This window comes from Marmota flaviventris, chromosome 6 (genome assembly GCF_047511675.1).
Source record: "Marmota flaviventris isolate mMarFla1 chromosome 6, mMarFla1.hap1, whole genome shotgun sequence".
NCBI classification, from domain to species: domain Eukaryota; kingdom Metazoa; phylum Chordata; class Mammalia; order Rodentia; family Sciuridae; genus Marmota; species Marmota flaviventris.
Window position 1 is genome coordinate 118,941,457 of NC_092503.1, and position 138,741 is coordinate 119,080,197.

The following is a 138,741-nucleotide window of genomic DNA, read 5'->3' on the forward strand; positions in this document are numbered from 1 at the left end:
GGATCAGAGTGTTCCTGCTGCCCCGTCGGCTCCTGCCTGCCGTCTGTGGGCCTGGACTGTGTGGGCCACTGAGCACTGCCCAGGTGACAAGGAGGAGGGCAGAGAGAGCCCCAGCATGGCTGTCCCAGCTGGCCACCCCTGGCCACCCTACTGCTGAAGCAGCCTGCCCCTGCGCACCCAGGCTGGAGGACCCGGGGCTTGTGAGGGCTAGGAGGGGCCACCGTTCATGGGTCTCTAGGTATTTCCGAGATGCCTGGAAAGAGAGGCTGGGGCTGGTGGTGGGCCCGGCTGCCCCTCTGCCTGCTCCTCAGCCTTTACGGCCCCTGGGTGCCTTCCTCCCTGGGGAAGCCCAAAGGCCACCCCCACATGAACTCCATCCGCATAGACGGGGACATCACCCTGGGAGGCCTGTTCCCAGTGCATGGCCGGGGCTCGGAGGGCAAGGCCTGTGGAGAACTCAAGAAGGAGAAGGGCATCCACCGGCTGGAGGCCATGCTCTTTGCCCTGGATCGCATCAACAATGACCCGGACCTGCTGCCCAACATCACGCTGGGCGCCCGCATTCTGGACACCTGCTCGAGGGACACCCATGCCCTGGAGCAGTCACTGACCTTTGTGCAGGCGCTCATCGAGAAGGACGGCACGGAGGTCCGCTGTGGCAGCGGTGGCCCGCCCATCATCACCAAGCCCGAGCGCGTGGTGGGTGTCATCGGTGCTTCAGGGAGCTCGGTCTCCATCATGGTGGCCAACATCCTGCGCCTCTTTAAGGTTAGTGCCCGGGGTGGGGCCTGGAGGTGTGCTTCCGCCAACCGCCCTAGTCCCCCAAGGCCAGGAGGGGGACCTAGCCAGCCCGTGTCTCTCCTCTCCTCTTCCCTTCCTGCCTCCTCGGGAGTCTCACCTGGAGCCTGTCTGAGGGCGGGGGTCAGTCCTCTGGCCTCAGTGTGTTGTCCTGTTCCGTGATCAGAGCGTGGGCACAGCCGCGAGGGCCACGCGGAGGGACCCGGCTCGCCGGCGCTGACCATGGTGCTGACCATGGTGCTGAAGCAGCGGCCAATGGCAGCCCCGGGCGGGACTCCATGCCTCCCCGGGGAACTTGGAACCAGGAAGGTAATACAGAAGAAAGGAGGAGATGGGCAGACAGACAGATGAAAAGACAGACACGTGGGGAGAAGGACGGGCAGGCGGATGAAAAGAGAGCGGAAGTGGGAACGCTGGAGGTTTGCAGGGAGGAAAAAGCAAGACTTTTGTTTTGACATTGTTTTCAAATAATTGCAATTCCCAGGGAAGGGATGTTTTCTTCTGGGTAGTTGAGGAAGCCCCTGGTGGCCTCCCTCCCGGCCCGTGATTGTGTTGGAAACCGCGTCCTGGTTTTCTGGAAGGGTGTGGGGCTGCTGAGCCTGCAGAGCCTGCAGAGGAGGCCGCGGGCGCCGGGAGCTGCGTCTCCATTTCTGGGCCCCGGGCCCTGCACTGAGCACCCCCCTCTTCCAGGGCCTTCCTTCTGCCCTTCCTCCAAACACACCTTTCTCCCTCTCCTTCTGGAACCCCGCCCTGCCCCCTCCGTGCCGCCTCCCTTCCTCTCTTCCCGGGGCAAGAGCTGCTGATTTGCAATTCAATTGGAGCCAAGTGCTTCGCTAAGCTGCTAAAACAACTGAAAGCTACCGGGGAGAGGGAAAAACATTACAAGCATTTTACCAATAATTATGTGCCCGCTTCTCTCCCTCAGCCTGCCTCGTTTGCTCTGCGTGTTGGTGTCGGTATGAGTGTGGAGGGGGAGAGGCTGGGGGGGGGGAGGGGGAGGGGAGGGGAAGCTGCCGGGTCCCTCCCTCAGGCGGCTGTCAGATCTTGGCCTCTGCAGTTGGCCCTTCCTCTCCCCTGTCTCCAGAGTTGGCAGAGAACTGGGAGAAGCTGCCTGGCACCGTGCAGGGTGGGAAGAGCTAAGGCTGGGTCCCTGTCACCCAGACCCTTCCTGGAACCCTCTGACCTAACTCCCAGGATGCATCAGTACCTGGGGGCATCTCAGGGTGTGATGAATGGAAAGGAGGGTCTGCACTGGAGGTCAGGGTAGGGGCTGGGGGGAGGTGGTGGCAGGGCTGGGGATGGGGTGCCGGTCAGGGGAGTAGGAGCTGGCTTGAGTTGTTCTGTCACTAGCTCTGGCTGGGGAAGGAGTTAGCCGTAGGCCAGCCCCCCCTGTCACATAGCCATCAGCAGTGTCCCCGCAGAGCCATGTGGTCCTCAAGTACCGTCCTTTTTCCTGGACTGTTGGTTTTATTTGATGATCTGGATGAAAACATGATTTTAATTTTAAAACAAATGGATGCATTATGAACAATGCCAAATTTGCATGTGGTTCAAAGAGGAAGCAGGGGATTGGAAGCAATTCTGTCCCCACAGTGGGCAATTTGAACAGTCCCTGGGGACTGTGTTGCCCAGGGTGATCTTTTAGGGTTCCTCGGGGGACAGTTTGGGAATGGGTAGCTGGACCATTCCTGGGGTGGACGCAGGGGCAGGAGGGTCGGGGCCTGGTGATGCTGGGCTGGCACTTCAGCTGCCTCACCCAGGCCTGGGGAGGGGAGGTGGCCTGGGGCATCCAGCAGAGGGGTCAAGGTTTGGGCCCCCTGTCCCCCTGTCAGGCACAGACCCCAGCCTCCAGGAGGCCACGATGCTAGGGGCTGCTGGGGGGTCCTTATTTGATCTTCGTATTCAACACCTGAGTCTTGCAGAAAGATGGTAAAGCACCTGGGCCCAGCGCTTAGAGCCATGACATCAGTGAAGGTCCCTCCCCTCTTCCAGAAGGTGGCCAGGCTCTCAGGAGCTGAGAGGTCAGGTCATTTGATACCTGCAAAAGCTCAAAAAAATGGTCCTTCTCAGTGTGAGGCTTTAGAGCGTGCTCCTGGGAACACAGCTGTTTTGGGACAGGTGCTCAGGACCCCAGACAGGCAGTGACTGTGATTCTGTGCCATCCTCTCCCCATGGCAAGGTGGGGTGGGGGAAGGGCCGGAGTCCCATGGTGTTTGACGAGCCCAGTGTCCATCTGGTCAGGTATGAAGGTGGCCTGGCTCCGTTTGGCCTGCACTTCCTCAGGTCACAGGGAAGGAGTGGGTTGGGGCAGGGGACCCAGCCCCCAGCAGTACAGAGTGAGATGGGACTAGAGGTAGAGGTGGGGGGGGGGAGAAGGAGTGGGCAGCGGGGGTCTGCTGGGAGGGGGAGGCAGTGCAGAGGGAGCCCGAGGAACCAGCCGGCTGTGGTCTGCCTTCCCTGGGTCCCTTTTAACAGCCTTAATGTTCCAGGCTGGTGACAAGAGTCCTCCTCAATAATTAAACTGGTAGAACGAGAGGCTGGGTGAGAATCGTGAAAGCCACTCACAGAGGCCCAGAGGTTGAACTCTGCAGAGGGAGGGCCCTGGGGGGGCAGTGGGGTCTGCTCCAGGTGTTCCTGCCCCAACCCCTGCTGCCCTGGGCAGGAGGAGGCCCTGCTGGGAGCTTGGCCGGAGCTGTGACTGTGGCTTTGGGTTTCCAGTGCCCGGCCCCAAGGGGAGGTCTGGGTGGGGCAGAGGGGTGATTCCCTGCTGGAGAATGTTCAGGGGGTGCAGTCGGGGCCCAGATGTGAGCAGAACTGCAAGCGCCAGAGCTGGACGGGGCCACCTCCCTGTTGTACAGATGTGGGGACCGGGCCCTGATGAAGTGACAGGGCAGGGCTGCATCCAGTCCCCTGCTCCCAGGCCTGGCTCCTTGCAGACAGCCTGTGGAAATAAGCTGAGTTAGAAGTGAGGCAGGAACCCAGGCTCTCTTTGGGGACCTGAAGGCTTGACTCTGGAGACCGTATTCTGATAGTTGACATCCCCGACCTCACTGCCCCTGCCTCCTTCCTTCATCCTCATTTGGGCCCCTTCTCCCAGGACAGGGAGTAGTGACGGGTGTGAAAAATATCTTGCTGCTGGGGGGTGGTGTGGTGGCGCCTGTCTGTCATCTCACCGGCTCAGGAGGCTGAGGCAGGAGGATTGCAAATTAGAGGTCAGCCTCAGCAACTTATTGAGATTATGAGCAATTTAGTGGGACCCTGTCTCAAAATAAAAAAATAAAAAGGGCTGGGGATGTGGCTCAGTAGTTAAGCCCAGCTGGGTTCAATCTCCAGTACAAAAAAAAAAAAAAAAAAATTAAACCAGAGGATGTGGCCTTTGTGATGCCATGTTTGGGGGACAGCCCAGGTTCTGGAGCCAATCAGATCTGAACTTGAATCCCTGCTCCATCTGAGTTAACTCACCTCTGCTTATCATATCAGTCATGGACACCATAGTAAGAATGAGCCAATAGGCTCTTTCCCTGATAATAGCCATTATTCCAAGGTGAAGGAACAGAGTGCAGACCCCTCAAAGAAGCACTTTCCAAACTCTGGACCTGGAAGAGCTCAGAATCCAGAAATCATTTTAGCCTCTCTTCCGTCTTACGGTGGAGAAAACAGGCTCCGCAGCAGGCGGAGGATTTGGGCTGGGGGCTGGCCACCTGACCCACCTTCCTCTGCCTCCTTCCTCATTTGTAAGGTGGGACTCGCATCCGTGCAACCTCACAGGCGGGGTGGGGCGAAGATCAGGTCTGAGTGCATGGTGTCTGGCACACAGTCAGCCCACGGGAAATGTCACGGCGCGCAGCTTGTAGTGGGGCCTGAAGTCAGCGTCAGCGTGCGAACCTCCATTGATGCAGAAGAGGATGCGGCCAGCGGGCAGTGACAGACGGTGACCTTTGAGGCTGATCCTGGAGAGTCCCCGCCATCTGCTGGGCCTCTTGTGTCTTCCTGCCACGGGCTACGCGCTCGGGTCGAAGGGACTCAGCGCCAGCTCTGCATTTGGCTAATGAGTTTCTTTGCTGGCGCACAGTGGGGCCGGGAGGGGCGAGGAGGCAGCCCGGCCCCGGGGGCTCCCTCAGTGCGCACGGGGCTGGCCGGTGGCTCTTCCGGAGCAGGGACTGATGTCCCAGCCCTCAGTGCCAGGCCCCAGGCTCCGGGGGAAGTTTCTGCGGCTTAGATGACAGCCTTTCTATTGAGGACATGGCTCGTGGGCCTCCGTGTATTTCATGGCCCAACTGGGGGGACCCCGAGAGTCCACCCAGCCCTCCCGCAGCCCGGGCGTCTCCCTTGGAGACAGCTGGCCTCGACCCCCTCCTTCCCCCTGGCCAGCACAGGCCGCAGGCTCAGCTTTTGGAATTCTGAGCTCAGATCTCATCGTGGACGGGGCTACATCTCCCGCCTCCCTCCCAGACTCTTACCTGGAACCTCCTCCCTCCTCTCCCCGCTCCACATGGCTTCCCCTCGGCCAAAGCTCTGCTCAGGAGCTGGAAGGATCTTTCTAAAACCCAAAGGAAATCTGCCTTGTAAGGACTTCCTAGCAGATTAAAATGCAAATTCCTGCCTGGCCCCCCTGTGCCCCCCTGTGCCGCCTGCCTGATGGCCTGGCCTGGCCGGACCTTTGTCTCTCCAGGCCCCACACCTGTCATACCAGCCTCCTTATGTTCCTTGAGGCCCTGCTATTTTTCAACCCCAGGGTCTTTGCACCTGCTATCCTCTCTGTCTGGAATCTTCTCTCCCTCTACTGTTTGAAGGAGGATCTTTCTCATGCAGCCTTAAGCTTAAAGGCCTCTCTTCAGAGCCCCGCCCCCCCCCCAGCCCCTAGTTATTCCATCTCCCTATTCTCTTCCTTCAGGGCCTTCATCACAATTTGCATTCATGTACATATTTGTTCCTTTTTGTTTGTCCTTGGCTTCTCTTCCAGACCCAGGTTAGGGAAGGGCTGGCCAGGAGCCAGATCCGTGGCCTGCAGTCTGTTTCTGTACGGTCCACGGGCTGAGGAAGCTCTGTATGTTTCGCTTTGCTGTTTATTTAGTGGTGCTGGGGATGGAACCCAGGGCTTCACCTGTGGCTGGATGTGACTCCATCACTGAGCCACGTGCCCAGCTCTATTTTATTTTTGTTTTTTATTTTGAGAGAAGGTCTTGCTAAATTGCTGAGGCCAGTCTCAAACTTGCAGTCCTCCTGCCTCAGCCTCCTGAGTGCCTGGGATTAGAGGTGTGCACACCTGGTTCTTTCTATTTTAAATGGTTGGAAAAAAATCAGAATACAATGTCATGACATGAGAAAGTTACATGCAATTAAACTTTCAGGGTGTTTAAATAAAGTTTTAGGGGAACACAGCGATGCTCATCTGGGGGAGCTTCGGCGGCAGCCTTGAGTAGCGGCCTGCTGAACTCAGCTCCACCTCAAGGACACCCTGCAGATGCCAGGCCTCAGTGGGACTTAGACAGTGTTCCTCTGGAGGGACTCGTGGAGGGTCAGGGAATGCAGGGAGGCGTCTTCAGCTCCCAGGTTTCAGCAAGAGCAGGGCACCTGGGGTCTTGGGGGCTGTGTGAGTGCCGCCTGATCTGGGGTGCATGTAGTTAGGGCCACCTTACCACAAGGTCAAGCCAGTGTCCCCTCTGGAGGCCCCAGAGTCACCTGGATGTGTTTTCTTCATGAAAATCCCTTCCCAGCCACCCCCAGAGGCAGATGTACGTTATTATCTCCATTTTACAGAACTGACAACTGAGGCACAGAGAAGCTAAGCATTGTGCCCAAGGTCACACAGCTAGGAAGTGGTGGAGCCTGGACATGGATCCAGCCTGTCCGGCCCTGATCTACCCTTCTCTTCCACTGTTCTGTCTTTTGATCACCATATAGGCTTGGTCCAACGTTTACTCTGTGTGGCCTGAACCTCAGTTTACTCACCTGTGAAATGGGCATGAGGATACTCACCCAGCAGAAATGGTAGCACGTGCAAAGCCCTTAGCTTGGGATTTGTTGGTGCTGGAACGTATTTGGGTAGACACCAAGATGGGATCTGTTGGGAGAGGGACAGCCAGAGCCTGCAGCTATGGGGCCTCTAGACTCAGCCCCACTGGCCCCCTGACAAGGCCTCACCGCCCCAAGGCCCCCGAGGCTCCACCCCCTCCTGTCTGCTGTGCTCCCAGCGGGACTCCTGCCCCCTCCACCCCAAACCTCACGGGGGAGGAGGGGCTTCCGAGGTCCACGGACCCTTCTTGCTGCAGGGGCTGCTGTGGGAGGAGGGCTCTTGTGACCCTGGACAAGTCACTGGCCTTCTCAGGACCGCGATGTCCTTGTCTGTAAAACAGGGCCATCTGTGGCTCCTACCCCCTGGGGGAGGCATTGTGAGGACTGAACAAGGGCACACAGTAGGACTTCGTGGTGTTGGTCCTCCTCTCCTGCTGACAGAGCACCCAGGGGCTTCCTGGGACGCAGGTGACAAGGGCAAGAGTTGGGTGATGGGGAAGGGGCAGGCTGCTGGCCTAAGAGATGATTCTGGTGCGTGTCCCTGAGTCCCCTTGTATAGGGACCTGCCAATTTGGGCCCTCTAGCCTTTGTACTGTGGGTGACCCTGCTGTGTGTGGGGTCTCTGGCTCCCCCTGGGTGAAGGCTCCAGGTCCCCTTGCCAGTGAAGCCTCCTGTGTAGCCTGGGGACCTTCATTCAGGGCCCAGCTCTGCTGCTGACTTGCTGTGTGACCTTGCTAAGGTGGCTGCTGTCTCTGGACTAGTGGGCTCGGACCCACTCCTTACTCTCTCATGCCTGGGCTTTCCTGAGCCTACCCTGGGCCTCCGCCTGGCCGTGGCCCTCGGGAGTGGAGGGCCCTTCCTGCCGTCAGGTGGCGGAGCCCGACTCCTCCTTCGAGGCCCCGTTCAGGATCCAGCAAGACTCTGCTGACCCTCCAGGGGCGTGTGGGGCCACTCACACCCTCCGCGGCCTGTGAGCATGCCCAGGGAGGAGTGGGCTGGACCTCTCTTGGTCCTCCCCCCGGTCCCTGATGCTCAGAGACAGACAGGCAGGCAGGCAGGCAAAGCGGGGAGCCAGCGACCTTGGGGGCCCCAGGTCTGTGGGTGCAGGCCAGGCCTCCCTCTCCTGCCTCCCGCTAGTGACCTGCGTGCCCTTCCTTTCCCCCACCTCATGCACTAGCATCTTGACGACCAGACGTGGGTGAGGAGGGCAGGCGGGGCCTGCACCCCAGTTCCAGGGGGACCTGCAGCCCGGAGCCACGTTGGAGGAGGAGGAGGAGGAGGTGCCTTTAGTTGCCCCTGTTCTTCCGTGTCCCTCTGTCCCCAGCCCCCCCATCTGTCTGCCTCTGTGGCCTCCCCCGTCCTCTTCCTCCCTTGGTCCCCTCTTTGTCTGTCTCTGGCTTTCTCGGGGTGGCATGGCACGGCCTCTTTGCTAGAAGACTGTGGTTAAGGGCCTGACACCCTTGGTGCACCCTCGGGCCGCCCACCTGCGTGTCCACTTGCCTTGTCCCTTGACTGTGGCCTTGGCATGGCAGTAGCACCCCCCGGACACCCAGAACCTCCTCCTGAGCAGGGTGTCCCCTCTCCTGTGGCCTCCAGAGCCCCTGACCTAGGGGGGCCCAGCACAGCTCGGAGCTCTTCTTGACTGGCCGGGGGTCATGAGGTCGGCTCTGAATACTTCCAGGGACGTGGCGGGGGTGGTCAGGCTGTTCGCAAGGGTGTGAACTTGCTGCAAACAGGGAAATCGAGATTCTGGGTTTGGCCTGACTGTGAGACCTTGGGCAGCTCGCTCGCCCTCTCTGAACCTGGTTTCCGGTCTGTAAAGTGGGCAGGTGAGATGTTAGTGGAACCAGCACAGGGCAGCGTGCAGCGGGCACTCAGGAAACCGTGGCCGTGGAAGGTGTCTCCGTGACGAGGGGGCTGCACTCTCACCCTGTCCCCTCCTTAGGTTCCCTTGTTCCTGGACCTCAGTCCTCTCCAGGCCTCTGGTCACCTTCCAGGTCCCAGGGTGACCCAGGACCAGCCATGCTCTGCTCGGCCTGCCCCTGGTCCAGTGAGGGTAGAGCAGGCCTCGTGGAGGCCACTGCCTGCTGGGTGGCTGTCCCCAAGGGCCAGCAGGGGATTTCAAACAGCCTGGCTGAGGTCCCTGGAGGGGTCAGCACTCACCTGGGCAGAGTGGAGAGGGGCCTAATGGGTCCTCTGGTGTCTCCTGACCGAGTGTGGACAGAGCTCTCTCCTGGTCCTGTCCCTGGGGCTGTGGTGTAGGGGCAGCTGGAACTTCTGCTGGGGCCTCCAGAGCCGGTGTCCACGCCGCCCCCCAGCTCAGGTCTGGAAGCTCGCAGGAGTCAGGGGGGTCCCCCGCCAGAGCAGCGCTTTACCCCAAGGGAGGATCCCAGGAGGGGGACGAGCCAGGTCTGGGCGGGGGTGTGGGTGGGAGGGGGGCCTCACAGGGAGTGGACTGTGCCCAGCTGTCCAGGCCGCCCTTTTGTTCTGTTGAAACGGGGTGGCATCGCCAAGGTGAGCCTCACGCCAGGGACTCCTCACTGCCACAAGGCACGCGTGTGGTGTTTGTATGTTTTTAGTTCTTTTTTCTTTGGAACTGGGGGTTGAACTGGGGGGCACTCACCCACTGGGCCACATCCCCAGCCCTATTTTGTATTTTATTTAGAGACGGGGTCTCCCTGAGTTGTTCAGTGCCTCGCCATTGCTGAGGCTGGCTTTGAACTCGTGATCCTCCTGCCTCAGCCTCCTGAGTTGTTGGCCTGGAGAGGACTGAGGTCCAGGAACAAGGGAACCAAAGGAGGGGATGGGGTTACAGGTGTGTGCCACTGTAACTGGCAAAGCTTGTCTTCATTTTAAGAAAGAAAACTTTGTAAGTCTATTGGAAGGCCCCTGGGTGTGTCGCCTCATCCCTCTCCTTTCTCTTCCTTGAAGCAACTGTTGCCTTGTCTTGGATGTGTACAATTAAAAAAAAATTCATCAATAATACTTAGTTCAGGTTTTCGTGTTTTGAGCTTGATAGAAGGGTGCACATCACGTGCTTTCTGCTTGCTTCTTTTCCCTCAGGCCTGTTGCTCGCTGGTTTGCTTTGTTCCTTTTCTTGGCTGCATAGTGCTCTGCCGTGGGACTCTGCCCCTGTGCATTTACTCCTCCATTCTCCTGTGGTCACCCAGTTGTTCCCAAGGATCTTTCTGGTGTCACAGATATCTTTGCCCATATTCCCTTGAGCAGGGGAAGAGCTCCTTGCTGGTCACGCCCAGGAGTGGGATTGTAGGCTCCTGGGGGTAAAACCTCTCCCCGGGGGCTGCCAACTCACCCTCTCCACGTTCTGCAGGGGGCTGTCTGTCTTAGAGACCCGCCCCCTGTTGGAGTCCCCCTGGGCCCTGTTCAGGGGTTTCCCAGGTTCTGGGCCTGCACCGCCCTCTGGGGGGACTCTCTGGGGCCGAGTCTTGCTTCAAGCTCCCTGGGGGTTCTTATATTGGCATTTAGTGGCAGAGGGTCCCGCCCCTGCCTGGGCGCTATGGAGAGCCCCTCCCGGCTCATCTTTCCCTTGGGCTGGGACTTTGGAAGGCGCTGGTCTCTGTGAGGTGGGGCTGGGGTGCAGGGAAGGCTTCCTGTGGGACACTCGAGGGCCACATTAGCTAGGCTGAGGGGAGCTGGCAGCCGTGGAGGGCATTTCAGGGGAGGGGACAGTGAGTCCAAGGCCTGGTGGCAGAGAGCATGATTGGCTTGTGAGTAGGCTCTGGGAGGCTGCCGGGGCTCAGGGGTGCTGTGGCCAAGAGGGTGACAGGCAGTTGCTGTGGACATGACAGGCATCTACTTCCCTGCAGTGGTGGCTCCTGACAGTGAGGCCCGGGGCTGCTGCTGTTGGGGGTGGCTGTTGGGGGTGGCTGGAGCGTCTGGAGCAGGGAATGTTAAGTGCCTTCTAAGTACTTTGATTATCTTAATTGCTTAAGTGGTTTCCTAAGACGGTCCTAAGGATCCTGGGGACACAGACACAAAATCAATTAGGAAAGTTCAACAACCTGACAAGAGGAGAGAGGCCCTCTCACCTGCTCCACCCCGCCCTGCCCCGCCCACCTGGCCTGTCACCTGGGCTCTGCAGCCTGCTGTCGGTCAGCTTCTCTCTCCAGCACTGAGGCCTGGCGGGAGGGAGAGGGTGTGGGGGACTGGGAGGGTCATCTCCTTTGAAGAAGCAGCTCTCCTGAAAGAAGGGGTCTTTAGGCAGCAGCCCTGGGGGTCTGAGTGTCCCCAGGCCTGGCAGTCTTTCAAATTACAGTGTCATCAGAGCACCCATGGCCTGGTGTCCCCAACACCAGAGGACCTGGCCCAGCCGCGGGGGCCCTTCTCAGGCCTGCGCACAGGGTGGAGCCTGAGTGGCCCCTTTATTGAGGTCTTCGAGCGCCAGGGCAGGAGGAGGCCAGGGGCATGTTTACGTCCTCCCTGGCAGCTAGCAGCTGGCTTGGTGACCTTGCAGCGCTCCCAGGGACGGTGTCACAGCAGGAGGCCTTTCTTTTGAGTGGCTACATCACACTCCCTGGTCCCTTAATGGACCCAGGTGGTTTCCAGTCTTTTGTTTTTACAGGAAAGCCTCGTGGGCGACTCTGCCTTGGCCACCAAGCACAGCTCTGGGGTGGCCTTGACCTGGCGCGGGGTCACAGTGCAGTTGTGCTTGTCATTTCTGCAGATGTGGCCACCTTGCTGTCCCATCAATGAGGGCTGAGGGCTGGGCTTGGTGGTGTCCTGCAGCTGGGCCACCGCCTCGGCTGCCAGCCAGGCAGGGGGACCTGGCCCGGGTCAGCCTGTGGCAGGTCCTGACCTAGTCTCTGTGTGGTGGCCTTGTGTAGCTCGTCTGGAGTGGAATTGCCTATTTCTTTTGTGAATTCCCACAATACCTAGAGGGAAGAGGTTTTAAAAAAATTAGCAGAGAGGTGTCAATGTGTGAAAAACCATCTCTGCTCCAAACCCAGGCGGGGTGGGGACACCAGGCGGCAGGCACCTGACCCCCAGGAGCATCTCCCTGCTCACCAGGGAGCAGATGGCCTGGGTTTGCTTTTGTTTGTACTGTCGTGCTCCTTTGGTAAATGTTCACTGAGAAGCCCCTCCCAGGCCTCCTCCTTTGCTGTAGAACAAGGAGGTAGTATTTTCCCTAGTTTTAGGTTTATTTTTTTCTGGTGCTGGGGATGGAACCCAGGGTCACTTTACCACTGAGCTACACCCCCGGCCCTTTTGATTTTTATTTTGAGGCAGAGTCTCCCTGAGTTGCCCAATATGACCTTGAACTTGTCCTCCTCCTACCTCAGGCTCCCAGGTCACTAGGATGACAGGTGTGCCTCACCGTGCCCAGTCCAGGTTATAAGTGTATTTTATGTGCACCTTGGGGTCCAGTGCCTGAGTGTGGCCCATGGTGTTTTGGACTCTCAGAGGTCTGCCGCAGGTGGCTCCTGGGCATCTCTTAGAAACTGTGGTGGGGACATCGGGCCTGGCAGAGAATGTCAAGAGGAAACTCAGGTTTGATTCCAACAGTTCACAATTTGTAATCTTGCGGTCACTTTTTGGTCATTCCATAGGATCTACAAAGTAGTCAGTACAGCTGCCCTATTTTTCTTTTTTTTGTAGCTGTAGATGGACAGCCTGCCTTAATGTTATTTGTTTATTTTTATGTGGTGCTGAGGATGGAACCCAGGGCCTCACACATGCCAGGCAAGCGCTCTGCCGCTGAGCCCCAGCCCCAGCCCTGGCCGCCCTATTTTATAGATGAGGAAATAGAGAAGTCAATGTGTTGGGGACCACCCAGAACCACAGGTGGGCTCAGAATCAGGGTCCCAGCCCCCCACCCCAGAGCTCTGCCCCTACCTGTACCTGAAAGTCACAAACAGGTCCTTCTAGTGGGCCCTCCCTCGGTCCCTCGGAACACAGACAGTCAGCTTTGGGTCCCTATGTGTGAGCGTGGCCCCATGTCCCCGGACTCCTTCCTGGTGTGGTTGTAAAAGCCAATATGTCTGTGGCAGACTTGGAAGTAAACAGAAACCCATAAAGAAGCGAGTAAAAATGGCTCAATTACCCCGCTCTCCAGGGTGATAACCTTGATGTGTTCGCGTCCCTCCTTTTAGCCCTTCTGTATAATTTAGCAAGTTGAGATGGCATCCTCTCCGGTTCGTAGCCGGTGTCTGCACCGGGCTCTCGTGCTGAGCATCTCCAGTACCCTCAAGCCGTCCCTGGAACGTGGTGTTGAGTGGCTACGTTGTCACCCAGGGGCTGTGGCATCTCTGATATGCCAGGGCCCACGGAGGCTGGTTGGATGTGGGTCTGGGGGCTGCTTTCTCACAGTGGCCTCTCCACCAGGGGACATGCCAGTGCTGCCTGGGGGCCTGGTGGTGGGGCAGGAGGAGGGAGGGCCCTGCTGACTGGAGCAGCTCCTGAGGGGGCGACAGGTGCTCAGGTGAGCTCCCTGGGGGGGGGGGGCGGCCACGGCAGGTGGCGCCTAGGAGGAGAGCCTGGCGTCCTGGGCGATGCCATGGACGTGGGACGGGGGCCTGGAGAGACATGCCCAGCTGAATTGCTGACTTGGAGGCTGGGGACCGTGGTGTCACTTATGCCTGCTCAGGATGAAAGCCTCCAAAACCCTGGAAATTAAGTGCAAGGTTGTAAATGGAGCATGTTGGCTGAGGGAGGTGGCGGGCAGGGGACCAGGTGGGCAGGGGACCAGGCGGGCAGGGGACCCAGCTGGCAGGGAGGGTGGTGACCTCCCAGGCTCCTCATGGTGGACAGGTGGCATGCGTGGCGGGGGCCGGGGAGAAGGTGGGAAGGCCCTGGGGCTCCCGGCTGGCATTGCTTGGAAGCCCTTTAGGGCCTGGCCCAGCTTGGCTTGTCACCTCGTCTCCATTCTCCCCTGGGGTCCTGCTCCGGGTCCCTGGGCTCCCGGCTTCCCATCTGCTGGCCTCTGCGTTTGATGTGCCCTCAGAAGACTGCCCCCGAAGGCCACTCTGCCTCCCGGTTTTGTTCCTTCCCAGCGTAAAAAGGTTGAGGTGTAACTTGTCACCCTAGAATATTCACGTTTCAGACGTACTGCCTGATGAGCCAGGGCCTAACCGCTGAGCCACACCCCCAGCCCTTTAAAAAATATTTGATTTAGACCCAGGGTCTCGCTGTTGATTTAGGACCTTGCTAAGTGACTGAGGCTGGCTTTGAACTCACAATCCTCCTGCCTCAGCCTCCTGAGCCGCTGGGATTACAGGCGGTGCGCCACCGTGCTGGCCCTGATAAGCTCTTATAAATGCCGTGTTTATCTGACTTATCAGCACAGAGAACATTTCCAGTGCTCCGGAAAGTTCCCTGGAGCTCCTCCCGGCCAGTACCCCTCCCTCCTGAGGATAATCACAGCCTGATTTCCGACAGCACAGCTTAGCGCTGCCTGGCCTGAGCTTTACTTACAGGGAGGCAGAGAGCGCGTCTTTCCTCCCTGGTTTCTTTGTTCACGTTGCCCGTGAGATCCACCCAAGGGGCGGGGGTACGGGGGGCTCACTCTTTTGTATTGTTCCGTACTATTCCATTGTGTCATTATGTGGCTGGTTCATGATTTATGTATCCATTCTGCCGCTGCTGGACATCGGCCTGAGCCCAGTGTTTGCCTATTAGGAATGAAGCTGCGCCTCTGAACGTTTGTGTCTGATTTTAAGTTTTTGTCCAGGGATTGAATCCAGAGGTGCTTAACCACTGAGCCACATCCCCAGATCTTTTAAAAAATATTTTGTTTTGAGACAGGGTCTCACTAGGTTGCTTAGAGCCTTGCTAGGTTGCTGAGGTTGGCTTTGAACTTGGGAGCCTCCTGCCTCAGCCTCCCAAGCTGCTGGGATCGAATGTATCTTTAAGTGGATGTAAGTGCTTGCTTCTTGTGTGTGTGTGTATGTGTGTGTGTGTGTGTTTTAGGTACTGCCAGTCATTTTCCCAAAGAGGTTGGACCTTCTTGCCACTTTTCCTTTGCTTTGGAAATCCTACCTGTGCTTTGGGGCCCATCTCAAATGTCACCTCTTCTGTCATCCTCATGGACAATGCTGGCCTCTGGGGCTCTGGGGCTCCAAAGGCAGGACTGTGTCTTTCTTCTTTCCTGCTCTTATCTACAGCATCTGGAACATAGTAGGTGCTCAATAAAAGACAGCATTGGATTTACATGCTGGCATGTGCTGGTAGTTTTGCAGAGGTTATCTAATGTACATTGCCATCTAGGAAGTCGGTATCACGGGCTCCGTTGTTCAGGTGGGGAGACTGAGGCTTGTCCCTAAGGCAGCGGAAGCTGCAGGGCTGCTTGTCACTGAAGCCCGTGCTCCTTCCACAGTGCCAGGCGCCATGTGTCTGGCGTTTCCTGCTCTTTTCCAGCTCGCCCACTTTAATTCACTAGCCCCGTGTTCTAGTCTGGGGGCCGTTGAAGTGAATCTCATGGGTGACCCAGTTAGCTGTGGCTCAGCCAGCTCCCCGAGTTCCGTCAGCTCCGTAGCCATCCTCAGTCTGTGGCCCAGAATTGGGGACGTCCAGGTTGGGCTGGAGGCTGGGAGGCCACAGGAACTACCTGTGTGCCCTTAAAGCTCTCTCCTGCCGTGTCCGACACTGCACCCACTGCCCTCCTCAGAGTCCCTTTCCCTTGGTGGTGGCCGTCCCTGGAGGCCTGAGCCTGGCTGCTGAATTTTACCTTTTCTGAGTGAGGAACCTGTGGCCTCAGTTGTGATGCGTCTGGGTTCCTCCTAGGCCCTGGGAGGGACCCCGGGAGGGACCTGGGGCTCCTGCTCCCGCAGGTGCTATGGTGTCTGGGGAGGTGGTGGCAGGTGGAGGAGCAGGGTTGGCCCCCACCCTGGCAGGGCCTGTCCCAGGGCCCCCGTGGGAAACTGCAAAGGTAACTTCAGGCCATCGGTTTCTAAATGGCCTTGGGGAGGCCTGGGCTGGCAGGTGTCTCGGGGCCTGGGCCTCTGGACCGAAGTTCACGGGGCTCCCGAGGCGGCTGTCCATGGTCCTGGAACAGAATCCGCCCGGGAGGCTGCAGCGGGCCGTGGTGGCCGGGCGCTGGTGGCTGCCCTGCGGTTCTCTCCGCCAGCTCGTCGTGGGGGGAGCTGGGCATGTGGCTGCGCAGACGGCGCGGGCGCCTTGATATTTTAATTGAAGCCTGGAGACACGGTTGCTCTCTCTGCTGCGCTAACAATGTACGAAATAAATAATTCAGCGGTGGCTGTGTGGTGGCTGCTGTCCTTGCCCATGGGGGTGGCCACATGTGCGCTTGCCCACATAAGCTGGGCGGGCCAGGGACTGCTGCCCTGGGCTGGTGGCCACACCGGGGCCGGGTGTGGCTGTGGTACAGGGCCCTGGCCACCTCTCCACCTGGTGAATGGCTTCCTTCCAGGCAGCCCTGAGGGGAGGGGAGCACATCATGGGGCCCGCTGCTCCCAGGTGCAGCGATTAAGTAGCACTTAGAGGTCCCTTGGTCCTTGGAGCAGCCCTCAATGCCAGTGACCTGAAGGAAAGGACCCTCTTAACAGGGCTGCTCCCTGCGCTCAGTGTGAGCTGGATCCTTTGATTCAGCAAATATTTCTGGAGCTCCAAGGTTGTGCCAGAAACCGGAGCAGGTGGTGGAGGGGAGGGACTGCCAGAGGAAAATCTGGGTCCCTCCTGGGTGGGGAGGTGTGACAGGCACGTGATCAGTCACGGCTCCAGTGGGGGCAGGAGGCGGCGGTGGAGGTGCAGGTGAGCGCTGGGAGCTAGGAGGAGGGGCCAGCGGTTCTGACAAGGTGTGCACCGGGTGGCTTCCTGGAGGAGGTGGCTGGTGTCCTGCAGGCAGAGAGGGACCCATGACAGTGCTCTCAGCAGAGGGTGGCTAATGACAGGGTGCCCGGCCTGACGGTGGCATGGGGGGGGGTCAGGTGATGGGTAAGTGGTCAAGGGACTGGGACAGATGGGGGAGTGGGGCTGGGGCCAAGGGTGAACTTGACCTGCAAGGTGGTGCCCTGCTTGGATTTTGGGGCAAGAATATTTTGAGGGTGGAGTGGGGTGTCTGTTGTGGGATGAGACCTGGGGCTGAGAGGGTGACCAGGAGGCTGATGAAAGGGTTTGAAGTGGAGGTGATGGTCTGCAGCCCAGTGACATTCATTCATTCCAACACCAGAGAGTTGGTAAATGTCTGTTATGAGCCAGATGTTGGGCAGGTTGTGAATCCAGCAGTGAAAACGGAACATACAATTATTGCCCACATGGAGCTGACCTTCTAGAGCAGGGAAGAGACAGTAAATGTGGTAATTTAACTAGTGACAGGTGCCATAGAAGAAAATTTCACAGGGCCAGAGTTTATAGGGTATTGCAGCAGGGGAAGTATAAAAAGGGCCATCAGGGAAGCCCTGGGAGGGGACATTTGAACAGGGACTTAGGTGTGTAAGGAAGGGAGCTGGTGGCTGACTGGTACTTTGGATAAAGGCTATAACTGAGGCAGGGATGTGCTTGACCCTCATAAAATTGCTGAGGCTGGCCTCAAACTCGTGATCCTCCTCCTGCTTCAGTCTCTTGATTACAGGTGTGTGCCACTGCACCTGGGACTTAGTAGCTTAGTGACCAGAGGATGGCCCTGGCTAGAAGCACACATGGGCTCTAAAGCAACAGGGAAGAGACATTTGGGGAGGTCCAAGGAGCTGCCAGACAAAGTCAAGGGTGGGTGCAGCCCTGGCTGAGAGGGCGATGCCTTGGGGTGCCGGGTGCCCTAGGCCAGGGAGATGGGGTGGGGTGTGAGGCATGTGGGGGGCGACATTCCTTAGCCTCCCGCTGCTCCAGCACCTTCTCCCACCAAGAGCTTGGGGCCAGAACGGGGCTTCTGGCTGGACTTCCATGGGCACCACCGTGTCCTGACTGGTTGGCGTCTGGGGTAACCAGGGCCGCCAGCCCGAGCAGCTTACAGAGCCGTAGCAGGGCGGGAGAGGAGGGGGAGAGGGCCCTGTTTAATTTAATTCCATGTTTTGTGGCTTGTTGGATAAATAACCTCCATTAAGATGGAAGGTGGGGGATGGACAGGGAGAGGTCTGATTAATTTCTAGCTGGTCTCCCGTTTGTTCATTTTCTCCAGTTCAGCAGGATTATCAAACAGATCTCAGCGCCCTGTCTCCTCCCTGGGCAGGAGCTGGGCACAGGGGGTAACCAGGGGCCCTTCAGCACAGTTACTGAGCCGCAGCTTGGGACGAGGGAGGACCCTTCCGTGTCCCCAGGTTTCCGGGGAAGGCCCCACTTCTCGGTGAGGGCCCTCGTGTCCCCGAGGCCTGATGGAAGATCTAGACACACAGGAAGTGGAACAGGTGGGGGCCTCGGTACCCTCCCCAGCAATGCCCGTCCCCTGGGTGGGCCGGTGCCCAGGGAGAGGGCAGGGCTGCCAGCTTGCCCTGGGGGTCGGTGGACAAGTCAGGACATAGCCCTGGTGTCCCTGCTCGCATCCTCAGGTCACCATGCCCCCAGCAGCTGCCGGCCCCTCACACTCTGCCCTCACAGTCCGTTCTCCCCTGGTGGAGCCCAGCCCTGCAGAAAAGCCACCCCTGCTGGGGTCCCCAGGGAGGGCGGGTCAGCCTGCCCTGTGCACAGACACCCGCTGAGTTCCAGCTCCTCGCTGGGCGGAGGCTGGGCAGTGAGACCAGGGAGTTCCACGCTCTCCTGTGTCCCCAATGTGCCTGTCCTGAGGGCGCACGTGTGGGTGCTGTCAGGGCGCGTCCCACCCTGCAGCCTGGGAGTGTGTCCAGGAGACACATGTGGGACATGGGAGTGCCCCAAGGTGGCCCTACGCACTGCACAAGCTGGTGTTTCTGCCTTGTGTGTGTGGGGGTGTCGTAGGTGTCCTGTGCTCCCTGAGTGAACGCACCTGCCCTGTGTGTTCTCTGAGTGTAACTGAGTGTGACTCACTGTCTGCCCGTGTGTGTGTGTGTGTGTGTGTGTGTGTGTGTGTGTGCGCGCGCGCGATTGCACGCATGGGAAGGCCCGGGCTGTGTGCACTAGATGTGGGCGTGCACCTGAGTGTGTCAGGGTGTGACCTTCAGGGCTCCTCCTGGGGTGTGGGCCCGTGTGAAGGCCCTTTGGTGTGGGGACTGACTTGGCGCCTCCACCGGCTCCTGGCAGGGCTGGGTCCCCACACGAGTCCGCCTGTGTCTCCCTCACTGGCCCCTGTGCCGTCATTCATGCCCTGGAGTCTGAGGTGGGGACGTCTGGGGCGTCCGTCTGGCCTCGCCAGTCCCAGGGATCCCCTGGGAGAGCCGTCTGAATCATGCTTGCAGCCCGGGGGCCCAGGACTCCTCACACAGAGGCTGCTCCCCGAGGCCCCTGACCCTTCACAGCCTCCTGAGTGGGACTGTCTTGCTGTCCCCAGCCCCAGGCCTGCGCTGGAGGAAGGCTGGTGGGGAGCTCAGGCAGGACAGGTGGCCTGCAGCCCAGGCCAGGAGGGCACCGTCTTGGCCTCTAATGTCCCCGGGAGTCACAGCCCACACCCAGGCACAGCAACGGGGAGGTGTGTCACAGAAAGTAGCGGAGGGACAAGGGCTGAGGGCGGGGGCACAGGGAGCGGGGGTCTGCTTTAGATGGATGTTCAGTGTCACCTGCCTGAGAAGCCTTGTGTGACCCGAGAGCTGATTGGAGAGGACGGTGAAGAGCCTGAGTGGCGGAGCTGGCACGCGCCAAGGCTGGGGGGGGTGGTGGCCCAGCTCGGGGCCCAGGGCTGTCCCCAGGCCAGTGGGCAGGGCAGTGGGTGTGATTGGTGAGGGCGGAGGTCAGCGGGCAGCAGGGTGGACGCAGGCCCGGGCCTTGCTTCAAGCTGGGGAGGGTGGCGTCTTGTGAGTGGCGCTCCTGCCTGGGCGGGTGGGCGGGTGGCCGTGGGGAGGAGGCGGCCAGTGGCCGGCAGGGCTGGAGCAGGGAGAATCAAGGGGCCCGGGGCCTCTCGGTGGGCAGCATGGGAGAGGTCTCCATGGCTCCAGAGAAGAGCCCTCAAACCCCACGAGAGGGACAGGGGGGCAGATTTCAGTCCTGAGTCCCCCAAGCCCAGAAGCCACCGGCGCTGAGTGGGCTGCTGCGGGCAGAGGCAGGCCACCTCTCAGGTGAGACCCAAGGGACGCCGCAGGGGAGACCCTGGCCCCCAGGCCTGAGGGTCTGTGGTTAAGGGGTGCCTTCCAGGTGACATGGGTGGCCGACCTGAGCAGCTGGGTTTCAGGCCTGGCAGCTGGAGCAGGAGGCCGTGGGGACCGGGCAGAGCCTGGCTCCTTCTGAACGGACTCGTGGGTGTGCCCTGGTGCTGGCCTGGGAGGCCCCCCGGGCTCTGCTCTTGAGCCTGCCCCTGCAGGGCCCCCTGAGGCCTGGGTTAACTGGGGCAGTGACCTGGGGCGGTGGTGGGACCGGGGGAGGGGAGGAGTCACTTAGGCCACCGGCTGCTGGAAACTGGACACATGGGCCTGGGCGGAGCCCATGGGCCCCCTGCCTCCCCCCTTGGTGTCTGGACGGTGCCCAGATGTGCTGGTAGCCCTTGCCGCGGGTGGAGCGGGCTCGGCCGTGGGGACACGTCTCTCCCCTTGGCCTGGAAGGGCTTGGATTTTAATCAGCGGCCGAGTGAGGAGCCTTTGAGTCCTTGCCTGGGACCTGAGGACGGTGATGTGCACCTGGAGGGCCCTGCTGGGGTTGGTGGGGTGAGGTGACCCTGGAGGGGCTGTGGCAGGGCGGGGCCCCAGGGGCACACCTGAGATGATGATTGTGGCCCCTCACCTGGGACCTCACCCCGGGGCCAAGTGGAGGGAGGGAGCCGGAGCCCCTGGAGCAGGCGACTCCCTGGCGGCCAGGGCCAGGGCCACAGGAGACCTTCTGGGTACCAGCAGGGACTGTCGTGTCCCTCGCCACGTCCCAGTATCTGGCACACAGATGGACTGTGACCACCGAGACACAGGAACGTTTGGAGGTGTCTGTAGAAGGTGGGAGAAGGAGGGGGTCCTGGGCAGACCTCCGCCCCAGGACCAGCTGTCCCCCTCAGGGGAAGCTGGGGCCTTCTGGGCCGGGGCAGGGCGTCCGGGCTGAGGTCCCCAGGAGCAGCCCCAGGGGTCCACGCTGATTCAGGCCCGTCCTTATTTCCTCTGTGGAGGCAGCACGGTGTGGCTCTGCCAGCCCTGAGGCTGTGACCAGGGCCATTGTCCACCTGAGTGTCTTTGGGTCTCACCTGTCAGCTGGGCCAGGTGCTCCTGCCCGTGTGTGGCTGCTCTCTGTTGGAGTGGCAGCGCTGAGAGCAGAGCCCAGCACACAGTAAGTGCTCACTAAACGCTGGTGATCGTCAGAGTAGTTGTGACTCTGAGGTGAAGCGCCTGGGGTGCAGAGGGAGGAGGGTCTTGGCAGAGCTCAGGCCACGAGTGAGGGACAGAGCAGGCCTCAGGGTCTGTCCAGTGTGGCAGCCCAGGGAGCTGCGGAAGGCTACGGCAGGGGCGTGAGAGGCAGGGTGGCCTTCTGCTCTGGGCTGGTTCCCGGGTGCCCACCTAGTCCTGGGGAGCTGAGGAGCCCTCGGAGCCTGGTTACCTTGAAGAGGTGGGTGGCCCCCAGGGGAACAGGCAGCTGGCCCTGGAGGACTTCATAGTTCAGCAAGGGTTCACCAAGGGTAGTCCAGGGAGGAGACACCTGGGGGCCAGAGGGATTGTGGGGAGGGTCCTGCTTCTCTTCATCTCTGTGGATATCCCTGGTCCAGGCCACTGTCGCCTCTTACCTGGACCATTCAGTACCCTCACTGTCCTCCCAGGGCCCCGTCTTGCCCTGAGGTCTGTTTTCTGTACAGCCCCCTCTCACCCTGTATCTCCCTCCCCTCTGTTTTACGTTACAGTCCCTTGAATCTGTGGGCTGTTGGCCTCAGGGCCTTTGCACTAGCTGCCCATTCTTCCTGGGATGCTTTTTGAGCCCTCTTCACTGGGGTATTGCTCAGATGTTAGCTCAATGTCCCTTTCCTAGCCACCCTGGTCAGATTGGGGTCCTTATTCAGGCCCTTGCAGCTCCAACACTTCCTGGATGTGGTGATTATGTGTGTGTCCTTGTGTGCGTCCGGTTAGAGGCAGTCTGTCCCACTGGACTCAGTTCCATGAAGACAGGGATTTGTCACCTTCTGCCTGCTATGACACCTGGTGCCTACTGTGGAGCCAGATGCCCGGGAACACTCCATAGGTATATTTTCAGGACATGCATGATGGGTTGGGGGACAGTGCCGCCTGCTTGCTGGGGCCCAGAAGCCCTCATTCTGCAGAGATGGGCCTTCTACAGCGTCCCCCGAGGAGGGTGGGGGCCGCCATGAGTGTGGCCATGCTGGCCTTCCTGAGGGCACTGACAGAGCAGGGGACTCCTAGAACCTGAGGGCAGTGGAGGGGGTGACCTGGAAGGGAGAGAAGCCCCCGGGTTCCTCCTCCCCTGACTCCAGCCAAAGTCGCCTCCTGCAGGCTGGGTGCCGGGGGGGGGGGGGGGGGGGGCAGCCCTGCCCCCGAGGTGGGAGGGACGGAGGGAGGACCCACTCCACGGCTGGTCTTGCTGGCCTGCTGCGCTGGGCAGGTCTGTGCTCGCTCACTCGCCCTGGACAGGGCCAGTGGTTTCAAACGTTAGAAGCTCAAACTTTTCCCCAAGATAATCGTGTTGGAAACCCACTGTGGGAATCCGGTAGAAGCAGCCTGCTACGCGGGTCCGCCTGTCCACAGTTGTCATTCATCTTTACGGGCAGAGCCTTCACAGTGAGGGCTGTGGCACCAGACACTGTCCTGAGTCCTGGGGTCATAGCAGTGGACGGACATTCTACGCTGTCCTTGTTGGACTGACATTCTAATGGGGAGGCTGACCATCAACAGACTATGTGAATGAAAACCACTGGTGCAAAGGCCCTGGGGCGAGCTCCTACCTAGTCAGTTGGGAGGAACAGCATGGAGGCAGGGAAGGTAGAGGAGGTGAGGTCAGGGCCTCAGCGGGAAGGTCATGCAGGGCCTCGTGAGCCATTGGCAGACTTTGGCTTCCAGTCTGGATGAGACGGGAACCTTTGAGGAGCCGAGAGACTGATCTAACTCAGGTTTTAGCTGGGTCCTCTGGCTGCCCTGTGGGAACGACTGTGTGTGTGTGTGTGTGTGTTGGGGGGTTGTGCGGGAGGCAGGAGGCCAGTGAGGAGGCCGAGAGGCTGTGTACCAGCCCAGCCAGAGGAGCCGGGGCCGGCCCTGGGTGGCTCTGGCCGAGTCAGTGAGTGGTGGCTGGATTCTGGTCTATTTTCCAAACACAGCCAACAAGATTTGCTGATAAATCAGATTTTGGGCATGTGGGGAAGAGGACCTGAGGACACGTCCAGCGCTTTGGCTGGAGCAGCTGGAAGGACAAGGACAGCTCCCTGGCTGGGCAGGGCTTCCTGAGGACCTGGGGCTCAGCAACTCGGCCTTGGACCTGCAAAGTCCAAGACACTCTTTAGGGGGCCCAGGGGACCCGGCCGCTGGGTGGGGCCTGGAGGGCTGTCAAGTGGGCACCCTGGTGAGACTCTGGGCTGTAGGTGGCCTGTGAGGCCGGCAGGTGGCATGCCATGTCCCAGGGAGCCAGTGGAGGGATCACAGAGGGCAGTGGGCACTGAGCCCTGGGGGTACTCGGTCAGTCGGGAAGGGGCAGGGCCAGAGGAGGAGGCCGAGGGGGAGCTGCCCGGAGCAGGAGGCACCCGGACCCGGGGTAGGAAGGACTACGTGGGTCATCAGCTCTGCAGGGCTTGTGGGGACGGGAGTCTCAGAGCACAGTGTGGCACCTCTGGCATAAGGGGACCACCTGGCCTGCCCGGCTGCACCTCCTTCCCTCACCCAGGGCTCAGGTCCCCTTTCCCTGGTGGAAGCCCTCAGAGCCCCAGTGGGACACCCTCTGAGCCCATCTGGGCGGCCAGCGGGCTCTAGCGTGGCCGTGCTATAAATTGTGGCGAGCGATGGCTGTGACTTTTATCGGCTCGTGTGCTCAATAACGTTAACACGTCCCATTATGTCATATTACATTAACGCAGCGCAATATATTCCACGCGCAGCGCATTAACTGGACTTGGCGAGCCCTGGGCAGACCTGGGTGATTGTCTCTGGGCTGGCCACACCCACATGGCTGGCGCTCTTTGTGTGAATGGTCATCAGGCACAGTGACAGCTGCCCCGGCTGCCCGGTCCCCCACACCTCCCACCCCTGCCCCTGCGTCTTGCAGCCTGGGGGCTGAGTTGCTGCGGCCGGCTTTGAATTTGCGATCCTCCTGCCTCAGCCTCCTAAACTCTGGGATTACAGGCGTGTGCCACTGTGCCTGGCTGGAAGAGGCTTTGGCAGGTGCGTCCCACCTTGTGGAGGCCCCTCCTCTGTCCTTACCTGGGCGCCAGGCAGGGGTCATCAGCTCCCACTGAACAGATGTGGGGGCTGAGGCACAGAGACCCCCATCCCCGAGGAATGGGCTGGGGAAAGGCCAGTGGGAGGACTCCTGAGGGCCCACCCTGGCTGCTTCCTGGGGGTTGGGGTGGTGTGGACACAGGGCAGGAAGCTGGGGTGAATGTGGGCAGAGCCAGGCAGGGAATGGAGGGGGAGCACTCAGGTGATGGAGCAGACAGACCTGAGTTCAAATCCCACCTTGCCCCTTGCTGTGTGATCTTGCTTCTGTTTTCCTGGTCCTCGGTGTCCTTGTCTGGAAAATGAAGGTAATGAATAGCGTGGGCACCCAGGCTGTTGTATAAGGAATAAAAGAGATAATCCATGTGAAGGGCTGGGCATGCAGTAGGTGCTCATTAAACGGCAGCTACTATCCTGTTGGGATCACCACAAACATCCGAGCTGCCTCTTACCTGCTGCCTGGAGCAGCTGCACAGCCCAACCTGAGCCTGGGCCCTGGGTCCTGAAGCCTCCCTGGGCTGGTCCCCAGTGCTCCCTGCCATTTGGGCGTGGCCTGGCCCCCAGCAGCATGTGCACAGGGCAGCCACAGCTTGGCTATCAGATGGGTCTGGGTGGTCCTGAAAGTCCTCTGCTCTCTGAGAGGCAGCTTCTCCTCTGTCAGTCGGGGCGAAGGCTTTCCACCTGGGGCCCTGTGAGGATTAATAATGGGACACATCTGAACCAACCGCACCGCACTGGCCTGCGCCCCAGGTCACAATAGCAGCTCCGACCCTCTTGGTGCACTTCTTAACATCCATTGTCCTGTGTGACCCTCACAGTGAACTTGACAAAGCCCAGAGTCTGGTGCCCACTTGACAGATGAGGACACTGTGGCCCGAAAGGTCAGTGACTTGCCCAGAGTCACATGGTGACTGCTCCTCAGCTCTGGGAGCCTGGGCTTTGAGCCCTCCCTGGAGAGGGTGCAGGAGGCCCCCCTGCCCCCCCATGGGCCCTCCCCCTGCACCCCGCCCCCCATGGGGCCTCCCCCCTACCCCCCCACCCCTCCCATGAGCCCTCCCCGCTGCCACCCCGACCCCCCATGGCCCCCCTCCTGCCCCTCCCCCTCCCCATGGCCCCCCTCCTGCCCCTCCCCCTCCCCATGGCCCCCCTCCTGCCCCCCTCTCCTGTTCCACTCCTGGCAGGTGCCGGGTCAGCATGTGAGGCCTGCGGAAGCGAGTGTAGTGTATTGATCTACATTTCGCTTATGAAATAGGACAAGTGCTGATTTGAGGATCTTGTTTGCTCCTCTCCGCGGTCCCCTGCGCCTGCTGCGGCTCCTCCATCGGCCCAGTGAGCGGCTCCCCGCCCCCCTCCAGCCATGCGGGGTCGGGCAGGGCCTTTCCGGGCTCCTAAGGAGACCTAGGGTGTCGCCAGGGTGAGCTGAGGACTGAGCTGCGGGTGGCCTCGGGGACTGTGAGCGCCAAGCCCTGCAGCCGCGCCCCATTCAGAAAGGCCTGGAAGGTAATCCAAGTGTCCCTCCTTCTCCTGATAAGGGGCCAGGCAGGCATGGGCCGACGGATTGCTGGGTGTGGGGGGGCCCTGGAGGCAGGGTTGCCAGAGGGAGGGTCCTGCTGCCTTGGGGGTGGGGAGACGGGGATCTCAGAGCGTCATGCATGTGCTGGTGGAGGGGTGGCCGCTTCCCTTCGGCTTGCCCAGGCACAGCCTCAGGCCCCGCGAGGGTGTCCAGCTCTGCGCCCTGGGAAGGCCAGAGGCGCTGAGCCCGGGCTCCTCACTGAGCATCCTTCCCAGGCCCAGTGACACCACAATCCTGGCCAGGCCCAGATCCTCAGAGAGGGAAGTCAGGGGCCACCAGCCCCTTGAGGCCTGGGGTGGGATCCGTGATCCTAATTAAAAGCTTGGATTCAAAAGGCTTGGTGATGGGATTTCTAATTAAATCAATTTCATCTCGTCTGGGAGACAGAGGTTTGCATACGATAAGCATGAAATTAATAATTATGTTTATAAATTAGCTGTTGCTCAAAGCAGAGCCGTTTAGACACCCCCTTGGGGTCCTTGGCCCCCAGCCCTTTGGGTTGGAGACAGATGGGCCACTTCAGCCAAGGTGACAGGCAGGAGTGGAGGTGGGGCCTGAGCAGGGGGAGGAAGTCGGGCTGACTGTCCCTGCTGCGACCCTAAGAATCTGCCCCACAGGAGGGGGCTGCCCTGGTCACTGGAGGCTCACCCTTAGCCCGTACTTGTGTGCATGTGTGTGTGTGTGTGTGTGTGTGCATGCCTGTGTGTGTGGGGGCCATCTATGGAAGGTGGGCACTGAGGTTTCACATGAAAATTAGTATCATGGGCTCTGGAGTGAGTCCCCTTGGGTTCAAATCCTGGCTGAGCTGTTGATCTTAGGCAAGTTGCTTAACCTGTCTGTACTTCAGTTTCAGAAAAATGGGGAGAGCAAGGAGACCTACTGCATAGAGTTATTATAAGATTGGAGGTGTTAAGGTCTATAAGGTCACTTAGGATAGTTCTTGGCACATAGGAAGCATTTATGAAAAGTTATGATGTGAATGCTGGTGGTAATTGTGTGTGTGTGTGTGTGTGTGTCTGAATTTAATTCAGTTTGATTCATCCCCAACCACTCTGGCATGATGAATACGAACCTGACACATCCAGGCTCTGAGGTGGAGATAGATCAGTCATTCCTGGCCGTCCCAGAGCTACAGCATCATGTTTATAAATTAGCTGTGTATAAATTCTGGCTATATCTGTCAGCACAGGTGAGGTGATGCTGCTGTAACAACCAGTCTGCAAACCTCTGTGGCTCATCAGAACCTAAACTTGGTACTTCCTGCATTACTCGTCTTCCCAGGTTGGCTGAGTGCTTTGTCCCTGTTTCCTCAGGGACGCAGGTTGGGCTTGAACCTTGCTGGTGACAGTAGCAGGAAGAATGTGGACCCTGCAGGGTCTTGCACCTGCAATTGAATGTTCTAGCTTAGAAATGACATGCCTTTTCTGCTCCCAGCTCTCTGACGAGGACTCATGTGGCCCTGGAAGACCACAAGGGGCAGAGAGTTGTAGTGTGGCTCACGTGTGCCAAGGACTCCCCAGTGCTCATCATCTGTGGTGTGTGTTCAGTTCTTATTGATGGTCTGTCTTAGAATCAGCTCCACGAAAACAGGGGTTTGGCTCTGTGCTCACCCCTGTGCCTCAGATAGGGTGAAGCCCACAGTAGGTGCTCGATAAGCCATTACTGAGCGAGTCCATGCATGGGTTGATAGGGTACTGAGCAGCATGGGAGTTTGTTGAGAGTGTGCTCAGTGGATTGGCAGTCATGGGAGCAGCCGAGGTGAAGGGATCACAGGGGTCTTGTGGCACCGTGTATTGTCTCCTGTGATGTGTCTGCAGTCTGGCACTGGTGTGTGCTCTTGGCCACAGTGGTCACGCTGCAGGCCTGGGGTGAGAGAAGGGGCACTGGTTACAGGGGCAGAGGAGGGCCAGGGTCCCCTCTGGGACCAGGCTGAATGGAGGCCCAGCTTCTCGACTGACCTGGGGAAAAGCAGGACAGGGAAGGCTCCGTGCCCTGGGGAGGTGACAGCACCAGGCTCCCAGCATGAAGGCCAGAGCAGAGCTGGCTCAGGTGGGCCTGGGCAGCCTGCGTGATTGCGCTGGGTCATAGCTGCCAGCCCAGGGACAGGTGGGGCAGGTGCCAGACCCAGAGTGGCCAGAGACTCAGGCTGGGGTCCTCAGCTGGTCGATGTCCACAGAGCAGAGTGGTAAGTTCTGACTCATGATGGGCCGTGTCCTGAGTGCGCCACCCAGGCTGGCCTGGTGCGAATGCCCGGGGACTTTGGGAAGGTGGCTGGTGCCCCTCAGCTGGCACCAGCGGGTGTGGGGGGAGGGGAGGGGAAAGGCCCCAGTGACTGGCCCTGGAGGCGCCCTGGGCAGTTTCCCCATCTGGGGCCTGACCTGTTCTTCCCCAAGGCCACCAGGTATGCCAGTCCACCCCTCTGCCCAGGTGCCCCATCCCCTGGGCCTGGGAACCCACTTCCCGTGCTTCATGAGTGCGCGAGATCCCCTGGGGTTGTCCCGCACCGTGTGTGTCACTCTTGCTTGAGCCCCAGAGTTCATGTTGGAAATGGCTTGGTCAGTGCAGGGTGACCTGCTGCCCTCTGCTGTCCCCTGCACCCTCTCTGCTGTGTCCCTCTCTCTCTCTGTGGCTGCTCTACCCAGTGCCCTGGCCCCCTCGGCCCTGAGGTGTCCTCGTCACACCATCTAAAGCCCTTGGCCCCAGGGAGAGTCAGAGGATCAAGTTTTGGGAGAGGCCTGTCTACAACACCAGCCCTCCCTGCTGTCTGCGAAGTGCCACGATCCCCGGGGCCTGCTCGTCCCTCACTGCCATGCCTGGCCCCCTCATCAGGGGCACCTACTCTGAGGACCCTTCGTGGCCTCCCTGCTCTCTGGCTTTCCCCTGGCCCCTCTGCTGCCCCCCAGGGCCCAGCACCCAGTCCTCCCCCCGGGAGTGCCCCCAGCTCCGTCCCGGCTGCCTCTTCTCTTCCCCCTCCTGAGTTTCCCTGGGAAGTGTCACCTGTGCTCACCCCTCAGCCACCACAGCCCCCGAGTCACTGTGGCCTCCTACCCCCATGTCCCTGTTCCCGCCAGCTGTGGTCCTCTGGCTCCCGTCCCTCCAGACGCCTCACACCCTCGTACCTCAGAGGCACCCTGGGACCCCCGTCCCCCATCCTGCCTGTCCCTCCTCCTTGACCCCTCCTCAGGCCTGTTTCCACTGCCCTGTGGCCACGGTCCACACCGGGGTCATCTTAGACCGTCCCACACATGAAGGGTCCCCGGTGCTGGGAGTCTCCCTGAGTCACCTCCTGAGCTGCCTGTCTCCCCCAGAGCCTGCTCTGTCTCTAGTGTGCCCATAGCCCCCCGCCCCGGGCTGCCAGGTTTGTCCCTCCAGATGGTCCCCACTGAAGGCCAAGGGCTGGTCCTGCCACCTGTGCCCGGCTCGATCCCCCCAGTTCCCCAGGGCCTTCCTTGGCAGGGCCTGGTCCCCGAGGTGGGGCCTGTGTTGGCAGGCCAGCCTGGCTCCCGGCCGTCCTCCACTGGCCCCTCGTCCCGGGGCCCTCCCTCTCCCCTGGCCCGAGGACTGTCTTGTCAGCAGCACCAGAGTCTGGCTCCCCCGCCGGGTTGGCTCTCTGAAGTTATTTAAGTCTGTGTGCTCAGAGCCCCAGGGGCGCTAGGGCTCCTCAGGGCAGGCAGGAGGGGACAGGCCGCCCTGCTGGGGTTTAGGGGGGGTGGCCTGTGTGGCAGCAGGAGGGGCAGCGGGCGCTGCAGAGCCCCTCTGGGCCCGGGTCTGGCACTGAAGCCCCTGGGTGGGGGCTGTGGGTGCCACGAGCGGAGGGCGCCGGGAGCTGGGCCTCCCCTGGCCGCTCTGAACATGCGTCCCACCGCCGTGGCTTTCATGTACCTGAAAGTCGCTGCCTTTCATCTGTGAAGAAAATAGCTTTGCTGAGAGCCGGGATCAGGAGGGCGGCCGTGGGCAGCCACCCAGGCCCGAGCCAGCCCAGGCAGGGTCCCCTGCTCCTCAGAGAGGGGCTGCGGCCTCGGGGATGGGGTTCCCAAAGTCAGCTTGGGTCCTGGGCGGGCTGGGCTGGGCTGGTGGCTCGGGGTGGTGGCAGGACCCTGGCCTCATTCTGTGGCTCCCTGGCCTGGCCTTTGGGCAGCAGAGGAAGGCAGGCAGCGGTGGTGGCCAGGCCGGGCCAGCCAGCAGCTTGTCTTTGATTTGGCCTTGCTGCGGTTGGAACCCAGGGCCCCGCCCGTGCCAGGCAGGCGCTCCACCACGGAGCACCTTGGCTCTGCTTCTCTGGGTTGGGATGCTCAGCTCTACCATCTCTCTGAGCCTCAGTCTCCTCATCTACGAAATGGGCACTAGGGGCCTAGCCCTGCCTCCCTCTCTAACTTGAAGGTCTGGCATTTGCCGAGGGTCCCCAGGTGCCAGGCTCCGAGTCCTGCTGGCGTACTCCACAGCGCAGCCTCTGTTCCTGTGATAACCTCACAGGGAAGGGAACCGGGGCCCTAAAGGTCGCCCACTTGCTTCTGGTTGCACAGGTGAACAGCAAGACTGGGTTGTGACCCACGCAGGCTCCAGAGTGCGCTGGAGGCTTAATTATGTGCCAAGCACTGGGGAGGGGGAGGGGAGGCGCCTTCACGCTCAGGCTCACGGGAAGAGCAGCGTGGTTCCTGGCAGATGGCCCCTGGGGTGTCCACAAGGCAGTGGCCCTGGGTGTCGGGTCATTTGGCTCTGGGCCCTTGGGGGGGTCAGGGTAAGGATTTGACCCTTACTGCTCTGGACGCTTTTGGCTAGAGCCTCAGCCTTCTGTGCCCTGGGTGGGCTCTGGGACGCTGTGCAGGCCCCTCCTGTGCTGAGTGTGGGTATGGACTAGCCGCTCTTGAGGGGCCTCAGATTCTGCTGCTCTGGGAACCAGTAACCAGAGCCTGAGCTGGCCCTGATCGTGCGTCTGTCCTGGTCACTTGCTCAGGACAGGGGGCTGCTGGCCAGGCCCGGGCAGCCTGAGAACAGATCTGGTCCTACGCACACGTGTGTGCATCCACGGTGTGCACACGTGTGGACCTTTGCACGGGCTATTCCCTGCCCCTGGGATCCCCTCAAATACCCACGTGGCTCCTGCCCTCCCCCTCCTGGGATCTTGGTTCCAATGTCACCCGTTAGAGGGGCCTTCCTGATCCCTCCCCTCCCCTGCTCCTGCTTACTTCATTTATTTTCTCCTGGCACCCAATTCCCACCCAAACCCTCAGCATCTCCTATTTCCACCCCCGGGCTGCATCTAGGCTGGAGCCCTGGTGGACAGGCGCCCACGGGGCCGGCTGCGCTCCGAACTATGCCTGGCGGGCCGGCGGTGCCGGGGACGATCATAAAAGGAAGGAGCGAACGTGCCGGGCACTCAGGCGCTCAGGGCACACGCTGCGGCTCGGGCTCACGCACACGCGCACACGGATGCGCTGGGAACCCACCTTCACTGTTGCTCAAGGCTGAAAGCAGCTTCTGTCCCCCCCCCACGTGCAGGGACCTCCTGTCACTCCAGAAGAGAGGGGGAGAGAGGGGAGGGAGGTTGATATACATGCCCTCCTCCTGTCCCCTGTCACCCCACCCCATGTAAGTCACTTGGCATCTGACCCTCCCACCTAAGGGGTCCCAGCCCACAGGGCACATTTTTTGGGGGGATACTGGGGATTGAACTCAGGGCACTCGACCACCGAGCCCCATCCCCAGCCCTGTTTTGTATTTGATTCAGAGACAGGGCCTCCCTGAGTTGCTTAGGGCTTCACTATTGCTGAGGCTGGCCTTGAACTTGAGATCCTCCTGCCTCAGCCTCCTGAGCCGCTGGAATCACAGGCATGCGCCACCATGCCCGGCTTCACAGGGCACCTTTTGCACAAGCACTTTCAGCTCCCTGTGTGGCATCTCCCAGGATGCAGTGGGGGTGGGACGAGTCCAGTTCACCTCTGCATCTCCCAGTGTGGCCCTGCCCAGCACAATGGGACCTCAGAAGTCCTGTTGGATTAACAAATGACCAAGACTTCTAATGCCGTGGGCCGCGCCTGGTGCCCCTGGGCAGTGGCACTTAGTGCTGTGGGAGGCCGAGGGCAGGGCCTTGGGTGGACTGCCTGGAGGTGGCAGCTCCGGAGCTGGGTCTGGAGCATGGGGAGATGAGGTCATGGGCTCAGGGGTGGAGGACGACAGTTGGAGAGGAAAGAGGAACAGACAGGAGGACGTAGAGCAGGACGCCCGTGGTGGGCATATGCTGCTGGGCTCTTGCCCCACGAGGGGGTGAGTGAGCAACCGGCTCTTGGCGCCTAGAACAGCAAGCAGCACACAGTAGGCGCTCACTGTGGGGCTGGGAGAGGAGCCGCTGCCTGGGGTGCTCTGCCCCCGCCCCCTGGCGCGGCTGTCGTGAGAGCTGGGGAGGTTCTCTGAGCAGAGTGCAGACGGGTCGTCCCCTCCCTCGCCAGCTGGGCTGCAGGACGGCCAAGTGCAGGGCGTGGCAGTGCCCCACCTGGGCCAGTGTGTCCCAGTCACCCGCTCGCTCCAGACCCACAGATGGGGCACAGTGACCCTAAGGCAATCCTGTCCCCACCCCACTCCAGGCTGACAGGTGTGGGGAGGGAGCCCTGGAGATTCTCCCAGGATGTCCCCATGACGGTGACAGAGAGCTGGGCTGGGAGGGCAGGCGGAGAGGGAAGTCCTGGGAGGAAAGAGGCCCAAGAGAGGTGGGAGGACAGCACCAGGGGCTGGTGGGGCATCACCCCGGAGCCACGGCCTGCCCCCCTGCAGGAAGCAGCACAGGAGTTTCCCGGGTGACCCCGGTGACTCTCACGGCCTCAGGCCACGGCTCCTGATTCATTCCCATCTCACAGCTGGAGAGATGGAGGCCTGGGAGGGGAGGTCACTTACCTGATTTCCCTCCTGGCGAGTGGAGGGGCCGGGATGTGAACCCGAGTGGTTTAGTTCCCACATCTTGGCTTGAAACCTCCTCCCTAGGGAATGGGGAGGCTGCAGGGGCAGGAGCTCAGGTATGGCTGGGGCGGCTCAGAGCCCCATCTTCCCGCAGGCCGACAGCAGACCTGCAGGACCCCACGCTGGGCTCCCGTCCTGTGTGGGAATGGGGCATGGGCAGGGGGCAGTCCACCTGGGGCCCCTCTGAGTGTGGGCCTGGGTCTGAAGCCACTGACAGAGGCTGGACCCAGAGCCATCCATCTGTCCACCGTGGATGCTGGGAGCCGCGGGCAGCTTGACCAGAAGAGGGAGGCGGCTGGGAAGGAGGAATGTGGGATGAGTGAGAAGCAGCAGCCTCGTTGGGATAGGGCTGATTCTTGAGACCTGGGTCCAGTCCAGACGCCTGAGTGGGCCTCCCGCCCCTCCATGTCCCGGGCCCTCGTTGGCAGAACACCTCAGAAGTGGGACAGGCTTCATCAGGAGGCCAGTGGAGACCTAAGTGTGTGTTATCACTCCTCGCTGAGGACCAGGCAGAGAGGTCAGTGGTCAAGTGAAAAAGTCAACGCTCTGCCGTGGCCTGGCAGGGCGCCTGCGGAAGAAGCTGGGCGGGGCGTCTGGCCTCTCCGTCTCCACCTCTTCTCCAGCTTCAGCTCCACATTCAGGGCGTTTCTGTGGGGAGGGGCGGCCCAGGGGTGCATTTATTTTGTGTGATTTTATTTAAAAAGTCTTTGTTTAGAAGATGGACATCTCTTCAGGGCGTGGTGGCACTCTCGGGTAATCCCAGTGACTCCGGAGGCCGAGGCAGCAGGATCACGAGTCTGAGGCCATCCTGGGCGACCTAGCGAGACACCCTCTCAGAATAGAAGGGGCTGGGGTTGTAACTCAGAGTAGGGCGCCCCGGCTCCAGCAGCACTCGGTGTATATACAGAAAGACACTTCAGACACCTACGGAAGTGCAGCGGAGCCACCAGCCCCTCGCTCCCGTCACCGGGCACGGCCAGCCCTTGGGCGGGTGGTATCCTGTTCATCCCACCCCCGCCCCTTGCCCAGATTCCAGGCCCCTGCATGTCACCTCATCCCTAAATATTTCAGCACAAGCTCTGGGACAGTGGCTCTCAACTGGGGACAGTTTTGCCCCCTCCCTGGTGTCATTGGGCCACCTGGAGACATCTTCAGTTGTCACAGCAGGGGGGGAAGGAGTTGCCACTGTCACCAAGCTGGTGAAGGCCCAGGATGCTGTTAAACATCCCGCAGGGCATGGGACAGTCCCCAACAAGGAATGACCCTCCCCTCAGGGGCCAGCAGCGTGGAGGGGGAGAGGCCCTGCTCTAAAAGGCAGGGTCCCCGAGAACCAAGAAGGCTACCATGCCACCCCTCCTTCACCCTCTCGATGAACGGCTTCTGCATTAATCACTGAGTATCTGGCCCAGGTCACCCCTCAGAGGGTGCTGTTTCCTCGCAGAGTGTCCTTGGGGCTGAGGGTAGTGTTTTTGGGCACTGCTGACAGACGTCCAAAAGGTGACCCGTGTACTCACATTTATTTGAGTGCGCTGCTCTCTGCACGGGTGATGTATGTGCCTATCCTGTGCGGGAATGGGGTGCGTGTGGGGGGCTCTACATTCTAACAGACACTGGGTGTGAGGTGCATGGTCCACTCAACCCTGCACCCAGCCACCTGGCATCTTCCCCTGGCCACCTAGCCTTTGTTCCAGGGCAGTGTGAGTACATACTCCTCTCCTCCCACTCATTAAGCACCTGGCTTCCTTGCTGCCATTGTTCTTACCCTGCCATGCCTTGAAGAGTGGCACAGGGAAAGTGGCCTCCTCCTTTTTCACAGCTGTATAATTTTCCTTGTGTGGCTAGGACTTCTTTAAACATCCCCTCTTGATGAACATGTATGTTGTTTCCAAAGTCTTGCTCTGACACATGGTGCCATGTGAATAGTGTTGTGCATACTGTTTCACCTAGACCACAACAGCTCCAGGGAGAGGCCGCAGGAGTTAACCCTCAGTTGCTCAGAAAACCCCCCAAAACCAATCAGCTGTCTTCCCCCCTCCATCCTCCTCCCTGAGGATCCCAGGGATCCAGGCCTTTCCCACCAGGCAGGGCGAGGGGAGACAGGGTGAGGGGAGGCCATGGGGGCCGGCAGGGCCACAGGGAGGGCACCTTGAGGGCTGTTGGGCTGGGCCCTTTTGGTGATGGGTGTCCCCAGTGCAGGATGGATCCTGTCCATCTTCCCTTTAGCCATTTGTCCCTTTTAAAAATGACAGCTAGACTACTGTGTGTTGATGCTCCTCTTCCTGCTTCACTGCAGCTGCCCCAGCCTCTCCCTCTGCTGCCCACCACCCAGCTGTCCCCGGCCCCTGCCACTCCCTGACATGAACTCCTTCCTCAGCCTTCCTCAGACTGCTGGCTCCCCTCAGCCTTCACCTCCCCCTTGCTTCTTGCACACCAGCTGCCCTGTCCTCTGTGCCCTTAAGGGGCCTCATCACTGGGGTGAGGGCTTGCTGTGTCCCCCTCCCTCCAGGATGGAAGCTCTGTGTTTTGGTCATTGCTGTGCCCAGCACTTAGGACATAGTAGGTGCTCAGGAAAGTCTCTGTTGAAGTGAATGAAGTGGAATGGCTGGATCTCGGAGTGGGGATCCTAGGTCAGCAAAGCCTCTGCCTCCACCCGGAGGGAGGGGAGCTGTCTGATCTGGGAGGTGGTGCCTGGGGATAGGGACACCCCAGGCATTGGCCAGGTGGGCAACCACTAGTTCAGGATGCTCCCCCAATCCTCTTACCCCGGAACATTCCTCTGCTCTGGGGTTCCCAGGACCCAAAGTTCTGGCCCAAGTTTCTTGGCCAGGACTGGATCTTAGTGATTTCTTAGGGGGTGGAACCTTAGGTTCAACAGCAGCACAGATCAGTGTGGCCACTCCCTCCACCTGTCACCTGGACACTAAGAGCAGGGCGGAGGGCACAGGAATTGTGAGCACTGACGTGGGTGGGGGAGGGAATGGAGGCCCAGGGTGCTGACTGGCCCCGAGACCAGTGGGCTGGGGCCTCTGGGTCACTGGGGTGATGGAAGGTGGCGGGATGAGGTGGCAGAAGAGGGTGGTCCACACTCCCCTTCTGTGTCTTTGGGGATATTGGCCACAACTATGAGAGGAAAGGGCCACTTAAGGGGCCCGAGTCTCAGCCCTGCCTGGGGAGTGCCCGGGGGTGGTGGGGCAGGAGGGTGCTCTGTGGCTGGGAGGCCTGCGTCCGCCCTGTGGTTGGTGGAGAGGCAGGCCTTTGCCCTTCTGGGCCCTGCGTCCAGGCTGTGGGGAGAGGACTTCTTGGAGTCCCCCTGCCCTGGCCACCTGGGCTTCCTTCTGTGGGTGGGTGGGGCTCAGGGACAGCTGGAACCTGGACCCAGAGAGAGCTGGGGGGACAGACTGTGGGTGGTGACCAGAGAGGCTGCCTGGGGACAGGGGATGGAGCAAATGACCCCTTAGGGCCCCTGGGACTCCCATCCCCACCCGTAACTGAAGGCTAAATCATGTTGCCCACCTGGGCACATCCCTGGGTCGGGGGTGTGTGTCTGGGGCCCTCAGTGCCAGCACCCCAGGAAGGCCGGCTGGGAGAGTTTCTGGGGAAGGGGTTTTGGTGCTGTTGTGACAGTCCCCTCCCACCTGGGGTGGACAGGATCCCATGAGACACGCAGGAGCCCGCAGCCCCGGGGACCTGGCTGGAGCTGGAGGCTGGGCTGATCGAGAGCTGGCACAACCTCTCTGAGCCTGTTCCCTCCTCTGTGGAGCGGGGTCCCCTCCTGGGTGAGAGAAGGCAGTGCCTGTGGGGCAAGGGGCGGCGGGTCCCAGGCTGTGGGGACGGGGGGGAGGTGCCAGCGCCCTCGTCAGCAGTCCCTCTCGCCCCCAGATCCCCCAGATCAGCTACGCCTCCACAGCCCCCGACCTGAGTGACAACAGCCGCTACGACTTCTTCTCCCGCGTGGTGCCCTCGGACACATACCAGGCCCAGGCCATGGTGGACATCGTGCGCGCCCTCAAGTGGAACTACGTGTCCACGCTGGCCTCGGAGGGCAGCTACGGCGAGAGCGGAGTGGAGGCCTTCATCCAGAAGTCCCGCGAGGACGGTGAGTCACGTGCAGGGGTGTGGGATCGTGGCACCGTGTGGCCCTGGTGTGATCTCTGCCCTCTCGCCCAACCCCGGCCGCTCCCCCAGTGCCTCCGTCTCCTGAGTGCCTGGGCTTGGGGGCCTCCCTGACGGGTGACTCCTGGGTGAGGTGACGCCTTCTGCAGACATGGCTGTGCTAGTGAAGGACGGTGTGTTCCTGGTGTGGATGGTGGGACAGCAGCTGTCCTCACAGGCAAAGGACAGGAAGGGGCAGGTAGGCATGGAGGGCCTGGCTTAATCAGGTACTGGGGACCCAAAGCTGGTGGCCCCTGTCAGAAGGGCGGGGAGTTTGGAGACCTAAAGCTGAGCTGCCTTGTTGTGGTGCTGTGCTGGCTCGGGCCTCGGTGACAGTGGTGTCCCTCGGGTGAGGAGCTCTGGCAGGTGCTTTGCATCACCTTCCCCACTGAGCTCTTGCGTCACCTAAACTGCTGTCCTCACATGCTGTGACAAAGCTGTCAGGAAGCCCCAGTGTAGGTCAGCGGCTGAGATAACAAGGGTGACACCTTGGGGGGGCCCCAGCCTGGACCCTGACCGACCCTGAGCTGAGTGGGGCACTGAGGGGGCCGCCTGTGGGGCAGGGGTGGCAGGCAGGTCCCTGTGTCAGGACAGCCACGGGCAGGACGCTGGCTCCTAGAGGCTGTCCCGAGGGGGATGGTCCCCCTCCTGGCAGCCCAGGTCCCTGAGAGAGGGCGCTCCGGCCCCTCCTGGCCTCTCCCTAGGCCTGTCTCTAAATAGCTCACCTGGCGCTCTTGACCTTGGTGCTGGTATCTGTGCATTGATACGCGGCCCAGGACTCTAATTGCTTTTCCTAAGGTCCCGAGTGTCTGGAGGCTGGCGCTGGCTACACCCTGCGGGCATAATCCTGCTATAAATCTCCGATAAGCCTCTTTAATTGCATGGCTGAGGTTTGCTTGGGTGCCCGCGACCTGGTGCGGGGAGCGGGGAAGTGGGGCAGCTCGGAGGGCTCCAGGCCACGCCCACCCGACTTCAGGCCACACCCACCCGGCTCCAGGCCACGCCCGCCCCTGCTCTGGGCCTCTCCCACCCCGCGCAGGCAGAGGGACACAAGGCACTGGACCCCCTCCCACCTCCAAGAGGAATGGTGGTCAGCACCCTGGTGGAGCCACAGCCCTCACGCCCGGTCCCTGTCCTTTCCTCGGCTGTGGGATCCGGTTCTACACCTTCCTCTGGCCACCACTCTGTACAGGCCCCTCCCCTCCCAAAGCTTGAATTCTTCCCCAAAGGAGCCCACTGCCTTCTCTGTTTAAGGGACAGCCTCTGCAGGATTTAGAGACAGAGGTGCTGTGTGCGAGGACAGAGGGCCCAGAGTCTCAGGGGTTGGCTGTGTTCCGTCTTTGGCCCAGGAGACTTAGAGGTCCCCCCAGGACTCACATAGCCTGCCCCCGCCCATATGCCCAGCACCGCTGTCCTGGATGGTCCTTCAAGGTAGGCACTGGGCAGCAGAGGAAGAGCTGGGGCACAGAGAAGCCACCTGATAACTGGCACCAAATCACTCAGCACATGAGAGGCAAAGAGGGATTTGACCCTGGCCGAAGGGCCGGAGGGCTCATGTGGTTTTGTATCCTTGTCTGCCCCTCTTCTCCCTCCACTGTCCCTCTTGCTGAGACCCATGTGGACCAGCTTGGGTGTGAGTGCTGGGGCGTGACAGGGACACACACATTCCAGGGTGGGAGAGCCACGGCAGGGTCGGGGTCTGGGCATTGTGTGGCTAAAGGTGATACCTCGCGGCTTTTTTCTTTCTTTTTGTGCTGGGAATTGGGAAGCTTTGGCCCAGGGTGCTTTGCCATGAAGCCACCTCCCCAGCCTTTTTAATTTCAAGGTAGGGTCTCTCTAAGTTGCTTAGGAACATGCTAAGTTGCTGAGGCTGGCCTCGAACTCGTGATCCTCCTCCCTCAGCCTCTGAGTTGCTGGAATCCCAGGTGTGGCCTCCTCACCTAGCTGTTGTTTGAATCTTTTACAGGCATCTAATCAGATGCTGGGGAGTTAGAAAACTAAAGCCCGCTCACGAGTTTTACCAAGGACCCAGCATTCGAGATAAACAAGAGCTCGAGCTACTGTGCCAGCCCCAACGTAGGCCCTCCTGCCCTGGAGCCCCTCCAGCGCCTCTGCCCCTGGGGACACTCCCACCTTGCTGAGGGCCTGTTTCCCCATCTGGCTGTGCCTCCCGTGTCCTCAGACCCTCCTGCTGCTCCCTGTGCCAGGGTGAGAGTCATTCTGGAGCCGAGCTGGGCCTGGCCCCGTGGATGGGCATCCAGGTCCCCCGACCCCACCTGCTCAACGAAATCTGATTTGGAAGAATGTCTTTGGGTGGGTGAAAAGAAAAGGAGAGAAAGCAGCGCTCCGGCTGGCCAAATTGAAATCAGAATTGAGCGGCTGGTAGAAAGAGGCCGCTGCACCTTGTAGCCTAATCCCTGCAAAAGATTAAAGATGTCTTTGGCCGCATATTGTATTGATTCGTCCTCTGAAGTATAAATCATCTGTGAGTTGTTCAGAGGAACACGGGGAGGGGAGGGGAGACAGGGAGGGCACGTTCCAGGTAGGAACATCAGAGTGGTGGCGAGCAAGTCCCAGGGTCTACCCTGGGCTGGGCTCTGGGTGTCTCAGAGGAGTGTTTTTATGATCATCTCCTAGGCGAGGAAACAGGCCAGAGAGGGCAAGTGGTTTTCCCAAGGTCACACAGCCAGAGTATGGGGGATTTGGAACAGGAACCTAGCTTTGTCCTTTGCAAGGGGAGTTCCCTGATGGCCCCTAGGATGGCTCAGTGCTGTCGTGAATCCTGTTGACAGCCCCGTGCACCCTGTGTATTTATGTCCATTTTATAGATGGGCAAACAAAGGCTCAGAGCGCAGTGAAGGCTTTGAGCCAGGCCGTCAGACCAGGCCCCTGACCTCACTCTGCCTTCCTACCTTGTATCACAGAGGCCGCGCTGTGTGGGGGTTCAGGCTCCTAGGACAGGCCTGGGCTCCAGGGCAGCTACTTATTGGCTGTGTGCTCCTGGGGAAGTCACTTAGCCTCTCTGAGCTCAGTTTTCTCCTCAATGATATGGGCTAGGATGTCAGAAAGAGAGGAGCACTGGGTGCCTGCTGATGGGGACTCAGGGATGAGTCCTGGGGCTTTGTTTTCAGGGTCTGACTCCCGGGGTCCCCCGGCCCTGGTTGGTACCTGGCCACTACTGGAACCAAGGGAGTTGCGTGGGGTAGGGGGCACCGGAGGGGGCAGGCAGTGCTCTCACCAGGGAAGCACGCATGGCCAGGGGTGGGGACAGAGCCACAGGATCCCGGGCAGAGCTGCTCCTTACTGGAAGGCGGGGGGGTGGGGCAGAGCCGCTAGCTTCACGGTTGGGCAAGGCGGGGCATGTGTGGGCGTGTTGGGGACGGTGTCCACGCGTGAATTTTTGGACATGTGACTGGGGGCTGCCTCCATGGCATCAGTGGGCACAGCCGTGTGCGCCTGCGGGGTGGCATGAGGGTCTGGTGCCCCTCCCCCGTGTCTCCCCTGGGTGGGCCCAAGCCCCTGGGGAGGGGCTGCAGGCAGAGGTGAGGGCCTGGCCAGGGCTGGGGTGAGAGGCGCAGAGCGGCCTGGGCTCCCCGGATAAGGCCCGTGAGTCGCAGGTGGAGGAGACAGAAGCAGAGAGGCCTGTGCAGAGGTGGCCAGGTCCCTGAGGCCCCTTCCTGGGCACGTTTGGGGGTAGGAGCATGAACACCTGCGGCTCCTCAGCCCTCTGCATCCCCGGGCCCTGCTGTGGGCCTCAGTTTACCCGCACCGATGCCCCCCACTCCACAGTGAGGAACCCCAGGGCTCAGGGATGTCAAGGGTCCTGCCCCAGGTCGCAGGGAGCATGCGTGTCAGAGCCCGGGCGCCTGTGGGTGGCGGGAGGGATGTGCCCCGCGGACCTGCTTCACGGGCGTCCACTCACGAGCTCTCAGGCAGCCCCTCCACAGAGGCCAGATCGAGGCTCAGAGACCACACGGAAGGCAGAGGGACAGGATCTTGATCCAGCTGAGGGTCTCCCTAGCCAACGAGCTGTCCCACCTCGGGTGCATGTGACAAGGACACAGGTGACATTCTCCATAGGGTCCCCTGGGAGTTGGGCTCTGGCCTAATCAGGTGGGTGGGTCCAGTGCTCCAAGGCACGTTCACGCTGAGCTCCTGGGGGCCGAGGTGGCCCCTCTGGGCGGGCGGAGGGAGCAGACTCAGGCCTGCTCTTGGGAGGACATCCTGTCCCCTTGCACAGCACAGGTTCTGAAGCCTCACCTCCTGGTGTCCCCGAGTCCCCCATTGGTATTCCGGAGACGCTGGTGAGTCAGGCTGCTGCTCTGACCTCCAGCTCCGGCGCCCGGGACTGAGTAGCAGGCTGGGTGGCAGGCTGGGTGGCAGGCTGGGTGGCAGGCTGGGTGGCAGGCTTGCATTCCGATGGCCTCTGTCAGCGGAGCAGCTGCGATGGCTGTGGCCCTGCTGGGAGGCTCAGAGCTGGGCCAGGGGGCTTCTGGCCCTGGCTTCCCTGCTGCGGATGGACACCACCTGCTGAGGCTCCTGGTGAGGGGGGAGCTTGGCCACTGGGAAGAGCCGCGCCACCCAGAGGGGCTATTTGTGTTTTGGGGGAGCCTCTGGGTGCCCCTAAACCAGAAGCCCCTAGGATGGGCGCTCAGAGCACCCGCTCCCCTTCCTGCTGCCTCCCCCTCCCCCTGCTCTGACCACACCAGCCTCTGTCCTGGTGCTATGGTGCCAGGCACAAGCCAGCCCCAGGGCCTTTGCCTGGTCTTTCCCTGCTCATCCACGTGGCCCACGTCCTTAGAGCGTCCAGTCCCCTCCGCAGATGGGCCTCTGAGCACCCTGCATAAACCGCCTCTCCTTAGCCCGCGACTCTCCACCCTGTGCCCTGCTCTGTTTTCCTTACAGCACTAAACTAATAACTTTTTATTTATCTGTTTACAGCCTGTAAGGGCAGACTTTGCCTGTTTTGTTCCCTGCTGCACCCACAGCATCTAGCCCAGCCCCTGGCACATAGTAGTTGCTCAATAATTGTTGATGACTCATCACAGAATCTAGCCCCCACCACTTACTTCTGTGGCCCTTCTCCCACCCTGGGCCTGAGAGGTGGCTGTCCCAGACCACTGAGGGACAGACCAAGGATGACGGTGCTCAGGCTCTGTCCTGGGACCCCCAGCCTCCTCCCTACTGGGCTCTCCTGCTGTCCCCCAGCCTCTACTGACTCATCAAGGACAGAAATCCTCTCCCTGCAGCGGTGGGCAGGGAGGGGGGCCTCGGGCCCGTCAGAGGCTGTGTCAGGGTTCTCTTGTTTGAAACATGGGGTGCACGTCCTTGCATTTCCGCTCCTGTGCCACACTGGACGCTTTGTCCTGAGGTGTCACCTGTCCTCAGGGAGGAGGAGGAGGAGCCACCCTCTGTGGTGCTAGCTCCCAGCAACCTGGCTTCGTGGGTTTGTGTGGCACCTGTGGGGTGCCCAGCCCCTGTGTCAGAGGACACAGCTGAGGGCCCTGCTCTCAGGGCTCCTCAGGGGACATGGTGAGCACAGCAGTGCTCAGGAGAGCCGGCCCCAGTGGGTGACAGGATGTGACGTTCCCTGTTGGAGTGGGTGAGTGCTGTCCTGGGCTGCCCGGCTGGCAAGGCGGCTGTGCAGGGCTGGGCGAGGGCTCCTCGGACAGGCAGAGGAGGAGACGGCGGGCCAGGCAGGGGGGCAGCCTGAGCAAGGGCCTGGAGGTAGGAAGGAGTAGGGCAGCGGGGACCTGGCGAGGGGCCTGGCCTGTGCTGGTGACCCCAGGACAGGCGCACCAGGTGGTGGGGCTGGGGGGCTTCCCTTAGGCCAGCCCTGCATTCAGAAATCTTTTGGCACTCAGCGGTGCCTGCTTGGTGGGAACGCGTCAGTGCACGACATCCGCACCCCCGTGCCCAGCCTGCCAACCTGCCCAGCCCCTGTGCCCAGCCTGCTCCTGCCCAGGACCTCAGCGCCCCTCCCGCAGACTCCCCGTCGCCCTGCCTCAGGCGGAGCTGCGTCCCTGGTGGAGCAGGCAGCTGTGGGGACTCTTCTTGGGCTCACTGTCATGTCTGCCCTGCCTTCCATCTGCCTTGTCCCCTGGCTCTGGGCTCCTGTGGCCAGGAAGGGCCAGGACCCCGCTCATCCCCGTGCCCCACCTTCCTGTGCCCAGCGGGCCTCGGTAGATGTTTGTGGCATGAACAGATGACCAGTGCCCGGCCTTTGGGCGTGTCGCGTTCTCTGTGACAGGTGTGGGGCCGCCAGCTCAAGCAGGGAGGGTTCCTCCCTCAGGCAAAGGTTCCTCTCAGCTTGTTCCCTGCGATTCTGGTTCATCCAGACACCCCCAGACATTTGCTGCGACTGTATTTAGGACAGTCCCCCCAGGGGGTGATGGGAAGGGAAACACCCGCGAGGCCTGAGCAGCGGGAGGCCCAGGGGCCACTTCAGGGCTTTGTGTTTTGGTTGGGGAATGTGTGTATGGGAGGGGGACAGTGCCTGGCGCACAGTGGTGTCCTGCTCCATGGCTGTGGCTGAGGTTGGCTCAGGTGGCAGGGGCCGGAGAAGCAGGGAGGCGCTGCTGCCAGGCCTGGCTTGGTGTCCACGGGCCGCCCAGGGGCTCCACCGCCCGCGGCCCAGGTGCTCTGTCCTCTGACCCTACACCCTCCACATCCTGGGCCCCCCGCACAGCCGGTCCCCACGGCTCCAGAGCATCCACCAGGCTGCCTCGGGCCTGAGACTCCCTGGGTCTTCCTGCCCCCTCTGCCACCCGTCCCTCGCCCTGGGACATGAAGTGGGTCTGGCCCCAGCGCCAACCCCCTGCTGAACCACCAGGCCCACCGGGCGCAGCTAGTCCCCTTGCCGGCCTCGGAGATTGGCAGGCGGCTGTGGTTAATGTGACTGCGCGGTGATTGCAGGTCAATCCTGTCCCTTCGTGAAGACGAGCCCCTGCGCCTGCCTGGCCTGCCCCGGGGACTTCACCCGTCTGCTCTGATTTCTCTGCCGCTCTGGCCTGTGGCAGAGCTGACACCTCTGGATTCTGTGAGTCCCCAGGGCTGGGTGTCCCTGGGCCCCGCTGCGCGGCACCTTTTCCCGCACTCCGCGCCTCGTCTCCGAGGTGTGGGTCCTGGTGGGGACACGCTCTCTCGGCCTGTGCCTCTGAGCTTGGTGACAGTGACAAGAGGAAGATGTCGGAGGCTGAGCTTTTTTTGCTCTGAATTTGCATCTCTTCCTCCCGGACGGGCGGATGGGGACAGCAGCCTCCTCCCTGACCTCCTTTTGAAGGTGTCCGTTTCCCCTGGGGTTTAAACCCTCCCTCTGCTGGTTACGGCCTCACGGCAGCTGCGGCCTTTGAAACCTGGTCCTCCTGGTGGAGTGAGGGTTTCCCAGCCCAGGTGCTGGGGCCAAGGGACAGCTGGGCCAAATCCCTGCCACCAGGAGCTGCGCTACCTTGGACAGCGCCTCAGGCCATGTGCCTGACGGAGACTGAGTCGACACATGTCGTCCTTAGCACAGGCACTCCTGTAACACCCTGTGTCCCCAAAGGTGTCAGTTGTTATCGTTATTAACCAGAGCAGAGTGAGGGACCAAGGGCCCTGATCTGGGAGTGGGGGCTGAGTTCTAGTCCTTACTCTGGCTCTGGGTGGCTGTGTGACTCTGGGCTGCTAACCTTCCCTCTCTGAGCCTCAGCTTCTTCACTGATGTGAAGGTGCTGGACCAGGGGACCTTGAGCATCCATGGTGGAGGTCTTTGCAGCTCTTGGGTTTCTCTCTCTCTCACCTCGTGGAGGTCCAGGTTGTCCCTGGCTCCCTGTTCTCTTGTTCTTGGGCCCAGACCTGAGGCCACAGGGTAGCTGCCCCTCAGCAGCTGTCCCCTTAACACCTTCGCCTCCCTGGTCCCTTTACTGCTGATCCCTCCAGCCTGTCTTGAACCCCACGTTCCTCTTCCTGCCCCCGCTCCCTCCTCATGCTCACCTGAGCCTATTGGGCCGTGTCTCCCAGGCTCCCTCGGGACAGGGCCCCTTCCAGCTGCTTCCCTGTTGTGAAGAGCATCTGGTGAAGGCCGCTGCCCGGCTCGCCCCAGTGCAGGACCCGCTCCACCTGATGACTCTGGACGCGGCCTGCCTGCCTCTCGGGGCAAGTCCCCAGCACCCGAGTCCCTGTTCCGAGCCCTTGGAGAAGTGGCAGGAGCAGTGCCCTCTGGGGCTCTGCAGAGAGCCGTGGCTCAGCGTTCTGTCCTGGCCTCCCCTTCTCCCTCCTGCTTCAGGGGGCTGCCGAGGGCCAGGAGGGCGGGTCCGCCAGCCCGGCCCGAGCCTTGGGCAAGTCCCCTCCACCGAGGAGCCCCCAGTTCCACATCTGCCAGACCAGGAAGGGGTCCGTGTGCCTCCCTCCGTGGCGCATGCGTGTGGCTACATGGGGACCTTACAGCCCCTCTGCCTGTCACTCTCTCCATCCACCCTTCCTCCTCCCCACGCCAACGCTCTGCTCAGGGCCAGGGAGGAAGAGAGGAGAGGCTGCGGGTGGCAGCAGGGATTATGGAGGAGCTGTGGCTTCAAGTCTGAGGCTCAAAGACCCTGGCATTGTGGGGAGTGTGGGGGGGAGGGGGAGAGGGAGGGGGAGAGGGAAGGGGAGTGGGAGGGGGAGGGGGGCTGCCCCAAGGGGAGGCGGCTGGTGGGGAAAGGGTGGGTGCTCCTTCCTTCTGTTCATCCGCCCTTTTATGCCTCACTTTGGCGCAGTCATTCATTCATGTGCAGAATAAATATTCACTGAGCACCTGCTGGATGCCAGGCCTGGGACAGGGACACTGGGAGTGCTGCAGGGGATACACAGATGAAGGCCCTGACCCCTGCAGTCACATCCGAGGAGAGGGCCAGAGGCATCCTGTGATTGACAAGCCAGGACAGGGTTACTTAATAGAACTTCAGCTAGCAGCCGGTAGACATGGCTATGAAGGGGGATAAAGCAGGGTAAGTGGGCAGAGGGCCGAGTAGCCCTGCCTTTCTGCAGAAGTGGCATTTGATAAAGTCCCAAAGGCCGTGAGAGGTGAGCCAAGTGGAGACCTGTGGGAAGAGTCTGTGGGTCCAGACCGAGCACTAGCAAATGCAAAGGCCCTGGGGTGCAGCCTGCCTGGCATTGGGGAACAGCCAAGAGCCAGGGGCAGGATGAGTGAGGGGAGAGAAGAAGCAGAGGATGGGCAGGTCACATGGGGCCTTGGGGGCCACTGTGAGGACTTTGGTTTTCTCTCAGGGTGACCTGGGAGCCATTGGAGGGTTGTGAACCGAGGAAGGACATGAGCAGACTGGAGTTTAACAGGCTCCTCTGGCTCTTGTTTGGGGAGTAGACTGAGACCTGGGCCACTCAGGAGGCTACTGTGGTCATCTAGGCTAGAGGTGACCATTGGATCAGGGGTGAAGGCATGAGAAGGGACATATTTGGGGTGCATTTTATGACTTTAACCTACAGCCGGGCGGGCCAAGGCCCAGACTCCTGCTTCAGCACCACGGACAGCGGGCTCTCCCCTGCCCAAGGCGGGGCGTGCTGGGTAGTGTGGATTGGCTCCAGCCCGTGGTCAGCGGTCAGTCCGCGGCTGCTGAGCGAACCCCAGCTGTGAAGCACAGGTTCCTCCCCCTGTATTTTGTTATCAACTTATTTTTTACCCACCGAGTTTATGTCTGGGCACTGCTGTGACCTCCTGGGGACAAGGCAGGTCTGAGTGCAATTCTGAAGCTGGGATGAGAGGGGGGTGCCCTTGTCTCCAGCAACCCCCCCCCATCTCTGGCTAAACCGCAGGCCTGGGGAGGGAGCCAGGGTGGGGCTGGGGAGGGGGAGCCTGACCTGGGGGGGTCCTGGGGGGGTCTGCACCTGTCTTCTGAGCTTCAGGCTGGACGGCCCCTTCCAGAGCAGCAGGTCCCTGAGGTGGGGCCCCCCGGCGGAGGCTGTCCCTAGGATGGGCAGACTTGCTGCGTGTCCTACAACAGGCCGCTGTCCCCCGGGCGCCCGGTCTCTGTGAAGTGGAGATAATTGTACTCTTTGCGGTTATTTCAAGAATGGCCAGAGCAGGTGAGTTAGCTTCAGGAAGCCCAGGCATGGGCTGAGGCGGGAAGGGGCTGCCTCCGAGGCCTCGGGCCCCCAGATGGGCACGTGGCCCCTTCCTGGTCAGGGTCCTCCCTCCTTGCCCTCGACCGTCCTCGGCTCCCCGCAGCTCCCACCCTGCATCGTCTCTGTGCCCCATTTTGCTGTAGACAGATGATCATATGGACATTCTATGCAAATTCTCATTTTTAATGAGCCAGAGAAAAGCTAACGATGTCTTGGGGCTCAGGGGAGGCCCTGGGATGGGGGAGGAAGTGGGACAAAGTGACAAGCAGGAGGAGGGGGGGAGCTGAGGGAGCCCCTGTCGTCTCCCTTCTGCTTTTACTGAGTTGGAGCTGGGGGCCCCTTGTGGGTCACCCAGGAAGGTGGGAGGGGGAAGGAACAGGGAGACGTGGAAAGGCGGGGGGGGGGATGGTGGTAGAAGGGGCGGCAGGACGAGGCCCTGTCCCAGGGCTCTGTTTCCCTGGGTGTGAAATGGCACAGAGGAGGCAGAGGATGGCAGGGGCGTGAGCTGGGAGCAGCTGAGCTGGAGCTGGCCCCAGAGGCCTCTGGACACGGGCCTCATGAAGTCACCAGCAGCTCACGCTTTCATTTTGTCTTTGGCTCGTGGCCATAGTCCTGCGCTTCCTGGTAGATGTGAACCCCACGAGGCGGGGTTCTTGTGTGTCCTCTTTACGGCTGTCCCCAGCATCTAGGACTGTCCTGGCCCCGGGGCGCTGGCGAGTTGCTGACTCAGGGGCTGCTGGCAGTGCATGTGGCTCGACTGGGCCACCACCCGCCCCCCCCCCCCCCAGGCTGGAGGAGCCTGGGCACAGAGGCACCTAGTCCAAAATTTTCCATAAGCAGGAGTGCAGCGCAGGGGTTCTGCTGCCACCTAGGGGAGGAGGGGCCTGGGGACACCCCGAGGGCTTCCTGGAGGAGGCGGGGTTCTGAGCTGAATCCTCAAGGACAGATGGGAGGAGCTTGCGAGAGGAGAGGCGTCTGGGAAGGACGGGGAACTAGACATCAAGGTGGCAGGAGCACGGGGTGGCACACCTGGTGTGGCTGGAGACAGCAGGTGCTGCTTGGGTGGGCGTGATGGGGCTGAACTGGAGGGTGGCTGGGCTCAGTCCTGCAGGGCCTCAGGATGGGGCTGAGGAGCTGGACTCGCGCTGAGAGAGCGGGTGGGACTGGAGTGTTGGGGGAGTGGAGGGCCAGGGGGGCAGGCTGGGTGGTGTCAATGGGAAGGGGTGCGTGGGGTTAGGCCCTGGTGAGGTGGGACCGCCCTGGCACTGAGCTCCCTGGCACTCCCATGGCCAGCCCACAGAGGGCCTGGTTAGAGTGTGGGGGCATGGCTGGACGGCCTTGGGCCAATGGCTGTCCCTCCCTGGTCCCTGGCTTAGGTCAGAAAGGAGCTGAATCACCAGGCAGTCCCGCCCTGCGCTGGGGCACGCAGCAGTACGGGGCACTTGAGATCATTATTACAATCTGGGTCCCTACTGATAATATTCAGTGCCCGGGTTCCCAGGATGTCCCTGTATTGCATACGGACACTTCCACGGTAGGGAAAATCATGTTGCCCCAAGTGTCTGTGGAGGGAAACTACAGGGGCCTCTCACCCCTCCTTGCCCTGCTCTGGGAGCCCTCCTGAGGCCCACCCTGGGCTGTTCCAGGACCTTGGCCCGGTGTCCCCCTCCTGTCTGGTCTCGGTGTCCCTGCTCCCAGGTCCGGCCAAGCAGGCTCTGGGTCTCAAGCCTTCTGCCAACAGGACGGCGGGAGCCCAGGGCGATTGATCGGGGAGGGGTGGGCATTTCTTCCGCTCGCGGCCCTTGTCTGGGCCTGAGCCCCTGACCTTGGTCCACCAGCTCTTCTAACCCGAGTCACAGGCAGCCCAGGGCTCCGGAGGGTCTCCCCTGGCTCCTGGGTCAGGCGGCTTCTTCTGCTATCCAGCCTGTGGAAGGGTGTCACCCTAGCTGCCATCCTGCCCCCAGGCTGGTTGGGGACACTGCTCCATCCTGGTGGCTCCGTCCTCCATCTCAGGCGTGGGGGGACAGCACCATGGTCCTGAGGAAGCTGGTTCTAGTGGGGTGAAGGGTTCACCCCGTTACGCTGGGGCCATGGCTCCACCCAGGGCCTGGCTCCTGCCTCACCCTCCCACCTGCCCTGGCCTGAAGAGGACTTCGTCACCCACTGCCTGCTGGTGGTGGATGGGGCAGGTGGGAGACGGCCTGCGTCTCTACCCCTCTGGTCACTCTGCCGTCAGGTTCCACTCCCTGGGGACGTGAGCTCCTAAACATTTCATCCTGGCCAAACCGCAGGCCCAGCTGCAGGCCCCTGACCCGGGCTCTTCCTCCAGGCCCCTTCATTGACCCTCGAGAGGCCCGAGCTCCTGCTGCTGACGGGGAGCTGGCCAGGGGTCATCTCCCCTGGGCCCCGCCCCACGCGGGGCTTTCTGCCACCCGCCCAGCACTCCCTCCTTCTCCCAGGCGTCAGGCGGACAACGTGGCTGGAGATGAAGATCAGTTCTGTGAACACTGATTGAACACCTCCTGTGTGCCCGGCACTGGAACCAGGGGAGTTGGGAATGAGAAAGACCCAGTGTCCCCTTGAAGGGACTCACGGGCCGGTAGAGGAAGTTTACAGCAGTGTGATAATAGCAAGCACTTACTGAGTACTCCTGTGCCTGGAACTGTCCTAAACGTCTTATGTGTATTGACCCATTGTTCATACTCTCTTGTGGGAGACAAGAGCCAGAGTGGTTAAGTAACTTGTCCAAAGTCACACAGCTAAGAAGTGGTCAAGCTGAGGTTTGAATCCTGGCCACCTGCTTCCAGCTCTCTCCTTGAAGCAGATAAGTTATAAAACTGACCACAGCATAAGGTGGAGGATGGCAGGTGACTGGGAAGGAGCTGGGCTATTTTGTAGGGGATGTGGAGAAATCGGGGGCCCTAGGCAGGTGGGATGGGGCAGGTAGAGAAGCTGAGGCCCTGCTCACTGCAGCCCCGTCCAGGGCCTGGGTGGGACCTCGGCCGCTCTGGGCCTGGGTGGGCCTCAGCAAGTCCCCTGCCTTCTCTGAGGGGAGCCTGAGAAGGGGGCTCCCTCCGTCACAGCGAGTGCTGCGTGTGGCCGCTGCGGCCAGGGGCTGGGCTGGGCTGGGCCTGGGGTGGGGCCCCAGTGAGCCTGGGACTGGCCACTTCCTGTGCCCGGCTGTGGGTCCCCGACTGCCACCCCCACCTCCAAACACTTCCCTCCAGGCCCCTGCCCTATTTTTTCTGCCTTCCTCACTTCAGGGGTGTTCTGCTCAATGGGTCTGTGTTAAGGTGGATCACTCCCACTTTCCCTCTGCTGCAGTCTAGCGCCATGAACAACGCGCCTCTGAACAACACCGCCCTCCCGGTGGCCTGGCAGCCTCCCTCGGTGTCAGCAGGGTCTCCCACTGTGGCCTGGCTGGAGCCCCAGGGCCTAGGTCTTCCTCCAGAGTCCCTGGGGGCCTGTCTTCACCTGCACCCTGCTGTGTGGGGCGGGTCACCACCCCATTGTCCAGGGGGGGAGGGGGCTGCAGGAGGTTGGCTGTCTGCAGGACTCAGTAAGGTCCTGAGATGGGACCTGGGCCCGCTGTGTGGGCTCGGGCTCTTGTGCCAGCTCTTGGTACCTGTGTTCCCCCTCTTCTTCTCCAGCCATCCTTGCTCCCCCAGATCTTCCCACATGGACAGGGCTGGGCCAGGCCAGAGGGACGGCCACTGTGAGTCTCCCCAGCAGGTTGGACCTGGCTCCTCTTGTCAGCCTAAGGTCCCTAGGCCTGGAGGGGTGGCCAGGCTCTGAGAGGTGGTATGGCCCCAAGGTTCCCTCAGGCCTTGCTGGATGGGCGGCAGGGGGCCTGCGTGGGAGAGGAAGTGTGTGTGGGGGTCTGGGCAAGGTCACCCAGCAGTGGGCCTGGCTTGTCCCCCCTTGCCTCAGGCTGAGGGCAGCTGGACACAGGCACAATATTCATGCTTTACGATATTTGCACTCAACCCCTGGGCTGTGTCGGGATCCAGCAGGTGGGAAACGGGGTGACTGACCCCTCTCATTGTCTCTTAGCACCTGGGTCTTCCTGGTACCTGGTGAATCCCTCACCAGAGGACCCACTGACTGCCACGGGCTAGAGTCACCTACAGCAGGGAGGTGACCATTCCACCTCCTGCCCTTCTCTGTCCTCAGGTTGGCCAGGGGCGGTCAGCTTGCTTACACTGTGCTTCTTTTGCCAGTCTATTTCCTGAGCACTCACCGCAAGTGATTTGCATCTGGGTGGGAAAAGTGACCCCCACAGAAGCAGGACTGAGGAGGACCCCGCGTGTGTGAGGTGCACCCCTGCCTGGGGCCAGAGCCCACAAGTGGCCCTGGCAGAGCAGCACCGAGTGTGGGTTATTGTGGCCCAGAGCCCCGTGCAAAGTGGACGCCAGGCACAAGAGAGAGCCCAGTGCCCGTGTGTGACAAGGTGGTGGCTCAGAGAGGGGGCAGAGCGGACAGGCTGGTGATGGAAACCAGGCCCGGGCCTCCGGATGACCTGGGGCTCTCGGCAGACCCAGACCCACTACAGCTGGGACCACCCCTCCCTGGGACACCACCCAGCAGCCTCCAGTAAAGGGGCGTTGGCCCAGGGCCTGGTGTCCTCCCACTCTGCGGGGTCACAGCCCTGCTGTCTGGGCCCATTGTTACATCTTCTCAGTCACTGACCCTCGAGTGGCCGTCTTGGTCCCTGTTCTGAGAGCTGCTTTGGGGAAGGGGCTGCTGAGGGCCTGGTTTTGAGGGTCGGAGGGAAGGGGGTGACTCTGAGTCCCTCCAAGTCCCTCTCTGCTATAAACCCCGGGAGCCAGGGACCCCTCCCCACGTGGTTCCCGTCACCCCCTCCCCACCTCTTTGCAAGTTGGCCCCTTCGCGGTTTTGCTGGAGTGTAGATTTTCCCACTTGATTTCCTAGGGTTTGTCTTTTCATTGTTTTTCTCCATTTTTATTTATTTATTTATTTTGGTGCCAGGGATGGAACTCAGGGCACTTCACTAACTGAGCCACATCCCCAGCCCTATTTTGTATTTCATTTAGAGACAGGGTCCCACTGAGTTGCTTAGAGCCTTGCTAAGTTGCAGAGGCTGGCTTTGAACTCACGATCCTCCTGCCTCAGCCTCCATTTTTAAGTTTGAAAGGATTTTGAAGAAGATGGTGAGGAGAGGAGATGGCTTTCCGCAGGCCTCCAGGGGCAGCTGGCTGGGCTGCCAGGGGCCGAGCCCTACTGTACCTTGCAGACGGAGGCAGAGAGCGCTGGGAAATTGCTGGGTGCCCTGCAGGATTTCTGTCCTTCCTTGTCTGGCGTCCAGGGTCGGAGATGTGGCCGGGGACTGAGCAGCAGGCTGGTGGTCAGAGTGTGAGCCCTGGGACTGCAGCAAGAGAGGGAGGGTGGGGAGCCTGCTGCGAGCTGAGGACCTCAGCACTGCCCTCGGGGTCGTGGCTCCTTCCTGGGGACCCAGCCTGTCCCCGTGTCTGGCCAGGTAGGTCTCAAGGTGAACAGATGAGAGAATAAAAGGATCTGAAGAAACCATGGAGAGACGGAGAGAGGTGCCCAAGCCCACAGGGCCTGGCCGCCAGACCGTCCTGTGGCCCAGGGCAGGCGCCAGCTTGTCCTGTGGGGCCTCTCTGCCTGCCCAGGCTGACGGTGCCAGGGTGGGCACAAGCCACACTTGAGAGCACCTCGAAGGCAGAGGACGGTGGCCTCACAGTGTGGCAGAGTGGACTTGTTCAGACAGGCAGAGCGGGAGAGCCATGCTGGGGGACAGGGCAGTGCTGGGCAGGGAGGGACCCAGGCAGAGCCGGGGCTCAGAGGGTCCTGCCTGCCTCAGGCTGGAGGGGAGGAGGACCTCATTGCACATAAACCCAAGTCCCCTGAGTGACGAGGGGGAAGCCCGGGCACGGGTAATGGCAGGTGGTGGGGGACGGACGTGGATTCACTTTAGCAGCGAGTCCTCTGGTGAAGGTGGGATCAACACGCTGCAATCCTTGGTCTCGGTCCCTGACAAGGCAGCAGCTCCTGGAGAAAAGCCAGGGCTGAGTTCAGACGCAGCCCCTGCCCCTTCAGCCACATGGCCAGCCCCAGCCTCCCCGACGGGGTGTCCTCTGCAGCCTCCTGGCACCATGAGGCCTCTCGGGTTCCGCTCCTGTTCTGAGGTGCTTACTGTTCACCCTCACCCTGGGGTGGAGGGCCCGTCCTCTCGGCTGCATCCCAGTGTCCAGCACTGGGCCAGGCACATAATAGGTGCTCAGTGAACACTTGCTGGTCAATGAAGGGCAGGGGTGGCATCACTGTCCCTTCTGTTCTTGCTTCCCTGACCGTGCGCTCCTGAAGACAGCTCCTCCCGCTATCGTTTCTTTAGGACTAACTATGCGAGGAACAGAGTAGAGCCCTTTTCAAAACAAAAACAGAAAGAAAGAATGAAGGATAAATGGACTCAGCAGACTCAGCTCCGCCCTCGGGGAAGCGACCAGCGGCAGACGCACAGACACGCCCGTGGCACCGGGAACCCTGGGAAGGGTCACTGACCACACATGAAAAGGGCACGGGGACCACAGAAGGCAACAGGAACCCGGCAGCAGCTCCGCTGGCGGATTGTCTGTATCATGTCCCTGTCAGGGAGGCGCCTGGGGAGCCTGGCAGCGGGAGGCCGGGCAGGCCTGGGGGAAGGCGGCGGGGAAGGCACTGTACGTGCCCGGGGCCACAGTGACTGCGCGGTCCCTCCCACAGACTAGCATGGCACGGGGCTCGGGGGCACCAGGAGCCCCCCTTGGGGCAGTACTGCTCAAGGACTGGGTGCCCTCGCTGTCACCTGTTTCTAACAGTTCTGCTGGGGTGTGGCTCAGGGTTCGAGCCCTCACCTGGCACCTGTGGGCCCTGGGTTCCAACCCAGAGCTGTACGCATGGACTAGCAGGGGCCGGGACGGGGCTCAGCGGTGAGTGACTGCCTGGCACGCGCAGGGCCCTGGGCTCGATCCCCAGCACCACAGACAAAAATAAGCAGATACAGGCATGATGTCCCCCCCAAATTTTTAAATATTTATTCCTCAGTTATAGGTGGACACGGCATCTTTATTTCACACTTAGGTGGTGCTGAGGGCAGAACCCAGGGCCTCGCATGTGCTAGGCAAGCGCTCTACCTCTGAGCCACAACCCTGTCCCCCCCCTCCAAATTTTTTTTAAAAGTCAAACTTTGGGAATTGAGTGGAAGCCCCCCAGGAGCCTGCTCAGCTCTAGTCCTTTCTTCTCCTGCCTGCACTTCTGAGTTCCCACGGTGGCTGTGGCGGAGCAGAGCCTGAGCGCCAGGGAGCTCGCAGGGAGCCTGCCTGCAATGGCTGGCCCGCCCGCAGCTGTCCCGTAGGAAGGTGTCTGTGTGTCCCAGGGATGAGGGATACCGACGTGGTCTCTAGATTTTACGTAAACAGGACCGGTCAAGCTGCCCGTGCATTGTTTGAGTCCATTTTATGTTTTGGAGACCGTCCGGCTGCCACGAGAGCCACTTCAGTCATCCTGACTACCTCATGTTCCACTGGGGGACATGCCCGTTTGTCCCTTCTGTCGTTAAACATTTAGGTGTTTCCATTCCTCTCGCAGGCTCTGAGGGGGCGGTGGTGAGCGTCTCTGTGTGTCCCATGCCAGGTGACAGAGGTTCCCTGGGAATGAATGGGGACGGGAGGGGCTGGCAGGCTCCCAGCACACGCAAGATATGGCCACGAGACCCTCCAAAGTGCTCTGAAGGACACTCCTTGATCAGGTGTCCAGTTGAGGGATGACACCAAGGACCAGCCAATACTGATGGGTGGGAGCACAGGGAGAAGGGGAGGCATGGAGGGGCGCAGGGCTGGAGCAGCTCCCGTGGGGAAGCGGTCAGTGGTGCCCAGGACCTAAATCTCCTGGGCAGTGATCATGGCCTCCTCTGCCCAGCAGCTCTGCCCAGCTGCTGTGTGTCCCTGGGTAAGGCACAATCCCTCTCTGGCCTCAGCCTCTTAGCTCTCCATCCAGCTCGGACACAAGGGCCACTCGACTGTCCTTGGCAGGTGGCAGTGGCTTCCTGCCCCTGGCCCAGCAGGCAGAGGCCATGCCTTGGCTGGGCTGGCAGGGCTGGCAGCTGGCATGTGGCAGGTGGGCTCTGGTCAGGGGGCTGAGTGGGCAGGGTCCTGGCAGCAAGCTCAGCAGGGGCTGGTGATAGGTGTGAGGGGCTCCCAGGGGGACCAGGAGGGCCTGGGGGCCACAGGGCACCAGCCCAGACTCCTGTACCCGCATGGCCCTGGACCTGCCCTAAGACAACCAGGCTTAGGGGGTTTTTTATTTCTTATTTTTTGGCATCGGGGATTGAACTCAGGGTCGCTCGACCGCTGAGCCCCATCCCCAGCCCTATTTGTATTTTATTTATTTATTTTTTAAAATGTTGGGTTCCTTGACATTTATCTTTATTTTATTTTTATGTGGTGCTGAGGATTGAACCCAGTGTCTCATGCATGCCAGGCGAGCGCGCTACCACTTGAGCCACAGAGCCACATCCTTAGCCCCTGATTTGTATTTTATTTAGAGATAGGGGCTCACTGAGTTGCTTAGCACCTTGCCTTTGCTGAGGCTGGCTTTGGACTCCCCATCCTCCTGCCTCAGCCTCCCCAGCCTTTGGGATGACAGGCGTGGGCCATGGTGCCTGGCTGCTCTGTGGGTTTTATGTGCTGGTTTTGCGGCAGGGTGGACTCCTGTGTTCCCGTTGTACTGATGAGAGCCTGGAGGGCGGGAGGGCGTGGGGGAGGGTGTGGGGGGAGGGCATCCCAGGGAGTGTTAACGTGGTTCCCATGGTGACATCCAGGGCCTGGGAGCAGGAGCGCAGCGGGCTGGTGTGTGGCTTGTGGTCTGTAGTGTGTGGGCTGCATGTGATCGTGCACGTTGGTGGCACTGGTGTGTGCATCCGTGTCTGTGTGTGCCCACGTGTGTGCACACACCACCTAAACAGCAGAGGCTGGGGAAGAGACCGGCCTGGAAACCCCGGCCCTTTGGTGTTGGTAGTCGCTGTGGGGGATTTTCACGGCTGCGAGCTGTCGAGGACAGGGTGCTTTCCAGCAGCGGGCAGGGGCTGCAGACGTGGGGGCCCCTCAGCCTGAGGGAGGCTCTGGGCACTGGCAGGGATCACAGTCCCTGTTACTGGCAGTGTGACCTTGGTCAGGCTCTCGGGGACCTCTAAGCCCCAGTTTCCACATCTGTAAGTTGGGGATATCGGCACCTGCCCCAGGGGTGGGCAAGGACCCCTTAAGACTCCGCTGCAGAGTGGAGCCAAACATGTGGTGGGTATCAGTCAATGCTGTCCCTGTGGGCCACCTCAGTCCTCTCTGGCTATGGCCAGGAGCAGTTGAGGCTGAGGCCACCACCAGGAGCTTGTATCCCCCAGGATTGTCCCTGGTGAGCCACCCCTTGGTCCCCACTCCCCTGAGCAGCCAAGCTGACGTTGGGCAGTGAGCCAAGGGTCTCCCATCCTGGGGACGGCAACGCCCATCTGAACGCCTGTGCTCCAGGTCTCCTGGGTTCCCTTGACCCTACACCCTCTCTCTTCCCCACAGGACGGGCTGAAAGGGGACCCTGGAGCCAGATGGCCTGGGTTCCACCCTGGCTCTGCCCTTGTCTGTCTTCACGACCTTGGGAAGCCCTTCACCCCCTGCCTGTGTTCTCACCTATAAGCTGGACGTGTGGGGCTGGTGCCACCTCAGATCTGAATCCATGGAGAATTGACAGACTGTGTCCCACCTGCCTCGGACGCCTGTCAGCGAGGGGTCTCCCGAGCTCCATGCCAAGGGCCTCCCTCCAGGACCCCCCTCCCCTCCAGGACCCTCCTCCCTCCAGGACCTCCCCCCTCCAGGACCTCCCCCTCCAGGACCCCCCTCCCTCCAGGACCCCCCTCCCCTCCAGGACCTCCCCCCTCCAGGACCTCCCCCCTCCAGGACCCTCCCCTCCAGGACCCCCCCCTCCAGGACCCCCCTCCCTCCAGGACCCCCTCCCCTCCAGGATCCCCCTCCCTCCAAGACCCCCCTCCCCTCCAGGATCCCCCATCTAGGACCCCCCTCCCCTCCAGGACGCCCCTCCCTCCAGGACCCTCCCCTCCAGGACCCCCCTATCCAGGACCCCCCTACCCTCCAGGACCCCCTCCCTCCAGGACCCCCTCGCATCATTGTGAGAACACGGGACCCTCCTCAGACTGCACGCCGTCTCGGCACTTGGGGACCCAGGCACACCCTCCTAGCTGAGCTGCGGTCACCTAACCCTCTCACTAGCAAAACGAAGCACCGCCATGTGCCTGGAGGGGCAGGAGGGACTGGCACACGGGGCCTCTGAGGGACCCTCGCCCAGAAACGCAACTTGACCTGACAGTTTCTCCCTGTTTGAGGGCAGTTAACTCCGGTCCCCTGCCCCTCCCTCCCGGAGCCAGGTGGCCGTCCTCCCTCCCCTGCCCCTTCTAGTCCAGCCTCTTCCTCTGTCCATCTGTCTCCCCAGATGGGGGGAGAAATGTCGCGGTTGGCCCACTTTCTAACTGGAAGGAAACCATATGGAGGGGTTAGCTGGAGCCCAGGGCCCGGCTGCCACCATCGCACATGGCCACTCCCCTGGCTTCCTGTGACGGGGTGGAGAGGGGCTCGGTCCTGCCCAAGACCCTGGCACCTTCTCCCTCTGCCCCAGGACCTCCCGGGACCATGCTCTTCTCTGGTGTTTGGGACTTTTTTGGGGTCTAGGAGAGACCAGGGAGCCGTGTGTGTGTGTGTGTGTGTGTGTGTGTGTGTGTGTGAGTGTGAGAGAGAGAGAGAGAGAGAGAGAGAGAGAGAGAGAGCAATAGCACACACGTGTAGAGCCTGGGGTCCAACAGGGGGCCTGGCTCAGAGCAGCCACCCCCAGGACTCTCTCCTTGGCCGGGTGCTACCACTTCCCTGTGGGGCGGGGGTCAAGGTCCTTGAGCCCAGCCACCTGCACAGAGATGCCGGGGGTGGGGGAGTCTGCAGAGGGCTTAGGTGGAGGCCTGGGGGCGACTGGGCTGGCAGCCAGGGCCCAGCCGCCGTGGGTGGGTGGTTGGGGCATTGGCTGGGCCTGGAGCCAGCCCTGTTTTGAGAGGGACCCAGAGGAGGGAGAGGGGCACCCACTGACTGAGCCCCGACCACAGCACCAGGGCCTCAGCCTTGTTCTCAGAGGCCCCCACCCTGCAGCCCAGTGGGGAGGGTCTGTTCACTCTGGTGCTGTCACCCTCTGACTCCAGCTCTCCCCACCTGTCAGGTGCAGTGTGACACAGGTGTCCACAAGTGCCTCCATACCAGGGGGTCAGGGGGGATTTAAATCCATGAAGGACACCCCCCGTCGGCCACACTTGAGAGGCCCGTCGGAGGCTGGGAACCAGCTGGGTGGGAATTCAAACTGAGGCCGGGCTCCAGCCATGGTCACTACCTCTACCCAGGGCTTGTGGATGGCCTCAGGGACAGGAGCCCAAGAAGGGTGTGGATGTGAGCTTGGGGACACTGATGGCCCAGGTGGCTCTCATTCTCAGTGGATCTTCTAAAACCCCCTCTGAGATGGTTCCAGTAAAAATAACCAATATTTGCTAAGCGCTTCTTGTGTACTAGACGCTAACTGTATTTACATGTATTAGCTCATTTATTTTATAATGATCCAATGAAGTACAGAATCTCATTATCTTCACTTTATAAGTGATGTGTCTCAAATACATCACACAGCTGAGGTCACACAGCCTAAGTAGTAGAGTGGAGATTTTTCTTCTCTTGGTACTGGAGACTGAACTGAGGGGTACTTTATCACTAAGCTACACCCCCGCCCTTTTTATTATTTTTATTTAACACAGGGTCTCACTAAGTTGCTGAGGCTGGCCTCGAATTTGCAATCCTCCTGTCTCAGCCTCCTGAGTGATGGGGGTTACAAGTGTGCACCGCTGTGCCTCGTCAGAGTTGAGATCTGAACCCAGGTAGTCTGGTTCCTAAGAGTGACGTTGGCCGCCTCTTGCACTTGCTTCTAACTGCTGGGTAGGGAAACTGAGGCCAGCTGTTGAGTGGAGCCAATTCTGCTCTGTGGCTGTTCTGATTGAACGGCTTGTGTCCAGAGGCTGGGACCTGGGGGCTGAGAGTCAGGCTGGGGACCTTGGGCAGCCCTCAGCCCCCGTCTCCTGGGGGTGTGTGTGAAGGGGACCATGGGGGGACTCGGGATCCCCTACCCACCCAGGCTAACCACAGACTGTCCTGCAGGGGGCGTGTGCATCGCCCAGTCGGTGAAGATACCACGGGAGCCCAAGACAGGAGAGTTTGACAAGATCATCCGGCGGCTCCTGGAGACCTCAAACGCCAGGGCCGTCATCATCTTTGCCAACGAAGATGACATCAGGTGGGTGTGGGTGGCAGTGGGGTGGGCACGGGATTCACAGAGGTGGGAATGGGCAGGTGGGTGTCAGAGTGGGGAGAGCTTTCGGGCGGGGGCCTAGGCTACTGATAACGGCCATGCTCCACGCCCCGTTCCCACATCCACTCTGCCTGCCAGCGAGGGCAAGCAGGACGCTTCAGTGAAGGGCTGGAGGCTATGGCTTGGGGCCAGACTACCTTGATTCTCATCCTGCCTACTAGCTGTGTGACCCCACGTGAATTCTTAACCTCTCTGGGCCATTTTGCTGCTAAAAATGTGACCTCATGATGCCTGCCTGCTGGTGTTCCAGAGTAGAATGCAGGAATGTGCGTAAAGGGCTTACGGTAGGCCTGGCATGAAGGGGGTGCCAGGACACATTGGCCACCTCACCGTCCCTCCCTCCTTTCCTTGGAGCTCAGGACAGGGAAGAGTCTGGGCAAGGGTTCTAGGGCTGACTGGCTTGGGCACATAATCACTGTGGGCAGGATGGTCCCCTCCGCAGGCCTCTGTCTCTGTGTCTGCAGACTGGGGGCAGGGGGCTGTGGGTGCCCGGACATACAGGGCAGAGACCCTGGGCCTGTCCCTCTCTTCGGGCTCTCCGCTGGGTAGGGATGGCCTTAATGGATGACCTCTGGTCACCCGTCCCGTCCCAACCTTCTCTGCCTCTTGGTTTTTCTTTGTCCCTCCTCCCTGAGCCTGGTGGCCAGGTCAGGTGGGGTCAGGCCCCAGAAATACCCTGTTTGCGGGGAGACACAGCTTCTGCACTCACTGCCCAAGGCTGCTTGGGCCCATGGGCAGACCTGGGGCCCTTTTCTTTTGGCTGTGCTTGGGGTGGAGCCCAGGGCCTCCTGCCTGCCAGCCCATGTGCCACCCCTGAGCCACACCCCAGCCCTGGGACATTTTCCTTTCCAAACCCTTTTTGTCACTTAGTGAAGACCCCGTTCTGGACTCCTGAGTTCCCATGACACAGAAAATCCCCAGGGACATTTCCAGGTCGGGGAGGATGGATAGAGGGAGTTCTAGAAGGTCACTGAGGCCTCAAGAGCCAAAGGACCACCTCTGATGGGGGATCTCAGGCGGGGAAGGGGGTTGTCCTCAGGGCCCCGTTCTGACAGCCCCCAAGGTTCACAGAGGTGGCGTCTGAGGGGAACAGGTCCCTAACTTCTGGCTCTGGATGTTACTGATGCTCCCAGCCTTGCCTGAAGCAAGGGGACCCCTTCTGAGCCACTGGTCCCTGTCCCTGCTGCCACCACTCCCCAAAGCCAGCCGCTTCCTATACCCCACTGGGCCATGCACCCTGCTCCAGGCCGCCTGATTTTGGGGACACCTTCAGCTCAGCTGACCGCATGCTGGGAGGGAGGATGAGGCTCAGTCCTTTGTCCTAGAGAAGAGGCCCCAAAGGGAGGGACCCGAAGGGACTTAGATTGGCTCCAGAGCCAGCTGTGGGCGTGTGGTGGGAGGCAGGTCATTTCTGGAAACCCACATGCATTTCCAGAAGCAAACAGAAGTAAAAATAAACCTAGGTGGCTTTGCAGGGACGGAGGGCTGAGAGCTCTGGTCACGTGGGCTAGCGGATGCAGGTGGTATTAACAGGCTGTGGGCAGCCTGGATGGGGGGCTGCCTGCGAGGACCTGGAAGGTCAGGAGTAGGGAGGTGACGGTGAGGATGGGCCACAAGGCCAGCTCGGTGCTGCCTCTGGGGCCTGCAGGGATTTCTTTCTGGAAGCCCCAGGGGCTCCTGCTCAGCCGCACAGGCCCTGGAGTCCGGGCCTGGTCCTCCCCGGGCACAAGGGTGGGCAGTTACTCACCTCCTCTCTGCCCCAGACCCTCCCCTATGGGGGAGCTGCCCACTCCTCTCTGGTTTTCTCCTCCCAGAGTCCTTTGCAGGGGCCACTTAATTCCTGCATCCAGTGAGCACCCGTGGACCACTGTGGGCTCCTTGGTGCTGTGCTAGGCTCGGTCCCTGTTTAAGACCACTGTCCATGGCTGGGCGCGGTGGTACACGCCTGTAATCCCAGCAGCTAGGGAAGCTGATTCAGAAGGATCATGAGTTCAAAGCCAGCCTCAGCAATGGCGAGGCCCTAAGCAACTCAGTGAGACCCTGTCTCTAAATAAAATACAAAATAGGGCTGGGATGTGGCTCAGTGGTCAAGTGCCCCTGAGTTCAATCCCTGATACCCCTCGCTCCCCCCAAAAAGACCTCTGTCCTTGAGGATGGGGTAGGGGGTGAGTACCAGGCAGCCTTCCCCCCATCCACCTGGGCAGGGTGAGGGGAACAGCTCTTTGAGGGACCTGGACTTTGGGCACAGAAGATGGAGGATGGAGAGGGCACTGTGTGCAGAGGGGTGAGGAGGGGGTAGTGGCGGGGTAGCCGTGTGACAATGGTATGATGTAAGGAGGGGCTAAGGAGCATGGGGTGGCATCCAGCCAGGAAGGCACGAGTGCGAGGGGACAGGGGCTGGCAGATGTAGTTCTGGAACTGAGTCAGACAGGGGCAGATGTGGGTCTGGGGAGACAGATGTGGGTTTGGGCACAGGCCTGGGCCAGGGGACCTAGCGGCAGGTGTGGGCCAGGGCTGGGGGCTCCATGGGTACATCAGAGGGCTCAGGGGGCATCGGCGGGTGTCCAGGCACAGCCTGGGGGAGAGCCTGGGCTGTGGGAGAGCATGGTGTGGGCTGTGGCCGTGGTGGGGCGGCTGTGGGGCCAGACACGGGGGCCGGGCCCGCGTGTGCTCCGCAGGCGCGTGCTGGAGGCGGCGCGGAAGGCCAACCAGACAGGCCACTTCTTCTGGATGGGCTCTGACAGCTGGGGCTCCAAGATTGCACCTGTGCTGCACCTGGAGGAGGTGGCCGAGGGAGCCGTCACTATCCTCCCCAAGAGGATGTCCGTGCGAGGTAGGCATGGCGCTGGCCTTCCCACTGCAAGTCACCCCACACTGCTCCTGTCGTCCTCCTCTCCTTCCGTCCTCTCTGCCCCATCTTCCCTCCTCTGGCCTTGGCCCGCAGCCTCCTGTGTACAGTGGCGCTGGGCTGAGGAGCCTCGTAGGCCTCGCTCAGCACAGACGAATTCAAGTGCAGCTTCAGGACCTTTCTTCATCTTTTCTCAGATACTTCTGGGTGTGGGAGGCGTGTGGCACGCTCAGGAGGCTCCTCTGCGAAGGTTCTCCTCCCCCCACATGGTTCCACCCTTCTCCCATCTGGGAGAGTCCTCTGCCAGCAGGGTGGGGAGCTGCCAGCAGGCGGGGAGACGGGGTGCCTCCAGAGCCTGCCGAGGCTGGCAGGCCTCCGATGGCCTTGGGCTGGGCCTGCCCTGCATCCCCTCCTTTCAGGGCAAAACCCACAGTCACCTTGGATAGGGACAAACTGCTCTGGCAGAGCCTTGCAGGGTGCTAGGCATGAAGTTTCCATTAATGGCCTGATTTGGCAGGGACCTTGCGGTCTCGCCACGGGGGAGGCGGGCTCCTGGCCTCCTCCTTTGCTGCCCTCTCTCTGTTCATTGGAACCCAGCGTTGATGGAGCGCACGCACATCTGCCTCTCCGTCAAACTTTCCAAGAGACTGAGGCCGAAGGAGGGGACAAGCTCAAGGTCATGCAGCAGTGTCCTCTCTTCACCCTGAGGCACAGCACGCACAGGCAGCGGAAGTTTCCAACCACCCCTCTCGGTCCCAAACCTTAATAAGCACAAAATGACAACAGCCCTGGCTTCCTGGTGCCCTCAAATGCTAGTCGCCTTTCAGATACCACATGGAGTGTTCCCAGACTCTGTGATGCCCCCCTACCCACTCTCCTGGAGGAATATACCAATGCTCAGAGACACTGGCACCTTTGGCAGTGAGTGGCAGAGTAGATATTTGAACACAGGACTTGCTTAGGAAGTACCTTTTGTCTCTGGGACATTAGAGAAGCTTTTAGAACAGTGGTTCTCATCTGGGGGTGATTTTTGCCCCCAGCGGAAGTTTGGCAATGCCTTTGGTTGCCACAGTTAGGGGGTGATGCTTCTGGCATCGAGTGGGTAGAGGGTTGGGATGCTGTTCAACATCCTACACTGCATAGGAGAGTCCCCCACAACCTGACCCAATGTGTCACAGGGCAAAGGCAGAGCAGCCTTGGGGTAGGCCAAGCGTCACCATCCCTCAGGGGTTTTTCTCCTGCAGCTCTTGATAGTCACTGAGCTTCTGTCTGGACCTTTCCATGGACAGGGTTCTCAGCACTTAATGTGGGTGCCACTGAGCTTTCAGATGTTCTGGCCTGTCCCCAGCAGTTAGCCACCTGGGGACAGGGGAGTCAGTGCTGCAGAGGCATCTCGGAGGAGGGAGAGGGCACCACTCATCAGCAGCATCCTGCCTGGGCTGGAGCAGGGCTGTGAGTCTAGCAGAGCACGAGAAGAGAAGGCTGTATCTGCCACCAGTGGGGACATTCTGGACTTGAAGGGGAAGATCCAGGTCCTGGCCTTGCAGTGTGCCCTGGGTGAACCCCCTTCTCTGGCCAGGGCTCCTCACCAGCCTCTCAGCCTTCATCTCGGGACCCCCGGGCCGCTCTTTCTCCCAGAAGCCTGCTGTTAGCATTTGGGTGGCTTCAGGCTGCAGGAACGTCCCCGTCAGCGTGCTTCGCGCCCATTAAAGCAGCAGCGTAGATTACACATGCTCCCCCTGGGACTTAATCCAGCTCTTTTCATTTTGAATGAAATGAAATGTTCCCAGTTTTGTTTTTGCCGGCTGGCCCTGGATCAGAGGGTGTACGCTTCGCTCCCTCTCTTGGCCTGGGCCACCTCTGAGCCAGGGGCCCAGGGGACAGCAGGGTTGAGACCCTGACGCCGGGTTCCTCCCCAGGCTTCGACCGCTACTTCTCCAGCCGCACGCTGGACAACAACCGGCGCAACATCTGGTTTGCGGAGTTCTGGGAGGACAACTTCCACTGCAAGCTGAGCCGCCACGCGCTCAAGAAGGGCAGCCACGTCAAGAAGTGCACCAGTGAGCACGTGCCTGGGGCGGGGCCTGCTGGGCGGGGCCTGAGGAGGCGGGGCCTGTGGGGGCGGGGTCTGCTGGGCGGGGCCAGGGACAGGGCCCTGAGCTGGCGGAGTTGCAGGGGGGAAGCCTGGCAGGGAGGAGTCCAGGGAGTCCAAGAGCTGGGCAGGAGGCGGCAGGTGTGGAGATGAAGGGGAACCTGGGGGAGGAGTTGGGAGTCCGTGGGCGGGGCCTGGGGGTGGAGCCACAGCCAGTTGGGGGCGCTGTGGAGGGCCTAGGTTACTGTGTCCTCTCCGGAGACAGTTAGAGGGGCTCCTCAGTCTCTGCAGGGGCACCCTCCAGCGTGTGCTTTGGGTTTCATCTGCATATCCCTAGCCCCAGTCCAGTGGGACTGAAGTGACCCCACCCGCCCTGTGTCCAGTCCTGGCACGCAGTGGTCTGGACGCTATAGAAACCACTCTAACCCCTTGGGTTTCTCTCAGTCATTCAACAAACACCAGCTTGACTCCCAGGACACCCTGCCCCGGCGCTGAGCATAGTGGATCTAGTAATGAGCGGAAGAGTCAAAATTCTCTTGGAATTTTTATTCTAATGAAGAAGCAGATGATAAACAAGATAAATAAGTGATAGACTATGTCTGAAGGGAAATGTGCAGGAGAAACGAAACGGATAGGAAAAAGAATGGGCAGGCTGTACGGGGAGGGGAACTGCAACCGTCAAGCGGCCTGGGAAGCCCTCTCTGCAAAGGAGACGTCTGAGGTTGAAAAGAAGAAAGAACTGTACCCGGTGGAGGGGCAGCGACTGGTCATTTTTCAGGTGGGAAGAGGGAGACCCAGATGAGGTGAGTAAAGGGACCTGAATTCCCACAGATGGGAGATGGTGAAGCGGGATTTGAACCCGGGTCTGAGCTCTTGGCCTTCAGCACTTAAGGTAGCAAGATTATTCACCATGGATGTGTTTGGATGTGGCTGAGGGTGGGCTCTGGGTCTGGGCAGCTCTGCAGCAGGACCCCTCAGTGACATGAGAGGGGAACTCTGGGTGCCTCCCAACCTGAGTGGTACCTAAGTGAGGGTGAGGAGCTCTGTCCTCTGTGCTTCCACTCTGCCCACGCAGTGTAGGCAGAGGCTCAGGGGGGCCAGGGCTAGGCTTCCTGGAATCGTTGACAGATGCTGGTCCACCAGGGCCAGGGGAGGAGGGAGCCAGGTGAGGTGGGGGGTAGTCAGTGGAGGGTGTGCTGTCCTGTGCTGGCTCATAGCCACTGGAGGTGGGGGGGGGATCCCCTGGAGACCCAGGCAAGCTCACAGCCCAAATCACTTTGTCTGTCTAGAGCCACATGGTCACAGAGGCTGAGCCCTCAGGCCAGTGTGACCACATACCCAGGTTCACTCCTGTTTGGTGTAATTACGGAGAACATCCTCTTTTATTTTCAAAGTGCTCCCAGTGAAGTGAAAAACTGTCCAGATCCCTGACCCTAGGGATGGGAATGGCATGGTGAGCCTGGCACGGGGGGCAAGATTGGCAACTGGGCCTCCCAGCCCCAGCGCCTAGGCCGTCCAGGGCCAGGCAATGTCTGAAGTCCCCTTACTGTGTGTGGGGGACGGAGGGGAGAAGGCCCCTGTGCAGACCTGGGTGGGGACTTGGAACCCTTTTAGCAGCCCTGAAGGGAGGCGCCGCTCCGCCTGTCAGAGCAGGTAGGAGAGGGGGACCTGAGCTGGGTTCTGAAGAGGGCAGCTTTGTCCCGAGCCTCCAGCAAGCCCGGTGACCCTCTTGAGCCTTTGTTTGCTCATCTGAGAAACGGGGTGGATGGTGAGCCAGCCCAGGGGGTGTCTCTGCAAGGAAGGGATCATTAATGGAGGTACTTGCTGAACTGTAAAATGGTAGCTCTCAAGCCTGGCTGTGCCTGGAGAGCTTTTAAAACTATTACCCCCCAACCCCCCGTCCCCTGCCACCTGGCCAACTGAGCCAGGACCTCAGGGGCTGTGGATATTTTCTCTGTTCAGCTCTCCGGGTGATTTTGATATTTTAATATGTACCTAGGGATGGAGCAGGGGTCCCTAAGCTTTTCCTACATTGCATCAAGGGGGGACCTTTTAAAAACACGGATACCTGACTTCTACCCCTGAACACTCTGAATTAATTTGTTCTGGGTACATCTGAACAGCAGGATTTTTTTTTTTTAAAGAACCCCAGGTGGTTCTACTGTGCAGAAAATTGGGGATTCTCTGACTCAGAGAGACCTGAGTGGTGGGAGGGAAGGCAGCAGTCACCCAGAGGACGGCAGGCACCCCAGGCTCCAGAGGGTGCAGCACAGGGGTGGAGGGAGACTCGGTGGACATGAGGGGGATGGGGGACAGCACCTTGCCGCTGACCTGAATCTTCTCGCTGCCTGTGGAACTCCATAGAGGCTGGTCCAGGTTCTTGAGTGGCCCACATTGGACACAGTGAGCCTGCCCATCTCTGGGGGAAGCGAGGGCCAGGGAGCCACTGGGAATGTGTGTGGGACCTGGGACACTGAGATCTGGTGCTGGTGCCCTATGTCCTGCCCAGGGGTGAGCGGGAAGAGGAGGACAGCAGGACCCCAGTGCTGGTTTGGGCACATGGGAGGAGGGGCAAGGGAAGGACCCAATCCTGAGTCTAGATCCAGCCCTGTCTTCTCCCTGCTGTGTGACCTTGGGCAAGTTATTGAACTTCTCTGTGTCCCAGATGCTCGTCTGTAGAACAGGGATGTCACCTCCCATCTCCGGGGGTGGTTGTGAGGATTCAGCCTATAACGAGGCTGTCTGGAAAGGGCTGTGCTGATGGAGGGTTGTCCCTGTCGACAGGAAGGAGGAGCTGTGGGATCTAGACAGGCACTCGGGTCATGTACTAGCCTGTGTTGTACCAAGTCTGTCTGTCTGCTCTCGTATCCTGGAGGAGGGACTGTGCCACCCCGAGGGGCGGTGTGACAGTTATAGGAGTGGCACCCATTTTATAGAAGAGAAAATGGAGGCAAATTGTGAACGTCACTTGCTAGAAAGCTGGCGGAGCCGACTCACAGGCAGGCCGATTCCCGATTCCCGGCCCTGTCTCCCTCCCTGGTCCCTCCTGATCCCTGTCGGCCTCCCTCTGCCCCCTCCCCCCAGCTGTGGCCGGGAGCCCCTGACTCCCGGGTTCCCCAGCGCCCCACAGTCCACAGCCTGCCTCTGCCGGCCTCAGTCCCAGACCCAGCAGGTGCCATTCCTGTGTTTGTCCCCTGCTTTGCCAAATCCATTCCTCCTCAACTCTGTCAGCAAACGGGCCTGGTGACCTTCGGAGAGGATGGGAAGGACCGTCTCGTCCCGGGGCTAACACTCGGGAAGATTCCATCCATCCTGCAGGGCTGTCTAAAGTCGGCTTCCCCTGGGACGAGGCTTCGAGGGGAAGCCATTTATTTGGGAAGGGCTCCCAGGAGTGAGGAGAGGAGGAAGCAGCAACTGTGACATTGAGCAGGTTACCGCCGGGACACCTGGCGCTTATCCCCTGGGGACGGTGGACAGAGGCACGAGCATCCCATCCTACCTTGAGTGTGGGAGCTGGGCTGTGTGAGCAGCTGCCCGTCACTGGGCGGTCACTGGGTGGTGGTCCCAGGACCTCAGCCTGCCCCATGGCCATGTGAACCGGCTGCTGGCCCAGAGAGCCTTGGGACAGGGCAGGTGCCGCGGCCTGGGGACTGCGCAGCCCTGGCTGTGCATCCTGGTGCTGCCACCTACTAGCTGGGTAGCCTCGGGCAGGTGACCTCCATTGCCTCATCTGTAACAGGAATCTGTCCCCCCTGCCCAGCACCTCCAGGGCCGTCCCGCAGGGCACACCCTTCCCCACGGCTTCCCAGAGGCGGGCTCTGCTCTGGGGCGCTCACCCCTGGGCCCACGCGGGTTGGGGTCACCGTGAGGGGCCTCTGCAGCTGCGGAGCCCAGAGCCCGTGGGGGAGCCGCCCGCTGCCCCTCCTCCCAGCCCCTCCCTGGGAGCCCAGAGCAGGGTTGGGGAATTAAAGCCATAAACAAGGCAGATGTGGCATCCGTCTTTTTGACAGCCCTGCCAGCCAGGTGATGGCTGCGCGGAGGAGGCACGGTTTACGAGGAGACAGGGAAAATCTACTGCCTGCTGCTCCCGGGGCGGGGAGCTGGGGGGCGACGGCGCAGGATGGCTGGGGATGTGTGGGGGACGCCAATCACCCCGCCTGTGCCAACAGCCACAATAACAACAGTAATAAAAATGGAAGAATAATAACAGCGAGTATTCACATAGCACCGTTAATTGAAGAGTGCAAGTTGTGCCTAATTCTAGGGTTTGGCCTTTTATCTTTACAAAAACCCATTTCACAGACAAGTAAACTAAGGCCCCAAGAGGTTAAGGACTTGCCCCAGGTAGTAAGAAGCAGAGCTGGGATTTGAACTCCAGAGCCATCTGGCTCCAGAGATGTCCTGCCTCAGGCCAGCTGATGTCCCAGCCCCAGGTCACCCCAGACTCTTTTGCAGAATCTTCCCAGCTCCACATCCCCAGAGGAACCAAGGGAGCCTCCCTCCTGGGGACAGGAAGGGACCTGTATTTGGGAGCACCCACTGTGCACCTGCTGTGAACCATGAGAAGAACCGGCTGTCACTCAGACCTTCAGCTGCAGGATGGTGACAGGATCCTGGCCCTGCCCCTCAATGCTCCTCTCACTTGTTCAGCCAGGAGACCAACCAGCACCGATTAAGAGGCTGACTATGTGCCCAGCCTATGGCTTGGTCAAGGGGACAGACCTGCTTTGGAGAGTCCCCCAAGCCCTGCAAATGGCAGATAATCTGGCCTTGCAGACAAGGTGGCAGAGGGTGGGGTGGCCTGGCAGTCAGTGTCATGGCCTATCCATGAGGCCAGAGGAGGACCCAGGACTCCTGGAGGAAAACAGAGTGCTGAGGCCGGGGATGTTGCCTCTTAAGTCAGGAGGTGTCACCGAGGAGGCAAACCTTCAAAGACAAGGAGGCAGAGGAAGAATGAGATGTGGGAATCTAGGAGAGAGCATGTCAGGTAGAGGACAGCACGTGCAAAGGCCCTGAGGTGGGCTCAAGCTCAGCAGGTCTGGGGAGCCATGAGGAAGCACTGAGCAGAGCAACAGTGGGGACATGAGGTCAGAGAGGTGGGGAGAATCACGAAGGCCGTGTGGGTAATTTGAAAGGCCTTAGTCTCTTTCACAGGATGAGAATAGCCACTGCAGGGCTTGAGAGAATGGAGGGGACCTGGTTTATATTCCAATGTCTCACTCTGGCTGCTGCCTGCGGAGGAGGTGGGGCTCAAGGGCAGAGTGGGAGACGGTGAAGACACTGGTGCTGTGACCCTGGTGGGTGGTGCCAGGGCCTAAGGCAGAGGTGTGTGGAGTTTGCTGAAGAATTTAAGGGGAGAGAAAGGTGACAGGAAGTCCAGGGTGTCTCCAAGGTCCCTGGCCCAGCCAGCAGGTGGAAGGGCCACTCTGCCTGAGATGAGCCGCGGGAGGAGGAGCCTGCTGGGAACTTGGACTGTGAGGAGGTGGCAGGGCACAGAGGGGGCTGTGGGGAGAGCCCAGAGGGGCCAGGACCGAGCCCTGGACACGGGGAGGTTGAGGGCAGGGCAGGGGAAGCGGGGGACAGCAGGAACCTGAGCATGGGGTTCTGGAGGTGCAGGGAGCCTCGGGGAGCCCAGGGAGAGGAGGACCTGGGCTGCACCATTGGCCACTTGGGGTCCTGGTGACCGCCGTGAGCTCAGTGTCCTTGGAGAGGTGGGTGCAAACTCCAGAGCTGGTCGGGAGAAAATGGGGCCCAGAAGTTGCTGCGGGGACTGAAGCAGCGGGCGGGGCCGGGCAGCGGGTCCTGGGGATTTCCGAGCTGAGTGATGTGGGCTGGGGGTCACCAGGACACAGATGGGCTCTGCCTGCGGCTCCGTCCTGTTAGGGAGAGGTGGGCTGGCCCTGGGGCAGGGGAGACCTTGGAACCAGGGTGGGGCTGGGGACCCGTCTGTCCTGGGCTCTGGCCGGGGTAGGTGTGGCCTCTGCTGCAGGTGTGACTCCCCTCCTGTGGCCCCAGGTGCCATTCACTTCACAGACAAGGACACTGAAGCTCAGAGAGGCTGGGGACCTCCCCAGGCCCGGCCAGAGGTGGACGGAGGGTGATCATGTCCTGCTTCTCAAACTGGGGTCCGTGGGCATCTGGGGACACATTCCTGGGGTCAGACTCTTTGGGGACCCAGGTGTTTCGGGAGGATCCGTAAGGTTCACGGTTTCATTTTGAGGGCGTCCGGAAGTGACTTCCACCAGCTCCAAAGTCCCCACCTCTCTGCTGAAGTGATCATTTATAGTCACTGTCAGAGTCACTGTCAGAGCTGGGACTTGAGCTCTGAAGCCACCCTTGTCATCCTGGGTCCTACTCGTGGGGACCCACAGGGTCGTTTACACCCTAATGCTTGCAGCTGGCTCCAGGTGGAGGAGCCGCCTCTGCCCCACAGAGCCCCAGGGCTTGACGGTGAGCCCCTGGCGGCCGGGTCGGGCCTCCGCTGGGCATACTTCGTCACCTTCCTGAGCTTCCTTTTCCTCATGAAATGGCCACCCCGTGTGTGCCAGCTGTCCCCCCAGACACTGGGGTCCAGCATCCCCTGGGACAGGAGGGAGTTGGTATGGAGCTGAGGCCGAGTTTGGGGGACAGAGCTGGGGATGAAGGAGGGGCTGAGTGGCTTGGAGATGCCCCAGGGTCCAGGGAGGGACCCGCAGAAACTGTGGTGTGTTGCCGAGAGCAGGAGGGTGACCCGCCCGGGATCCTGGCTGGGGACTTCTGGGAATCCTGGGCAGGATCAGGTGACAGTGATCCTGGCCTCAGGAGCAGGACTGGAGGGGCCCTCAGAATGCCCTGGTGGGTCAGGGGGCGGGAGGACGGCTCAGCCGCAGCAGGAGGTGGGTGGGGAGGAGGGAGGCGCCCCTCTGCCCCTCTGTGCAGGTCCAGGTGCACGGGGCACCCATGCCCATCCCACGTCAGGCCATGAGGGTCAGCACTGGGGCCAGCCTGCGCCAGCTGCATAGGACAGGGTGGGGAAGCCATGGCGGGAGGTGGGCCTCAGGGACTGGGCATCTTCCAACAGGAGAGAGTGGGGGGCGAGGGGAGCTGTCTGGGCACAGGTGTGGCTCTGGGGGCCACCTCCTTGTCTCCCTCAGTCGCCAGCAACCCCTCAAGGCCAGTGTTACCACCTGGGCCTCACGTCTGCGGAGGACACAGAGGCCTCAGGAGACCGCTGCTTGGCCAGGATCCCATAGCTGGTCTCCTGGGGGCACCCCGGGCCCTGGACCTGCTCTCTGGACGTTTTCTCAAGGGACAAAAACTGGTGTGTGTGTGTGTGTGTGTGTGTGTTTGTAGAGGCAGGTTCGTGTGTGTAGGTGTGTGTGGCATGTGCATCCATCTACATCTGGTCTCACTCAGGAGCATGTATGTGTTTATGCAGATGCTGTCAGTCCCCTGCCACTGTCCCCAGGACCCCAGCCCTCACACCCTGTGGTATGAGTGGACTCAATGCTCCTGGGGGCATCCCTGGCCTGAGACTGACCAGATGGGGTGACCCTGAGGTGCCCTCTACACAATCTCCTGGAGGTCCCCAGCGGGACCGACCCCCACCTGGTTTTGGCGACCTTGCCTTCCCAAATAAGACTCCTGCCATGTTGTGTGTATGACTTCCGTAAATGCGTGCAGGTTCGTGCGTTGGCTACTCTGCATGGGTGGATGCGAGGACGTGCGTCTGGGTGACTGTTTTGTGTACCTGGTGCGAGGCCCCTGCGTGCACCAGCAGACCTCGGCTGGCCGGGGAGCCGTGGGGAGGTGAGGGGGAGACAGGGAGGGCTCTGATTATTTCAACCTTGAAAACTCATTTCAATTACAATTTACAACCTGCAGACAAAGGCTGCAGTCACCGTAGTAACCACAGCTCCAGGGTTTGACGGAGAAAATCCTCCCGATGGTTCCCCGGCTGGCTGTCACCCGTGGCGGAGCCAAACGCATCTCTGCCTCACTGTGCCCCAGGACACAATTAGGACATCTTCAAACTGTTGCTGCTGTCAGTGCCGCCATGTGTCTGGAATTTATCTCCCTCAATAGCTCTCAGATATTCGTGTTGTGCTCCTTCCCAGAGCTGCGGGTCCTGGGCTCCAGGACCCCACCTGCCCATGGGAGGGAATGTTCTAGGCCCCTCCCTCCACTACTGCCTACCGCCTCTGGACCTGCCGCAGTGCTCCTTCACCCCACTGAAGCCTGGCCAGGCAGGGGCAGGGCCTGGACCCCAGGGGAGGGGCTGGAGCAGGGCGGGGGCTGTTCAGGAAGTGGACTCCTTTGGAGTCAAGAGATTTGGGTTCACATTCCCTCCCCTTGGCCTCACCGTGGGAGTGCACTTTGCCCGACACTGTTGGGTCCTGGAGGGGTGCAGATGAGGGGCCCCCGGCCTGGAGTCCAAGCTGCCATTTGCGAGAGGGCATGGGGGGGGGAGAGAGAGAGAGGGAGGGAGGGAGGGAGGGAGAGAATATGCATTCTCATGGCTTGGTGTCCCCTTTGCAGGGCACCTCACTGCCCCCTGGTTGTCTCATGTAACAGGATTGGCCTTGAGACAGTCAGGTCAAGGGGGGCAGCTGTGCAGAGGTCTCCAGGGTCCCTGGGGCCGCACCACCAGGAGGCTGGGCACGAGGCTGCTGAGGGTCTGTAGGACCCCGGACCCCTTTTTGCAGGAGCCACCCCAGGGGGGGAGCGCTTTCTTGGCAAGGATGCCCCTGGGGGATGCCCACCGTCCAGCAGCAACCCTGGAGGCTTTATGAGCCCAGCAAGAGACCTGGAGGGACCCAGGAATGGAGATTCAGCGGGGCCCTCTGAGGAGGGACCTGGGAGGCAACCCTGGAGAGGCGAGGCCCAGGCCGGCTTAGTGGGGGAGCTGCATCTCCCCAGAGGGGAGCCAGCCTCTGTCACCTAAGGTGTCCTTGGCCGTGGGAGAGTGCTGTCTTCTTCCTGCAGTGGCCGCAGCCTCCCGCTCTGTCCCTGCTTAATAATTGATCTCTTCTCCGGCTGAGTCGGGTGTGGTGGGAGCTGCCGGAGCGAGTGCTGGGGCTGGGGGTCGGGGTGCGCATGGGGTTGGGCCTGGGTGCAGGAGTTGCTTTCCAAGGGAACCCTCCCTTTGGGCACAGGTTGGCCCTTTTCTTTCTCTCTTGGCTTTTCAGAACCTGGGGTCAGAGGCCCTGGACAGAGGCAGATGGAGAAGCTGGAGAATGTGTCTCATGCTCGTCCCCTTCTGTTTGTGCTTGACCTAGAAATAGTGCTGCCGAGCTCGCAGCGTCACATCAGAAAAGAGGCCTCGGGTCAGATGCGGCCCGAGGGAGGCAGGGTGGGGTCTGGAAGCTAGGAGCACTCAGCAGTGGCCAGAGCCCAGCTCCCTGGCCGTGTGACCGGGCTTCCCTCTCCAGGCCTCCATCTTCTTGGATGTAAAACGTCAGGGGGGCAGGTGACCCCTGGCCCCAGCGTCTGTGATTTATTTATGTCTGTTCTTTGCAGCTCTGGGAGTTGACCCCAGGGGTGCTTGACCGACTGAGCTGCATCCCCAGCCTTTTTTATTTTTTATTTTTTGAGACAGGGTCTTGCTGAGTTGGCCTTGCACTTCCGTCTCCCTGTCTCCGCCTCCTTCCAAGGGAGCTGGGGTCACAGGGGTCATTCCACAATTTCTAACATCCACCTGGCCATCTGTGAATGTCTAACCTGAGCTTGGCCGAGCAGGGTGTGGGCTCCTGGCCGGCAGGTTAAACCGAGTGACCAGGCTGGCCGAAGGGTGACGTGCCACAGGCCAGTCAGCCCCGTTCCTGGGCTGTGGGTGGTGACTGTCCTTCCTGGTGTGGGGGGTTGGATGGTGGGGTAGGTCACAGGGAAAGGCAGTGGGAGCTCTGCACCCTGGGTCTGCCTCTGAGATGTCCCAGGCCGGAGATAGACACAGTGACTTCCGGCCCCCCAGGGAGCTGGGGGTGGGGCTTATGAAGGTCAACTTCCTTCTTCTGTCCTTGAGAGGAGACTGTGGGCCGGGCAGTGTGCAGAGGCTGTGGCCTTGGGAGTGAAGCCAGGCTTCCCCAGGGCTCTGTCCACCTCCTCTTGTCTTCCTGCCCCCATGTCCTCTCCTTGGCGACCCCAGCCTTCCTCTCCTGCTCTCCCCACCTGCTTGCCGCCCCTCCCTGTCTAGCGTGGTGTACAGGCTCGGGCAGGAGTGTCCGTGTCCAGATCCCGCTCCGCGCGCTCTCGCAGCGTTGCCAGCTTCTCTGGGCCTCCGTTTCCCCCTCTCTCTGGTGGGTATGCCCAACACCAGACTGTCCTGCCCAATGGCTTCCATGTCGATTGGGTCTCACACATTTCATGCATGGCTCCTGGCACAGGAGCATCACACAGCCATGGTGCATGCAGAGCTTGGGTGGGCACCGAGGACAGGTCAGAGTCTCGAGGCCTGGAGGGCTGTGGCAGTTGACAGTGAGGGGGTGATGGAGGCCGTTCCCCATTTTGCCAAGTTCTCCCACCCTGGCTCCTGGGGGAGGCTGTTACTGAGGTGGAGATGGAGTGGCCGGGGATAATGGTGACTCAGGTGTTTGGAATGGCTGGAAACCACTGAGGGCATCAGGAGACCAGACAGTCTCCCTGGGCCTCCATGTCCCCACCTGCAGCCTGGGGTGAGCTTGGAGTCCTGTGGCTGGAGTGCAGTCCGTGGTGAGCTGCTTTGGGAGCTCGGCTCTCCTTTGTGACAGACACAGCCCTGTCCTAGCTGTTCCCTAGCCTGAGCTGTGCAGCTGCTCCATAGCCACAGGGTGGCAGGTGACGGGGCGTCCTGGTTGTTCTGGGGTCCCGGGGAACCCAGCCGTGAGTGGTGCTGTGGCAGGACAGTGCACCCTCTCATTTCCTTGGTGCCCCTGCAGGTCCAGCTCCCGGGGTGGCAGAGCAAGCCCTGATGTGTGCATGGACTGGCTGGGGCGCCCCTCCAGGCCCCAACGGCCACTATAGTTCCACTGTGAGATGGGGGCGACTCACAGGCACCCCGTCCTGGGGGTCTCGTTGCAGACCGTGAGCGCATTGGGCAGGACTCGGCATACGAACAGGAGGGGAAGGTGCAGTTTGTGATCGACGCTGTGTACGCCATGGGCCACGCGCTGCACGCCATGCACCGAGACCTGTGTCCTGGTCGTGTGGGGCTCTGCCCCCGCATGGACCCCGTGGACGGCACCCAGCTGCTTAAGTACATCCGAAACGTCAACTTCTCAGGTGGGGGCGTGGCGCAGGGCGCTGCTCAACCCCGGGGTCCTGGGCCGCGGAGGTGGGAAGGAGTCCTGGGGCTCCTGGGTTTGAAATGGGAGTCTCCTCAGATACCTCCAGGAGGAGGGACCCCAAGATGTTCCACGGAGGGGCCCCCCCAGAGATATCTCCGCCTCTGTGTAGAGGCTCAGCGAGACACCCCACCCACAGGCATCGCAGGAAACCCCGTGACCTTCAATGAGAATGGAGATGCCCCTGGGCGCTATGACATCTACCAGTACCAGCTGCGCAACGGCTCTGCCGAGTACAAGGTCATTGGCTCCTGGACAGACCACCTGCACCTCCGAGTAAGCGGGGCGGGAGGGGCCTGTAGGGACTCATGCCATCCCAACCTGTGGGCGGGCGCCAAGGGAGGGCGTGGCTGCCAGTCGGGCCTCCTTCCCAGCCCTTCTGGCTGCCAGTCGGGCCTCCTTCCTCCTTCACTCCCAAGGCCACAGTCTCTCCCAGACCCTCACCCCAAAATAGAAAAGGGTGTCTGGAGTTTTTTTTTGGGGGGTGCATACCGGGGATTGAACTTGGGGACACTAGACCACTGAGCCACACCCCCAGCCCTATGTGTATTTTATTTAGAGACAGGGTCTCACTGAGTTTCTGAGGGCCTCACCAGTGCTGAGGCTGGCTTTGAACTTGAGGTCCTCCTATTTAAGCCCCCTGGAGCTACTAGGACTACAGGCGTGTGCCACTGTGCCCAGCAGTGCCTGGAGTTCTGCTGCCATTCTGTGCCTTGTCCTCTCCCATGGCTCAGGGTTTTCCAGGCTGCTCCCCAAGGGAGCCTGGGGGCTCTGGAGAGAGGAATTCACACACGCAGACCGAGCCAGAGGCTTGGTGGGAGGGGCCATTTTGGGAGGCTGCGTCTGGACAGAGGGTGAAGTCTCATGGTGGGGCACGGAGAGGCGCTGGGTTTCTGGCATTGGCTGTGGCCAGGGAGTGAGTCCCCATCCCTTCAAACCACGCTAGATGGCAGTCATTTTTCTGGGTTCTCCTAGTCATACCTTCCCAGATCACAGAATGACCCAGGAATGCAGTGGCTTTACCTCTAGCCCTCAGTGTCCCTATCTGTGAAATAGAGGCATGTGTGGGAAGAGAAAATACCTCCAGTTCCTTCCTTAGGGACACCCCTGTGGACATGTCACTGCCCTGCAAGGGTGAAGGGGTGAGCTGTGCTTTGGTGGGCACAGTGTGACACCTTAAAGGGCCAGACTGAGGAGACCATGCTGGGAGAGCTTCATGGTGTCCCTGTGTCCTCCTGCGACACTCTCTAGCCCCCAGCACCATGTAGTCCCTTCTAGGCCAGAGGACACAGGTCAGGAAAACCAGCCCTGGGGAGGCAAAGGAGCTCTCCCAGGGCACCCAGAGCCCTCCTGTGAAGAGGCTCCTGGCTGTGAACAGACAGAACAGGGCGGGGGCACTCAGCAAGGTGGAGCCCGATGGGCAATGGAGGTGTCTCCCTGGGGGCAGAGGGCAGAGCAGGCCGGCTGCTGGTTTCCTGAGCACTGTGTGCACCAGGGCTATCCTGAGCACAGTGCCTTCCTGTGAGGGTGGCAGCTCTGAGGTAGGCACTGTCATTGTCCCCACTGCCCAGATTGGTTGATGAAGGGAGGGGTCTGTGGAGGTGGCCCTGGACTCCTCCCCGAGCAATGCAAGCCCCTGCACTCAGCCTGGCCATCTCCAGGGCCCAGCCTGGCCCAGCCCGTGATGCCCTTCTGGTCCTCAGTCCCCCTTGCCTGGAGGCCCAGATGGCGGTCAGCTGCTGGAGCAGTGGGCTGGCTGGGCCTGGCTGCTTTCCTCTTAGGTGGCTTTGGTTGGGCTGCACCGTGGGCCCTCTAGGACCCACGGGGGAGGCTTCGGCTACCGGACACTGTCTTCCCCAGGGGCTGAGCCAGGGCCTCTCGTTACAGCCGAGCCTGGCTGCCCAGGTGTGGCCATCTCTCCAGCAGCCAGGGCAGCAATGTCCTGTCCTCCCGGAGCTGCTGTTTCCATGAAGTGTTAAAGTTGTCCCATGATGACCTCCAGGGGACTGCCCTTAAGTAAGGAGGGGCAAGGTGCCGTCCTACCTGCTGTGGCTGAGTCAGATGAGAAAACGAAGGCCCGAGAGGCCAAGGTCCTGTTCAGGGCTGTGAAGTCCCTTAGCCACAGAACCGTGATCCTAGGACTTGACCACCTCTGCTGTCCTTTCCCCTGGAACCACAGAGTTTTCCAGAGCACCCACCATCGTCCTGTGAGCTGGGAGGAAGGTCTTCTCCTGCGGGGGGTTCAGTGGGCAGGGGTGATGAGGGCCTTTTCATTCCTCCAGACCCTGTGCTGGTCACTGCTGTCCCTCTAGCTACTCGGGCGACACATTTTATAAGGCCCAGAGCCACAGAACAAACCTCTTATAAAGATTCTCTTCCCACCTGCCACGAGGCCGGCTCCGGGTTCCCTGCCCACCCTCCCTGCTGCTTTTCTCTGCTCCGAAACCCTCTGAGCAGCCCCCAAACCACTGGCTACATTTCTCCAGGACCCCCCCCACACACACACACACTCGGGGCCAGGTGGCTGGGCTCCCCCTGGGAACGAGCTCCCCCCACAGCTGCTGGTTTAGAGCAACGCGTTGAACCAGGCCCCGAGGTAGTCGGGCTCCCTCTGCCCAGCACGGGCCTCTTCGGCTCTTTGGGGCCACGTGTTTACTTTCCAGATGTTGTGGCACCTTCAGCAGGGCGCGACAGCACTCTGTGACTTCTTTGCTCCCAGCATTTGTATCTTCAGAGACGTGGAATGTGAGCAGTGCTAATTTAGAGCAGGATGTAGGGAAACGCTACCCCCCTGGGCGCCCGTCCAGCGTCCTCTGGTTAAATCCTGGTTCCTCCTACTCTCTGTGCGGCCTGCTCCCTCTGCCGCTGGGTGGAAGCGCCACGGGCTGAGCTGGGGCAGCGCATCTCCTGCTCTGAAGTGCCTGCCAATCATGGGCTGGTGGGGTCCTGCTGGAACACAGAACCTGGGGTGGTCCCTGGGGTGGGCCTGAACGTACATTTCCCTGGGTGCTGCTCCTGGGTGTTGCCGCTGCTGCTGGCAAGGCCTCAGGGACTGGGAATCAGGATGCTGAGCTCTGTGCCCTGCTGTCGAGCCTCCATGTGACACTAGGTTGTCATATACTGCTCTCTGGGCGCAGTGTCTCCATAGGAGTCTTCAGAGTTTTGGAGTCACTTGGGCTGCCCCCAGGTCAGTGTCTTGCCCGGAGCTTGTTTAAATCCAGCTGTCCGATGCAGTGAGTCCTGGTGGGATCCAGGCAGCTGCATTTTGAGCCAACTCATTGGCCCGTGCAGGTGTGGGGCAGTGCCCTGTGGGGTGGGTGGGGCGCTGGGTGGCACATCCTGAGGTCCACTCTGTGGTGCTGTTGTTGCCAGACAGAGAGGATGCACTGGCCGGGGAGCGGGCAGCAGCTGCCCCGCTCCATCTGCAGCCTGCCCTGCCAGCCGGGCGAGCGGAAGAAGACGGTGAAGGGCATGCCCTGCTGCTGGCACTGCGAGCCCTGCACAGGGTACCAGTACCAGGTGGACCGCTACACCTGTAAGACCTGTCCCTACGACATGAGGCCCACAGAGAACCGCACGGGCTGCCGGCCCATCCCCATCATCAAGCTCGAGTGGGACTCGCCCTGGGCAGTGCTGCCCCTCTTCCTGGCCGTGGTGGGCATTGCTGCCACGCTGTTTGTGGTGGTCACCTTCGTGCGCTACAACGACACACCCATCGTGAAGGCCTCGGGCCGCGAGCTGAGCTATGTGCTGCTGGCGGGCATCTTCCTGTGCTACGCCACCACCTTCCTGATGATCGCCGAGCCAGACCTGGGCACCTGCTCCCTGCGCCGCATCTTCCTGGGGCTGGGCATGAGCATCAGCTACGCCGCGCTGCTCACCAAGACCAACCGCATCTACCGCATCTTCGAGCAGGGCAAGCGGTCGGTCAGCGCCCCGCGCTTCATCAGCCCCGCCTCGCAGCTGGCCATCACCTTCAGCCTCATCTCCCTGCAGCTGCTGGGCATCTGCGTGTGGTTCGTCGTGGACCCTTCCCACTCGGTGGTGGACTTCCAGGACCAGCGGACGCTCGATCCCCGATTCGCCAGGGGGGTGCTCAAGTGCGACATCTCGGACCTGTCGCTCATCTGCCTGCTGGGCTACAGCATGCTGCTCATGGTCACGTGTACCGTGTACGCCATCAAGACGCGTGGCGTGCCCGAGACCTTCAACGAGGCCAAGCCCATCGGCTTCACCATGTACACCACCTGCATCGTCTGGCTGGCCTTCATCCCCATCTTCTTTGGCACCTCGCAGTCCGCGGACAAGGTGCCTGGGGGGGGCCGGGGGGGAGAGGGGGTGGATGGAGGGCGGGTGGGGGGGCAGGGGGAAAAGGGGATGGATGGAGGGCGGGTGGGGGGTGGGGACACGGCAGCTTCCCAGGCTGCCCCCCAAGCTTCCTGCTGCCCTCTCTCTCTGGGGTGCAAGTCCTTCCCCGGGTTCTGGGCTTGCCTCCTCTTCTTCCTTCCCTTTTCCTGCCACTCCACCTTCTCCCTCTGTATCCCTCTCCTTCCTTCCCTCTCTGTGTCCCCTTCCCCTTCCCTTCCCCCTCTTCCTGCCTGCCTGGCCCTCCCTTCCCCTCCCCCTTCCCTCCATCAGCTGGGAGTGCTTGGGACTTGGAGGTGTGACGTGTCTCAGGGGTTCACTTCCTCTCTAGCCAGCTCCAAGCTGCCCTGAGGCCCAGCAGCCCGGGCCCTGGCAGTGCCAGCTGAGGGCCGTTTGCCTGGCCTGAGGTCTGCACACCGAGGCCCCCGTGGACTCTGCCCACACAGCCCGGCGCTGCCTGGGTAACTGGGAAGGGCTGGGAGTCACTGAGGCCAGGCACCCTGGCCGACGAGGATCCCGGCTCCCGGCCTGGGCTCCCGTCTATACGTGGGCTCTGAGCAAGCCGGCTGGCCTTGCTGGCCGGTTCTTCACCATAAGGTGGGACCACGAGCCTTCCTGCGGTCTTCCCAGGTGCTGTCACAGTGTGAGACAGTGAGTGCAGACTCTAAGGAGTGGGACTGGGGACGCGGGCAGGGCGAGGGACCAGGTCAGAGAGGCAACAGGCCGATGGCAAGACCCAGGGGCTGGGGGGGACCCGGCTCCCGTGAGCAATCAGAGAGCCCCGAGGGAGGGCACACCTGGCCACCTGGTGCAGGGTTAGGAGCACGCCGGCTGCTGGTGAGCCCTGACCAGGTGAGATGGGAGCAGGGGCTGTGAGGAGGTCGCTGTGGTGGGGGGCAGGAGGTGATGGCAGCAGAAGTGGCGAGACGCAGGGGAGTCTGGGTGTCTGGAGAAGAGGTGGCAGCTTCTGGTGGCTCGTGTCTGGGGAGCCCAGGAGTCGTGATGACTCCAAGGTTTTGGTCCAAGTGACCGGGAGGACAGAGTTCTAGTGCACTAAGAAAGGGGAGGTGACAGGAGGCTGTGTGGGGCAGGATCTGGGGACCTTTGGACGTGCCAAGTTTGGGGCACCTACACATTTCCAGGTGCAGCTGTCACATCAGCAGCTGAGAGAGGGTTGACTTCAGGTGGAGACATAACTGGGGACTAGCATGAAGCTGGGGGCCCAGGCATGAGCTCTTGGGGATGCTTGGCCTTTAGAGAGGCACTGCAAAACTGCCATGGACAGGGTACCTGTCATGTGCCACCAGACCCTACTGCAGCTGGCAAGAGTAAGTATCACCACCCCCACTTATAGACCAAGACATAGGCACAGAGAGGTAAAGTGACTTGCCCAAGATCACACAGCCAGTAGATGGCACAACTGGACTTGAGCTCTCTCTGTCTAGCTCAGGACCCTCCCTCCCCCAACCCCCACTGCCCCTGCACTGCCCTGGGACATCCTTGGTAGGTGCCCACTTCTTTCCCTCAAGGGCAGGAGCTGCGTCCTTCACCCAGAATCCCTTGGGCTTTGCTCAGGCAAACCTGTAATGTGTCTTCTGGTGGCAGGTTTGGGGACTGGGGGGCTCCAAGACACAGACCTTGGGCCTGGCAGGGAGTGGCCTGAGGTCTGAGACCAGGCCTGGCTTCAGTGAGGGATGCCATGCCCCTGTGTCTGAGCCAGGTCACTGCCTCCCCAGCACACAGTGGGACCCAGCTCTGTGGCCCCCACTGTGGGAGGCCCTTCTTGCTAAGGGCAGAAGTGGGCATAGGCCCCATGTCCCTCTGTGCCCACTAGGTCCCTGGAGCTGGCTGGGTGGCTGGTCCCACCCACCAGGAAGTTGCTGCTTGAGAAATCACCCTGGGCAGCACCAGAGGCCTCTTCCTGCCTCCTTGAGGAGCCAGGACTACAGGGGCCGCAACTGGTGGGAAGCCCGTGCCTCCCCTTCGATCCCCGGCTGCTGCCACACTCCCTCCCCAGTGGGCTCCTGTCATCCCAAGTCTCAGGACCCTCTGCCTCGGGCTGAGGGCCCAGCGTCCCCTCCCCGTCTCCAGGCTGCCCACCTCTCTCTGATGCCTTCTTCCTTAGGCTGCCTCAGCACTGACCATGAAAGAACCCAAGATGATCCCTTCACAGTCCCACAGAGGGACAGAGACTTGAGTGGACCGTCCAGCTCCACCCATGGGGGCATGGGCCGTGGTAGACACCCAGTCCCTCTCTGGGCCTCTGAGTGGCACGGTGGTGGACATACGCTCTGAAGTCCCTGTGGGTTCGGGCCCCAGCCTTCTTAGAGGCTCAGGCAGCCTCTGGGCTGTGTCTGGGCCATGTCACTTGCACCAGAGCTAGGAAAAGCCCCCGGGCAAGCGGCAGCTGTGGCCACGGGTGTGCATGTTCTTGTGTGTATGGGTCAGTAGGGGGTGGGGCGGTTGTCAGGAGTTGTGACGCAGGTACAGAAGTGTGTGTGGACAGGTCTGAGTGTACCCTTTTGTGCACGTAGTTGGGCAGTGTGCGTGCCGAGGGGTTCCTAGCTGCCAGTGTGCGTATAAGTGTGCAGATTGAGTGTGTGTTCCCAGAAGTGTATTTGCATGCAGATGTGCAAGTGTGGGGGTGCAGATGTGAGTGGGTACACACAGGTGACTGCACAGCTGTGCTGGAGTGCACCTGGGTAGCAGGTGTCTGTGGCATGAGTGTGCACATGTGAGCTCAGAGGTGCAGGAGTACAGGTGTGCAGTGTGACGGCATGTGCGAGGAGCATGGTGTGTCCCAGGGGTGCTGGCTGAACCGGGCCTATCCCTGGAGCGCAGGTGCTGGCGGAGTGGAGCTGTCTTGCCGCTCTGCTGAGCGGGCGGATGGATTTCCCAGCATTAGCCCGGATTTCCAGGGCTTAGCACGGCAGCCCCGGGCATTACCAGGGCCGTCCTGAGCGGGCTTTCTCCACTGTGCGGGTGACTGCTCAGCCAGGTTGGGGCAGGACGTGGTGGCGAAGCCAACCAGGGTGTGTGTGGGCTTATGGTCTGGTTCATACAGATTCTGAGAATCTTTGTCCCCAGGGGGTGCCCTGGGAAGAAGCCGAGAGCAGCAGAGCTCAACTCCTTGCCCAGCCCCTGGCACTGTCCCCCGGGGCCTCCCATGAAACCCGCAAACATTCTCTACGCAATGGCTGCTCTTTCTGTGCCCCTGCCTCCACCAAGTCAGGGTGGACAACCTCCTGCACTCTGGGAGCCGGTGGCTGGTGAGGATCGTGCAGGGCTCCTCATGAAGGTGGAATGTGACCAGGGATGGTGGAGGTCAGCGTGTAGCTGGCCGGGGATGAGCTGCAGGAGAGAGCTGAAGTCACCACACTCCAGTGGCCGCCTCTCCTTCTGCCTGCCTTAGGACCCTCCTGGTGCCCGAATGCAGTCCCTCAGGGGTGGCTGCTGGGTTCTCTGGGCCCATTGCTTCTCTGAGAAGGGTTCACCTGCCACCACCACCCGGTGACCACGTGCACCTTCACACAGGGATGCCAGAATCAACGCCGAGCAGGCTCCAGGAGTGCAGGGGGGTGCCAGGTGCTGGGGCAGGGAGAGGAGCTGGGGCGGGCAGAGCTAGGGTGGCTAAGGGAGCCTGGAGGGCTCATGCCAGGCCCAACAGGTTAGAGGGCGCCTTTGCTCTGTTTGGTCTCTTTGTGCCTTTCCTGTGTTTTGTCATCTGAAGGCTCTCAGGCTAGAGGACAGAGCAATGCAGAGCGCCATGACGGCTCAGGGTTAGCACCATCTTCAGGGCCCTTTGTGCAGAAATGGTTCACAATTCACGATGGCGGCAGCAGGGCGTTAAACCACTGTGGGCCCTGCCTAGCAACGGTCCCCGTGAAGTCAGATCTGCCTGCTGAGGTGCTGTGCTCAGAGAGTTGGGCAGACTTGCCCAGCACCCCATAGGCCAGGGCAGAGTGGCACCTGGAGCCCAGCCCCAACCCCTAACACAGCGTCTGCTGCAGGCTCACTCTGCCCAGAGAGAGGCAGGCCTTTGGTTCCAGTGTCATGAGGCGCTTGTGAGGCTGGGGACAGGTCACAGGGAGGAGTATGACAGTGGGACATCTGGCCCCTATCCCCAGGGGCCACCAATGGGGCCAGGGCCCATGACCTCAGGAAGCCAGTCCAGAGCTATGTCCCCCACTGCTGGTCTGGGTGCAAGTGAAGGTGTCCCTGAGGGCCGGGAAGCCTTCCTGGGGAGGCAGCCCTGGGCAGGGCGTGGGCCATCTGATCTGAGGATGGGGACGGTCGGCGTCCTCCACCCCCGGACCTGGGAGGCACAGCTTGGGTCTCCCCTGGCGCCGTCCTGGCTGAGAGGCCAGAGGGTGGTTGAGGCCTGGAGCCCTGGAGGGAACCCCAGGCCGGGGGGGGGGGCTGCTGGGCCCACCGGCCCTGCCTGGAAAGCACCACTATTGAAGAACGGATTACCCGACACCCAGATTAATGGGCTTTCATTTTACTAAACATCTGTCACCGTTAGCGCTGGCACACGAGCGTGAAATGAGCTTTGACTGTGCTGTCACCGCTGTATTGTGCCGGGTGCCGTGGGTCCCATGCCAAGGGCCTGCTCTCCCAGGCTGGCACTTGGGGAGGAGGACAGTCACTGAATGAGGGGCTGGTCTGCAGGTGGTGGCACGGCCTCTTGGAGTCATTTCAAGGTACCAACAGGTGGTTGTCACCCTCTGTCCTGTGCGGGGGACCATTCCTGAGAAGGTCAGCCGTGGTCCCATAAGGGGCCCTCCTCAAGGATGTCCCCAGCTAGAATGCAGCTGTGGCAATGCCGTTGCACTCACCTGCCTGGCAGGGTTCCCACGCTTAGTGTTAGGTCAGGTGCTTCACCCAACAGCCCTGAGGGGCGAGTGCTGGGATCATGGTCCCCGTAGGGCACAAGGACCTGACTTGCCCATGATCACAGCTGGAGCCCAGATTGGAGTCCAGGAACTCTGGTCTAAAGTCCAGCTGCCTGAAGCCAGCAGATACAGGCAGGTCTGTCCCCTGAAGCAGACACTGGGGTGGGTCCTGGGCAGGGTCCGGGCCGGGAGGCCCGGGCAGAGCTGGGTCTGATGCTGCCATCCGGCCACCTGCAGCTGTACATCCAGACGACGACGCTGACAGTCTCAGTGAGCCTGAGCGCCTCCGTGTCCCTGGGAATGCTCTACATGCCCAAGGTCTACATCATCCTCTTCCACCCGGAGCAGAACGTGCCCAAGCGCAAGCGCAGCCTCAAAGCCGTCGTCACCGCCGCCACCATGTCCAACAAGTTCACGCAGAAAGGCAACTTCCGTCCCAATGGGGAGGCCAAGTCCGAGCTCTGCGAGAACCTCGAGGCCCCAGGTGAGTGGCCACCCCGGCCCTGGCCCTGGCCCCGGGACCCGCCCAGCCCCGCCTCTTCTGGGGAGGCGCTCCTGGCCACAGCCCCTGGCTGCCATCTCTGGGGGACACTCGGAGCACCCCCAGGCCACAGAGGAGCACCAGTCCGGAGGGGGCTCAGGGACAGCTTGGGCACCAGGTCGAAGCCCGTGCTGTCTCGCCCATCCTGGTGGCCTTGGGAGAGCAGAGTCCCCTGAACCCTGTGCTGCCCGCCCCCTTCTAGCAGTGGTAATGCTGGCAGTGGGACCCCGGAATTGCCCTTCCAGTCCCTCAGGGAGGACGGGTTGCTCAGCGGGGCCCTGCCACTGGCCGTTTGGTGACCTGGGAGGGGCTCTGGTGCCAGAGCAGCTGTAACACCCCACTTGGCTTTGTCCAGCAGCCCCCTAGCAGGGCCCTGAGAGATGGGGACCCAGGACATGGGCCGGCCAGGACAGGTGAGTGAGGGGCGGGCTGGGCTTTGGGACCTACAGAGGCTGAGGTTCTCAGGTGGCAGCGTGACCCAGGGGGTCGTCAGGAGGCTCAGCAGGGGCAGGTCATGCTTGCCCGGTGTGTGTGAGCTTCTCTCCAGGACGAGACGCCTGAGTCGCAGAACCCGAGCCGCAGACCCAGGATGACCGGAGGGAGGGCAGCAAGGACCTCGTTCCCCAGGGCAGCCCCGGTGAAGGGCTCCAGAGGGAGGCAGCGGTGCCTCTCTTCCTGGTGGAGCCGGCCCTCGGCCCTCGGTGTGGGGAGCAGGGGCAGCCAGGAGCGGGGGCGGGGTGCGAGGACGTGGCAGGACAAGTCCCCGAAGTCGGGCCATGCCTACTCCCTGATGCTCCTGTCCTGCAGGCACCTGAAAGGTGGCACTTGACATCATATGTTTACAGATGAGGACCAGGAGGGGAGGGTCACCGAGCCACCTGCTGCCTCTGCCTTCTCAGACAGATGGGGTCCTCTGCCCTCGCAGCCACAGGGCCTCCCCAGGCCTCACTCCCAGCTGCTCTGGGGCCGTGTGGAACAGAGGTGGCTGTGGTCACCCGGATCCTCTGCAGGCCGTGGCTCCCTCCCTGGACCTGAAAGTGGCCCAAATGGCAGCTCCTTCTGCATCCTCCCCCACTCAAGTCTTGGGAGGCTTTTGTCGGGTTGGGGTCAGGAGCCCTTCTTCCCACAGGTTTCCACCCTGGGGGGACCTGGGAAGAGGCCCTGGGCTCCCTCCCTCTAGTGCTGGGGAAGGTCCAGAAGTGAACTTTTTTTGGTACCAGGGATTGGACCTGGGTGCTTAACTACCAAGCCACACCCCCAGCCCTTTTTATTTTAAATTTTGAGATGCCATCTTGCTAAGTTGCTTAGCTGGAGCGTGGGCTGGACCCTGAGGAGGCCCTGAGCCCAGCTTGAGAGAGGAGGCCCTTGGTTGGTGATTCACCTCACAGTTGGGAGAAACAGGAGACCTTCCGCCCGGGCTGTCTGGGTGGGGCAGCATCTTGCAGGGTCCATCCTGAGACCCTGGATGAAGCACCTTCCTTCCCTCCTCAGCCATGTTTAGCGCATTGACAGAATAAATCGTAACTGAAAGGGAGGCAAGTCTCCTCCACTTCCAAATGGGGCTTTTCACTCTCAGAGTCCTTTCCCCACTGAGTGATCTTCACAGGTCCTGAGAGGCCCTGGTTGGGCGAGAGGTTTGATCCTGAGTTGAGGCTCAGAGAGGGTGAGTGGCTCTCCTGAAGTCACACAGCAAGATGGCGACTAGCAGACCCCACCGTGGTGTCTTTTCCTTGGCTCTGACTCACGAGGCCTCCCTGTCTGTGGTCCCCACCTTCTGTGTGGAGCAGTATGCCTGGCTCCTGACACCACCCCCTTTGATTGATACCCTCATGAGTCTGGTTCCCTCCAGTCCTACCCTTCCTTATTCCCACTGTGACCCTGGGCCTCCCCTCAGGTGCCTCCCTAGCCCTCCATACCAAGATGGGAAAGGGCAGAGCGTCCTCACAGGACTTCCGCTCTGGCCTTCCACGTCCACCTGGATGTCCAGCATCCCCATGCCAAGCCCTCCCCAGGTCTAGCCAGGAAGGGCCCAGAGGCAGAGCCTTTCCTGCACCCACCCAGTTTCCCTCCTCCCGGAGACTTGCCCGTCCCAGGCCCTGAGCCCGTGGGCTTCACCCCAGTGCTCCTGAGAGCCGCTCCCAGAGGGGGACAGTAATGGTGCTGTGACAGCCAGAGGGGACATTTGGGGGCAGGGGCCTCCAGGAAAGCTGTGATGGCTCAACACTGACATTGTCCTTGCGTCTGCTTGGCTGGTCGCCTGAAGCTGGGGCAGCATCCCGGCCCCTGCTCCTGTGGGGGACGGCTGAGAACTGGCGCCCTGCCACGGAGGCCGAGGTGCCCGGCCCTCGGTGTCTCTCAGTGCAGTGACAGAGGTCACGTAGGCACCCAGCGAAGGATTCCTGGGACAGCCAGACTGGGGGAGTTCGAGCAGGAGAGGGGAGGTGTCACTTTTGTGGAGCAGGGACATTTTTCACTCTGTCACTGGCAGGCCGCGTATCTTTAAACAAACAACAGAATAAATAATTGAGGGCCTGATTGCAGGCAGATTGGGCGCGGGGACATGGGGCAACAAATGGGGACTGTCAGCTCACACCGTGTGCCACCAGCTAATTGTCATCTGAGCCTCCAGTTCCTAGAGAACAGCAAGGAGGCCTGTCATCAGTCAGGGGTGGCCGTGGCCCTCTGCCATACCCCTGCCCCTTCACTCTCCTGAAGATGCTCCACAGTGTCACTGTGCCCGTTGTCAGTGTGGCCTCTTGCCCTGCCCTCTGCCCAGCGTTCTGTAGGCTCTGGAGGGTCTAATCCACTCTTGGCTGGGAGCCAGCCATGGGGTTTATCATCACCCATTTACAGATGGGCAAAGTGCAGCTCTGAGAGGGTCACTTTGACATATGGCCTTTGGCAGATGCTGTGTCAAGGCCAGGGCTGGCCAGGTCCCCCAGCTCCTGGGCGGACTCTCTTTGAGCCTTGCATGGAGCTCAGGGGCCCAGGTGGACACACGGCTCCCATTTTCTGGCTGGTGAGACTGAGGCTCACCTGAGGGACTCAGGCCCTGGCTTTTAGCTGAGGGCCGCCTCCCCTGGGTGCCAGAGCCCGTGAACTGGCCTTTCTAGAGGACACCATGGGGGAAAGCCTAGCTGATCCTCTGTCCTGGTGCAGCAGGCTCAGCTGGCGTCCCCTGCAGCCAGGGGTCTGGATGCTGCTGAGCTTTTCTCCTACCTGTGAGCCAGGAGCCGCTGGAGGGCTTTACAGGTTTGGGAACTCAATTTTTTCAGTTCACCCCGGGGGTGTCGGAGCCCACCCTGGGGGGCCGCTTCTCAGTGGCCGGGCCTGCTACAGGGGTTGGCAGAGCCAGCCGCAGCCTCTTTCTGACCATGGGGGCTTGGGAGGGGTGGAGGAGGTGGTTGGCAGCCCCTCAGGAAAAGAAGCCTCAGCAAAAGGGGCCACCGCACTTGCTCTCGGTGCAGGCAGGGAACAGACCCAGCCAAGCAGGGGGCGGACAGTGACTGTTCATCCTCTGCTTGAACATTGCTGTGACAGGCACGCTCCCAGCTCTGGCCAGGAGAGAGCTCCTCCAGCCAGGCTGGAATCTGGTCCTCCTGCCTCCCTGCTGTTCCCATGGTGGCCCCAGCTCGCCCCTTTCCCTCCACACATGATGGGCCATGTGGACACAGCAGTGCTGCCTGTACTCGTTTGGTTAAGCTGCTATGACAAAAAGGTCCCAGAACAGAACAGAGACTCAAATCAGACTGATGTTTGTTTCTCTGTGACCTAAATGTACCTGATGGGGGCCGGAGTGGGGCCCAGGTTCCTTCCATCTTGTTCTTTTGGCTCCCAGTGGGTTGAGGCTAGCTGACCACAGTGTCCCTTCTAAGATGGGAAAAGAGGAAGTCCAGGGGACACACTCTGCTTTAGTTAGAAGTTTGCACAAAGTCCCTTCCCTCATCTCATTTGCAAGACTGTAGCCACGGGAGGCCCCACTTCGCTGCCAGGGAGGCTGGGTAACGCGGCCCCCAGTGAAGGCAGGCAGGCAGGCGCACTGGGGACGCCTTGCAGACCAGCACACTGGTCTCCTGGCTTCCTCTTCTCTAGGCCAGATGTCCCCCTCCTCAGCTGGCAGGTGTGCTTCCTCTTCCAAGCTGACAAGAGCCCAGCAGAGGGTCAGGGCAGCTTCTTCCTTCTGAGCCTGCAGACAGCCCCTCAGCGGGCAGCAGTGCTGCCCTTGGTGACTAACCCCTGAGACAGAGCCTGAACCCTGGTGGGACAGGACAAAGCTGAAGTCTGGCGGGAACCCTTGCTCCTCTGGCCTCAGTTTCTCCTCTGTCAAATGGGGTGGCACTTCTTTGGCCTTGTCACTAGGCGCTGTGAGTTCAGTCATCCATTGTGGCAGGGGACACTCAGGTTAACATCTGGCTTTAGAGCTGACACTGGACTGGGATCTGTGGGGAGAGGGTCCTGGGGACTGTGGCCAGGAAACAGGAGACACCCAGAGGTCCAGGCCGTCCCCAGTTGTGGGGTAGAAGAGTGACAGGCGGACAAAGAGGTCTCAAGACTGGAGGAGGGGACGGGGCGCCAAGAAATGGAAAGGAAGAGGCCCAGAGGCCCGGGGCCGGGGCCCTGCAGTTCCCTGGGGCAGAGGGCCACTTCAGTTCTGAGGCTGTTTCCGCCAGAGCGAGGTGCCCTCTGGTTTTCACTCCTCCCACCACTGCCCATGTGTTTAAGGGACACTCCTCACACGTGCTCTCCCACAGCGCCTTGCGGTTGTCTTCCGCAAGACTTCCCCTCTGCAGGAGTTCAAGGTCACACAGCTGCACCACCAATAAGATCATGATGTCAGTATGTGGTAGGGCCAGGCAGTGACAGTGGCTTGGTGGCCTCCACAGTGGAGCTGGGGGGTTAGTGAGGCAGGATGTCCTCAGGACAGCAGCCCCGCCTGGGCAGGGGTGTGGAGGTGGGGACCCTGCGGGGACAGTGGACCTGGCGCTGGGAGCGGGGTCAGGGTCAGCAGGAGGCCCGTGGCAGGTGGGCAGGAGTTGGGGGCCTGGGGCCTGGGCGGCGAGCAGAGCGCCGTGTGGAAGGATGGCTGAGGAAGGCGGCCCCTGACCCTTGACCCCTTCTGGTCTCTCTCCTTCCAGCTCTGGCCACCAAACAGACCTACGTCACATACACCAACCATGCCATCTAGCTCAGCCGCGGAGCCGAGCGGCTGAGGAGCCGCACCCCACGGGGACGGGCCCCCAGCTAGAGCTGCTCCTGAGGGCCCAGCGGGGTCCCGCCTGCCATGGTGCCCATGGACGTGGCTTGGTGCTGACGACAGCGGAGTCCCCAGCCATCGCTGCTGGGCAGCCTGGGCAAGCCAGGCGGGCGACCCAAGGTGGCTGGCGGGCGGGGCTGCTTCGGGCCACGGGAGAGCCTGCGTCCTGGACTGTCGCCGCCCGGCCTGAAGCACAGGGGCTCAGATCCTGGGGCCCAGCGCTGTTCTCCCTCCGCTGCCTCATCTGTCCTGTTGGTGACTTCTCAGTCTGCCTCTGTCCCCACCTCTGCATTCTCTGGTATCGCCATTGTTCCCTCTGCGCGTCCCTGTCACCTGGGTTCTCAGCTGCTTCTCTACCTTCTCTTTCTGCCCCCCATCTGCTCTGTCCTGCTCCTCTGGCTTCCCTCTCCGTCCCCTCACGTCACTTCTTATGCATTTTTTTTCTGTCCCTCTCATTCTCCTCCAGTCCCCCACCCTGCCATCCTTTTCTGATCCACAAAATCTTCCATGTCCAAAAGAGAAAAAAAAAGGAAAAAAAAATCAAAACACAAAAAAGCTGAAACAAAAACAAATCTCGAGTGTGTTGCGAAGTGCTGCGTCCTCCTGGTGGCCTCTGTGTGTGTCCCTGTGGCCCGCAGCCTGCCCGCCTGCCCCCGCCTGTCTGCCACGTGTCCTGCCCGCCTGCCCGCCTGCCCCTCCTGCCCCTCCTGCCGACGACACGGAGTTCAGTGCCTGGGTGTCTGGTGATGGTTACTGATGACAATGTGTAGCGCATGATTGTTTTTATACCAAGAACATTTCTAATAAAAATAAACACATGGTTTTGCACCTGGGCTCCATCCGCTAAGGGCCCTGCAGTGGGACCACGGGCTCGAGCCACAGCAGGTGGCCTGGAGTTAGGAGGAGCGGCTGGGTGATGGAGATGCAGGGTTGGGGACTGCGAGGGGCTGCTTCCTGGGGCAGGGTGGAATCCGGGGTGCTCTGCAGAACCTTGGGTGTGGAAGGGCCGGGTTTTCAGGTGGGGAAAAGGACATTGCAGGACATTCCCGAAACTGGCGGCTGGTGGTCCTCTAGTGATGAGGATGCCCCACCCCTGCCCTGCAGCCCTAGGGGGAGGCCGTCCCGCCCTCCTCTCCTGTGCCTTGCCCTCACACCCAGGCCCCTGCCCACCCCATAATCTGAACCTCTCCCTCCTTTTCCTCTGAAGAAACTGGTCCCCACAGCACCTTCTCCTGCTGGTCTTGTCTCCAAGTCCTGGCCCTGAGCCGTGCATCCTGGAGGCCTGCGCGTGGTGTGTGTGGCGCATGGGTGTGGTGCAAGGCTCCCCGCTGCGTTGGTCTGTTCCCACTGCACCCAGTGTGCACGCTTGTTTGTCTTTCATGTCTGTCTGTCTGTTTAGGCCCAAGAGGGTGAGTCTGCATTATGGCCCTGTCTTGAGGACCTGTCCCAGGCAAATGGCCAGCAGGTCCGGAGGTAGGGAAGGGGGTGACTTAGGGGCTGGGCCCTGCCAACGGAAATTATAGAGCTAGCGATACAAAGAAAGCCCAGGGTGCCTGTGCCGCCCCCTGCAGCACCCCTCCCTCCTCCACAGCCAGCTATGGCCAAGGGATTGGAAGAACCTGGGTGGGGACCTGGGCAGGGACCAAGTAGAGGTGAGGCTGGGACACTGAATGGTGCCAAGTGTTACTGACCCTTAATGAGACTGTCCTTAGCCAGGGGGTCCCATGCAGCTGTGCTCAGGAAAACTCTCCTCCCTCCACAGGATCTGTGCACTTAATATGTGCTCAGTGTCTGCGTAAGGGAAAGAGAGGAGGGGTGTCTCCGCTGATCATCTTGCTTGTACAGGATGGTCCCGAGCCCTCAACCCAGAAGGGAGTCCTCCAGTTGCGTCGCAATCACAGATAGGTTGCCAGACCAAGGTATTTGCCAGAAGCTTTCAGGGTAGCATTGGCCTAGGGGAGGGTTGGATGCAGAAGGGCTGTGACCAGCTTGGCCCTGGGATTCCCTGTAGCACTTGGGTCTTGGCGCCTTGCCCTCTCTGCCCACTCCCCTCTTGAGGTGACTGATGCTCTGGGGCTCAAGGCTAGATAGGCGGTGGTCTGGACTGCAGCCATGGATGTGATGTTAGACCAGGAGCAATCCCCACCCTGTCTGTAGGGCCCACATCTAGCTTCCAGGGGAGAATCGGGGGTGCTGCCCATGGGCTCCCCTCAGCACTCAGGAGGGGAGTGGAGGCTGAGAAGGAAGCAGAGGCCAACATCCAAGGTCTCTCCCAGTGGGGAGGAGGGAGAGGAGGCCTGTGGGGACCGGGTGGCCTGCTGGGGCTCAGCCATTAGGCATCCTAGCAAGGGCTGAAGCTAGCCTACTGGGGGCTCTGAAAAGGCACAGGTGAAGGGCAGCTAGGCACCGCCCTCAAGGGGCTTCAGTCCTCTGTCAGTGGGGAGAAACAGCCCTGCCCTCGGGGGGCTTCCCATCTAAGTAGGCTGGCAGCCCCCAGGGAGCCATGCTGAGTGAAGAAAGGCTGATGTCCCAAAGCCAAAGCACTATGGCAATGAGGTGGGTTAAGTAGGGGGTGGCCTTTGAGCCCCTGAATAAGGGGTGCAGAGAAGTGTACAAGTTCCACGATCCGAGGGGACAGGGACCCTGCAGGTCAGCCCTGCTGAGCAGGATGAGAGGGTGAATGGGCAGGGGTGGGCTGAGGTGGCCAGCAGCACCTGCTCTGAGGCTGTGGGGGGAAGCCCTGTGGGTGCCTCCTGGGCCAGGTGGCTGCTCCCTTCTAAATTACCAATGCCCAGTCTCACAAAGAACACACCGAAGAGGTGGACAGTTGCTCAGTGTCTTTAGGACTTTATATTTCAATAAAATGGGGGTTGAAAGATGGACAGGGAGTCGGCAGCACCCAAAGTTCTTTGTGCTGTTCCAGGGTCTAGAGTCTCCCCTCCCCAGGGGCCATGGGGCTCCTCAAGCCAAAAGGATCGGGCCAGTGGGAATTCTACTTCATGGCACATTTTCTTTAATTTTTTGGTAGTGGGTACTGGGGATTGAACCCAAGGGTGCTCTACCACTGAGCTATATTCCTGGTCCTTTATTTTTTATTTTGAGACAGGGCCTTGCTAAGTTGCTGAGGCTGGCCTTCCTCCTGCCTCCGCCTCCTGAGTGGCTGGGAGTCCAGGCATGCACCACCATGCCCAGCCTTCACGTGCACTTGCTGGCCACCTGGGGAACACTTAGGCAACATGAATGCAGGGGTCTCCCCAGGACAACACATCTGGACCCCTGTGGGTGAAGCTGAGAATGCTCTGGAAGCTCCCTAGAGAACGGGCTGTGCGGCCAAGTGGCCTGGGTGTGGGCCAAACCTTGGGTTTGTGAAGCCAAGGAAGGAACAGCAATGTCCCCACACCAACTCTCCTGGGACTCACCTCCAAGACTGAATTGCCACCAGCGCAAGCAGAAGCCCAGGAGCTGCCAGACTGCTGGCACCCAGGTCCCTTCCAGCGCACATGGGCTGGTTCTGGGTTCTAATGTCCTGTGGTCTGTCCCTCCTATTCTGCCTTCTCAAGCCCTAGAGGTGGAGGCAACATGGGACAGAGGCCTGGAGCCAGCCTCCCTCTGCATATCCGCACCATGCCCAGCTTGTACCCCACCAAGGGCATCTCAGAAGCCCCCAGGCAGAAGCTCAGCCTGTGCTTCCTTTGGCCCCACCCCCTCCAGCCCCCAGCTTCCATCTCCCACTGAGGGGAAACTGAGGCACCCTCAATGAAATGGAGAGCTCCTCCTGCCTTTCTGTCCTGTACCGCCTTGGCCACCCCCAGGGCTTGGCCCTGACACTCTGAGCCTCCTGGGGCTTGGGTCACCCCCCCAGACAACCCAGCACTGAATGACACTCAGCGCCAAAATCTCACTTCAGTTGGCAAAAGCAGCAATTAGCATCTAATGAGGCTTCTTGCTTTATTTTTAGGTAGCCTCCAAGGCCCTGCCCGGGTAACTCACCCGCCTTGCTCGGCAGATAATTAAAGCATGTCACCATAATTTGCCTTTTTTCTTTTTTTTTTTTATAAAGCCCCATAATTATGTTTTTATTGCAAGTGAGGGGGGGAAAGATGGGAGAAAGGAAACAAAGAGAGGCGGGGTCTGGCAGGAAGTGGGGCTGGCCCCTGAGCAGGCTTCTCCTCCATCCACAACCAGCCCCTCTTCCCGCCTCACTCAGTGCAGCTACCTCTTGGGGGCCACTCAGCTCTCAGGGTTCCAGCAAATTTCATGCCCAAGCCCCCTCCCTGTGAACTCTCCACCCATTATTTCCTCCCCTTTTCCTCATAAAACCAGTCCCAGTATGCTGAAGTCAGCCAGCGGGCAGGGAGGGACAGTGGAAATGGCAGTGGCCATAACTTGATTCTTGAGCTGGGAATGGGCACAGGGGAATTCTTTCTACTGTTCTCCTTCTGCTTATGTTGGGAAATTTCCATAATAAAAAGTTAAGTAAACTCTGCTCCAGGCGGGGCTGCTTCCTGCAGGTGGGTCTGGAGTCTGCACCCCATCCCTTGTCCTTTCTGGGGGGGAGGGGAAGGGCTATCTTTATGGGCCAGAAAATGCATTTCTGTCATTCATCTGGGGCATCCAAAATCAGACAGTCAAGCCCGCAGGCCAGCTAGGAACTGCTGACTTGGTTCAAGGGAGCCCACTACCAGCTTTGGTGCCTTAAATTCTGCAGTTAAAGCCTTAGGCTTTTGATCCAAGACACTGTCACCCAAAGCACATCAACCACCTGGCAAGAGAACTGGAATCAGACCTGAACACATAGGTCACCTGAAGGTGAGGGGCAAGGGACAGGTAAGCTTTGAAAGAGCTCTTAGATTACCCTAACCCAAGTAGCAGCCCAGACCACTTTCTGAATACCACCTTCACCCTAGACATCATGTCACACTCAATCTGTGTGCTCATTGTCTCTGTCCCCTATCAGAATGCCAGCCCCACCAGGGCAGGGACTTGTGTCTGTTTAATCACAGCTGAATCCTGGGGCCTAGAACAGAAGAGCAGGCAGGTAGTAAATACTTGCTGAGTGACTGAATTGGGTGAGGGCAGCTGGTTGGGGCCCCAAGAGAGATCTAGCTAGTTGTACCCCTGACCCCAGCACTCACCTCTATTTCTGAGTCTCTGCCCCAAATCCAATGGGTAATTTCTTCACTTGAGCTTCCTAAGATCTTCCCCAGAGGCCTAGGAGAGAATGGATATAGCATGATGGTCACTGGCTCCCATGTCCCTTTTGAGGATGCTAGGCACCCTGGAGTGGAAATCAGAAGATTCCCAGATCCTAGGTAAGACTCTGCATCAATTCTGCTGTGTGCCCTTGGGCAAATTACTTTCCCTCTCTGGGCCTGTTTCTTCAGCCTTAAAATGAGGAATTGAGCTCTGAGCTCAGAGCCTGAGTAGGCTGCCAACATTCACTCATACTGAAAAGGGGAGGTGACTTCAGATAAGAGTCTTTTGGAGCCAGTTGCCATGGAAACTGGGACCGAAAGGGGTGGGGGAGGAGCTAGAGTATGCAAATCGGACCCTTCCTTTGGTTTCCCCAGCCTAGGTTGTCTGTGAGGAGGAAGAGGCTTTGCTAATGTTATGGAGCAGTGGAAGAGGGTGGAAGAAGTGGAGGAGGACAAGAGGAGAGGGGTTCTCTGCACACCGCAACACTTTCACTAGACAGTAAAGAAAACAAAGAAGTAACTGTCTAAGCTGGATGGGGCCCCAAAGACCATCCTGTCTCCATCACACACACACACACACACACACACACACACACACACACACACGAACAGGGGAGGAAACTGAGGGCTGCAGAGTCAAAGGCTTGTCAAAACTTGAGAGGCTTCAGAAAGACCCTTCTTGCATCCTGATTGGCTACCATTGTCTCACCCTCCCTCCCACCAAAAGTTAGCGGTTCTCCGTGTTGCTGAGCCTGGAAACACTCTCCCTGATGGACTTATGAGTTGCTCTCAGAAAAGCAAGGAGAGGAGCGTGGGGGGTAGGGAGCCACCTTGAGCATCTAACCCTGGGGTGATCGGCTGCCTTCAGCACCTGCTAGGTGTGGCAGGAAGGAGGCAAACACAGAAGCAGCCCACAGGGATCTGGGGCTAGAGACCCTGGCTTTGGTTCTGTCTTGGGCATGGGAAGCCTCGAAGCCATCTGAACTTCACTTGCTGCCTCTGTGGAACGAAGACTGTCATAACTACAGGAAGTGATCTTAAGACCATAAAATCACTGTGACAGCCAGGCGCAGTGGCGCAACCCTGTAATCACTCAGGAGGCTGAGGCGGGAGGATCGCGAGTGCAAAGCCAGCCTCAGCAACTCAGTGAGACCCTGTCTCAAAATTTAAAAAGGGCTGGCGCTGGGGCTCAGTGGCTAAGCGTCCCTGACTTCAACCTCTGGTACCAAAACAAAACAAAACAAAAGCAAACCTCTGTGACAAACCAGGAGAGGGGCCCTACCCCGGAGTCCAGCTGCCTCACCTTCCTGGACCGACGCTCCCTCCTTCCAGCCGACACGCTCTCCTGTGGTTCTGCGCTTCCTTCTTCCTGCCCACTCCTCAAATTCTAGGGCCCCTCTGGGGCCCCAGGCCTGAGTCCATCCTCTCTATTCTTCCACTTCCAAACTTCCGTGGCCCCTCATTAAAGAGCGCGCTCGGGGCTCTGCCCACACTCGGCGTCCTCCCTGACAACTCCCAGCCTCCCCTGCGGGCCGCAGCCACGTGCCTCTGCTGGCCAATGAGGTGTAGGCGGAAGTGACGCCACCACACGTGCCTTCTTCTGCTGGGCAGACGTGGAGTTACTTGAGGCCAAGGAGGCGCGACGGCAAGGGGATCTGGTCGCAGGGCCAGAGCCTCTGCCAACCCAGGATGACCTTTCTTTGAATAAGAATCAACTTCTGCGCTTCGGTGCGGAGATGTCAGGGTTTCGGTGTCACTGAGCGACAGCCTCGCCTGTCCTAAGGGCATCAGATGAGTGACAGCTTCATGCACCTCTCCAGCCTCGGCCTCCCCAGCACCCCGCAGGCTGCGCAGGCCTGTCTGCGAGGAGGGGGGGCCCACAGTCTTCTGCTGTGCCTCTTCCGGCACCCCATGTCCCCTATCGGGAGATCAGCAGCCCGCTCACCAGGAACCTGCACACTCCCCGGACCCCTCCCACCTGTCATTGGCCGCCACTCACTGCAGCCGGTCTCTGCCCTCCCCGTGCCCACAGCCCTCCTGGATTCACGCCCTACCCTCGTCCCTCCCCCGGCCACGGACACAGTCCAGTCTTCATTTCAGCACTTTTTAAAGGGTGGCTCTTTGCCGTCATCTTATCTCCGTCCTTTTGTATAGGAGGTGTCTCTTCCCTCTGGCTCCTCATAGGGCTCTTTGTCTCTAGTTTTATTAAACAATTTGATTACAATGTACCTCGGTGTAGGTTTCTTGTACTCGGATTTCGTTGAGCCTCTTGGATCTCCGGGTTTATAGTTTTTATTATATTTGGAAAATTTGGGGCCATTATTTCTTCAAAATTGTTTCAGTCTCCCCTTTGTCTCCCCTCAACCGGAGACTTCTATTACACACATATCAGTCCTCAGAAGTGTCTGGCAGCTCATTGACGCTCTATTTTGGGGGTTCTGTCTGTGTTTCATTTTGTATTGTTTCTATTGCTCTCTTCAATTTCATTAACCTTTTCTTCTGTGTCACCCAATCCTCTGTTGATTGTATCCAGTGCATTTCTTTTTTAAAAATCTCAGTACTGTAGCTTTTATCATTAGAAGCTTGATTGGGTCTTTTTAATATCCTTCACATCTCTAGTTAAAATGCTCATATCCCCCCTCCCCCATCTTCTTGAACATATGGAATACAATTATCAGAACTATTTGAATATCGTTGTCTACTAATTCTGCCACCTGTGTCATTTCTGGGTAGTTTCAATTGATTGATTTTTTTCTCATTATGGTCCTCAGCTTCCCCCTTTGTGTACTAGGTAATTGGTTACTGGGTGCCAGGCATTGTGAATCTGACTTCATTGGGTGCTACTTATTATTGGGTACAAAGAAATCTCGAGCTCTAACTGGAGTGTGGTTGCTACCTGGAAATAGTTGGATCCCCTTGGGTCTTGTTTTTCAGCTTTGTAGGGACCTGAGTGGCATGTCCTCCAGGGCTCCTTGTGCCCACTGGTAGGCAGGACCTGTGCCCACTCAAGGTTGTGCCCTGTGAATTGTGAGTCTTCCCCTGTGGCTGGTGGATTGCGGGAGCTCTGGGAAATTTCCCCTCCGGCAGCCTCTGCTCATTTCCTTTCTGGAACCTGAGGCATTGATCATGTTCAGGGGAACACATGAGGGGCCTCTTGGGTTCTCTCCTCTCTGGACTTTGTCCATGACCCTTGGCCACTTCAGCCTTTATGGATTCTAGTGTGGGCTCCTCTGCCTGTGTCCCTGCTCCTGTACCACAGGCTGAGAGCTCTCTGAGCACTAAGGAGGACAACAATTGTAGGCTTACTTCCTTTGTTTTCCAATCTCTTAGGGCTCCCGGTCATTTGTTGCTTAATGTCTAATGTCTTGAGAACCATGGTCTCATGTATTTCCTTTTTTTTTTTTTTTTTTTTACTTATTTTAGATGGGAAGGTAACCTGGTGCCTTTTTAGGGACCGCCCCCTCCAACATTAATATGTGGAAAACTACCCCTCTAAAGTGTTGATGTTAGGGGTCAGGTTTTGGGGGGGGGTATTAATTAATTAATTAGATGAGGTCATGAAGTCTGAGTCTTCAAAAGTGAGATTAGCACCCTTCTAAGAGTCCTGAAGACCTTGCTTCTCTCTCTGCCATGTAAGAAGATAGAAGTAAGCTGTCTGCGGCCTGGAAGAGGCCCTCTCCAGTACCTGAGCATGCTGGCCCTAACCTCTGACTTCCAGACTCCAGAATTAGAACAAATACATTTCTGATGTTTTATAAGCCAACTAGTCTATGAGAATTTGTTATAGCAGCCAGAATTGACTAAGGCAGCCCTGGTACTCCAGTTCAGTTAGAAGTGGAAGCGTCCTCCTGTCCTTCTAAGATGCAGATCTCATCAGGCCATTCCCTGCTCGTCTAAGGTTTCTCACTGCTCTTGGCCCAACAGCAAGAAGGGCAAGCTCAGTGTCAAGCACTATTCTAAGTTATACATGCATTGAATCATTTAATTTTACAATGACTGTATGAGGGAATACTCTTCTTGTTCCCATTTTACAACTGAGACACCAAGACTCAGAGAGGCTGAGTAACTTAATCAATTACGGGCAGCCAGGAGGTGGTGGAGCTGGGAGTTGGGCCCAGGCAGCACGACTCCCGTCTCCACCCTCAGCCTCCACTCTGTGCTGCCTTTTTAAGACACTGGGCATCTTCTGCCTCCACCACGGCTTTCTCCCTTTAGTTGTTTTTCAAGCACCACTGGGTGCCCAGGGCGATTGTTAGTTCCTGGACACGTGGGATGAGTTGAAAGAAATCATTTTGAAATATGGAGTGGAACCATCCATACCAGGAACTCAGAGGAGGGCACTGAGTCCATTTCCTGCAGGAGTGACCTGAGCAGGTTCCCGTAGGATGGAGGGTACACGGTAGGGGCAGGGAGGGTTTCAGGGATGGGCAAGGGACAGTGGTGATAAATGACATATTTGGGGAAAGAGACCAAGTAGGGTTATTGGGAGGAGGAAGATGGTCACTCAGTGGTGAGAAATGAAACTGGACAGGTGGACGAGGGGGTGGGGAGGTGCTGTGTCCGGTGGCCTGGAATCTCTTCTAAGGAGGGAGTAGCCTGGCTAGGGCAGTCAGTCGGCTTGTTCCCTCCATGTACCATGGATTGGAAGGGCCTGGCCTGGAGACTGGGTCCTAGAAGGAGACTAGTGCCACAAGCCTGGTGAGAGGTGAGGACCTGAGAGGAGGCACTCGATTGGATGTAGAGGTAACGAGGGGACAGAGTTGGGGGCAATGGCTGGGTTTGATGCCTGGAAGATAGAGCTGTTACAAGACTAAAGACTTGTGCTTCAAAGTTGTATCTATGAAAGGAATGGGAATGCACTCTATTTAACTCTTCCTTTTCTCTGGCTGGGATACAGATGTGATGGCAGGAGCTGGAGTAGCACTCTGACCTCAGAGATTGAGGCAAGTGTAAGGAATGGCAGAACCACACTATAGCCTAGAAGCACCCCGGTTTGGAATGTGCATGTGAGAGAATGCAATTTCTGTTTGTTTAAAACATTTTACAGTCTCTGGAGAGCAGCGTGGTGTGTACTTGAACTCTATACCACTGATTTTTACCATGCCGTTTCCCGTCTTGACCTTTGCCTACCCTGTGTCAGGGCTGCCAGCTCTGGCACACCTGCCTGGACTACGGACACTATCAGGTCCCATTCTACCTGGGTACTCCTTCCTCTGGGGGCAGTCTTTCTGCTGTGCCTCTATTATTTGACCCTTTCTTGTGCACCAGCATCTCAGGGATGTGAACACTTTTTATTCTCTCTCTGTGGTCGGTGCCTCCTTCATGTGGTGGCTCAGTCTATATGTACTGATGGATACTTCGTGTGTGTGTGTGAACTGGGAATATAACCCAGGGCTGCCCTACCATTAAACTACACCCCCAGTCCTTTTTATTTTTTTATGTTGAGACAGAGTCTCACTAAGTTGCTGAGGCTGGCCTCAATTTTGTGATCCTCCTGCCTCAGACTCCCAAGTTACTGGGATTGTGGCCTTGTCCCACTACACCTGGAAATACTTTTTTTTTGTTGTTGTTGTTGTTTTGGTACCAGGGATTGAACACAGGGGCCTTAACCATTGAGCAACATCCCCAGCCCTTTTTATTTTTGGTTTAGAGACAGGGTCTTGCTGAGTTGCTTAGGGCCTTGATAAATTGCTGTGGCTGACCTTGAACTCACAATTCTCCTGTCTCAGCCACCTGAACCACTGGGATTATAGGCGTGTGCCACTGGGCCCAGCCTTGGTGGAATACTTCTGAGAATTGGGCACAGACAGCATGACGGGCGTTGAAGGATGGAATGGGCTCGCTGTGTTAGTTAGGTGGGCCGGGCTGTGCTGCCATGAATTTTCCTTTGTCTACACCACCTACCCATATGCGTCAGGGAGGGGAGCCTGCTCATCACAGTTCCTCAGGGACCATGGATGGCGGGGCCTCTGCCATCTGAGACACCGTGGGCCCCACGAGTCCTTCTTGGCTGTAGAAGACATGGAGGCCTCAGCCCTTAAGTGCTTCCACTTGGGAGTAACACAGGTTTTTTCTGCTCATCTGTCATTGGCCAGAGTGAGTCCTGTGACCACATCGACCCCAAGAACTAAGGCTAAGTAATCCCATTTGCCTAAGAGGAGAGAACCGGAAATACTGATTAGCCGTGTTGATCACCACATGATCCAGGGTTAAAAGGTCCCACAATGTTAAAAACATAGTCCAGGCGCAGCAGGGCCCGTTTCCATTCCCCAGTTACCTACCCTTCAACATACGTTTTACCACGTGTGGCCATGAAAGACAAGGTTCTTTGTCTCCTGGAGCTTAAGGTCAAGTGGCAGACAGTGGGCAGTTACTACTCAAATAAATATACTCAGATACAGATAATTTCAGTTTGTAATAAGTACTCTGAAAGAGATTTTTAGGCAAAGAGAGCAGCATGTGCAAAGGCCCTGAGGTGAGAAGGGGGTCTGGCATGTTTGAGGAACTGAAGGAGGCCTGAGGCTGGTTCAGAGTGGTTGAGGGTGTGGAGAGGAGGATACAAGGGAAGTATACAGGAGGAGGAGGAAGAGGAAGAGGGGGAGGAGAATGGCGGAGGGGAAGGGGGAGGAGAGGGGTCACCATCATCCTGGGAAGGGGGAATCAGCCTTGGCTTCCCCTCCCTCCCCCTGTGGTCAGCGCATCAGCCCCTCCGATGGCTTGCCTTAGGTGTTCCCATCATCCCAATGCTTCTCACTGCTGGTCCAAACCCCTGTCACCCTTTATCTGAAAACCCCTAAATGCTCCTGGCTTCCTCTCTTGTCCAAAGCAGACAGAGGATCCTGTGAAAACGTAAATCGGCTCCTTCCCCACCCTGCTTCCAGCCACCACACTGGAAATGAACCTGAGGCTCTGGCCAAGCTGTGAGATGCCCTGCCCAGCCCCATTGCCTGCCTTCTTCCTCCCTCCAAACCTCGGCCTCCCACCCCTCTGGAGGGCATTTGGTTGCTGTTCCCTCAATGTGGGGTGTTCCTTCCCTGTCCAGCGGGTCTCCTTAGAAGGTGCTTCCTGGCCGCCCACCGCTGCGGCCACTGCCCACTTCAGGCCGCTTAATGGTGTCTCCCTCTGACACCGCCACGTTTCCACGTCTCTCTCCCCAGAAGAACATGGCTCTGTGCTGGTGGGGACTTTGCTCTGTTTTATATCGAATGTCCTGGACCTGAACAGCACCTGCGTGTGCAAGATGCTCTGTAAATATTGATTAACTGAATGATTGGAGGGAGCCTGAGGGTCTAGGTGTGGCCGAGAGGACGGACACCTTGCTTTGTTTTGTTGAGGGGGAGGCCAGTTGGGATTGGCTGGCATTTGGGTCTCTGGAGTGAAGCATTAAGTACCTCAGAAGAGGCTCCGCTGCGCTTCACCAAAGGCCCAGAGCAGAGCCCACTGTGCTTTTCCCAGTGGAAACTGAGATGTCAAATCCCACAATTTGGATTTTTTTAAAATTTATTTTTTACTGGGGATTGAACCCAGGACTGCTTAACCATGGAGCCACATCCCAGCCCTTTTTGTATTTTATTTAGGGACAGGGTCTCGCTAAATTGCTTAGGGCCTGGCTAAATTGCTGAGGTTGGTGATCCTCCTGCCTTGGCCTCCCGGCCTCCTGAGCCAATGGGATTACAGGTGCACAGGGCGAGTCCCACAATCTGGACCTGGAGGGGGCAGCTCGCCTGTTAAGTGTGCTCTTCAGTCATGTAAAGCGGGAGCAGCTCTGCCTCCTGCACCCGCGAGGCCTTAGAGAACTGCTTTTCCCTAAATGTAGAAGACATGGAGGCCTCAGCTCTTACGTGCTTCCACTTGGGAGTAACACAGGTCTTTTCTGCTCATCTGTCATTGGCCAGAGTGAGTCCTATGGCCACATCGACCCCAAGAACTAAGGCTATGTAATCCCATTTGCCTAAGAGGAGAGAACCGGAAATACTGTTAGCACTGTATCCCTGTGAAGTCGAATAACCCAGACCCCGGGAAATGTATTTTGGGGTATCAGGATTCTAGGTCTCGCACCATCTGTTCATTCATTCAACAGGTCAGTACTGAGCGCCCGAGCAGGCCACAGCCTGCCTGTCAGTGGGAACAAGCTGATGCTCACCCTGGAGGCGAGGAAGGAATGTTCTAGCAGCAGGAATTGCTTAGGCTTGGGTTTGGAGTGGGGACCACGCTCTGTCTGAGGCTGTGAGCCAGGGAGGTGAAGAGGACCCAGAAATCTGAGGAGCCCAGAGGCTGTGGAATCAGACTTTGGCTGGGGCCACAGGAGGGTGGGACTTGGGGTATGAGAGCCGCTGCTGTTGGGCACGTCACACACTCTCAGAGCTCTCATGACTGTCTCTGGAACCTTCAGCGATACATTTTCCAGGCTCCCAGGTGGGGTATACGGAGACGAGATGAAGTAGAGAAGGCGATGACCACAGTGAGCTGCAGGCTGGGGCGGCAAAATTAGGTAGAGGAATGGGGCATGTGTGTGTGTGAGCTTCGTGCTACTCTAACAATTCCAGAGACAATCAACTTATAATGAGGAAAAAATTTATATTGCCTCACAGTTTTGGAGGTTACAGTCTATGATCTAGTGACCCCATTGCTTTGGGGTCTGTCTGAGGCAGGGACCAAGTGGAGCAAAGTCCCACCTCATGGCTGGGAAGCAAGAATGACAGACAAGAAGGGCCTGGGGTCCCCCTACCATCTTCAAGGCCACACCTTCAGAGACCTGAAGACCTCCCATTAGGCCCCTCCTCTTAAAGGTCCCACCACCTCCCACTAGTGGTACTCTATTCATTTGTTAAAGGGAAACAAACCTTTAGCCCATGGGCCTTTAGGGGACATTCCAGGTCCAAACTATAACAGAGTGACAGTGGGTATCTTGAAAATCTCCTACTGTAGAACACCCAGAAGTGCTCCAAAAACTGCAAGGCTGTATTTGTAGAATGAATGAATAAATGAATTTAAGGAAATCCTTTAGGATCAAAGAGGGTGCTGGAAGCCTGAGTGTCAGGGGATGCTGAGGCTGTGGGAGGACCTCAGGTTATTCATGCATTTCCATGAGCCAGATCAGAGTTTCTCAACAGCGCCACATTTGGCTTTTGGGATCAGAGTATTCTTTGTCATGGGGGACTATCTTCCCTAATAACTGTAGGGAGTTCAGCATCATTGCTGGCTTCTACCCACTTGATGCCAGCAGCACCTCCCCTCCCCAGTGTGACAATCAAAACCAAGGACATTTGTCTCCTTGTGTACTAGATGGCGAGGGCTCTTTAAACTCGTGACCACAAGTCCACCCTCGCAGGGCTTTAGGTGAGCTTTTGCATCACCTGTGTGTTTGGAGTGGTGGAATTAACGCCAAGTGTGTTGTTAGCATCTGTCCAACTGGCTGGAATAAACAAAAGTGAATTCTCTTGAGACACACTGTGAACTTTCGCTATTCTGGATTCCTGTGGCTAAAGCTCAGCTAAGCTTAGTTTATAACATAAAACTACAAAGCAATTGATCACAAATGAGTCAATAAAAAGAACAAATGGCAGAATTAGACCTCCATGACAAGATATGGAAATTATCAGGTCCAGACTATATAAATACAATTTATGTAAAATAAGATGTTTACAATGCTTAAAGAAACAAAGATTCTATAAGAAAAACTAGGCAAATATGAAAGTGAACAAATAGATTCAGAAATGAAAATAATAATGTTGAAATGTAAAGCCCCACCAAAGGGTTAGACAGCATATTAGATACAGTTGAAAAGATAGTTAGTGAACTGGAAAATAGAGTTGAAGAAATCATTAGCCATAATGCAGCACAGAGAGACAAATAAGAATGAGGAAAAAAGATCTGAGATACAGAATGAGGAGCTCATCTAGGAATTAGAGAGACCTTTAAAGAACTGGGAAAGGCAATATTTGATATGTTGACTGGGAAATTTTTCAGAATGATAAAAAAAAGACAAATCCTGGGAAGGAAACATAAAGAATTCTAAGCAGAGTAAATAAGGAGAAACCCAGACCTAAAACATCATAAGGGAACTTGCAGAAACCCCCAAAGAATATCTTAAATGCAGCTGGACAGAAAAAGTAGGATTACAATGATCCCAGGACTGATCTGTGGGACATGACCACTGTGCTTAGGGTGTCCAGAAATGACATAGGGAAAGGGAGCCCAGGAGAAGTGCTGGGCTACTGGTAGTTTGAGCAGGTGGGGGTTCAGACTGTTTCTGTTAAAAATATTTCTAAAATTTGTTCTTAGGGTTCCCTCAAGCTGGGCCTGGTGGTTTTGTGTCCCTATTCATGGCCCTCTGGGTACAGGTACATGTGGGGCACATTAGTAACCCCTGGGCAGAGGCCTGGACTGGGGCTAGGGGAACTCACTTGAGTCTCCAGATAGGAAGGGCTGGTTTTGCAGACAGCAAGGGCTGGGGAGGGTGGCGAACATGAGGGAGTGGGAGTTGGGGCACCAAGAGTGGCCCTGGGAGAGACGGAGAAAGCCTGGGTGCCGACCTAGACCTCCAGAGCTGCTTGGGGCTCTGCTCCCAAGGGACCCTGGGGGACAGTAGGGGTTACTTCCTTATCCACAAAGGCTTCAAGGAGGAGGTGACCCACCCCAAGATGAAGCTGGGCTGAGTGGGATGGGGAAAGGTGGATGGGTCAGGGGTGTGCAGGAAGCCCCAGAGCTGGGAGAGAGGCTGCCCAGGAAGGGTGCAGAGAGGAGTCCCCAGGGAAGCCCTCATTCCTGGATAGGGGAAGTATCTCCTTTGGTCCCCCCACTACCCATACACACCTCCTCCTCCATTCTTGCTATGAATTTCTCACCAAACAAGCTCCATTAATTGTCTAATAACCGGATTAATTAAGGACGCTGAAAGTAAACAGCAAGAAGGTAATTTGCTCCTGATTACTGTGTAATTGCAGAAGGATGAATTCATTTGCATATGCAAAGAAGGCTCCAGACCCAGAGAACGACAACCGAGGGAAGTAACTGTGTCTCTGACCCCACTCTTCCAGTTCTCCCTCTACCTCTTTCTCCTCCAGTCGCCTGCCTCCTTGATGTCACTGCAAAGCTGAGCGCCCCGGGCTCCCACGCGCAGCCCCTTCACCTCGCAGAGAGGTGGGTCTCACTAAACAGCGGCTGGGAATTGCAGCTTTGGTCATGCCTGAGTGACCTTGGGGAACAGGCCTCCCATGTGCCAGCACCCAGCCTCGGTTTCCCCAGCTGGAGAATGGCCCACATTCTTACATGGCCTTAGGGGAAGACTTAAACTAAGGATGCACGAGGGGCCTTTGGCAAAGCACCGGGCAGAGTCTTGCTGGGCGTTGTTTATACCCAAGCCCAGGATTGGCTAGCCTGCAACTTCAAAGGCCCCTCAGAAGCTGCCTCATCCGGGAAGCCCTTGGGGATTGCGCCCTCCCCGCAAGAGTTGGCTTTCTTCTGGGGTCGCAATTTGCTACCTTCTGTAGCAAAGCTGGACACCCCACCCCACCGCCGGTGGCTAGACCCATGTACCTGGTGTCTGGAGGGTGGGGTGGGGGCGTAAAGATCCCTCCTTTGCTCTCACCGAGACTAGGTTCAGGTTTGGGGGGCTGTTTCCCACTGGGGCGCCTCTGCCCCCAAGTGTCTCAGACGCCAAATTGTTTTCTGATGACGGCCTCGGTCTCCCCTGAACTCAATTTGCGTTTTCAAAGCAGCTAATAGACGCATTAAAAAATCCATTTTCACTCGGGATTGAATCTGACTGAGCGAGATCAATCTGCGGAGGACCCCCCTTCCTCTCCCCTCCCCAGGCCACCTCGCGTCGACTTGGAGACGGTGGAAGCCGCCCCGCCCCAACCGGTTCAGGCTCAGCCTACCCTGCGGGGCGGGCGCTGGGCTCCCGGACACGCCTTCCGCACTGTCCCACCGCGCACCCTCCCGCCCTCGTCCCACCCCGCACCCGCAGGTTAGCTCATCTACACCGGCACGCATCCTCCCGGATCTCAGAAAACCCGAACCCTTCCAAAACAAGTATGCGAGGGGGGGCGGGGTGTCTGTGTGGGTATCGAACGGTACCCCAAACTTTAGCCCCACCCACTGTCCCTATCCTCAGCCCACTGGGGTAACTACATCCCCTTTGGGTGGGAAGTCCATGGTACCAGGGTTCAAATCCTGCCTCTGCTGCTCCCTTGAAGCTGTGAGACCTCCTGCAGCGTAGGTCTCCCTCTGGTCCTCATTTCCCCTCTGGATCAACTGTATCAGTTCCTCCTTAGACTGGGGTGAGGGTGAGGAGCCACGCTTGGGACAGCAGGGAAAATAAATTTCAACTGCACACCTCTTTGGGGAGACAAGTTTAACCCGCACATCCTCTGGATGGAAGACAGCCTCTCCCTGACACCCTAACCCTGGGGAGCCCCCTAGACTGATCTCTGTGAGCTAGGAGACTGCTGTTCACTGATTCCCAGCGGTAGGTCCCATGTGAAGGCTGTGGAGTCATCAGGACGAAGGGGGACCCCCATGCCAGCCTGGCTTCGTGGGGCTGAATCCTGTCTCCCCCACTTGCTAGAGATGCGATCCCCGCGTTAGCCACCTCCCTGCCTCCTTTATTCATCTGTGAAACGCGGCAGTCATAGACAGACTTCTTGGGGTTCTCTGGGGAGTCTTTGATTGCGCTATGCAGAGTGTGTAGGTCAGGGACCTGGGTGCCGTGGGGGATGAAGTGCCACAGACCCTGCCCGCCTTTGTCTCCCCTTTCCCTCTGCTCTCCGAGGCCAGCCCCAGCCAGGAGCTTGGCCTCCTTTGGTCCTCTTTCCAGCTTCTCTGGTGGCCAGAGGCACAAAACAGACCAAGATCTCTCTGGTTCCTTCTGGGTTCTAGTGTTTGGGGAGCAGGGATTTTGTGGGGCCAGGGACATCCCTGCGCTCTCTCCGTTCTGCCCTCCGGCCCTCTCTCTACCCCCGAGTCCTCTTGCTTCTTGCTGTGGTCTCTGGAGAGGCCCTTAGTGGACATGGGGGCTGGGAGCGGGGCAAGGAAGGGGAAAGGACGGAGCCTGGACTGGAAGAAGCAGGTTCTGAAGCTGGAGGGACCTGGGGGTGCCCAGGCCAGCACCACCGGTGGAGCAGTGATCTCATCCGTGATCACTATCGATTTTGTGTGACTCAGGCTGGCACTGCTGTCCCTCCAGGAAAAAAACTGCCTTTGAAGGGGGAGGAAGGTGCTCAGGTGTCAGTGTGTCCCCAAGTCTGCCAGAGCTCCCCCAGCCTCTGAATGCAGCAAGTCCTCCCTCCACAGGAGGTGCACACACACACACACACACACACACACAGAGGTGGGGCTCACCTTGGGACCAGGCTCTCTGGAGGGACAGAGATATTGGGATGGGCAGAGTGACATCAAGTTCTCTCAGTGGCCCCCCAGTGAAATGGGTTCTCATGGGTTGAGAGGTCTGGCTTTGAGACTGAGATCTGGGCCCACCCTGGAGCAAGCTGCTTCACTTCCGTGGGCCTTAGTTTCCCTCCAGCCAAGTGGGGACGTGAATGCCAATACCAACAAAAACAGTGGCTGCCTTGAAAGAGCGTGTGAGGATCCAATAAGGTCCTCAAAACTCTTGAAACCAGCTAGATCTTCCCTCCTGGACGGGGAGGGCAGGACTGGGCTCCTTCCCTCGTGTGTCTACTCAATGATGTGGGTGAATCTGAAACACCAAAGGCTCCCGGGTGCCTGGGCCTGAACTCAAGTGGGAGATGGAGAGAAGAAAAGGTGGAGAGGGAATGGGGCTAGAGGTTGTTAAAGAAATCGTGACTGTCCTATAAATATAAAATGAATACACGTCAAAAACTTCAACTCATTATTGAATGAGGGAACCAGTTAGGTGCTACAGCTAGTTCAAAGGAGACTCCAAAGAGCAGATCCTTATATAGACCCCCCCCCCCCCAGGAAATGAACTCACAAAGAGATGACAAAACGGGCCAATATCCACAGGTCAGTGATGGCACCTTCACTAGACAAAATTCATTGCATTTCCGTGTTAAAGAACCATTCACTTATCATCGATTTTGTACAACTTAAGAGTCGTGAAAATAGTTCCAAGGTGAGGAAAGACAGAGTCCTTGTAGAATCAGGTCCCCAAGCTGCGCAATAGAATGTGGTCTTTCTCTCATTTCAAAGACTTTTGCCAATTTTTTTTTTGTGTGTGTGTGTGTGTGTGTGGGTAGGGAATATGAGGTGAACTGAAGAAAGGACCCAGGAGTAGGACCGAGGACTCAGCAAAGATATGTATGGTATCTCTGGAGGTTCCCTCCAGCCTCCCTGGATTTTGGGGCTTTTGTGTGAGGAGAGAGCTGGAGCCCCAGGTAGACTCAGGATCCCAAACTTACTTTCCTTCTTTGGTGGCACTGGGGATGAAACCAGGGCCTCTTGTATGCCAGGTAGGTGCTCTACCACTGAGCCACAACTCCAGCCCCCTCCTTTCATCATCATCATCATCATCATCATCATCATCACCATCATTATTAGTGCTGGGATGGAACCCAGCTCTTCCACTGAGCTATATACCCCAGACCTAATTATTACATGAAAAAAATTGAAATATAACCCATTTAAAGTACGTGAATATCAGCATATAGCTTGATTATTTCCAGATTATTTTATTCAGTAAAATATTTGTGAGATTCATCCATGTCGTTGCATATGTCAGTAGACTGTTCCATTTTGTTGCTGGGTGCTCTTCCATTGTATGATCGTTTCACAACTTAATCGTTTTGTCCTTTAGGTTCTTTCCAGCTTTGAGGGTTGTTCTGAATGAAGCCGTGGTGAACACTCTTGCCCATGTATGTCCTTTCGCAGGCATGTGTGCACGTTTTGATGGATCTCAAGTCAACCCCTAGCAGAGGGCTTGCTGGGTCATGGGCGAGGCACATGCTTAGGTGGGGTAGATAGATCCAAATCGTTCTCCAAAGTGGTTGCATCAATTTACATGTCCGTAGCATGAGGGTCCCAGATGATCTGCATCTTCAGAGCGTGGGTGCATCATGGTGTCTCACTTTGGTCTCAATTTGCATTTTCTTGGTGATTAATGGTGTTGAGCACTTTTCCACAGCTTATTGAATATTTGGATATCTTCCTTTGTGATCTGTCTGTCAAAGTCTCTTGGCCATTTTTCGTAGACTTGTTTGTCTTTGCCGCTTCGATTTGTAGGAACCATTTCTTTCCAGAGTTCTGTTGGCTCCAGGAGGGAGTAGGTATCTCCTCCCACTCTGAGGGCCTTTTTGCTGTTACTGGTGTCTTTTGATGACCAGATGTTTTGCATTTCAATGAAATCCAATCCATTTCCTCTACAAATAAGATCTCTGTGTTATGTTTAAGGAATCTTTTTCCTACTCCAAGGTCCTGAAGATATGCTTTGTCTAGATGTCACGTTCTTGTCTACATCATTTATTGTTTAGCCATCCACATTAGATCCATTCAGAATTAATTTTTGAGGAGCTGGGATGGAGGTAGCTCAGTGGTAGAGTGCTTGCCTAGTGAGGCCTTGGGTTCGAGTCTCAACACTGAGGGGGAAAAAAGCAAGCTGTATTTATGGTGTGAGGTAGGAGTCAAGCTTCATGCCCCCCGCCCCCATTCAATTGCTCCAACTGGCCCAGCACCATTGTCAAAAAGATAATCTTGTTTGTGCTGAATTACACGAGAGTCTGTTATAAATCAATTGATCATATCCGTCTGGGTCTATTTTTGGATTCTCTCTTCTTTCATATTTTTTGTCTCTTCTTAAGCCAGTATCACAATGTCCTAATTGCTTGAAACTTTACAGAAAATTATAAAATCATGTCATTTAAGTAGTTCATCTTTGTTCTGTGTGGTTGTCTGAGTTATTGTAGGTCCTTTGCCTTTTCACACACACTTCATTTTATCTTATTATCCCACCCCGTCCTATCGTGTCCTCGCGCTGGGGCTGGAACCCGGGGCTGTGTCCCTCCATGCTGAGCACATCCTGAACCATGCCCCCAGCCCTACATTTTGGAATTGGCTCGTCAATTTCCACCAAAACCTGCTAGAATGTTGATGGGCATGGTGTTGAACCCACAGATCATTTTAGGGAGAATCGGCATCTTACCAATAATATTAACTTGCAGTCCAGGGACACAGCACATCTCTGCATTTATGAATGCCTTCCTTAGCTCTTCTGGAATCTGGGCTTATCTTTAACCCCGCTGACTGTGGCACTTGGTGGGAATTAACTTTCAGCCGTGTGACTGCCATAAGGAAGTTTGTTATGTGGTTTAATCCCTTCAGACCCAGCAAATGAGGTCCCAAAGGAGGACAGATGGAAAGATCTAGAGAGGAAGCCAGACAACCAGGACCCAGCCACAGACCTGTCCCCAGGAGAATCTGCTCTAGGGAGGAGAGTTGGACCGGGTGAGTCGGACAGGTTCACGACACAGCCCTCCAACCTCCCAGAGTATCGGTTCTGTGAAATAGCAGTTGCGAGGAGTGACCATTGCAGGGCATCTATTAGGTGCTCAATAAGTGCTACTGGGGTATATTTTTCCCCAAAGGAAGACCGACGCCACCAATGTGTACACAAATTGAAACCTCTCCATGGGTCTTGCTTCCCCCCCCCCCTTTTAGGGGCCAAATGAATGTGTATCTTTTTTTTTTAATTTTTTATTGTTGGTTGTTCAAAACATTACATAGTTCTTGATATATCATATTTCACACTTTGATTCAAGTGGGTTATGAACTCCCATTTTTACCCCGTATACAAATTGCAGAATCACATCAGTTACACATCCATTGATTTACATATTGCCATACTAGTGTCTGTTGATTTCTGCTGCCTTTCCTATCCTCTACTATCCCCCCTCTCCTCCCCTCCCTTCCCCTCTTCTCTCTCTACCCCCTCTACTGTCATTCATTTCTCCCCCTTGTATTATTTTCCCCTTTCCCCTCGCTTCCTCTTGTATGAAATTTTGTATAACCCTGAGGGTCTCCTTCCATTTCCATTCTCTCTCCCTTTCCCTCCCACCTCTCATCCCAGTTTAATGTTAATCTTCTTCTCATGCTCTTCGTCCCTACTCTGTTCTTAGTTACTCTCCTTATATCAAAGAAGACATTTAGCATTTGTTTTTTAGGGATTGGCTAGCTTCACTTAGCATAATCTGCTCTAATGCCATCCATTTCCCTGCAAATTCTATGATTTTGTCATTTTTTAATGCAGAGTAATACTCCATTGTGTATAAATGCCACATTTTTTTATCCATTCATCTATTGAAGGGCATCTAGGTTGGTTCCACAGTCTTGCTATTGTGAATTGTGCTGCTATGAACATCGATGTAGCAGTGTCCCTGTAGCATGCTCTTTTTAGGTCTTTAGGGAATAGACCGAGAAGGGGAATAGCTGGGTCAAATGGTGGTTCCATTCCCAGCTTTCCAAGAAATCTCCATACTGCTTTCCAAATTGGCTGCACCAATTTGCAGTCCCACCAGCAATGTACAAGTGTACCCTTTTCCCCACATCCTCGCCAGCACTTGTTGTTGTTTGACTTCATAATGGCTGCCAATCTTACTGGAGTGAGATGGTATCTTAGGGTGGTTTTGATTTGCATTTCTCTGACAGCTAGAGATGGTGAGCATTTTTTCATGTACTTGTTGATTGATTGTATGTCCTCCTCTGAGAAGTGTCTGTTCAGGTCCTTGGCCCATTTGTTGATTGGGTTATTTGTTATCTTATTGTCTAATTTTTTGAGCTCTTTGTATACTCTGGATATTAGGGCTCTATCTGAAGTGTGAGGAGTAAAGATTTGTTCCCAGGATGTAGGCTCCCTATTTACCTCTCTTATTGTTTCTTTTGCTGAGAAAAAACTTTTTAGTTTGAGTAAGTCCCATTTGTTGATTCTAGTTATTAACTTTTGTGCTATGGGTGTCCTATTGAGGAATTTGGAGCCCGACCCCACAGTATGTAGATCGTAGCAAACTTTTTCTTCTATCAGACGAATGTGTATCTTAATACCAAAGAGATGTAGAGAGGTGACAGCTGTCTAGGGCCCCCAGGGGCCTGGCCCAAGTGGTGGTGACCTTGAACTGCTCTTTCCTCCATGGGCCTCGTGCTCTCTCGGGATGTCCTTGCATCTTACCCTCCACTCTCCCTCCAGGCCTTGGCGCCCCGGCTCCCTCAGCCTCAAGCTGTTGGGGGTCAGGTGCCAACAGGCAGAGCCTCAGGATGTTTGGCGGTGGGGCCAAGGGCCCTTCCCAGGCTGGTCACCAGGGCCACCTGCTCAGGCATCCCTCTGGGCTGGGCTTTAAGTGCTGAAAGGAGCTAATTAAGCCCTGGCGACTGGGCTCTGTTTCCTAATCACTGACTTTCTGCTGACAGAAGCAGCTTCTCCCCAGACTCTTCTTAAAGGGGGCAAACCCTTTCCCTACCGCACATTTTAAATACAATTACAATAAAGAGTGATTTTAAAATACACTTTACTAAGCACTTTCCTTTCTTATTTAAGAAACACTTTTATAGCCCTTGTCACGCTAAGCACCGAGCAGATCTCTCTCTCCAGTCCTTGCCCTACCCCTGCTCCCACCATGGCCCTCATACAGGGGAAGGCGCCTCCTGGGTGATCAACTGCCCATGGAGAGCGGGGACAGCTCCTGGACTCAAACACAGTGTGGCCTTAGGTCCACCCAGCCCTGGTGGCCTGGGGCAGTAGCCTCCACGGGCTTTGTTTTAGGAATCCCTGGGGTTTTCCCTGACATAACCCTTCTGCTCCACTGTAAGTGCTCTGGACAGCCCAATGACCAGCTGCCCCTGGGCTGGGGACAGAACCTGCACCTTCAAGGGCCTGGGGGGTTGGGTAGGAAGAGCCCGGACTTGCTCGAGTCTGGTTCCAGGGGATCTAGACTGGGGAGCCTGGTTCCGGGCTGTCAGGCATTATCATGTTTGGCTTTGAGTCAACAACCCTTCAGGGGACTTGGCGAGCACTGGATTCCTGGAACGCAGCAGCTCCTGTGGCTACCTGTTCACCAGGGAGGGCGCCGGGGCTGGCAGAGGGGGTCTGGGGCTGGAGGCTGGAGGCTGGAGGCACTCCAAAGGAGGAGGCCCCAGGGCAGCCTGCCTGTCCTGCTCCCTTCAACTTGGTGTAACATAATCCTTCCTCCTGGCTGCTGGGCTGAGGGGAGGGGAGGGGACGTGCTCCAGGGCCACAGCTCGGTTGCCTCGGGGCTTTAACATCTAGGATTCCCACGAGGGGCCACGGAGACCCCCAGCTCAGACAGTTTTGCTGCAGCACTTCCCCTGGATGCCCCATGGCCCTCCCTTTCACTTCCTTCCAGTCTCTGCCCATGTCACCTCCTTGGAGAGGCCTGACCACGGCCAGGAAGAAACCCCATGGTCCGGGCCTCTGCGTGCTGGCTTGCCTCTTGTCACACGTGCTGTGAAGGCCCCACACGGACCTGCTGCCTTTTTATTTCCTGCGGTCTCAGCCCACTGGTCGGCGGGCTCAGGAGGGCAGCGCCCCTGGGCCTGCTCCACAGGCGCTGACCCAGCCACGCGGCCCAGTCACTGTTTCTGGTGGGAGAAACAGCTGGACCCAAAGGATTAGGAGCCCAAGGAGCAAAGGGTGCAGGAGGAGAATGAGCAGCTTCTCTAGGAGGACCAGGGGGTGTCATGAGGCTGAGGGGCAGGGGGGTCTCAGGGGATCTGATGGATGGACTCACTGAGCAGGTGGGTGAGGGTCAGGGCCTGATGGGCAGCTGATATTCAAGGTGATGAGGGGCGGTGGACAGTGGGGTTGCCACCTTTGGATGCTTAGGGCAGCTCCCCAAGGACTTCAATCAAGGCTTTCTCTCAGTCAATGAACAGGCAGGCTGGCAGTCTGGGCAAGACAAAGATTGCTCTGTGTATGGCTTTTTTTTTTTTTTTTTTTTTAAGTACTGGAATTGAACCCAGGGAGCCACATTCCCAGCACTTTTTATTTTATTTTGAGACAGAGTCTGGCTAAGTTGCTGAGGCTGGCCTCCAACTTGTGATCCTCCTGCCTCAGCCTCCTGAGAAACTGGGATTATAGGCATGTGCCACCACACTCAGTGTGTGTATGGCATTTGGACATGGCTGCACCACTGCCACTGGCATACGCTATAAGCAGGCAGGTGGATTTGGGTGGTTAGAAGATGGGGTGGGGACAAGGGAGCCATCTTTTCTCTAAACATTTTACCCATCACCCAGGTTCTCCAATCCCTAGATTTACTTCTTTTCACGTCTCTCCATCCTCCCATCTGTCTTATTTTTGATGCATTTCAAAGTTGCAGACACCCTTCACGTGCCCATCATTAACTAGAGTTCAATGTTTGTTTACAGTTCTTTTTTGTGCTCATTTAGAGATGCGTAGAGACGACAGTTACACAAAATGAAATGTATACATCTTAACTAGATCATTCCGTAAGCTCTGGAAAATGTATGCATCTTGTGATCCAACCTCTGTCAAGTCACAGAACATTACTGTCACCTCAGAAGTTCCCCCTTGTGCCCCTTCCTCAGAAATGCTCACTGTACATCTTTTCTTGGACGATGTTCCTGACATCCATCCTCCTGGTTGAGCACAAGGCGCCCCTGCCCCCGTGAAGACTACATTTCCCAGTCTTCCTTGCGGCCAGCGTGGTCATGTGATTAAGTTTTGGGTTTTGGAATGTAAATAGAAGCATGATGGGGGCAGCTTCTAAAAACATTCCTTAAAAGACATCTGGCGTGCCCTTGGCCCTTCATCTTCTGTCTTCCTTCCTGTCGCCTAGAACAGAGCCCTTATGGCCACCATTGTGGGTCATGACCAAGGGGAAACACGGGGAAGGTGGAACGGGAGCTGGATGGACCTGAGTTTCTAAGCTCTTTGTGGAGCAGAAATATCCTGGGTCCCTTAGACTTTCACGTGTGAGAGATAAACACCTCCTTTCATTTTAGCCACTGTCAATTGCAGTCCCCAATACGGTTAAACCAAGTCTGAATGACAAATATCTGACTGTATTGTGTGCCTGTGGTACCTGTTCAAAGAAGTGAACTGTAATGCAAAATTCAACATAAACTAAATGAAAAGACCCTCTGCAGCAGAGGTGGCAGCCTGTCCCTCCCATGCAGCGGTGGAGTGGGAGAATCTCGTGTGTTCTGTTTGCTAGCACACAGGATCAATGTCACATGGCAGGGACCCAAATGAATAGTGACTGAAACAAGACAGAAGTGTATTTCTCTGCACGTAAAAGCCGGAGCCAGCTGGTCCAGCAGATCAGGGACCCGACTCCACCTCCCATATGCAGTCACGGCACGGATGTGTTCGGAGTTTCTGAACACAAAGCCAAGATGGGGGCCTCACTCATGCAGAGGTGGCCAGGGGACACTGGCAGCCTCAGCGGATGGAGGTAGCTCTCTAGTGCACACTGTGGCCACCCCTGGGCGACCTGTCCGTAATCCAGGCAGGGGCTGCTCCTGCCCACAGCAGACACTTCCCCGTGGGGTGGGCTCCTAGCCTCTGGCATCTCGGGGCTGCACCAGCTCCCCGCTCGCGCTTGTGTCCTGGCTCCAAGTTGCCATTGCCATCTCTGTCCCCAGGCACTCCTGTCAGGCCTCCAGAGCCCCCTCCCGGGGATTTGGAGGCAGTTCTCTTATCTGGCCCTGCAGCAGGTTATCGTGGGTCCCTCGCTGACATCTGGTGATGTTGACACACCAAATCTTAATCTCCTTAGGCCAACCTCACTTGCAACTGTCATATTCCACACCCGCTGCCCTTTCAGACTTAGCTCGTGCCTCTGATCCTGGCTGTCACATTTCCACTCCCCTCTGGGCCAAGTCCAAGTCGGCCAGTTTGCAGGGATCTAGCCTTGGCTGCTAGTCTTCATTCTGGGGCCCAGGAGGCCATCGAAGGGCTGTTTGGGAAAACCATTCCCTCAAAACCACCCTTGGATTTGGGCTGTCATAGACCTGTACCAATAATAACTTCAGTAGTCGCGGTAGTAATAACAACAATAACTAGAACTTCTGCTTGCTAAACACTTAGCAGGTGACAGAGGCTGTCCTTAGTCTCTCTCAGGTAGGGCTTGTTCTCTCCCATTTCATAGATGAAGAAACTGAGGCCCTAGATGTGAGCAAGTCCTTCAAGGCTACATAGCTCAGATGAGGGCTGGGGTCTAGGCCTGGATTCCTCCAGAGAGTCTCATGCTCTGCAGTTTTGTCTTCCCAAAGCCCTGAGAAAGGCCTAGAGTTCAGTGTGACTCTGACACTAGGGTCCTTAGTCTCGCCAGCCCAGCGTTCCCACGTAGAAAGCCATGTGTGAGGCCCGGGATGTGACAGAACCCTTAGTCGTGCCGTGGCCTGGTCTCTCTTACTCTGACTCCTGGGCTCTCAGGGCTCCCAGGACCGTGGTCAGCCTGGCTGGTTCACAGTTGCTAGTGCTTCTGTTGATGGACACACCTCAGAAGGACCCAAGGGCTGAAAAGAGGTCCTAGGGCCTCCTGAGGGAGGCAAGGATGGACGGAACGGAATGAGGACAGAGAGGGGTGTGGACACGGGCGGGGGATGGGACGGGGCTGGAAGCTGAGCCAGGAGGAGTTTCAGAGCAGGGCGGAGGGACAGGTGGGGGGAGGGGACCCTGGGCAGCACACTGCAAACACAGAGGCAGGGGACATCAGGATTTGGCTCCTGTGTGAGCCACTCTAGGCAGAGGGTGTCCTGGCCCAGGCTGGCTCCAGGTCACATCTGCCCCCCACTGTGCACCCCAAGGCCGTCCCTGCCTTCTGGGCCATGGGCCCGGTCTTCCTCAGGCGTCTAGAAGCTTCTCCGGTGGCCGGCGCTGGGGCTCTGGGTAGCTGTGCACAAGCCTGTTCTGACACCCCAGGTGCTCGCCCTTCTCCAGCAGCACTGGGACCAGGTGGGGGATGGAGGAAATGAACACAGATAAACCTGTCAGTCCTCAAGTGCAGCCTGGGGCGGGGCGGGGCGGGTGGCAATTTGGAGAGCAAACTCTGGGCTGTTTACCTGCAGGAGCTGTTCCGGGTGGTTATTTACTTTTCTGTGATTCTGGGAGGGGGAAAATGAGACCGAGGGCCTCAGGGGGCCTTGGCAAACAGAGGAGGCGCCCGGGTGTTAACTGATTCTGTCAGCCGCTCAGCCTGCCTTGCCTCCCAGAGGCCATTGGCATGCGTGGCCAGTCTGGGGGAGCCCAGCCCTAGAGCCGGAGGGAGCTGTGGAGGTCAGAGAAGCTGCGCCACAACCCACCGCTCTGCTTTCCGAATGAGATGGCCCAGAAAGGGGAGAGAAGATCCCCAGAACGGGATGTGTTCACAGAGCCCAGGCCGGAGCACATGGGGGGAGCATTCTGGATAGGGAGGTGGCTGGTGTCCCCAGCCCCTGGAAACTCCCAGTCAGGCTGGGTCCTGCTGCTGGGAGCACCGGGGTCCTTCTCCAGCTGATGGACAGCCCTGGGCTCCAGTGCCAGGCAGGCTCTTGACTGGCAGGGTCTCTGTTTCTCTGACCACAGGGCAGGGATGGGGACATCTGATGGCTGTGTCATGTGTACTGACCGACTGGCTTTGTGACTTGGAAGGACTGACTAGAACGGTGGGTGCAACCTTTTCCCCACCTCGTGCCTGGAAGTGGGCTCGATTCTCTAAGAGCCAGGGGTAGCAGAGCGAGGTACCCCTGTCCCCTCACGTGTGAAATGGGTACGACAACTAAAGCACCTGCCACAGGCGTCCTCGGGAGGGCAAATGAAATTCCCAGGCGGCGCTCGGCAGGGCCGAGTGATTTTCTACAGGTTCTTGGGCACCACTGTCATCCCCAGCACAGTGGTGGCCCAGCAGGCCCGAGGCGGTGGCCCCACACTGTGCCAGCAGCCCTGGCCTACGTCTCCGTCTCCGCCACACACTTGCAAGAAAGAAAGAAGAAAAGAAGCCAATTCCCCTAAGGCTGTCCTTGCTAAGCCAGTCCCAGGGATGGACTATTGAATACCCCTCCTGGAGCACCCGTCTTCTTAGTATTCTGGAAAGGGGGGGAAGGGGAGGCACAGAGCAAGCAATTTCTGGAGAGGAACAGCCATGAGCTGACATTGCTACTTTCTTTCCCACAAAACATGGTTTTATTAGAGGAAAAACCACAGCAGAAGACCTGCGGCTCCCCAGTCTTGGGTATCTGGTGGACATTTCTAGAAAAAGAATGAAATGAGGGAAACCACCGACAGGATTAGTTGTCAATGATGCGATTTGAGCTTGCAGGCCATCATGGGAAGTTTGGAAAACGTCTCTCTGTTACTACAAGCCGGACAGCAGCTCCATCCCTGAAAAACTTTGATTTCCAAAGGGCCAAGGTGCGCATGGTTCCAAAGGTGAAGGGTCAGAGTGTCAGGTGGTCGGGGATTTTAATATAGTACAATAGGAAAAGTTTGTTAAGTTTTCAGATTCCAGGAAGCAAACAAGCCTCAAGAAGCTGCCATTTGCTGAGGCCCTGTGTGGGATCACAGAAGAGTGCCCCTGGTAACGGCCAAGGCTGGCATGATCCCTTTACCCGCTCCAGATGTGGGAGGGGCCAGATGTCCTTAATCCACTTCAACCAAAACAACATATTGCCGGGGACATTAGTGGAGAAGCAGATAAGAGAGTCCAGCTGTCTTCTATTAAGTCAGACACTTGAGAGATTGACAAAACTGAAAAGCAATACAGCTCTTCTCTCATTTTCAAAACATCTTTTACAAAAGTATACTTCTTGCTTGAACATGAACTGAGATAATTGTTTTTATATTATATGAGTTCATAAATGAACATTCAGAAAAAATTCTGTTTTAATAGCTAATGTGGCATTTATCTATTTATTTGTTTCGGTATTGGGGATTGAACACAGGGGTACTTACCACTGGGTGATATCCCAGCCCTTTTTTTTGTTTAGAGATAGGGTCTCGCTAAGATGCTTAGGGCCTGGCTAAGTCATTGAGGCTGGCCTCGAACTTGCAATCCTCCTGCCTCAGCCTCCTGTGTCACTGGGATGACAGGTATGCAACACTGCATTGGGCCTAGTATGACAAATATTTATAAATCAACAATCTGGGAGTCCTCAGTAGGAATGAAAAGGGGTCCTGGTACCAGATGTCTGAGAACTAGTGATCTGTGTATGTGGGGTACGAACAAGCACATAGCTGTTTGCAGCTGGTCAAGGGCTGATGTTTGTGCCCTGGGTGGAAGAGGAGGCACTGCTGTGAAGTGGAAGGGTGAGCTGGGGGCTCCAGGAGGAGGCATCCTCATAACACGGACAAGTGGTGACAAGAGGTTTCCAGGTTACTGGAACTGAGAGGCTGGCATGAGCCTCCCTCCCAATGGCAGGAGGTCGCAGAAACCCAGGGAGAGGACGAGACCACACTGATCCCAACAATGGATTGTGCCTGTTTCCCCAGACCAGGGCTGTACCTCCTCCCCGCTCCTCAACTCCAGGGGCCCACGTCACCTGTCCTCAGCGTGGTCAGATCCAGACACCACAGACCGGCTCCTTCTCACTGGTCTCTACCTGCGAGGCCTGTGGGACACCCTGGCCAGAATCAGGGACGGGGCTAGTCACCAAGATTAGGCCCGCCCTGCCCCACCACTACCACCCTGGCCCCAGGCCCCCATGCCCGGATCAGCACAAGGGCTGCCCTCCTCTCCAGGGCCCCTTGCCCTGAGTCGTGGCTAGGTTCTGGTTTGTGGCAGCCTGGGCCCCGGTGGACGGGCAGGGGCAGTGCAGGAGCAGCAGGTCTGGGCCCCAGGAGAGGAGCCAGGCCTTCTCAGTTGAAGTCATCTGGGCTTCCATCTTCAACTGGGGCCCGAGGTGGGCAGGAGCTGGGATCACACCACCTTGACACAGTTCAGGCTCCTTGCTGCTCCCAGAGGGGGTGGCCTTTACCAACAGGTCAAGAGGGAAGCAGCAAAGGGGAGGCTTTCTGTGAAAGCCTGTCCCCTCTCGGGCCTCCCTCTGCCCTCCCCTCGTCTCCGCACCTCCTCTGCTGCTGCCTCCAGCCCCCACCGCTCACCAAAGCAGTTTGAAGTGTCAGGTCATGTGGACACAGGGCAACCTGCCTCTGCGGCGTTCAGCTCTGCCGTGGGCTGGGCCACTCACCTGCCCCATCTCCTGTGCTTTTGCTAGTGCCCCGCCCTCTCGCTAACGTCCCCAGTCTGCCTTTGACCCCAGTCCACCAGGAGTTCAGGTGAGGAGACCTTGCCTGACAGCCTCTGTCTCTTACATAGCAGGAAGTTAGGAGGTGACAGTCCTGGGCTGGTCCTGTCTCCCCAGGATGTCACATGGCTGGCCAGCCTGGCTGACCCGGAGGCCCAGAGGGAGAGTTTTTTGTGGTTTGTTTTTGAGGAGGGGGCTTGTGGAGTGGATGGTGGGTGGGCCACCAGCCCTGCGGTTCTCTTGGTTGGCCGAGGTGTAAGCAGAGCCTCCTTTCTCTCTGTCCCCATGTCCATGTTGGGCTTCTGCTCAGGCAGCGTCACCCAGAGCATCTCGCTCTGGTCCCGCCTCTCCCAGTCCCCTGTCTTGACACAGGTGTGTGACATCTCTCTGCCTGTGGTCTGCTTCCCCACACGGGGCCCGACCTGTGTGAGCCACACGTCTCTCTGCTCAGGGTGCCACCTGATCTCTGGACCCCACCACTTGCTCCCCCACCCAGCCTTTCTGGCCCCTTACTAGATTCTGTGTGCTGATCTTGTGTCTCTGAACCTCCTAGGGACACAGGTGCACAGCCACCCACCACACCCCTGCTCTAGCCGAGATGGACCACCCCATCCTGGCTCCTTGCCTTCCGGTCATTGTGCTGCCTGTTGTGGGAAAAGGCCCCTCCTGCTCAACTCCTGGTTCACGATTTTGGTTCTGAACAACAGGGACCTTCTCAATTTCCCTAATTCAAGGATATCTATTGGCTGGGGCTGGGGGTCGGGGGCTGGCTTTGCTGGGTGTCTCTCGTCCTGGGTGGATGTCCCCCCCCACTAGGTAGCTCCAGTCTCCTTGAGGCACCAGTCTGCTTCCGGCTCACTCCTGACGTAGAACGTGCTGTCTTGTGGCTTTAATCTCAGCAACCCATCGTGGCCCTGACCCACCATGGCCTCTCCCACTCCTCTGCCTCACTCCTGTGTCTGCTGAGGACTGCTGTCCACAGCCTTCGGCCAGGTCAACTCCTGAGAAGATTCCAGATCACAGCTCAGGTCAAGGCAGCCCCTGTCGTGAGTGGTTAGCTGCCCTCACTAAGGTGCCTGCCTGCCGGATACCACCGGCAGGGGCCTTGGGGATCATAGGGTCCTCACCAGAGTGACCTTCCAAAGGGGACAAGGCAGTGCTGTGGGGGGCAGGGCACTGGTGATCTCAGCAATTGGCACCCAAGTCCAATCTCTCTAAGACCTCTTCTTCTGCCGAGACTCATCTCAAATATGACCTCTTCCAAGAAGCCTCTTTGGACCACCTCCGGCCACCACAGAGGTCAGGAGACCACAGCAGTGGGGTCGTCTCCCAGTTGTTTACCTTCCTGGCTGTTCTCTGGGCTTCCTCAGAGCCCCTTACAGCTGACATGAGCTCATGAAATGTTCAATAAATGTTGAAGGTGTGACGTGAACAGAATGCCTGACCTGACGGGGACATCATCTACTTGCAGACCCCGGGTGTGTGTCAAAGCCAGGTTCAGATGGCTGGATTTCCAGAAGAATCTAAATTTGCAGCTTCTCACGCACCAGCTGGCTTGGGGTCCTGCACAGCAGAGCCCGAGTTGAGGAGGGACTTGTCTAGTTGGATGGTGAGTGAGCCCCAGAAGCAGGAGGAGGGAGTTGGAGGCTGATCCAGAAGGAGGAAGAGCCATGACCATGCAGCTGTGGGCACAGGGCTCCAGCTACTGGGGGACCAGGAGGACCAGGGCTTGGAAATGTCTGAGGGAAGAAGGGTGGGGCCTTTGTTCTCCAACTCTGTTCCCCGTTGAGGACATGATCTTCCTCACACTTCCCAGCCAGCTGTCTGTCCCCAGGGCTGGAAGGAAGTCTTGAACCAGGAAGGGGAGAGCAGAGGGGGTGCTTGCCTGTGGGGCATGGTAACCTCCCCAGCTTTGGCCTTCAGAGCGGCCAGGGTGCAGAGCCGCTGCACTACCTGGCCCTGCTGGGCTGTCCCATGACTCAAGGGAGAAACTCAGGGTGGAGGTTCACCTCCCTGGGGACAGGGCCCAGCCCCTGCCCCCTGGCTCATCTGCATGCCCCGCACCCCTGCAGGCTGCCAGGGTGCAAATCCTGTTGGCCCCCCCAACCCTGCCACAGAGGAGACTGAGGCTCATAAACGGGAAGGGCCTGACTCACAGAGCGCCCCCTGCCACCCAATCTTCCCCCTGCTTACCCCAGGGTTTGCTGGTGGCTTGTCCCCTCTGCCTCAGAGGACAAGGCCTCAGAGAAGGCTCCGGGCTGCAGATCCTCCATCTAGGCCCCTTCCCCTCTTCCCCGCCGGCTCAGGACACAATCCAGTAAATAACACGCTGCCCATCGATCCGAGGTCACTGGGGCCAGGGCCGATCGATGGCCGCAGACAGCTGGGCAGGCGGGTAATGAAGTGCCAGCTCCTTGGCGGGGGCGCGGCCAGCCCTGAGATTTAATCCCCTCACCTCCTCTGCAAGGTTCCAGCTCCGTGACAGGAGGGAAGACAGATGAGGCTCTGAGGCCAGTGGGGGTGGGGTGGGTACGGGGATGAGGGCAGGGGTGGGTGCAGTTGTCAAAGCTCACCGGAGCCCCCAGCCCTCCAGAGTCCCCCGCCCTCCAGCTCCTTTGTCTGGGACTGGAGAGGAGGCAGGTGTCCCTTTGGAACCTCCCAAAGAACATGCACTGCCCCCTCCGCTCCACAGAGCCCATTCCACTCCACATACTTGTCCCTGTGAACATCAAGCTGTCTACCTTTCTAAAATCAGGGTCCTGGAGGGCAAGGAGACTAAACACTGTTGAACAAGTAGGATGTCCTTTGCACATGACATCTTATTCTATCTTCACAGCGTGGTTTGATAAACATTCTATGCCCACTCTAATTAAGGGAAGAGTTTCAGAGAGAAAGAGATGTTCAACAACTAGAGCTGCCCAATGATGGACCGGATCACATAAGGTGCTGAGATCCCCATCACCGTGGGTATTCAAGCCACTGTGGGTGTTCAACTATGGGCTGAGGTGCTGTCAAAAGGCTATGGAGAAGCTGAATGCAGTGGCACACACCTAGAATCCCAGCGGCTCAGGAGGCTGAGGCAGGAGGATCACAAGTTCAAAGCCAGCCTCAGTAACTTAGTGAGGCACTAAGCAACTCCGTGAGACCCTGCCTCTAAATAAAATACAGAAAGAGCTGTTGATGTGACTCAGTTGTTAAGCACCCCTGGGTTCAATCCCTGGCATCAAAAATAAATAAATAAATAAATACATACGTACACAGCCATGGGGTTCTTTCCCACTTTGAGCTCAAGTCTTTGGGAAAGAAAGAATAATCTGGGCTTTAGGGAAGGGCCCTGGCCCCAGGTAGAAAGATGACCAAATGAGATGTGGTCATTAAGCCAGTGGCTTCTAAACCCTGTCTGCAGACCCCTGGGGTACTCTGGAGGCATTCAGGATATCCACAAACGTTTGACTCAAGTTCATTTTCAATACCATTGTTTAATGCTAAAACTGTATTTAAAAATAGATGCAGGTTAAAGATTATGTTACACAATGTACAAGCTGTTTGAAATCACCAGAAGGGTTGCTCTGGGGAGATCTGGTACTAAAGATTTTCCTACATCTGTCTCTCTCTCTCTCTCTCTCTCTTTTTTTTTTGCAATGCTAGGGATTGAAACTGGGGCCTCATGCACGTCAGACCAGCACTCTACCACTGAGCTCCGCCCAGCCCTCTGTATCTGGAGTTAATTGAAAGGCATGGCAGGAAGGAATATTGGAAGATACACACAAAACCCTCCTTAACTCGCACTCACTCATCTGTATGAATAAGTAATAGCCTACAACACAAGCAGAAGCAGAAACAAGCTAGAGGCTGCGCCTGGTGCAGGATGCAGGATGGAAACTGTCACCCATAATCTCTTATTTCTGTTTTCTCCTCAACAAAACAGGCTTGTTGCCATCTTATCTAATATTATTTTAATTGTCCGCTCATTATAACAAGCACACGGCACACATGTGAACATAGCGAGTGCATCTGCGCTCACAGGATATGACTTTCATTTGTTTTACACACTGCGATTCTATTTGGATTTCCCTTGAGAAACAGCTCTGGTGTTGAAAATACTGAGGGGCTACCAGGTCACCTTCCTTGGCAGGGTGGCCAAGGCTGCCCCTACCCAGGTCTCTTCTGGGCTGGGCAGAGTAGGGGCTCTGTCTCTGCTTTTCCCTATACACAGGCCACAGCCTCTGTGAGCCTGGCCCTTGGCCCCCAGCCTGTGGCCAGTGGTGGGAGAGGAGCGCCAGGTGCTGCGGGGGGCAGGGCTGGATGGGAGGCACCTGGAGCATTCTGGCTGGTTCTTCCTAAGGCGGGAAGTCTGGGCAGGAGGCAGCGTGGTGATGGGGAAAGCTCTGGCCTACAGAGAAGGCCACAGAACACCTGCCCCAGGAGGCCACGCTGAAGCCACAGGTCCAAGAGGTGGGGCCAGTAGCAGGGATTGGAGGGCTGGGCACAGGAGCTGCTTTCCGTCCACCGGGCAGTGCATTCCATCCTGCTCTGCAGGACTGACTGACAGAGAGGCGCAGAGCTGAGGCTGCCCTGGCCCCTTTTCTAGAAATCCCTTCCGGGGCTGCCAGGCTCTGGGGTTGTTCCCAGGGCCACGGAGATGCCCACTGGCCTCATTTCTGTCACATGTGGCTGTTTAGGACTCTCTGGCCTCAGCACTGGCTGGCTGGAGCAGCATGACCCACAGACCCGCTCCAAACAAGCCTGGAGAGGGCCCTGACTGAGCCTGGGCTCGGGAGTCAGAATGCCAGCCTTCTCCTGTGCCACCCACCCCACCCCTCACCATCCTTCTGCGGCCCTGGTCTTAGGTTCCCCTCTCCAACTAACCCCTGAGCATCTTGGTACTTTGTCGTCCATCTAGAAGTTCCTTCCTGTGAAACTTTGCTCAGTGGGCAGCTTCTTGGCCTCAGGTGCCTTCTCCCCAGACAGCCTCCCCTGGCCACGTCACCCCGTGCAGTCACCCCATCCTATCCCCACTCACCTGTCCTGACACTCGGGTTCTCTTCACAGCACTTCATGTTTTCTGAGAGAACCTTGTTTACCTCTTGCTTTCTTGAGCTTTTTGTCCCTCCACACCAGAATACCAGCTCTATAAGGACAGGGACCTTGTCTATCTTGTTCTTTGCTGTATCTTTAGCCTCATGCCCGGCACATAGTAGGTGCTCAACAAACACCTGTGGAATCAAGGAGCTCATTTGTCAGTAGTCACACATGCTTTTCAGGGAGGATTTCCTGAGAAGTGGGTGACTTTGATTTTAAGCCCAGCTGTGTGGAGCCTCCAATAGGAAAATGGAGAAAGGGGTTCTGGGAGGGAGGAAAGGGTGGTTGGTGGGCGATGAGGCTGTGTGTGTGGGAGGAGCCGCAGACCTGGGGTATATGAAGACTTAAAAGCTGTTTTGGGAAAAAGCCAGATGGAAGGTGGAAGTTTCCAGTCGTGTGACATGAAAGGACAAACCAGGGGGAGGGAAACGGGGAAGCTGAGAAGCCAGGCCCTGCCCTGGTGGCTGCGTGAGCAGGTGCTCCTCAGTCCTTCCCTGGGGCAGAGGCACCCAGAGCTGGCCACATACTTTTAGTTGAAAGAGAGGAGGAGAGGGAACGCAGGCGGGGAGGGAAATCGATAAGAGACCTTTTAAGATCTCAAAACATTATCCAGTCGCATTATCATCCAATTGGCTTCGCTGACATTGGGCCCTGCCTTTCTCAGAATCACAATGAGAACTTCGTCTCCCCTTATTGGGGCCCCCCTTGCCTGGGGAGGGTCCCTGGCACTGCCTGGGGGTCTAGAGACTGTGGCCCTTGCTCAGGAGGTAAGGGGGGATGGCACCCCAAACTGAGAGCCTGACAGCAAAGGCTGGGGGCAGGACCGCACAGCCACAGTGAGGAGCCACTGGTGTGGCTGGGGCTGGGGCAAGGGGGAGCACTGAGGCCACAGGACCCAGCAGGTGCCCAGAGATGCGGAGGCCTCAGCGCTGGCGCCCCCAGGCAGCTAGGGGATGAGGTGTCAGAGCTGAGAGGGGCTGACAGAATTTGGTTCTCCGCCCCCTCAGTTCCTGCCCGCCTTCCCAGGGCTAATCTCGTTTAGCACGGCAATTAAATTTTAAAGGCCCATCAGCTCGGTCCCTTGCATGCCAGGTTCTTCCCAGATAGAATTATTTAATAGACTGGATGGCAACTCCGGGGCTCTGGCTGGGGCTGCAGACCCACTGAGGCAGAAAATTAATAAACACGGCAGCCGTTCCCGCCACCCTCCGCCTGTCTCCCCTCATTCTCTCCTGCCCACAGAGGGGCTGGCGGGGTGAGTGTCCTGGGTGGGGAATCAGGGATGGGGGAGGAGGGCCAGTAAAGCCTCAGGACCCCAGCAGATGGTCTTGGGGATTGGAGCCTGTCGGGGAGTCCCACTCTGCCAATTAGCTGAGCAGAGTGGCATACCTTACTTAACCCGTCTGGCCTCAGTCCATTCATCTGTGTAATGGGGTCGTGCAGAGGATCACAGAGGTGACGCATGTTAAGTGTTTGGCATGATAACCAGCCCACACGCAGCATGCTACTCCTTCCCTCTCCTTCCCAGATAATCATGGCTTGTATGCTTTTGCTGGGGCCACCAGGTTGGGGGCGCAGGGAGGAGGGGGAACAACTGCAGTAGTAACCAGGCAGTTGCTGACTTACCAAGCCCAACAGACCGGGGGTCTTGGGGTTCACTAGGACTCAGGCATTAGGAAATGAGGTCCCCAGGGTCTGGCATCCTGGGTGAAAACTTGTCTCCCTGTGTGTTCCTGGACAAGCCTGGTTTCTCAGCCTCAGTTCCCCTACCTATAAAGTGGGGACAGGGAATCAACTTCATGGGATTACCTACAGCTGTAGGTACCTTGAGGGTTCTGAAGTTCTACCCACTGTGTGCCAGGTGGCCCCGGCATGGGGCCACCCAGGGGAGAGGAGCAACTTGGGAGAGCCACAGGGTGACCAGGAGAGGCTGGGGCTCATGTTGAAGAGATGAGTGGGACTCTGGGGCCAAGAGCTGGGCCTGGGTCCTGTGCTTGCGTTGTGGGCCCCTCTCTCCTGCCCTACTTCAGATTCTGTGCCTCTCCTTGGAGGGGCTGGGGGGGGAGGGGTGAGAGGGGCCATCTGTGGGAGGGGAGTCTGCGGTGGTCTCAGGTGGGCCTGCCAGGCTGCAGCAGCCCTCCTCTCACCTGGCACAGTCCCCTACGCTGGGGTCTTGGTTCTGTGGGATGACCGGATCCTCTTTCCCCTCCAGGACCTTCAGAGGCTCTGGAAACAGCCCTGTGGTCCCAGGAATCTCCACTGAGGACCCTCCTTCCTGTGTGTTACTCACCGCATCAGCGTCTGCGTTTGGGGCCTTCTGAACCCCGGTGCTGGGGGATGGATGGGGCAGGCAGAGGCGCTGTCCCCAGAGCTGGAGGAGGGGGACCTGGGTGCGGTGCGATTTCCCACAGGTTCGGGATCCTGCAGCGGGTGGTGAACCGCCCTGAGGGTGAGCAGGGGTGGTGACAGTCACAATGAGGAAGCGCAGCCTCGGGTGGGTGAGCGGGGGACCTACAGCTGGCCCAGCCCTAACTCTCACTGTGTCCCTCAGGGTCCCAACCCGAATGCCCCCAACCCCGTGGCCTACGCGCAGAGACCCTCTCTGCCCGCCGTCAGCCGGAGCGGGTGCACCTTCTAGCTCACCCGCCGCCCGTTCCCCTGGGACCGCGCTCGCGGCCAGGGCGCGGCGGGGGCGGAGCGGCGGGGAGCCGAGGCGCGGCCCGCGCAGAAATTCAGCAAATTGCCGGGCGCGCTCCAGCCCGCCACTTCCCGAGCGCTCCCGCGCCCCGGCGAGCGATCTGAAGAGATTAAACCTGTTTTCCTTTCTCCTCACAAAGGAATAATGAAAAGGTTTCCAAATTGCTTCCAGAGAGGGGAGGGCCGAGTCCCCCCGCAGTTGCGGGCGCGCTTCGGACCGCCCTGCACCGCTGCGGGGAAGCACCGCGGGGCCCCAGGGGACGGGGAGGGGGCGGGGCCTGCCGAGGGTGGGGGGCCGAGACCCCGTCCCGGAGGCCGGTGGAAATGCAGGTTCCTCTGGCTGGCGGCCCCAGGCCTCCTGCGTTAGATGCTCTGGAGTGGGGACCTGGATCTGCCTTCCTCAGTCCCCCTTCCCTTGCTCTGGGTGACTTTGAGGGGCGTAAATTTTAAGACCACTGGTGTAGGATGTGTTCATAGATTTATTCAAGAATCTAGGTTTTTAACTCGTGGTCCTTGGGGACCATGACAAGTTCAGGGGCAGTTGGAGCAGAGGAGGGAGCTGGATGTGGTGGGCATGGTGGGGGAAACTGGTGGGAGGGCACCTCTTCACCTGCTCTCCCCCACATTCACAGCTGCTGGCGGCAAGGAGCAGCAGGGAAGGGCCCCTGCTGGCCTGGGCAAAGGCCCTGAGGCAGGAGGGAGGAGCTGCCCTCCAGGAACCAGGAAAAGCAAATAGGAGGCAGAGGGAAAGGTTGCTGGTGGGACTGAGACAGGAGGCCAGCAGGTGGGCTAGAGGCCCTGCAGATAAAACGTCTGCCTTTTGTCCAAACTGGGAGGCAGCCAAAAGTTTTCAGCAGGAGAGTGATGTGGTCAATTTAAACAATAATAACAAATTTTAAAATTTACGTGCAGCACACTCATACATTGCTGGTGGGACTGCAAATTGGTGCAACCACTCAGGAAAGCAGTAGGAAAGCACTTAGGAAACTTGGAAAGGAACCACCACTTGACTCAGGTATCCCACTCCTCAGTCTATATCCAAAGGACTTAAGTCAGCATGCTACAGTGATGCAGCCACATCAATGTTTATAGCAGCTCAATTCACAATAGCTAAACTGTGGAACCAACTTAGACGCCCTCCAGTAGATGAATGGATAAATAAACTGTGGTATATATACACAATGGAATATCACTCAGCATTAAAAGAGAATAAAATCATGGCATTTGTGGGTAAATGGATGGAGCTGGAGAATATCATGCTAACCAAAGTAAGCCAATCGCAAAAAACCAAAGGCCGAATGTTCTCTCTGATAAGTAGGTGCTGATCCATAAGGGGGGACATGGGAAAAATGGAGGAACTTTGAGCAAAGGGGAGGCAGGGGAGGAGAAGGGGGATGGGGTGGGAAAGATGGTGGAATGAGCTGGACATTCTTACCCTAGGTACATGTATGACTGCACATGTGGTGCGACGCTGCATTGTGTACAACCAGAGAAGTGAAAAGTTGTGCCAGTTCTGTACAATGAATCAAAATGCATTCAGCTCTCATATATACCTAATGAAAAGAAATAAATTTTAAAAAAAGAAAAGAAATTTACATGCAGTAAAACTGATTTTTTTGTGGGGGGAGGGCAGACATGTTGACATGTACAGATTTTTGTAGCCACTACCTCAATCAAGACCCTGAATTCCGTCAGCTCCCTGCCCCAAACTCCCGTGAACTGATCCTTTATCATCCTGGCATCCTTTATCATCCCGACTCCTTTCAATCTGGCCACAGTTTTGCCTTTTCCAGAATGTCATACAAATAGAATTGTGAAGGATATGAGCTTTTGAGTCTGGGTTCTGTGCATTGAGATGTACCCAAGTCATTGCGGGCATCCATGGTCCCTTCTTATTGCTAAGTTGCAGTCCGTGGCATGGACTATAGTTTATTCACCCATTTTCTTTCTGAAGGCCATGTGGGTTGTTTCCAAATTTTAGTGATTATGACTATAGCTACTGTAGACATTCATCTATAGGTTTTTCATCTGAATATGTTTTCTCTAAGGAATGGGATTGCAGGGAGGTATGGAATGTATATATTTAACTTTATAAGAAACTGCCAATGGGGCTGGGGATGTGGCTCAAGTGGTAGCGCGCTCGCCTGGCATGCGTGCGGCCCGGGTTCGATCCTCAGCACCACATACAAACAAAGATGTTGTTTCCGCCGAAAATGAAAATAAATAAATATTAAAAAAAATAATTCTCTAAAAAAAAATTAGAAACTGCCAAATTATTTTCCAGAGAAGCTGTTCCTCTTTGCTTTCCTACCAGCAACATTTGAGAAGTCCGATTCCTCCAGACCCTCACCTGCACCAAGTATTTTTTATATTAAGTCATTTGATAGTTGTATAGTTCATTGTGGTTTTAACTTCAATTTCTCTAGAGACTGATGATGCTGTGCGTCTTTTCATGTGTATAATTTCCTATCCATATATCCCTATTTAGCAAAGTATCTATTAATGTCTCCTGCCTGTTTAAAAAATTGTGTTGTTTGTGTATTTTTCTAATTGAGTTAGAAAGCTCTTTATATATTCCAGATACACGACTTTTGTCAGATATGTGATTTGATGTCTGTGTCTGTTGCCTCCCATTTTCTTAACAATGCTCTTTCATTAAAAAGTTTTTTTTTTTTTTTTCTCCCTCATGAAGTCCACTTTGTGAAATTTTTCATTTACGAAATTTTGGAAGTAGTCACATCTAAGAACTCTTTGCTAACTCTGGGTCATGAGGATTTTCTCCTGTGTTTTCTTCTAACAGTTTTACAATTTTACATTTAGCCTTTAGATTTATGATTCACTTTGAGTTCATTTTTGTATCAGGTATGGGGTTTGGGCTGAGATTAAACTTGTTTTAATATATAGATATCTACTGTTTCCATACCATTTGTTGAAAAGATTGTCTTTTCTTTATTGAATGGCTTTTGTACCTTTGTCAAAAGTCAATTGACCAGTATTTGTGTGAGTCTATTCCTGGGCTTTTATTCTGTTCCATTGACCCATATGTCTATCTCTTTGCCAATACCTCTCTGACTCTGTCTTTATTATTGCAGATTTATTAAGTTTTAAAATTGGGTAGTGTGAATCCTCCAACTTTTTCTTTTTCAAAAATGGTTTGGCTATTCCAGTTCTGTTATCTGTCCAAATGTATTTTGGAAACAGCTGGCTTATATCTATAAAAAAGAAAAATCTCTCTGGAATTTTGATTAGTATTGGGTTAAATCTATAGACCCATTTGGAGAGGACCAGCATGAATTGTGGTCTTCCATTTATTTAGGCTGTCTTGGATTTCTTACATCAGAGATATGAAATTTTCCCCTTATGAATCTTCCATGTTTTGTTAATTCTTAAATATTTCACTTTGGGTGGATGATTGTAAATGGTATTGTTTTTAAAAAATTCAGTTTTTTGGGTGCTCATTTCTGGTATGTAGAAATAGCATTGATTTTTATGTGTTGATCTTAGGTTCTATAATCTTGCAAAACTCACTTATTAGTTCTTAGTGGCTTTTCAGGGTAGATTTTATATCTTCTATATAAACAATCATGTTGTCTGCAAATAGGGACCGTCTTATTTCTTCTTTTCCCATCTGTTTGCCTCTTATTTCTTCTTCTCGCCTCATTGCCCTGGCTAGGACTTCCTTTAACATGGTGACATAGGAGAGACGGGAGTGGACATCCTCGCCTTCCTCCTGATCTTAGAGGAAAGCACTCAGTCCTTAGCTTTCTTTTATTTATTTTTTTCTTCCCGATGAAGGAAGCAACTACAGAGAGCTTTTATTTGTTCAAAGTAACTGGTGCTATTGATGCAAAACCAAAACCCCCAAACCAATAAACCCTAACAACTCTCCCAATACTATTTTCAAAACCAACACATCAAACTTGACTTTCATTAAAAATGTAGTTGTTTCTTCACACTAGTAAAACTTTTAGAAGAAAACACAGGAGAAAATCCTCATGACCCAGAGTTAGCTAAGAGTTCTTAGATGTGACTAGTAAGTTTTTTACTAGTAAGTAAAAAAGTCAAGACCCAGATTGTTTATCAGTGCAAATGATAATTGAACTCAACTTCTGGGCAAGAATGCCAAGCTAGTCTCTCTCCATCAAAGGCAATGGAAATTGGAGATATTGAAGTTGTTTAAAAAATTATGATTTTGGTATTTGCTGTTGAATCCAGGGACGATTTACCACTAAGCTACATCTCTATAGTCTTTTTATTTTTGAGATAGGATCTCACTAAGTTGCTGAGGCTGGCCTTGAACTTGTGATCCTCCTGCCTCATCCTCCTGAGTGGCTGGGATTACAGGTGTGCAGCATGCCTCTTCGCCAGCACTATGCTTGCCTGTCTGCCTCTCACCATGTCATGAGCAACATCAGTTCTCTGTTTTCTGGGGCACCAGCTCTTCCTTCTGGATCCATCTCTCTTCTCCTTTGATTTGCTGTCATCAAATTCACTGTCAGGTAAAGGTTTTCTTTTTGTGCCATCTTTGAAAAATGCTCCAATGAGCTCTGGACACTCCAATCTTTCCTCAGGTTCCCAGGCCCTGTTGGCACCCGTGGACGCCCTCTGCTGCAGGAAATCCTCTGCCTCCCCATTCACGGTGCCTGGACAGCCTCCGTCCTTCAACTTTTTATGCTTTCTGTTCTGTTTCTTTGCCACTTTTGGCAATGTCGCTTTATTGTGCAGTTTTATTGGAGGCCATCTTTTATTGCAGACTTGGAGAGCTATTATTCATCTCTGAGATGTTCAGGGTTGCAGGTCGCAGCATCTCTGTTCCTGTGTGCCCCAAGCTTGAGCCACAGCTCAGGGGGAGGGGCCAGTGTATCAAGTATGTTGTTGTTGTGTAAGGGTTTTTTTTTTTTTTTCTTTGGTAGGTAGCCTTTATCAAATTGAGAAAGTTTCTTTCTATTCCTAACTTGCCAAGGGCTTTTATTATGAATGGGTGAAGCTAGTTAAGTGCCTTTTCTGCTTCAATCCATATATAATCATACAGGTTTTCTTCTCTGGTCTGTTAATATGGTGGGTGACATTGATGGATTATCAAATGTTGCGTTAGCCTTATATTGCTGGGATAAACCCCACTTAGTCAGAGTATATTATTAATTTTATGCAGGACAGATTCTATTTGCTATTAGTTTGCTGAAGATTTTTTCACCTATGTTCATGAGGGATACTAGTCTGCAGTTATCTTTTCTTGTACTAATATCTCATTTTGGTATGGGTGTAATGTTGGCCTCATAAACTAAGTTGGGAAGCATTCCTTCTCTATTCCAGAAGAGAGTAGTGTTAATTATCATTTAAATGTTTGGTGAGATTTGTCAATGAAGAGCCTGGTACGGTGGAGCATACCCATAATCCCAGCTACTCAGGAGGCTGAGGCAGGAGGATTGCAAGTTGGAGGCCAGCCTGGGCAACAGCGAGACCCAGTCTCAAAATTTATAATAAAAAGGGCTGGGGATGTGGCTCCGTGGTAGAACATGCCCGGCTTCCATTTTCAGCAGTGCGAACAGACAAACAGGCACATAAAACTTTTGTCAGTGAAACTCTCTTGGGTTGGGAGATTTCCTTTACGGAAGGTTTTCAATTACAAATTTAATTTCTGTAATAGATACAGGACCCTTTAAGTTGTCCCCTTCTTCTTGCCTGGTTTTGGTAGTTTGTGGCTTTCAAGGAATCTGTTCCTTCCATCCAAGCCGTTGAATCTCTGGGTGCAGAGTTGGCGATGCTGTACTTTTATTATCCTTCTGAAGTCAGTGCCTGGGTGATATGTACTCTTTCTTTCGAATATTGATTATTTGTGTCTTCTCTTTTCTTTGTCTATTTAGCTAGAGGTTTATCACTTTTATTGATTTTTTTTCAAAGAACCAGCTTTTGGTTTCTTGTTTTTTTCTTTTTTTCAATTTCGTTGCTTTCTGCGTTTTTCTCAGTTGCTTTCTTTCTTTTCGCTTTTTTTTTTTTTTTTTCAATTTGGTATCAGGGATTGAACCCAGAGGCGCTTAACCGCTGAGCCGCATCCCAGCCCTTTTAGAGACAGGGTCTCCATGAGTTGCTTAGGGCTTTGCGAAGTCGCTGAGGCTGGCTTTGAACCTGAGCTCCTCCTCCGCAGTCTCCTGAGCCTCTGGGATCACAGGGGTGCACCACCACACCTGGCCCTTCTTCTTTCTTTGAGTTTATTTTGCTCTTTTTCTCTAGTTTTGTAGTTTCTCAAGATGGAATTTTAATTGCTATTAGAAGACCATTTTTATAATATACACTTCCCTTTGAACTCTGCATTGCCAGGCGTGGGGTCACACTAGGAGGAGGGTCTGGTGGAGGAGGCCAAGGAGACATACCTGGAGGGACGAGGCAAGCCAGGGCCAGGTCTTGATGAGCTGCAGGGAGAGGTCAGAGGCACCCAACAGTCTTGAAAGGTGGGGCATGAACCCAGGGGCTGGAAGGGCAGCGGAGGGCAGCGGTGTTGAATTTCTCCTTCTGATGGAGAGTCTTGCATGTCCAAAGGGGAATTCCTGGAGGTGGAGGAGAGGAGGGTGGGAGCTTCCCCCGGGGGTGGGAGGGATCACACTGCAGGAGGCGGGGACACCCCCTCCATTTTGTAACCACCTTGGCTTGGGTTCCCCAGCAGCAAAGCCAGAGATAAGAATTGGGATCAGATAAAACTGGAGTTTAACTTAGAGATGAGTGTGTTTGGGAAGTAATCAGGAAATATAAGCGAGAGAGTGGAAGAAATGAGAGAAAAAGAGGAAAAGCCCACAGGAAGTGGCATTATGGAGTTGGTTGTTGCTATTGGTAACTGGGGCTCAACCCGACTAGGATCTGCTGGGGCACCTCAGAATTGTCCCTCCGATGGTCATTTATCCGTGTGTACCTCGTCTTCCTTGGGATGGGGGCTGCCCCTCGTCCCACCCCTTGGTCTGCCGTGTCTGCAGGCTGCAGGGGCACGGGAGCCCCTCCCTGGAGCAGAGGGGACAGTGGCCTGGGTGGGCAGCTTCAGCATGGGGCAGGCGGTCTGCAGAGCTTGGCTGGAACCCCAGAAAGGCCCATGGGCTGTGCAGGACACAGCCACCTATTCCAGGGGGGTCCCTCAGTTGGCTCCTCTGGCTCTGGGGAGGGCTGGGGAGGTGATGTGCTGAGTATGGGAAGAGGTGGCTGGAGGTCAAAGGGCAGAGGGCAGAGGTGTGTGGGATGGACCTGTTCATTGCAGAGTGAGGCCAGAGCAGGGCAGGTGAGTCTCTGGGCAGCGTGAGGCTGTCTGAGGCTGGCCACCTGGAGGGAGCGACCTGGAGGTAGCCTCTCTGCAGAAGATGGCGCTGGGCAGCCAGGGTCAGCCAGGCCTGGGTTCTGCAGGGCGCAAGCCCGACTCTCCCTCCTGATGCCTGGGGGGCTGTGAAGAGCGGGGGGGGGGGGCCTCAGGAGCTCGTCTGAGGTCCCTGGTACCCCGAGGGCGCAGGTCGGGGCCTGACGGAGTCTCAGGAGCCTGTGGCACCCTACCTTCCCTTGTTAGCGAATGCCATTGTCCCCACCTCCACTGCCCAGCCTCATCCTGCCATCAACCTCTCTTTTACCCAGGCAACAGCCACATACCCTGTGCCTGTGGGGACAGAGCTCTGGGAGCGTGAGGACGTGCAGCTGAGTGACTGGGCCAGTGGCCGGCTTTGGTCCAGTCCCAAGAATGGCCTTAGCTGACCCCACTAGGGGCCTTTGGGGTGCCCCTGAGGGTGGAGGCTGGGCTCCAGCCTCTGGACTCCTCATTCCAGCGTGGAGTCATGGCATTGGGCTGCCCCAGGACAGGTGTGCGGCTTAGGTGAAGCCACTCCCAGGGAGCCATTCGGCCATGAGTCCTGGGTCCCAAAGGAGGAGCAGAGGGACGGGAGCAGCACTGTCATCCCTCAAGCCAGCCCAGGGCCGCCCAGCCTCCTCCCTCACCCAGCCTCCTTCCTCCTCCCCCTGGTCCTGCCTTTGCCCCCGGTTCCCTCTCCTTCCTCACCTCCAGGCCTCTGCTTCTGCCCGCAGAGAGGCCTCCTGACCGCGGCCGTGGGACAGCAGCCATCATGGACTGACTTCCTCCCCATCTTGCTCCCAGGGCAGTGGGTCCCGTCAGGTTCGGGCAGGACTGTGTAGCCAGGGCCTGCTGACCCACCACCCAGCACCTGCTCCTCATTAAATTAGCCAAAAGAAGTGGAGTGTGGTGGTGCAGGCCTGTAATCCCAGTGGCCCGGGAGGCTGAGACAGGAGGATCTTGAGTTCAAAGCCAGCCTCAGCAGTGGCGAGGCCCTAAGCAACTCAGTGAGACCCTATCCCAAATAAAACACAAAACAGGGCTGGGGATGTGGCTCAGTAATGAGTGCCTGAAGTAGCACCCCCTTTCTCCACAGAAAAGCCCTCTTTACTGTGGCTGATTTTAGGACTGTCAACAAAAGAGTCTCTTCAAAAGAATCCAATGTAGATAAACTTCCTATTTTCGGGTTGCCCTGTTTTACTTGGCCACTGGCTGGGAAGATACCAGCACTCCAGGTGCTGGACACCCCCTTACTAGTTTTTCACAAATGTATCCAGTATAGTACTTTGTAGAACTGTGCAAACAAGGCCTCTGGCCTTGAGCTGGGCTTATCTTACATTTTTAAGATAAGTTACAACTGGGCTCCATGGTAACAGCTGGCAGGGGGAGGAAAGAAAGGGGAGAAAAAGCTCTCCCCTTCTCAGGTGTTGTCCTTGAAGAGTTAACTTGCCCAAAATAGTGAAAGAAAAAGCTGCTTTTATGTGAACTTCTGCAGACGGGGAACTTCTGAGCCCCTCCCCTTACATGCTGGGTATAAAAGTCTGAAACTCCCTGAACTTGGGGT

General features: G+C 57.8%; 1 protein-coding gene and 2 long non-coding RNA genes across 4 annotated transcripts; 2 read left to right on the top strand and 1 right to left on the bottom strand.

Moving 5' to 3' along the window:
* Positions 1-249: 249 nt before the first annotated feature.
* Positions 250-90,771, top strand: Grm4 (glutamate metabotropic receptor 4). Of its 2 annotated transcripts, XM_027943670.3 has the most exons (10): positions 250-768; positions 36,589-36,805; positions 59,214-59,349; positions 62,103-62,257; positions 64,192-64,332; positions 75,399-75,599; positions 75,801-75,937; positions 79,034-79,969; positions 85,159-85,405; positions 90,598-90,771. In XM_027943670.3, the coding sequence occupies exons 1-10, from the start codon at positions 250-252 to the stop codon at positions 90,645-90,647; spliced, it is 2,739 nt and encodes a 912-aa protein (XP_027799471.1). In that variant the 3' UTR covers positions 90,648-90,771. The 2 variants fall into 2 exon arrangements, with proteins under 2 accessions (XP_027799471.1, XP_071470047.1); XM_071613946.1 differs by lacking the exon at positions 64,192-64,332.
* A 30,026-nt stretch (positions 90,772-120,797) lies between these two features.
* Positions 120,798-126,032, top strand: LOC114099419 (uncharacterized). The gene is made up of 3 exons (XR_003583890.2): positions 120,798-120,929; positions 123,555-123,692; positions 125,732-126,032. It is a non-coding gene; the product is annotated as an uncharacterized lncRNA (long non-coding RNA).
* An 85-nt stretch (positions 126,033-126,117) lies between these two features.
* On the bottom strand, positions 126,118-129,781 carry LOC114099418 (uncharacterized). Its single transcript, XR_011707879.1, has 4 exons — positions 129,456-129,781; positions 128,792-128,935; positions 127,107-127,299; positions 126,118-126,628 (listed from the first exon to the last, which is right to left on the bottom strand). It is a non-coding gene; the product is annotated as an uncharacterized lncRNA (long non-coding RNA).
* Between the last annotated feature and the right edge of the window lie 8,960 nt (positions 129,782-138,741).

Bases quoted from the DNA above. Each gene is read 5' to 3' on its own strand.
- Grm4 (XM_027943670.3), top strand. From the start codon at position 250: ATGCCTGGAAAGAGAGGCTGGGGCTGGTGGTGGGCCCGGCTGCCCCTC. The intron at 62,258-64,191 runs GTAGGCATGGCG...GTTCCTCCCCAG, and splicing joins CAAGAGGATGTCCGTGCGAG to GCTTCGACCGCTACTTCTCC. The intron at 85,406-90,597 runs GTGAGTGGCCAC...CTCTCCTTCCAG, and splicing joins CGAGAACCTCGAGGCCCCAG to CTCTGGCCACCAAACAGACC.